Source organism: Pyxicephalus adspersus, chromosome 11, assembly GCF_032062135.1.
Source record: "Pyxicephalus adspersus chromosome 11, UCB_Pads_2.0, whole genome shotgun sequence".
Classification (NCBI taxonomy): Eukaryota; Metazoa; Chordata; class Amphibia; order Anura; family Pyxicephalidae; genus Pyxicephalus; species Pyxicephalus adspersus.
Genome location: NC_092868.1, coordinates 21256595 through 21400773, shown reverse-complemented (window position 1 = coordinate 21400773; position 144179 = coordinate 21256595). Strand labels below are relative to the sequence as shown.

General features: G+C 40.2%; 1 protein-coding gene and 1 long non-coding RNA gene across 6 annotated transcripts; one reads left to right on the top strand and one right to left on the bottom strand.

Annotated features, from left to right (window-relative positions):
* Positions 1-43701: 43701 nt before the first annotated feature.
* On the top strand, positions 43702-131778 carry LOC140340341 (MOB kinase activator 2-like). Of its 5 annotated transcripts, XM_072425454.1 has the most exons (7): positions 44116-44292; positions 77508-77609; positions 85285-85314; positions 90577-90722; positions 92164-92257; positions 115448-115572; positions 117968-118821. In XM_072425454.1, exons 4-7 carry the CDS (start codon positions 90668-90670, stop codon positions 118243-118245), a joined length of 552 nt encoding a protein of 183 aa, XP_072281555.1. In that variant the 5' UTR covers positions 44116-44292; positions 77508-77609; positions 85285-85314; positions 90577-90667; the 3' UTR covers positions 118246-118821. The 5 variants fall into 5 exon arrangements, with proteins under 5 accessions (XP_072281554.1, XP_072281556.1, XP_072281557.1 ...); XM_072425453.1 differs by lacking the exons at positions 44116-44292; positions 85285-85314 and adding an exon at positions 43702-43720; XM_072425455.1 differs by lacking the exons at positions 85285-85314; positions 117968-118821 and adding an exon at positions 127359-131778 and having other exon boundaries at positions 44101-44292; positions 115452-115572.
* Positions 92326-113646, bottom strand: LOC140340342 (uncharacterized). Its single transcript, XR_011922631.1, has 2 exons — positions 111459-113646; positions 92326-96279 (listed from the first exon to the last, which is right to left on the bottom strand). It is a non-coding gene; the product is annotated as an uncharacterized lncRNA (long non-coding RNA).
* Positions 131779-144179: the final 12401 nt, after the last annotated feature.

Sequence of the window (144179 nt, the reverse complement as noted above, 5' to 3'; positions counted from 1 at the left end):
TAATTAACCACTAGTACCGGGGATCACACACTGTTCTGAAAATCAGAGATTTTTTTTTTAGTTTAAAATTTGATCTCGATCAACGAATTTACACCGGCCGCTCTTGTTTAAAATTTCAGTAAGCGAGAATGGCTGAATTCCCCCCGAGATCGAGTTTTAAAAACCATCAGAAGATGGAGGAAATTATAACAGGAGGATGGGAATCCTCCTGTTTGCAATCCCTGGGGCACTAGAGGCTGCATTCTTGGAGACGATCCCCGACACTAGAGGTTAATTTACCTCTAGTACCACGGATCGCACACTGTTCTCAATGAATGCAGTTGGGACTGCATTAATTGAGAATGTACCGCGGATCTCACACTGTTCTCAATGAATGCAGCCGGGACTGTATTTATTGAGAAGATCCCCGACACTAGAGGTTAATTAACCTCTAGTGCCACGGATCGCACACTGTTCTTCAAATCAGAGAGATTTTTTTTTTTTAATTCAACCTCGATCAGCGAATTTACACCGGCCCTTCTCGCTTAAAATTTCGGTAAGCGAGAATGGCCATATTCGCCACGAGATCAAGTTTTAAAAACTCGCTCGCTCATCCCTAGTGGGAGCTGAGGAGATTTCCTCGAACATCCGATGGTTACGCAAAATTTCAGTAAACCGATTTCGCGAAACTGGAAGATTGAGGAAATTATAACAGGAATTATAATGGGAATCCTCCTGTTTGCGATCCCCGGGGCCAGAGGTTAATTAATTAATTAACCTCTAGTGCCGCGAATCACACACTATTCTCAATGAATGCAGCCTCGGCTGCATTCTTTGAGATAATCCCCGGGATCGGTACCGGTTAATCAACCGCTAGTGCCAAGGATCGCACACTGTTCTAAAAATCAGAGAGATTTTTTTTTATCTAAAATTTGATCTTGATCGACGAATTTACACTGACCGTTCTTGTTTAAAATTTCAGTAAGTGAGAATGGCTGAATTCGCCCTGGGATCGAGTTTTTAAAAACCCGCTCGCTCATCCCTAGTTGGAGCTGAGAAAGTAAATTTTCAGCGGGGAGGATGGGGTAGGCGCAGGAGGGTTATGACGTGAAAAGGTGGAAGAGGGCCATTTATAAGCTTTTCTGGTGGTAAAGGCCCATTTATCTTTTTGGAATTTAGTTTCTTTTTTATTGTAAATATCAGTGTTGAATCTTTCTAAATGTAATTTCAAAGAATTATATCTTTTCTGGAAAGGGGGTGAAACGATGAGGTTGATATTCTGAGTATATAAGGAGGACATGTCTTGATTTTGAATAATACATTTTTGTAATGAATAATAAGAATTCACATGAGGTTTATCGAGCAATTATTTAATACCCTTTCCCATTCGTTTCTAATTTGTTCAGGGTTTTGAAATGTAGAGAAGAGTTAGATGCGTAGACCAGAGGGATTGCATTTTTCTGAAACATACTTTTCAAAAAACTTAATATGCTAAAAATATGTGGATTTCTTTTCAAATAATTGCTCAAGCCTTTGAATCAAGGATTTATCGATCTGTTCATCATATTTTAATGGTGAACATTTCTCTTCGATCTTAGACATGAAGTCATCCCAATCAGATCCTAGGATGTCCACGTTAGTAGTAGGCTCTACTCTTATGATAAAAGGAGTGGGGGTTTTGTTATGAAGATAGAGAAAGGACCCCTATGAAATTTGATATTAATTGTATAGAGAGGTATCATAAGAGAGAATGATTCAAGAGAATAGGTAGTCCTAGAGTAGGCCCACCCTTTAGTTATTACAAAAATGGCAGAGAAAGGAGAAGCAAAGACTTTTTGAAGGGCATGTAATAATAGCTGATAAAGCAGTACTTTTTTTAGAAAACTATACAATGTTTACTATACAATGTTTATTTACAGTACAAATAAACACAATACAAAAAATGTATAGTTCGCAATTATCATATTATAATATTGCCATCAGACACGTTTCGCCCTTTTAGGGCTTCCACAGGGGATATGGAGGGTAAAATGGAAGCTATGAAAATATAAATAGTTTCCATAATTGAATATGGTAAGTAAGCAATAAATAACTCTTCACATAAATTATCATGATAACATTAACAGAAGGTAATTTGTCATATTAAAGTCTTAGTAAAACCTAGGAAAATAGTTTTAAAAACATAATAACTATAGTATATATCAAAGGGACACTCACTGTTCAAGCTTGATTTTCCATGAAGGTAATCCTTTTAAAAACAATGATGGTGGAATAGTCTTGATGGATTGACTGCTGGGTAAGGGTAAGTTATCTAGTATACAAGTGAAGATAAAAAAATAAGGCAAACTGAAGGTGTAGAGGTGATACTGAATAAAAATAAGTTTGAATGAACTTACATCAAAGATGATGATATCAGTAAGTAAGGTAATCATATTGAGAGGGGGTGATAATGCATGAGTTTTTCGCTGTGAGATCGAATTTTAAAATTTTGCTTGCTCATCCATATTAGTCAAATCACACATGCAAATTATTTCACACATGCAAATTAACCAACACATGCAAATTCGTTCAGAAATCTCATGAGCATGAAGATGATGATAAGGAAGGGGAGAAGTGACTAAAATCAAGTCACTTGTAGCCGGCATACTCCCACTACTGGATCAGGTGCTTTTTTGCACCTGACCCGCGTATAGGCCGAGGGGGTCTTTTTCAGGTCATTTTGGGGCTAAAAAAGTCGGCTTATACGTGGGTATATACGGTACTCTATAGATTGCCACTAAATAAGCCTTCTTTTTTCTTCCTCTATCTTCTTTTCTTCCTTTTTCAACAAATGATGTAAAAGATTATTTGATTATTAAAGAAAGCGATTAACATCAGTTATGTGCTCAGAATGTGCTACCAAGTATTAAGTTGAGGGTGCCAATAATTTTGTCCAGGCCATTTTTGATGTTTTTGTGTGAAATGCCGGACAATAACAAAGCATTTGTAATTGCAACAATTTTCTGGGAAAAGTTGCATTTTTTGACATGAGTGCAAGGGTGCCAACATTTAGGCCATGATTGCATTTAAAGAAAAATTTGGGGATTTCTTTACTTTCTTTTGCACTGTCTTTCATTTTTAGGTTTTGCACAATTTATTTTCTTTTTACATTTTTTGTTCCTCCACCATTCCCATATATCTTTCCCTAGCAGACCCCCTTCCATTTAGGTGCAAACCATCTCTGGCATATAAGTCACTCCAGTGCCCCAAGAACCCAAACCCTTTTACACCAAGACTTAAGCTATGCGTTTAGCTGTTTAAGCCTCCACTGCCTTTCTTATGTTGTGTATGGCACAGACAATATACTAAAGAATATATCTTTAAAGGTCCTTCCCTTCAACTTGAAGCCTAGTTCTTTAAAATGATTTTTAAGGATCCTCCATCTTCCATATATCCTGTTATTGGTTCTAATTGGGACCAAGACAGTTGGGTCAAGCCCAACCCCAATTTGTCCACTCTGTCCACCACATGCTGAACCCTGGCACCGTGGAGACAGCAAACCTTTCGTTTGAAGAGATTCGGGAGACAAACTATTCTATCAGTCTTCCTGATTATAGTATTCCCTATGACAACAAATTGTCTATGCCTTCCTGCATTGCCATCCCCACCCCCACTAGATGAGCTGCTCTCCCAGCTGTTAGTGGTAGCAGTAACATCTAGGGCTGCCACCTCTGCATTGGCCAATCCTACATAACTTTGCAAATTTGTTAGGGTGCTCAAACACAGGACTGACCCGATTTACCCCTCCACCCTCTACATCTATCCCATTAACAACCTGCTCAGTGTGCAGGAGACCCCTCGCAAGGTGATCCAGTGATTTCAGTGTTGCAATGCATCCCTCCAAATCTCTAATGTGAGATTCCGGAAGGACGAGTTGCTCACATCTGCCACAACAATTTTCACCTTGGAGATGTTGCTGTTAGCACTGCAGGCCGTGCCGGTGCCGCTGCTCCCAATCGCAGGCACGAGCGCCGGGTCCTATCTCTCAGGTAACCCACTTCCTATGTTCCATGTCAGTGTTTCTTTCATGCTGGGACTTGCTCTGGTGTGTGAGCTGGCGTGGGTGTGTCTCTGAGGTAACACACACACGCCCTCTGTTTCCTACAGCCTATGGCTCATGTCCTGCAGGTATTTAAAGGCACCTCCTATTACAGGAAGTTGCCTGAGCAATCTCTGGCTTACCTGTGTTACTCTCAGTGCTAAGGTGTTTTGTCTGTTTGCTCTGCTGTGTACCGAACGTAGTGTACGTTTGTGGACTCTGCCTGTTTGCTGCCTGACCCTGACCTTGGAATACGTTTCTGGACTTTGCCTGTTTGCTGCCTGACCCTGACCTTGGAATACGTTTTTGGACTTTGTCTGTTTGCCGCCTGGTCCTGGCCCTGTATCCTTGTTTCCTGACTTCTGTGGTCAGCTGCCACTGGCCTGGGGATTGCTCTGGAGTGGCACCTGGCAGCTACCCACGCAGCTCAAGCCTATCCTCACCATCAGAGGCTCTAGCGAAGACCTGGTAGCTGCTTAGTCACGCCCCTCTGGAGTATACCCAGTCGGTGGCACAGTGGGTCCACACCAGCTTGCATAACAGTTTGCTCAGGCCATGGACCCCGCTGATCCGAACCTTCCTAGTACCATCGAGTTACGCCAGGAGCTGGCTCAGCAGCGTGAGCGTCAGGATCAAATTTTGGCCTATCTACGCAATGTGAATATGCGCCTGAATGATTTGACATCTGCCAACCCAGCATCATCAAGCCTCCCTGCTCCAACTAATTCAGTGCCTGCCCCGCCATCTTCCTATGTACCAGGTTCAGGTGGACTGCATCTTGCAGCCCCTCCACGTTTCAATGGAGATCCCAAGCTGTGCCGGGGTTTCATAAATCAATGTACTCTTTATTTTGAACTATTACCTCACCAATTTGCCTCTGACTGAGCCAAAGTAGCCTTTTTGATGTCACACCTTACTGGGGAGGCGCTGGCCTGGATCAATCCCCTCTGGGAGAGGAACGACCCAATTATAATGGACCTACAAGCTTTCCTAGAGACCTTTCGCATGGTGTTTGATGAGCCCGGTCGCATTGCTTCTGTCAGATCCTGCTGCGGTTGCGTCAAGGGAATCAATCTGTGGGCCGGTACGCAGTTCAGTTCCGCACGTTAGCCTCGGAACTCGCCTGGAATAATGAGGCACTTGTGGCCACTTTTTGGGAGGGACTCAGTGGGAGAATTAAAGACGAATTGGCTGGTCGGGACATTCCCTCCTCCCTGGATGACCTCATCTCCCTGGCTACTCGAATTGATTTACGGTGCCAGGGAGGTGGCACGTGAAACAGGCCCTGGTTATCGGGCATTTTCACCTCCACAAGCTTCTAACCCACCGCCTCCCATGGTATCGGTAGTCCCTGAACCCATGCAGGTCGATTGGGTTAAACTGTCTGAACAGGAGCGCAATCACCGCCGTGCTAAGGGACTTTGTTTCTATTGTGGTAGTCCTGATCATGTGCTCCGCACTTGTCCCCTGAAGCCGGGAAACTTCCGAGCCTAGGGTCCGTGGGAGAGGCGGCCCTAGGTGTAGGAGACTCCTCTCCTCCTCTGACTCTGCCGGTAACCTTGTCATTAGGTGATGTTCAATTTACTGAGATGGCGCTTCTGGATTCCGGAGCAGCAGGGAACTTCCTGCAACAATGCCTTGTGGATCATTATCGGATACCCGTTCAACGCCTACAGAGGCCTCTGACTATATCGTCTGTCGATGGAAAGGCTCTGTCAGAATCCATACACTTCATCACGGAACCTGTAAAAGTACAGGTAGGAACACTTCATTCTGAAGAAATTGCGTTCCTGGTTTTGTCAAGTCTGTCACATCCTCTCCTCTTGGGACTTCCGTGGCTACGGCTTCATGAACCTGTCCTTGACTGGAGGACGGGAGAGGTACTGCGTTGGGGACCATCCTGTCATGAAAAATGTCTCCTTTCTGTCCCACCTCCTCGGTCAGCGCAGGTACCACCTAATCTCCAGGGTCTGCCAGCGGCCTATAATGCTTACATGGATGTCTTTGATGAAAAGGAAGCTGAAACACTACCCCCTCACAGGCCGTATGACTGTCCTATTGACTTGGTCCTGGGCTCCTCGCCTCCTCGTGGGTGCATCTATCCCCTTTCACCTGCAGAGACTCAAGCCATGTCCAAGTATATCAAAGAGAATCTTGACAAAGGATTTATCCGCAAATCTTCCTCTCCGGCTGGTGCGGGTTTTTTCTTCGTGAAAAAGAAAGATGGCTCCCTATGTCCTTGCATCGACTACAGGGGTCTTAACAAGATTACTATAAAGAATAAGTACCCGCTTCCCCTAGACACTGAGTTGTTTGATCGCCTTAGGGGAGCTAAAGTCTTTTCCAAATTAGACCTACGTGGGGCCTACAATCTGATTAGGATTCACCAAGGGGATGAGTGGAAGACCGCCTTCAATACCCGTGACGGTCACTATGAATACCTGGTGATGCCCTTTGGACTATGCAACGCCCCTGCAGTATTCCAGGAGTTTGTTAATGACATTTTCAGAGACTTTCTATATTCCTGTGTTTTAGTGTATCTTAATGATATTCTTGTTTTTTCTCCAGACCTGGTCACTCACCGAAAGCAGGTTCGTTTGGTCCTTCAAACATTAAGGCAAAATCGACTGTACGCCAAGTTTGAAAAATGTTCCTTTGAAAAATCCTCCATTCCGTTCCTAGGATATATAATATGCGACACTGGTCTGCAGATGGATCCTGAGAAGCTGTCAGCAATCTTAAAGTGGCCTCGTCCATCAGGTTTAAAAGCAATCCAGCGGTTCCTGGGTTTCACCAACTACTATCGCCAGTTTATACTGCACTTCTCGTCCTTGACTGCTCCCATTTCTGCTTTGACCCGTAAGGGAGCAAACCCTAAGAAATGGACAGCTGAGGCTGAATCAGCCTTCCAAACTTTGAAGCAGGCCTTCTCTACGGCTCCAGTTCTCCATCGCCCTGATGCTAACAAGCCCTGATGCTAACAAGCAATTCTTCTTGGAGGTGGATATATCGTCTCTTGGAGCAGGGGCAGTGCTTTCACAAAAATCTTCTTCCGGCAAGATGGTGCCCTGTGGCTTCTTCTCCAGGGCCTTCTCAGCTCCCGAGCGTAACTACTCAATTGGAGACAGGAAGTTATTGGCCATAAAAATGGCACTAGAGGAATGGCGTTACCTTCTCGAGGGGGCATCTCATCCGGTGGTGATCTACACGGACCACAAAAATTTGACCTATTTGCAGTCTGCACAAAGACTGAATCCTCGTCAAGCCAGATGGTCCTTATTCTTTGCATGTTTTGATTTTGTCCTCCATTTCTGTGCCGCAGAGAAGAATATCAAAGCTGATGCTCTCTCAAGGTCCTTTGATGCTTCTGATTTAGAGGAGGAACCTTAACACATCACTGATCCCACAAAAATTGCTGTATGCCCTGTTAAGTTTTCTGAGATTCCACCCGGAAAGACTTTTGTTGCACGGAACTTCAGGAAGCGAATCCTAGTCTGGGGTCATTCCTCAAAAATTGCAGGTCATGCCGGACAACAAAAAACTTTCAAACTCATTTCCCAACGCTACTGGTGGCCAACCATGCGGCAAGACATTCAAGAGTTTGTCACTGCCTGTCCGTCCTGCGCACAGTATAAAACCTCCAAGCAACGTCCTGCAGGCTTTTTGCTTCCTCTGCCCGTTCCTGAGGCTCCTTGGCAACAGATAGCCATGGTTTTTATTACTGATCTACCCTTGTCCTCGGGGTGTTCCGTGATCTGGGTAGTGGTGGATCGTTTCTCCAAAATGGCACACTTTGTTCCTCTGCCAGGTCTTCCTTCTGCTCCTCAGCTGGCAAAAAAATGTATTGAACATATTTTTCGTCTACATGGTTTTCCCCACCGTATTGTCTCAGATAGAGGTGTACAGTTCACGTCTAAGTTTTGGAGAGCTCTTTGTAGTCTCTTGAATGTGTCTCTGGACTTTTCTTCTGCTTATCACCCACAGTCTAATGGTCAAGTGGAACGGGTCAACCAAATCCTGACCAGTTTTCTACAACATTTCATCAACCTCCATCATGATAACTGGGTTGAGTTATTACCTTGGGCTGAGTTTTCATACAATAATCATGTCAGTGAGTCATCCAAGAAATCGCCATTTTTTATTGTTTATGGCCAACAACTAAATATCCCACTCCCGGTGTCCTCTTCTTCTGGTATTCCTGCCGCAGATGTTACCACAAGAGAATTCTCTGAAATCTGGGAGGAGACTAGGGGAGCTCTTAAGGAGGCTTCTGTCCGCATGAAGGAATCTGCAGATAAGAGACGGAGAGTTTCTCCTAACTTTCGTCCTGGTGATAAAGTCTGGTTCTCCTAAAAATACATCCGGCTCAAAATACCCTCTTACAAATTGGGTCCACGCTTCATCAGTCCGTTTGAAATTCTGGAACAAATCAATGACGTTTCCTACAAACTTAAGCTGCCAGCCTCACTTCCGGTACCGAATTCCTTCCATGTCTCCCTGCTAAAGCCCGTCATCCTGAATCGTTTTGTCAAGAGACCTGTCTCAGCTCCCGTAGCGGTCAGTGATGAGAACGTATATGAGGTAAAGGCCATTCTGGGGATGAAGAAGAGTAGAGGAAAAACCCTGTTTCTGGTAGACTGGAAGGGGTTTGGCCCTGAGGAGAGATCTTGGGAACCCGAGGAGAAAATATCAATGCGCCCCGTCTTTTGAAAGAATTCTTGTCCAGGACCAGGCCTGAGGAGAGGGGGCGTAAAGGGGGGGTACTGTTAGCACTGCAGGCTGTGCTGGCGCCGCTGCTCCCAATCGCAGGCACGGGCGCCGGGTCCTATCTCTCATGTAACCCACTACCTATGTTCCATGTCAGTGTTTCTTTCATGCTGGGACTTGCTCTGGTGTGTGAGCTGGCGTGGGTGTGTCTCTGAGGTAACACACACACGCCCTCTGTTTCCTACAGCCTATGGCTCATGTTCTGCAGGTCTTTAAAGGCACCTCCTATTACAGGAAGTTGCCTGAGCAATCTCTGGCTTACCTGCGTTACTCTCAGTGCTAAGGTGTTTTGTCTGTTTGCTCTGCTGTGTACCGAACCTTGCCTACGTTTTTGGACTCTGCCTGTTTGCTGCCTGACCCTGACCTTGGAATACGTTTCTGGACTTTGCCTGTTTGCTGCCTGACCCTGACCTTGGAATACGTTTTTGGACTTTGTCTGTTTGCCGCCTGGTCCTGGCCCTGTATCCTTGTTTCCTGACTTCTGTGGTCAGCTGCCACTGGCCTGGGGATTGCTCTGGAGTGGCACCTGGCAGCTACCCTGCAGCTCAAGCCTATCCTCACCATCAGAGGCTCTAGCGAAGACCTGGTAGCTGCTTAGTCACGCCCCTCTGGAGTATACCCAGTCAGTGGCACAGTGGGTCCACACTATGTACATTCTGTAACATAGGAACAGAGAGGACACCTGTGTTACTGGTAAAAGTCCTTTATGGGTGGTATATGGGATCATGGTTTCTCAGATTTTGTTTATTAAGGTGGAACTAGTAGAGATTTGTTGCAGATAAACTATAGCTTTCCCTGTTGGTTGTTCAAAATTTCTGTTCTGGGGTGGTTCTATTGGGAATCTGCAAGATTAGGGTGGAGCAGATTCCCAACACCAGGTTCCCCATTTTCCTGAGGCTCACAAGTCTATGTAACACACCTGTTGCTAAGCTTCAGAAACTGTGAATGTGTCAGGCAGACTCTCTGTGCCTGTGACTAGGAGAAGTGGAGTGCTGGTTTTAAAGCCATTTTCAATCCTTTGTTGTGCTAGACAGGAGGCTATTCTTTCGTTTAAGTTTTTTTTCTCCAGTGAATACAGGCAGGAGCCCTAAAGAGACACTGATGCCTGGAGTTGCCCTATTACCAGCCTGCCATTTGGTGGCAAACCCCACATTTGGTGTTTCAGATGTGGACACAGCAACTCCTTCTGCGGATCCCAGCTGACTAGTAAATTGACTTTTAATGAACTGCTTGGCAATTGATGCTGGGTATTACCTCAATTTTTTGTCGGCTATTATAGAGGAACTTTTAAGAGCCTTAATTCAAAATACTTCTGCTCTGCAGCATATGCATCAGCAGGCCAAGCCCATGCAGCAAGAGACTAACAGGCTGTTACTGGGCCAGTTAGGCAGTACTGAGGCCCAGGTGGCTGCGCTGGCCCAAGCAGCAACTAGAGACCATGAGCTAATAGCTGAAGTGGTGTAGTAGTCTGCAGTCTGGATCTGGGATGTTTCTACGCCTATGGTGGATCCTCAGACTGTGCCAGAAACCCACCTGCTACAGAAAATTACTGCACAGGATGAGGTGGAAGCATTCCTGTGCCCCTTTAAAAGGACTGCTGAACAGAAAGAGTGGCCAAAGGAACAATGGGCGATTGTAGTAGTGCCACTGTTAGTAGGAGATGCCCATAAAGCTTTTTTTAACTTGCCTGCTGAGGATGCCCAGGACTGTGACAAGCTGAAGTCTGAAATTCTGTGGTGACTGGGAGTCCTTAACCTCCCTGCAGGCATTGCGGGTCCACAGTTGGAGCTTCCAAGCTAGGGGTTACCTGGTCCCGGATGTATGACCTCATTAACCTGGTGAAATTCTGGCTGTAGCCGTAACTGCAGAGGGTCACCATAGAGTGGTACCTTCGGGCCCTCCAACCAGAGCTACTGCGGTCCCCAAGACATCGGATCAGCTGGTTGAGTTGGTGGAACGTTACATTGCTGCTGAGGGTCTCATAGGAGTCTCCACATATACCTGATTGGCACCAACCCAAAGGAGATCTCCCATGACAACCATGGCCAAGAAGATGGGGAAGCCCTGCCCAGAGGACCTAAGTTTGGCTCCAGAATCTATGAACAGTGAGGAGAGTGAGTGAGCACAAGTAAAGGGGATCCTGAACAACATGCTACTCCTGCAGTTTTTCAGGACAGTGGGATATGTGGGGATGTTGTGAATAATGTTAATGACAGGTCAGAAAATGGTGAGCTGTACTTGCTGATGACCCTAAATTACTTCAGAGATTGCTCAAGAGTCTAGCATGCCAGGTCTCCCTAAATAATTTTGGCATCACCCAGCTAAGGGACCCAACACTCATCAGGGCAAGAAATATTCTAAAAAAAGTAATGGAAACCCAGTAAGTCCTAGGGCAGAAAATGTGCTCCTTGCTGTTTGTGATTATATGTTGTATCATGTGAACAAGATATGAGGTAAAGCTTGTGGTGCCCCAGGCATTTAGGATTAATCCAGCCCATTCTCACCCCCTGGGCAGGCACCTGGCTTATGAAAAAAGTAAAGACTGTGTTGTACAGTGGTTCTTTTGACCTGGGATGCATGCTGACATAAAGAACTTCTGTGAGTCCTGCCCCACCTGTCAGATATCAACTACGATGTCCCATTTCAGCAGCCCATTGTTTCGACTGCTGGTAATAAAAGTACCTTTTGAGGGGATTGCAAGGGACCTGGCAGAGCCTCTAGTTAAATCTGCTAGGGGGCATCAGTACATATTAGTTGTAATGGACTATGCCATGAAGTACCCTGAGGCTGTCCCCTTAAGGAACACCTTGTCAAAGACCATTGCTCTTGAGCTGTTTATTATGTTTACCTGCACAGGAATCTGAAAGAAGATATTGACCAATCAGGGGAACCCCTTTATGTCTAGGGTAATGTGGGAGTAGTGCAAATTGTTTTAGACTAAACAGCTTCGCATCTGCGTTTATCACCCCCAAACAGATGGCCTGATAGAGAGAACAAAACTCTTAAAAGGATGCTTAAAAAAGTAGTTGATATAAATGGGAGAAATTATGACTGCCTCTTCCATTTTATAATGTTTGCTATCAAGGAACCAGAGGGTTCTTGCCCTTCAAATTGTTTTATGGGTGCCATCCCCATGAAATCCATGATGTGGCAAAGTAGACATAGGAGAGTGGTTGTCGCTGAGAAGCAAGATTGTCTGGCTACTGTAATGCCTCTAGTGAGAGAACTGCTGAAAGCAGAGTTTATAATAGATCTGCACAGGTCCGAACTTTCCATTTGGGTGAGTCGAGTATTGGTCCTCTTCCATTTTATAATGTTTGCTATCAAGGAACCAGAGGAAAGTAAATTTCTCACTAAGGCACTTAGTGAGAAATTTACTTTCACTGTGGAAAGTAAATTTCTCACTAAGTGCCTTATGAAATCGTAGAGCAGGTTGAGCTATAAAAATTGAAATCATTGAGAAACAGTTGGGCAAAATTAAGGTTGACAAAACGCCAGGATGGATTACATCCACGTGTCCTCAAAGAGCTGAGCTCAGTTATTTCAAAGCCATTATTTCTAATTTTTAGAGACACTTTAGTCACTGGCATGGTACCGATGGATTAGCGTAAGGCCAATGTGGTTCCTATCTTCAAAAAGAGAGCAAAGTTATTACCAGGTAACTACAGACGGGCAAGTTTAACGTCCATAGATGGAAAGGTCCTACGGAGTATGATAAAGATCCACATAGAGGAGTTTCTGCTAGAAAAAAATATTTTAAATTATAGTCAGCTCGGCTTCAAGAAGGACCAAATTTGTCAAACAAATTTACTCTCTTTTTATGAGGAAGTAGACAAACAGGTAGACAGTGGAGTAGCAGTTGATATAGTGTACTTTGCTAAACCATTTCACACAGTACCTCACAGACCGTTAATATGCAAGTTAGGGTCAATAGGTTTAGAAGAGTCAATCTGTAAATAGACAGAGAACTGGCCTAAAGACCGAATTCAGAGAGTAGTGATAAATGATTCATGCTCTGGATGATCCAAGGTTATTAGTGGTGTACCCCAGGGTTCAATGTTTATAAATGATTTAGAGTTTGGGATTAAAAGTACCATTTCTGTGTTTGCAGATGACACCAAAATATGTAATGAAATTAAGACCATACAGGATGTCTATAATTCACAAGGAAACCTGGATGTACTGTTTGATTGGGCAGCCAAGTGGTAAATTACATTTAATATAGATAAATGTAAAATTATGCACTTGGGGGCTAACAACATGCATGCTTCATACTGTCTAGAGGGAATACATTTGGGGGAGTAAGAAATGTAAAAGGATCTGGGGGTTCTAGTAGATCATAGAGTTAATAATGGCATGCAATACCAAGCTGCAATAGCTAAAGCTAGTGAAGTACTTTCTTGTATTAAAAGAGTAATATACTGCAGAGATGGAGACATAATCCTGCCCCTGTACAAAGCATTGATCAGACCACATCTGGAATATGCCGTCCAGTTTTGGGCACTAGTTAACAAAAAGGACATTGTGGAATTGGAGAGAGTGCAGAGAAGGGCAACTAAATTAATACAAGGAAAGGAGGAGCTCGGCTATGAGGAGAGATTAGCTGAACTGAATCTGTTCTCCCTTGAGAAGAGATGTTTAAGAGGGGATATAATCACCCTGTATAAATATATAAATGGTCCATACAGAGAACTCTCTCAATTATTCACTTTGAGATCATTACAAAGAACAAGAAAGCACTCTTTGCATCTGGAAGAAAAGAAGTTTAGGTTCCAGATAAGGAAGTGATTCTTCACTGTAAGGTCTGTGAAAATGTGGAATTGGCTCCCTTAGGAAGTAGTTTCAGCAACTACTTTAGATTACTTTAGGAAAAAGCTGGATGCTTTTCTAGAAGCACATACTTGAACTGGTTGTTAAGGCTTTAAAGTAAGGATAACAGAGACTGTTTGTCACAGTTCCCCGCAGGTCTAGGGCATCTGTGCAATTTTTCTGGCTCACCCACCTTGCAGTCCCCTGCTGCCAGCACCACCTCTGCTGCTGGATCCAACTCTCTGCACACTTCCTGGTCCAGGTCATGTGTTTCTCTATCAGCTGCTCCCTTGCCTCAGAGTACTAGGGTGTTCCACAGACACACTCCATCTGCTGGCAGGCATGTGAACAACACCTGAGGCTATCTCATCACCAGCACTCTCTCTGCTGGTGGGTTTGGTGTCTGCAGCTCACATAATCTACACTTATCACATGACATCCCTATTTTAAGGAAGTGATCTGGCAACAGGAAGTTGCCTGGACAAAGGGGTTCTGTGTACTGTTCCTGTGCTATCCGTGTAGCCCCCCCCCCCCCCTGGCTTGTTTCCTAATGACTCTTGTTTGCCACCTGTCCTAACCTTTGGCTTGTTTTCTGACTACTCTTGTTTGCTGCCTGTCCTACTCTTTTGGATTTCGCTCTAACCATATGTTTTGGTGCCTGTTAGTTAGCAGTCACCTGCCTTGGTGGGCACAGGGGCCGCAACCTGGCAGTAGCTTGACGCACAACAACCTCACCTCTAGAGGCTTTGGATAAGACCAAGCTACTGCTTGGACCCTGTGCCCTCTGCACACCTCCATCAACTGGGTTGGTGACACAGTGGGTCCACCACTTTGCCCTGTGGAAACGTGACACTGTTGATCCAGGGAACATCCGATTGCCTCATGGAATCAGGAAGGATTTTTTTTCCCCTGTTGAAGCAAATTGTACCAGTTTTTTTTTGCCTAAAACCCTACTGGATCCCGGAGGCTCAAAGTCAGGGTGTCTCTCACGAGATTAGAAAAATGCTGGAGCTAGATGTTATTGTGAGTGGTCCAGCCCTATAGTCCTTATCCCTATACCAGATGGGATCATTGAATTTTGTAATGATTTCCAGAAACCAAAATTAAGTTTCTAGATCTAATGTGTATCCTAAGCCCAGGGTAGATGAGCTAATAGAGAGACTTGGACTGGCCCGGTACATTACCACTGTGGATCTCACGAAGCGTTACTGGCAAGTTGCCCTGACTGATGAGGCCAAGGAATCGGTTGCCACAGCCTACCTGAATGACGTAGCCATTTTTAGTCCAGACTAGGAAAGTTATCTGCCCCAGGTGCAGGTGGTACTGGACTCTATCTGGAAGGCAGGCCTAACATCCAACCCAAAGAAGTGCACAATATGGTTAGAGGAGGGCTGCTACTTGGGGTACGTCATTGGTAGGGGAGTCGTCAAGCCCTAGGTTTCAAAGGCTGAGGCCATCCAAGAATTGCCCGGACCCATCTGAGAAACAAGTGAGACCATTCTTTGGTATTTTTGGGTATTATCACAGGTTTGTCTCCAATTTTGCCACCTCATGGGCCCCACTTACAGACCTCACAAATGGGCAGAAACAGTTACTTGGTCCCAAGAGGTGGAAGGAGACATTCAAGATCTAAAGAGTCCCTTGTGTAAATGCCCAGTATTAGTTGCTCCTGACTTCAAGAAAAAAAATCCTGGTACAGACAGATGCCTTAGAGGTAGGCTTGGGGGAAGTCCTGTCCCAGGCAGTCAATAGGGAGGAACATCCAGTGTTATACCTCAGTAGCAAGTTGACCCCCGCAGAAAGTAGGTATGCCATTGTAGATCGTGAATGCCTGGCCATCAAGTGGGTGTTGGAGAGCCTCAGATATTACCTGTTAGGAAGGAAGTTCAGGCTTTTCACTGATCATGAAATGTCTGGCCCATAATAAATAGAAAAATGCAAGGATCACCCGTTCTACTTCCTACAAAACTTTAAATTTGTGGTTGAACATAGGCCAGGGACACAGCAAGCAAATGCAGATGGCCTGTCTAGGGTATATTGAATGTTGACCAGCTGTGCTCAGCCCCACAGCCTTGAGGGGGGATATGTAACACAGGGACAGAGAAGACACCTGTGCTACTGGGAAAAGTCCTTGATGGACAGTATGTGACCATTGTTTTTTAGATTCTTTTACTAAGGTAGAACCAGCAGAGATTTGTTGCATAAATATAGGCAGGAGCCCTAAAGCTCTAAGATGCCTGTAGCCCTAAAGAGACTCTGATGACTGGAGTTGCCTTATTACCAGCCTGCCATTTGGTGCCTAACCCCACAATACATATAGCAGAAACTTCAACCTTGCTAGCACTCATTTTCCAAGTTACAATATATATTATTACTTTCAGGGAGTATTAAAAAGTTGCTAACAGTTTTGTAGTTCCCCTAAAAGGTTCACCTCCTAATTATCCTCCTAATTTACAGCTCCTGTGTTTTTAAATTTCACTTAGTTTGAAGCCACTTTGTTCCATCCAAAAGTGAGTGGGATCATATAAAAAAGACCTTCTTTCTGTGTAAAAGACTTAGTAGAGGTCAAATTCCTTGATAAAAATAATAAGTTCTCAGGTACAAATTGTGCACTGGAAAGACAAAAATTAATTTGTATCTCTAACATAGGTATTTCTCAAGACATCAATAAGTTCTGCTGAAAACAGAATTTATTTTTTGAAGCATCTTAGAAAGAATATGATAATTGGGACATGTTTCCTGAAAGTCTAGCAAATAATTAATATGAATTAATATTAGTATTAATAAACAGAAGTTATATAGCACCAACATATTACACAGCGCTGTACATTAAATAGGGGTTGCAAATGACAGACAAATTGATAGTGACACAGGAGGAGAGGACCCTGCCCCGAAGAGCTTACAATCTAGGAGGTGGGGGAATTAATACACAATAGGAGGGGAGATAAAGAATCTAAAGAATAATTTAGATACCTGCCAGGAAATAGTTATACATATACATTATACATATTTTTACATATTTACTGTAGTACCCAGTTCTATTTCTTTTTTAGAATGATAGCCGACATATGACCAAATGGCATTCCTGGGGATCACTATATTAATTATCCTTTACTTAGAGATGGACAAAGGGCAATTATATACATAGATGTAACTGATCATTATAGGGCTTTGGAATTTTCTCTACAAAAAAAAGTCTCTTCTGAAGAAAAACCACTTGTGCTCTCATTCTCTGCAAGTCCCCAAGAAGCCTAAAGCTGCGTACACACTTCCAATTTTTATTGTTGGAAACGAACGACGAACGAACGACCGATTGACCAAAAATCGTTTGTAAAAAAAAGTAACCAACGACGCCGACGAACGAGGATAGTCGTTGGAAATGAACGACCGGAGTGGCGCAGTTCCCGTAGCAGACTGTCATGTGAAATGTTGTCTCGGTCCAACAACCAATCCTTGCACCACATTCGCCGCTTCTTCTTCTTCTTAACCTCCTCCTCTTCAAGCAGACATATCAAAGCAAGAGCTGCTTTCTTCTTCCTTGAAAAAAATTTGGAGGGAATATTGCACATAGGGAGAAAGGAACAGTGTGGTGAATCTTTATTCGTCTGATCCGAACGTTCGCACACAGTATTCACTTCCTGTGGTGCACGTCACTTCCTGTATCGTTCAAACGATCGCATCTATCGTGTGTACAATATCTGCGAACGATCGTGTCGTTATCTGTATGTTCAGGATCGGTGCCATACGATCGTTCGCAGGATCGTTCGCCGTTCGTTTACCAACGATAAAAATTGGAAGTGTGTACGCAGCTTAAATCTTTTTCCAGGAATGTTCAAACCATAGGTCTCAATGTCTGCAAAGAGCAGGTAGACTCTGCCCTGGCTCAGGAATAGGTTAGGGGTAATGGGAAAAGGTAGATAAAAAGGGGGTATCAGTGGAGGAAGTGGGTAGAAAAGAAGAGAGAAAAGTACTAGAAAAAAAGTACGGTAAATAGAAAAGGAACCTCTTCTACCTGGGATGCTACAACTGAAGTCAAACAATAAAAAAAGATAGTAAAACAATATTAGGCAGAGATGGCAAGACTGAATTAAAAATGAAATTCAAGCATCTAGGCTTGCCCAATGGAAAAAAGGCAAGAAATTGAAGTATAAGGAGATGATTTATGGATGCATTAATAAATGCTCATCCAAGCTGTTCAGGTTCCAGTTTGCATCTGCTGTTATTGACACTTTGGTATACCAAAGCTCTGACCTTGGCTTGACAGACTTAGTTTTGCCTTTCACTCTTGTACTAAACAAACCAGCAGTTACCAGCCCCTGGTGTGTACAGGGAAGTGCAACCTGGGTACTGCCCCCTAAAGTCCAACAATGGACATGGACTTTATAACAGATCTTCCGTACTCTAATGAGTTTTCCACAATTTGGGCTGCGGTTAATCGGTTCTCAAAAAGTTGATCCCTCTATCTGGTCTTCTCTCTGCTCTCACTAGCACAAATCTTCAAGGAAATCATTTGTCTGTATGGTTTGGCACTCCACATTTTTTTTGATTGTGGAGTCCAATTTATGTCTTGCTTCTGCAGAACCCTTTGCTGCCTATTGGAGATAAAGTTGGACTTTTCTTCTGCCTACCACCCTCAGTTCAATGGCCATGCATCTGTATGTCGGCTTCCAGCAAGACAACTGGTTAGACCAGGCATGGGCAAACTACAGCCCGTTAGGCTTTTTTATCCGGCTCGTTGAACTCTCTCTCTACTTTAGCGGCTCAGCTGAAGTAGATTCACTGTCAGCAGCTCTGGCCGATGTCCCCCAGAGCAGGGTCAGGAGAAGGACTCCACTGGGGGGCGCACCAGCCAGAGCCGTGGACGATGTCCCCTGTACAAATTCCCGGCTCAGGGAAGGGGGCGGAACAACCCACCCACTCTCCTATTGTAGGCTCATATCTGGGATGGGAGAGTGGGCAGGGTTATGTTATCATGAGGTCACGTTCAGTGACACCCGTCTCCGTGCTTCATCTATCTGATTCTGGCCCGGCCCCTCTGCCTATTGTGGCCCCTGAATTAAAAAGTTTGTCCACCCCTGGGTTAGACCTTCTGCCTTAGGCTTAACTGGCCCACAATAAAAGCTCCAATTAATCTACAGATCAAAGTTCCTTCTTTATTGTCTCTGGTTGTCCCCAGATTCACTTCTCTTGTCCCTGCCTTGTATGATGTTCCTGCTGCAGCAGCTATCACTGACCACATTCAGCAGGTTTGGAGAAGGACCCAAGTGATGAGAATGTGCTCTTCAGCATGCTAAAAAAATGGGCTGACTAATTAGTAGGAGCCACCCTGACACCACAGCCAACAGTAACAGAAAGGATCCTGCAAAGTCACCCATACTCTACAACTCAACATGAGCTAGGTACCACACAACATTGCAGTTGGGAACAGGGAAGGTCCCCGCACCAGCAGCACACACACCCACCCATTATATTTTTTCCCTCAGTAGCAGGTCAACATTGCCATTTGACCTGCAGTTGACTACCTTTCAAAGCTGTTTCTAGCTGCTTTTCTATTCAAATTGACAGGTATAGGAGAAAGACGGGTCGGATGTTAACAAACACCCATCTACACAATCCCTAACTGTAAATATCCGAGGAAGATAAAGCACTGGGTAATATGTCAACGTTATATACATACTGTACTTAAAAATATTAGTAATAGGCAGAAATAATAAGGCCAGGCCTCCAATTTTAGGTTTTCTAGCAGAGATGTGCAGATTGACTTTCACAGGATTAAGTAAAGATTCACATATTTAGTGTAAATGAAAGGTGACACCTTACTGACTACTGCTGGAACATAGTTATCTTATTTTAAACATGTGATACTAAAAAGAAACTGGAAATTACTCCTCCAGTTTGTGATGTACTTTGTCATGACTAAAGGTTGTGGAATGATGTAGACAGAATATGTTCTGCTCTTGTGATATTTACATGTACATGTTGCCAGGTGCACAAATATGACAATATAGCCATGTGTCAGCCTCTGTGAACATGATTCTAATAGAACTGGTACTCTATGTAACTCTGAACTTGATGTTAGTATTTTGGGTCTATACTAAAAATATATTTTTAATGTAATTATTACCCCCCTAGCGGTAATCCAGAGTGTGACTCGGGGTGGAAAAAACTAGAAAAAAGCTGTAACCCCGAGTCACACTCGGGGTAACTTTGGGGGTCCCCCTTACCTCAGCCCCGCGCTCCAGATTTCTCGCTGGCATCACCCCCGGAATTTACTGCAGCAGCTTGCGTCGCTCAGAGATCAGGTGATGCTAGCAGCTTCAGTGGAGTAAGCAGGGCGGGGACATCCCCACCGCATCACCCGGGAAGATGTGTGACATCTTCCGGGTGATGCGATGGAGTGATGGAATCTGGGGGCGGGAAATTTAAAAGCAGATTAGGTTACAGTAAAAAACATAAAATTATACAATAAAAGTATAAATACCGTATTTTTCGGACCATAAGACGCACTGGACCATAAGACGCACCAGTTTTTTAGAGAAGGGAAATGAAGAAAAAAAAGATTCTGAAACAAATAGTGTCCTAAAATATTTTATGTGCATTAAAAACCAACATCACAGTCAGCCCTGATTTACATTTTGCCCACTATTAGCCCTGACCTTGATCTGACCTTTTGATGAGTTATAAATTACTTCCTGAATGTATCATTTCATCCCTTTGTCTTTGACCTTGATTGTTCCTGACTGATTGTTGGAGACCGCATGGCATCCAAAAGGCATCTCGCCAGTGCAAGCGCTGTTTTGGAGGAATTTGAAAGCAGCAATAGCGATTTGGAGTCCCATGTGGAATCGAGCGATAGTGATTCACCAGGAAATTTGTCATCGGACAGCGAAAGTCAACTGAGCGACGATTCTGAACCTGAGGTCAGTGCTGTGCGCACATGGTGTCCTATTGACCTTGATGCGGACCAGGCAGCACCGCCAAGATTTCCATTCACCGGCTCACCTGGGATGAAAATTGAGGCTGAATGGGACGACCCCCTGGCATACCTGAAGTTGTTTTTGACCAATGAAGTTATCGAAAAAATTGTTGCAGAGACAAACAGGTAAACCGCTCTGTTTGCTAAATGTTTGAAATTTTTTGCTATTTTTTTATGCAAACATGTGCTGCTTTGTGTTTCCTAACTTTTTGAAAAATTTTTGGTCATTATTTTTATGCAAACATGTATACTGCTTTGCGTTTGCTAACTTTTTACATTTTTTTATGCCAACATGTATGCTGCTCTGTGTTTGCTAACTTTTTAAAATTTTTTGTGATTTTTTTTTTTATGTAAGCATGTATGCTGCTGTGTGTTTGCTAACATTTTAATTTTTTTTTTATGCCAACATGTATGCTGCTCTGTGTTTGCAAACTTTTTAAAATGTTTTGCTAATTTTTTTTTATGCAAACATATATGCTGCTCTGTGTTTGCTAACATATTACTTGCAACCTTCACACTATAAAAGAACATATCCTAAAATACATTTTTTATTTTGTTTTATGCAGGTACGCTGGACAACAACAAGGTGACCCACACCTGAGGTTTGTAAGAAGCAGAAAGTGGGAACCTGTGACCAAGGATGACATTTGGCTGTTTTTGGGCTTGGTGATCCTGCAGGGAGTTGTGGGCAAACCCATGCAGAAGTGGTACTGGTCCAAGAATAAAATGATTGCCACTTAATTCTTTGGCACAGTCATGCCAGAATATCGCTTTTCCCTCATCATGAAGTACCTGCATTTCGCAAACAATGAAGAATTTGATGAGACCACCCATCCTGCAATAAAACTCAAGAAAATTTGGGAAGTGTCTCAGATGACTCTACAAAATTTCCAGCAAACCTATGTGCCAGAAAGAGATGTCAGCATTTGACGAAAGTCTAATGGCTTACAAGGGGAGGCTCAGCTGCGTGCAGTACATTGCGTTAAAGAGGGCACGATTTGGCGTGAAGACCTATATGCTGTGCGAATCCTGCCTTTGGAACTGTTAGGGCTAACCGGCGCAACCTGACATCACTGTTTGCAAAAGGGAAGCTGAAGACAGGAGAAATTGTTGCCTGGCAGAAAGGTAAGATGATGGCCCTGAGATGGCGTGACAAGAAAGATGTGTGCCTGATGAGTATTGTCCATGATGCCTCCACCGTTCTGGTACACACAAAACGTGGGAAAGAAGTGATGAAGCCACAGGTGGTGATTGACTACAACAACACCATGGGAGGTGTCGACAGCTGACCAAGCCAAGGAAGTACTACAAGAAGATTTTCAGGTATCTAGTTGAGCAGTGCCTTTGGAATGCCTATGTTCTTTTTATTATTATTATTATTATTATTATTATTATTAATAAACAGGAGTTATATAGCGCCAACATATTACGCTGCGCTGTACATTAAATAGGGATTGCAAATGACAGACTAATACAGACAGTGATATAGGAGGAGGGGACCCTGCCCCAAAGAGCTTACAATCTAGTAGGTGGGGGAATTTCACACACAATAGGAGGGGAGATATGTAGTGGTGGGAAGTAGTGATAGTTTCAAAAGACAGAAGATGGGTAGGCAAGTTTGAAAAAATGGGTTTTGAGCGCTATTTTAAATGAGCAGAAAGTAGAAGCAAGCCGAATAGGATGAGGAAGACCATTCCAGAGCGTTAAGGCAGCTCTAGAGAAGTCTTTTATCCGTGCATGTGATGAGGTTATGAGTGAGGAAGTCATTAGTAGGTCATTGGAGGAGCGGAGAGAGCGGCAGGGGGGAGTATTTTTTTACCAATTCAGAAATGGGACAATAACTGTGTAGGGATTTGAAGGCAAAGCACAGGAGCTTGAATTTGATTCTAAGGTGAAATGAAAGCCAATGAAGAGAACTACAAAGAGATTCAGCGGAAGAGGAGTGGAGGGAAGGATGGATGAGTCTGGCTGCAGCATTCATGATAGATTGTAGAGGAGAGAGTCGGGTTAGTGGAATACCAGAGAGAAGGATGTTACAGTAGTCTAGACGAGAGATGATAAGAGCATGTACAAAGAGAGGAGATGTTGCGTAGGTGACAGGACCTGGAAATGTTCTGAATATGGGGGGTAAATGAGAGGGCCGAGTCAAAAGGAATCGGTCAGACATCCATGATGAGATGGCTGACAGGCAGCTTGAGACCTTATCCAGGACTGAGGGAGACAGGTCAGGGGTGGACAGATAGATTTGAGTGTCATCAGTACACAGATGGTACTGTAAGCCAAAGGAGGATATGAGACTACCGAGAGAGGAGGTGTATAGAGAAAAGAGAACCGGTCCAAGGACTCACCCTTGAGGAACACCAACAGGGAGGAGTTACCATTGAAAGAAACTTAAAAGGAGCGGTCAGACAGATAGGAAGCAAACCAAGAGAGAGCAGTGTCACTGATACTAATGGAGTGCATGATTTGTATTAGAAGGGGGTGAACAACAATGTCAAAAGCAGAGGAAAGATCAAGGAGAAGGAGCAGGGAAAAGTTGCCTTGAGACTTAGCTCTAATGAGGTCATTGGCCACATTAGTAAGGACTGTTTCAGTGGAATGGGCAGCTCTAAAACCAGACTGGAGGGGGTCAAGGAGGGAGTTGGTGCTCAGGTAATGGGTGAGTCTTTTGTAGACAAGGCGTTCAAGAAATTTGGAGACATAGGAGAAGGGAGAAGGGAGATAGGACGGTAGTTAGAGGGTAGGGAGGGGTCCAGTGAGGGTTTCTTTAGGATAGGGAGACTTATGGCATGTTTAAAATCTGAGGGGTATTTACCAGTAGAAAGGGAGAGGTTGAATAGCTCGGTTAGGGCAGGGGCCAGGGTGGAGGAAAGGGCACGGAGTAGATCAGAGGGAATTGGGTCAAGTGGATAGGTAAAAGATGGAGATGATGAGAGAAGAAAAAAAATAGTCAGAGGCCTGTGAACTTAATTTTGCAAGTTTACAAATCCATAGTCAAGAACCACCAAACTCCATCAGTGGCTATGAATAGACCTGGACGTCGTGCTTCCACCATTGTCAACCCAGAAGGCCTGACCAGTCGTCACTTCACTGAATACATCCCACCAACCCAGAAAAAGGCAGCACCTACAAGGATGTGCGTGGTTTGCTGCTTAAAGACTGATGACAGAGGAAGGAAGAAACGCAAAGAAACCAGGTTCTACTGTCCTGACTGTGATGTTGGACTTTGTGCAGCACCTTGCTTCAAAATGTACCGCACCCGGGATGTCTACTAAAAATTAAATTTTTTTTTTTCTAAAACCAGCATTTAACTTATATTATTATTTATGAATATTATTGCACCCTTGTTTGGAAAATTTCAGTGAGAAATTTTTGATAAAAAATTTTGTTTTGATAAATTACACAATTGTTGTGGTCTATTATTTCATTATTTTTTATAAATATGATTTATAATTATGTATTATATTATAATTTATGATTATAATATAATAAATAAATATAATTATTATACCCGGGAGTTAATCCTAAGAAATACAGGCCCACAATATAAACAAACATTTATTTCCAAAAAAAATAGGATCACTTTTTGCATCAAAAAACTGACAGAATTAGAACGCTAGGGGGGGTAAGTACTATCCATTTACATAATGAAAGACGGGTATTACTAATTTCCAAAGTAAACAAGATTTTAAAGTGTACCTAAAGTAAAAATAGAAAAATTAAACTCACCTTTACATCCGCAGATCCCTTTGAAACTGTCTTCGATAAGGTCCTGTGTTGCATGCGTGTGATCGGCACTTTTTTTTCCAATGACTGAAAAGCCCCCAGCAGGAGCAGCTTGAAGTTTCCTGGGATAAGTGACTGTGTTGGTAAAGACAGAAAAGAGGGTCCTTTTTTTTTAAAGGCATTTAAAGAAAAAAACACATTAATTACTTTATATAGAAGGGTTATCTATACTTTATAAAGTGAAAAATGTGGTGATAGGTCTGCTTTAAGATGTCCATAGCCTGACCATATTTAGATCACTGGTAAAATGCTTGGTGAGATCATTGTTGTTCATGAGTACACGCTGGATTGAGCAAGTTCAGGTCTATATGAATACTTTGGCAAAGACTGCATCACATGTTAGAAAATAGTTGAATGGCCTGGCAAATCCTTCACTCTTTGTAGCGCTAAAATCTTTCCGGATAACATCTAGCTTGATAAACCACGAATGTCATTGTCACAGTTCCCTGCAGGTCCAGGTCATCTGTGCCTCCTTCTTACTCACCCTCCTTGCAGTCCCCTGCTGCCAGCACCATCTCTGCCTCTGGATCCAATGCTCTGCGTGCTTCCTGTTCCAAATCAGGTGATTCTGTCAGCTGCTTCCATGCCTCAGAGAACCAAAGTTTTCCGCAGACGCACTCCCTCTGCTGGCAAACATCTGAAGAACACCTGAAGATTATCTCAGCAACAGCTCTCCCCCTGCTGGTGGGATTGATGTCTGTGGTTCACCTGATCCATGCCCATCACCTGACATTCCCTTTTTAAGGAAGTGACCTGGCAACAGGAAGTTGCCTGAACAAGGAGTTCCTTTGGCTCTGCTTCCAGGTTCCTGTTGTTTGTTTTTACCTCTCCAGATTCTCCATGTACTGACCCCGGCTTGTTTCCTGACTACTCCTGTTTGCTGCCTGTCCTGACCTCTTGCCTGTTTACTGACCAACCTCGTTCCCTGCCTTTTGGCTCGTCTGCCTACTCTCCTGGATTGCCTATTTGCACTATGGTTCCTGCTTGTTAGCAGTCACCTGCCCTGGCGGGTAGGGGGGCCACAACCTGGCAGTGGCTTGCCGCACAACATCCTCACCTCTAGAGGTTCTGGAGAAGCCCAAGCTACTGCTTAGACCCTGCACACTTCTCCACCCACAGGATAGGTGACACAGTGGGTCCACCAATTGGCCCTGTGGAGCCGTGACAGTTTGTTCAGGCCATGGGCCCCGCTGACCTTCCACTATCTGACTCCATGCAGGACCTGCGTGAGCACTGCGTGTGGACTTTCTCTAAAGATGCGATGAACGCCTTAATGAGCTCCAGTCAGCCATTATCCAACCTCCTGCCTCTGCAACTTTAACTTTCAATCCAGGAGCGGGCTCGGGAGACCCAGAAAGTCAGGCGCCCCATTAAATTGGCTCCATCTTTCCAAAACCCCCCTGCTTTTTCCTGGGGAACCCCATGCAAGTGGACCATGCCCGACCGCAGGCACCATAATCTCTGCTTCTACTGTGCAGGAGAGGGCCACTACAACAGTTGTCCCTTAAAGAACCCAAATTCCAGTGCTTAGGGAAGTGGAGGAAGGGCTCCCTAGGCAAACCTACTAACTCTCTTCCCTCTAAAACAACCTTTCTGGTCTAGATCTCTTCTGATAATCACAGATTCTGGACTCAAGCCTTTCTGGACTCTGGCGCTGATGTGAACTTCATTAATCAACAATTAGTTTCTGATTACAATGTTCCTGTGGTGCCCCTAACTAAGCCATTGGTGGTTTCCGTGGTAAATGGCACGGCCTTACCGGGCTACATCCAGAAACTTCACACAGAGGCAAATTCCTTTTTGTTGGTGCCCAAGATTATTCATCCTGTCATGCTGGGGTTACCATGGCTACGCAATCATGCCCCCATCATCAAATGGGGTTCTAGAGACATACTCTCGTGGAGCCGCACATGCTTTAAGAAATGCCTTTCTCAATTCCTTCCTGTCTGACAGGTTTGCTCCACCGCCACATGCCCTGTCTCTGGGATACCCAAACAAAACTTGGAATTTCAGGATGTGTTCTGCAAAAAGCAGGCTGAGACTCTACCACCACATTGCCCCGATTGTGCCATTGATCTCCTTCCTGGTGCCTCTCCTCCCCGTGGCAGAGTCTACCCTCTCTCTATTCCTGATACTAAAGCCATGTCTGAATACATCCAGGAGAATTTGGTGAGGGGTTTCATTCGTAAATCTTCCTCCCAAGAAAGGGCCTGGATTCTTCTTTGTCCAGAAAAAGGATGGATCCTTACGCCCTTGCATTAACTATAGGGGTCTCAATAACATCACCGTTAAAAAATAAATATCCCTTGCCTTTGATCTCTGAATGATTTGATTGTCTCCAAGGGGCATCTGTCTTCACCAAGTTTGATTTGCAGGGTGTCTACAATTTAATCTGCATCCGCAAGGGCAACGAATGGAAGACAGCCTTTAATACCCGCAATGGCCACTATGAATATCTAGTTATGCTATTTAGACTCTGCAATGCCCCTGCTGTATTCCAAGATTTCACAAAGGATGTCTTCTGGGACTGGTTATATGACTACGTAATTGTCTTTTTGGATGATATCCTGGTATACTCTATGGACCTTTCCTCTCATCGAGTTCATGTCAAAACATGTTCATGTCTTGGAACGGCTTAGGCAAAACTGTACGTCAAGGCGCAGAAATGCCTTTTTGAGCACCCTGAAGTTCTGTTCCCTGGGCTATATCGTTTCTGCTGAAGGTTTGCAGATGAATCCTGCAAAACTCATGCTGTTCTAGACTGGCCACAACCCTTTAGACTGAAGCCCATCCAGAGGTTCCTGGGCTTTGCCATTTACTATAGACAATTCGTTCGTGGCTACTCCTCACTTGTGGCACCCATTACTGCAATGACTAGGAAAGGAAGCAATTGTAAAGTCTGGTCTTCCGAGGCTCTCCAGGCCTTTGAACTTTTAAAGAAAACTTTTGCCTCTGCTCCTGCGTTGGTGCTCCTGGACACTTTTCAGCCCTTTTTCGTGGAGTTGGATGCTTCCTCTGTTGGCGTTGGTGCTGTCTCAGAGGAATGATTCCGGCAAGTTAAGGACCTGTGGGTTCTTTTCTAGGAAATTCTTTCCAGCTGAGAAAAATTATGCCATAGGAGACAGGGAGCTTCTTGCTGTCAAGCTTGCCCTTGAAGAATGGTGCCATTTGCTGGAGGGAGCTCGCCAACCTGTGACCATTTTTACAGACCATAAGAACCTACAGTATTTGCAGACTGCACAACGTTTGAACCCCTGTCAAGCCCGCTGGGCTCTGTTCTTCTCTAGGTTTAATTTTGTACTCACCTATCGACTGGGTCCCAAAAATGTCAAAGCAGAAGCCCTGTCTCGTTCTTTCGAGAAGCAAAATCCAGAAGTGGAACCAGCCTTCATCATAGACCCGGCCCAAATTTTGCCCACAGCCCCAGTCCACCTGCTTCGAGTTCCACCTGGGAAGACCCTTGTTCAAAAAGCTGGCCTCCGTTGGTGCTTCAATGGGGGCATGCCATTAAGTTTGCTGGGCATGACGGGCAATCGAGGACCTTTGAACTGATTAGTTGTAGGTACTGGTGGCCGGATCTAAAGCAAAATGTGAGGGACTTTGTGGCCACATGTACCGAATGTGCCAGACACAAGGTGCCATGGAAGCTTCCCTCCGACCCGGTAATTCCGCTTCCCACTCCAGAACAACCCTGGTCACACATCTTCATGGATTTTGTCACTGATCTTCCAGTGACTTCACTACTATTTGGGTTGTGGTCGATCGGTTCTCCAAAATGGGCCATTTCGTTCCTCTACCAGGTCTCCCATCCACCTCGACCTTGGCGAAGATCTTTTTAAAAGAAATTGTTTGCTTACACAGCTTGCCTTCCCACAGTGTCAGGTCCAAGGGTACAATTCACTTTTCACTTCTGGAGGGCCCTTTTACACCATCTAAAGATCCAGTTAGACTTCTCTTCAGCCTATCACCCTCCACTGGGCAAACTAAAAGAATTAATCAGGCGCTGGAACAATACTTACTTATTGATACCAACTCCCAGCAAGATGACTGGTCGGAACTCCTGCCATGGGCTGAACCTGCCCAGAACAATCGTGTCAGCGAATCCACAGGTCTGTCCCCCTTTTTTATTGTTTCTGGTCTTCACCCCAGATTCCTGCTCCTGTCCCTTTCTAGTCAGACGTTCCTGCTGCTGACGCTAATCTGTTCCAGCAGGTTTGGAAGAAAGCCCAAGAGGCCTTGCTACATTCCTCTGCATGCTACAAAAGATGGGCTGACAAGAAAAGAGCTCCTGCTCCCCAGTTGTCCCCCAGTGACAAGGTTTGGCTTTCCATCAAGCATATTCATTTGCGACTGCCCTCTCTCAAGTTTGAACCTGGCTTCATCGGTCCGTTTCCTGTCTTGTCCCAGGTCAACTCTGTCACTTCTTTGCCTCCATCCCTTAAGATCCATAATGCTTTTCATGTTTCTCTGCCTAAACCTGTTGTTCTTAACAGATTCTCTGGGAAATACATCCCTCCTGGTCCTGTTGCTGCTGCCTCAGGGGAAGAGTACGAGGTTGAACAAATTTTAGATTCCAGGCTTGTCCGAGGTTGTCGACAGTACCTGGTTCATTGGAAAGGCTATGGTCCAGAGGAACGTTCCAGGGTGGCTCTAAAAGACCCCCATGCCCCCCGCCTACTCAGGAAACTCCAGGCCAGGTTTCCTGACAAACCCAGGTGGGTTTGGGGGAGCGGGGGTCCTAAGAGGGGAGGTACTGTCACAGAATCCCGCACCCTCCATGCAGTCCCCTGCTGCCAGCACCATCTCTGCCTCTGCATCCAATGCTCTGCGTGCTTCCTGTTCCAAATCAGGTTTTTTTCTGTCAGCTGCTCCCTTGCCTCAGAAAACCTGCGGAAAAACATCTGAAGGACACCTGAAGATTATCTCAGCAGCAGCACTCCCTCTGCGTGTGGGATTGATGTCTGCGGCTCACCTGATCCACGCCCATCACCTGACATTCCCTTTTTAAGGAAGTGACCTGGCAACTGGAAGTTGCCTGAACAAGGAGTTCCTTTGGCTCTGCTTCCATGTTCCTGTTGTTTGTTTGTTTCGACTGCTCCAGATTCTCAGTGTACTGACCCCGGCTTGTTTCCTGACTACTCCTGTTCGCTCCCTGCCCTGACTTCTTGCCTGTTTACTGACCAACCTTGTTCGCTGCCTGCCCTGACCTTTTGGCTCGTCTGACCACTCTCCTGGATTCCCCTTTTGCACTATGTTTGGTTCCTGCTTGTTAGCAGTTACCTGCCTTGGCGGGCATTGGGGCCGCAACCTGGCAGTAGCTTGCCGTACAACATCCTCACCTCTAGAGGCTCTGGAGAAGACCAAGCTACTGCTTAGACCCTGCGCTCTGTGCACGTCTCCACCCGCAGGGTAGGTGACACAGTGGGTTCACCATTTGGGCCTGTGGAGCCGTGACAGTCATGTTCTATAGGAAATCTTGTTATTACTTTTTTCCATTTATTTCTTCATCTTCTTTCTGTTAACTTACTTCCTCTTCCTGTATTCATACATAAACCCCCTGCTTCTGCTGCATACATAATGATTAGCTTCTTAATGGTGGCGACAGTGGACTGCAAAAAGTGTTAACAGTGAAACAGTAAGTGTCTAAAAATGGAATTCATAATAGATATACTATATTGAACTACAATAATAATGGTTACTTTATGGTTATCTTTTATTACATTATCATTAAATAATATATGTGATTTTAGAGACTGTACATCTATCCTAAGTTTATAAATACTTTACACCCTTCCCTTTGACCTAGAGAACTGTTCCCAGGCAAAATTATTTCTCCACTGTCATATCCTCTCAGGCTTCCAACCCACGCAGCCTCTTCTCAACAATTGACTCCCTCCAACTCCCCCCACAACTACCTTCTTTGCTAAAGACATTGCCACCTAATTCTGTGATAAAATTGTCAAAATCAGACATGATGTCTCTCAAAATCAGATGTGTGCTCTCCGTGCTACTCCAACCATATCCACTCTTTCCACTTGTAAATCATCATCAACCTTCCTCAGCCCTGTTACTCTGGATGAAGTCTCTTCTTTCATCATCTCCATCTATTACCTGTCCGCTTGACCTACTCCGTGCCCATTCCTCCACCCTAGCCCCCGCACTAACCGAAGTATTCAATCTTTCATTTTCTGGTATCTACCCCTTTTTTTTATTATTATTATTATTACCCCTTTGCATTCAAACATGCCATTATGCTCCCTATCCTGAAGAAATCCCCACTAGACCTCTCCCTACCTTCTAGCTACAATCCTATGTCCCTTCTCCCATATCTTTCCATACTTCTTGAGTGCCTTGTCTAAAAAACACTCACCGATTACCTGAACACCAATTTTCTCCTTCACCCACTCCAGTCTGGCTTTCGAGCTGCCCATTTAACCATAAAAGCCTTACTAAAGTGGCCAATGACCTCATCAGAGCTAAGTCTCAAGGCAAAGTTTCCCTCCTCCTTCCCCTAGATTTTTTTTTTTCTGCTTTTGACACCGTACATCACCCACTTATATAGTATATAATATATTAGTACTATAGACTAGGATACTATAGTATCCTAATCTACCATCGGCTATATGCCCAGTGACTCATTCTGATGAAATCCCAGTGCCGGTTTTCATTACAATACCCTCTCTTGAAGAAAATGATTATGGCGATGAACTAGGTGACAACAAAAATGAAAAGTTTGAAATTGAAGAGGACTCTGTTTGTAAAAGATTTTGTCAGCATGAATTGAGTGATTTGGCACGTAATTTGGAACTAGGGATGAGCAAGAAGGCCTCTGACAGTCTGGCAAAAATTTCCTCAAACTTCTGATGGGTCTGCAAAATTTCAGCAAACCGATTTTGTGAATTCCATTAAAGTCAATGGGCCGACTTTAAACATTAATAGCAAAGTCCCTATACATGTTAGAACCACCAAATTTGCTGACTTTGTGTAGGAGGAACAGTGGCAACAAGGGACACATACAAAAGTTCCAGAAAATGGCAGGCAAAGTGACAGCGGGAAAATAGGATTGTTACTTGATGGACAGCGCCCAGAAGGCAGCATAAACATTGGGACATTGAGAAAGGGTGAATTCAACCCACTAGCAACAGTTTCTGACGTCAAAACAGCGGGAGAACGCATTGCCATTTAATGTATGCATCCCTATTTAATGTAACAAGTGCTGCATAATATGTTTACGCTATATAAATCCTGTTTATTAATAATAATAATTGCTAGCTCAGTCATATATAATCAAAGCATCAGAATAGCAACCAAATAAAATCATATCGGTTTAGATTATTCATCCAAATGGTGATTGTATTAAAGAAAGGGTTTGAAGCTACACACAAACCAGGGTAGTGATTGGCTTTAAGTAAAAAAATCCATTTAGTTTTTGCTTGTAATGGTTCTTCAAAATCACCCCCTTTGGGATTTGGGGGTACTTTTTTTAATGCTGCAAATGTAATGCTGTGCAAATAAAAATTATGCATAGTTCCCACGTGGTAACTGGAGTAATTGGAGTAACCATTTTACTATTTCTGATTGTGTATACGTGCTCATATATACGTTTTTTCAAAGGTCCTTTTGTTTTGCCCACGTAAAATCTTTTACGCGAGCACAAAATAATATATATAATACCTGTTGATTGATAATTAACATGGTAGCAGTACAGTACCGTTTGATAAAGGAAGTGCTTGGGTTTTCATTGATCCACTGGCACTTGCTACAGCGGCCACATTTGAATGTGCCCATAGGTTTAGATTAGTCTATCGCTAGTAGTTGTGGAGTATAGTGGCTTTGAACTAATGAATCTCGTAGGGAATTTGATTTCCTGTATGTAATGCATGGTTTTTGCCCCACTATAGTGGACATGTTAGGGTCTACAGTGAGAATGTTCCAATGTTTTCTAATAATTTGGTGTATATTTTGGTGATGTTCGTTAAAATGAGTGATAATAGGTAGTCTAGATGCTTCTTGAATGTGAGATAGTTTTGTAATTAAATCATTTCTTTTAAAACGTTGGACTATTTGGTGGGTTCTTTTTAAAAGTTTTTGCTGTATCCCCTTGCTTTGAGTCTTTATGTAGGTGTGTTGCCTTCTATCTTAAAATCTGCAGTTGATGTCCACTTTCTTTGAAGTCTTAGCATCTGACTATATGGAATGCTTTTTATTAACGATTTGTACATTTCAGGTATTTTCATTTTTGATTCTCATATATTATAACTTATTGTTATAGGTATAAACACTAAATAAAAAATTTTCACTTATAGTACTATATCTGGGAAGGTTATTTGGCAAGCCCACTTTGCTGACTACCCCTGTCATCTATACCAACATATGGGACCTTATTACTAGTGTTGGTCGAATAGCTCACAATTCGATTCGGCAGCTATTCGCTCGAATATAGCAAAAAAATTCAGGTGGTCGAACATCGAATTGGAACACCATTAAAGTCAATGAGAGAAAAATTCGGGTTTGTTTCAGCACTGTGTAGAGCTTCTACAGCCTCCAAACAGATGTAAAAAGATACATTATAAAAGGATACATAAAAAGATACATTGTAAAAGTGAAAACAATGGGGGCTTTTATAAACATTTTTAGCAGGACTTTGGAATCTGGAAGCCCCCTTTAATAAGGAGACTCCCAGATCTCCACCACCCCACCCTGGGGAATGACTACAGGGGTACATAAATCCCCTTACTCATTCCCTGAAAGGGTTAAAATATAAGTAAAAAATAGGACAAGGCTTTAATTTAAAATTATTTTATTAATGTGTGTATTTGTGTAACTTGACTTAAAAAATTAAAGCGCTGGATAAACGCGGGAAAACGCTTCTATTGAACTCAATAGAGGCTTTTTCAAGCGTTTTAAGCTTTTATGAAAGCTTGCATTGAAAAGAATGGGGGCTTTTATAAACATTTTTTAGCAGGACTTTAATAAGGAGACTCCCAGATAAAGTTCCCATGGTCCAGGAATCCCACAATGACATTATGATTCATAATGTCATTGTCGGATAACCTGTAAAAAATAAAAAAGAACAAGTTGAAAATAAAAAACACATACAAAAAAAAATTTAGAAAAAAAAAAAAAATGTCGAATGCAGCAAAATTCGGGTCGGGTCTACACGAATTCGAACAGCCATATTTGGGTCGAATATAGGGACAACCCGAATTCGAACATCAACATTACTTATTACCCTATCTTCCTACAACTCTTCAATAGCTTGTTTAATGCTTGGGCTTGTATTATCATCACTCCAGGATGAAGCCATACTTGAACTATGTAAGTTTTATATTTACTTCTACTCTGTTTTTTGAAATTCTACTGCTAATTTACTGTATATATGACTTTATGTATATAAAATACACTTATAAAGGTATGTTTATACACGTAATTCTTATACTCATCCTACCTAGTTTGATTTTGTTTTTACCACAATTCAAAAGAGAATACATTATGATAAATGTGATCATTTATTGGTTATAATTAACAATGTACGGCATTGAATCCTTACAATTATGCTTGTAAATTTAGATTACTTGAACCCTTTGCATAGAAAAAAAAGTTATTCATTGACCCACTGCTATTTGCAATTATGTATAGTGCCCTAGCGGGCCGAAACACAATCTTGTATGAACCACAAGAAACTAATGTGACATACAGAATATTTTTTTTTTGTGTATTATTGTGTGAGATTTATATCACTAAATATGATTCTAATATTTTTGCTGAAAACCCCATCTTTTCTGTCTTTTATTATGAATGTTTACATAATCCAGGGTAAGGCATAATCAATATTTAGACATAACTTAACGCATCCACCACACACTACTATTGTATAATTGCACCTATAAGAGGGATAGCTCTACCAAAGCCCTCTTTTTCACTCTTCATGTGGTGGACCCTACTTGGCTAAAACTTATCTACGAACCTCCAAAGATGTATAGTTTTTCTGTTCCATATGGACATACTCAAACCTGACTGGGATGACTTTCTATCCCAAATTGAGAATTTGTTGCTCAGCACAACCCAACAGTACAAAAATAAAACTCCCTCTTGTACAAATTCAATTGTATACTGGAAAAGAAATCACTTCTACATTGGCATATCAGATTTCTAGATAAATACATTAGAGACAACATCAACCCACTTGGGCTTCATATTCAAATTTTCCCCAGTATACATTATACAGAATGGATTCGGAATGAATGGGAAAATACTCTCACCAAATGCTCTAAAAAACCTATGGAATTATTAATTTAATTATTACAAAAAAAAAAAAAAACTAGAAGAGATTGAACAAGAGATACAAGACACACAAAACCAGAACATTCAACTCGCCCCGACCAGATACCTTATCAGTACTACCACAACCCACCCACCTTCCAAATTCCCAACCCAACCTCTCAAAATCACACACCACCATGTGCCACACTCTCAACAGGAAACTCACCAGAATTTACACCAATACCCACAACCCTTCCCACAACCACCATGCCCTCATTGGGTGCCATTCCAAAAATGAAAACCCAGGACCCTTTTTTAGGGACACTGACCCAAGTGATCCCCTTCCCCAAACAACTACAAGGGTCAATCCTGGATTACTTCTCCAAACGCTAACCCCAAAACCAAACTTAGAAATTGTAAATCTATTTACTTACTTAAAAAGCGTTAAAATTTTTCCTTCCATTACATGCAACACGCATGTGCAGACTTTTGTTAACATAGTCACAAAAGATGTTCTAGATTTGGATCAAAGAGCCATACAACCATCTTCCAACTTCTCCACTTTGCAACAGAAAGCCTTAAAAAATTTGCAAAACAATAAATCAATCACGATCAAACCGGCAGACAAAGGTGGAAATATCGGTATTATGGACAATCAGAAATATGTCCAAATGTGCCTTCAAAATGTAGATTGGTATGGAAATATCTATAAAGAACATATTAAGATAAGATTAAAATATAATATCACTATGAAAAATGTTATTCACTCATTAGAGAGGCCCACTTATCTGGAATAATTGACACCAAAACAAAAGATTTCTTATGGATTAAACATCCGGTAATACCTACATTCTATAGCCTCCCCCAAATCCATAATAATTTAACTAATCCACCATGCCGCCCAATTGTTGCCGGCATTGACTCAATTTCATCAAGCGCTAGTGATCTAGTTGACACCTACCTAAGACCTTATGTGACCCAATTAGCTTCATATTTAAGGGACATGATTCAATTACTCAAAATATTACAAAAGAAAACAGTTCCCCCCAACACACTTTTAGTAACCGTGGATGTAGAAGCCCTTTATAGTAGCATTCCCCACTCTATTGGAATAGAAATCATTTAACCTATTCTTCAACCAAGCGACCCATCCTTACATCCATACAACACCTTCATTGTCAAACTTCCCAAATATATTTTAACTCGCAACATCTTCACATCCAATACTACATACAATCACAGGGAGTTGCGATGGGGACGAATGTGCCCCATTATACGCAAACTTGTACCTAGGACAATGGGAAAAACAACTATTTTCCAAACCAGAATTTAATATATATCACCAACAAATCTACCTATGGTGTTGTTTTATTGACGATATCCTTATAATCCGGACATGCCTCTCAAAAAAATGTTAGAATTACTCCATGAAAACAACTTCAATCTTAAATTTACTTATAACATACAGTCTCACCAAATTCCTTTTCTTGACATATATGTCGATATATCCAGTAAACTACACGTCACAACATCCTTATATAGGAAAGAGACAGCAGAGAACACAATTCTCCACTCTCAAAGTGCCTACCCCAAATCACTAATAAAAAGCATTCCATATAGTCAGATGCTAAGACTTCGAAGAAGTTGTACATCAACTGCAGATTTTAAGATAGAAGCCAACGCACTTATAGAAAGACTCATAGCAAGGGGATACAGCAAAAAACTTTTAAAAAGAACCCACTAAATAGTCCAACGTTTTAATAGAAATGATTTAATTACAAAACTATCTCACATTCAAGAAGCATCTAGACTACCTATTATCATTTGTTTTAATGAACATATCCAAAATATACACCAAGTTATTAAAAAACATTGGAACATTCTCACTGTAGACCCTAACATTTCCACTATAGTGGGGCAAAAACCATGCATTACATATAGGATATAAAATTCCATTTGTTAGTTAAAAGCCACTATATCCCACAAAATTAACTACCATGTTAATTATCAATCAACAGGTATTATATATATTATTTTGTGTTCATGTAAAAGATTTTACATGGGCAAAACAAAAAGAGCCTTGAAAAAATGTATATATGAGCATGTATACATGATCAAAAATGGTGAAATGGTTACTCAGGCTAATCAGTTACCACGTGGGAACTATGCATAATTTTTATTTGCACAGCATTAAATTTGCAGGATTAGAAAAAGTACCCCCAAAATCCTAAAGAGAGAGGGTGTTTTTAGTAAAAAGCTATTACAAGCAGAAACCAAATGGATATTTTTTTACTTAAAGCCAATCACTACCCTGGTTTAAATGATGTGTTTAGCTTTAAACCCTTTCTTTAATACAAACACCATTTGGATTATTAATCTAAACTGATATGATTTTTTTGGTTGCAGTCATATATATGACTGATATATAGCATTTCAGTAAATGTAGATGTTATTGTTAGCAAGCTGTAATAAGTATATTCATAACCATAGACAAGGTTGTATTGTATAACATAACATAACATATGCTACAATTGTAATTCATGTGATCACTGTTTATTATCATACCCACTATATTTCTTTAACTTGATTACTCCTTCCCCCTTTTCATTCAACCACTTCGGATCAAGTTTTGTATAGTAGGCACAATATTCATAGAGGGTGCCCCTCCCCCCGACTTACGGGGACGGGGGCACCTCAGGGCTCTGGGGTGCATGCCTGTACAGACCCTATGGGGTAAGTCTGCCTTTCCCTGTATATCCCCGTCTTTTAAGACGGGGGATGCTGGGCTTTTCATTCTCATAGATTACAACTTATTATAGTTGTAAACACTAAATAATAATTTTTCACTTATAGTACTATATCCGGGAAGCTTATTCGGCAAGCCCACTTTGCTGACTACCCCTGTCAGTGGGCATATATCTTCCCTCTTTCTGCAATTGGTTACCTGTTTAAATTGAACCACCACCTAGAAATCTACCAGAAATAGATCACAACTCATCCACAGGTAGGATAACAACCCCTATTTTAATCTACACATCTACTGCTCTTCTATATGTAACTACTCAAACTGAACATACACTTAAATTTTTAGAATCGATACCAACATATGGGACCTTAATACCTTATCTTCCTACAGCTCTTCAATAGCTCGTTTAATGCTTGGGCTTGTATTATCCTCACTCCAGGATTAAACCATACTTGAACTATACAAGTTTTATAGTCACTTCTACTCTATGTTTTTTGAAATTCTATTGCTAATTTACTGTATAAATTACCTTATTTATATAAGATACACTTATAAAGATATGTGTAATGCGCCTGGGCACACAAACCACAACCATCTCCAGATATCCTTCTATCACGTTTTATTAATGTCATAAAACATGACAAGGGTTAAGTCCAAATAAGCAAGGTACAGGAAGGTAAGGCAAAGGCAGGTCAGGAACAATCCAAGGTCAGGGCAGGCAGCAGACAAGAATGGTCATTATTAATTCGAGGTCAGGGTAGGCAGAGTTCAGGCAAGGGTCAGGTTCAGACCAGGTCGCTATGGAAATGACAAATGGGATTAGCATAAACCAATACAAGGATGCACCCAAGCACAGAAGTTCACAGAAGCAGGCAATGGTGTACAGGACAGGCTCTCCTTAAATGGCCAGAGTGACCAATGACCTTGCGCCACCTGCCGCCATTTGATTGGACATTACCTGAATCCCCTGCGGCCGATTGGCCGCAGGGAATTCAAACTAACTATGTTCCGCCCCGCGGCGAGGCAGCCGAGTGCCACGCCCTCGGGGGGTACAAGAGGCACGCATGGTAGCGTGCGCATCTCTTCCCACAGCCCCCCTAGGATGTGCACTACTTTGCACATCCAAAGGAGTGCTGAGAACAGGAGTTTCTGTAACCACGTCCATAGAGATGCAAGGGATGCCGCCTGGCCGAACAGTAGTTTGGCCAGGACGGATCCCTCCGCCTGCAAAGAGAGACACGCTGCGAGCAGGGCAGCAGCCTCGGCCATGCTGCCTGCTACAGCGGCGTCTCCCTCTGCGGCTGGGATCCCCAGGGACGCAGCGGGCTCGCAGGATGGGTAAGTTGCTTACAATATGTTTATACACCTAATTCCTATACTTATCCCACCTAGTTTGATATATTATATATTTCATATTTTCTTTTACGACAATTTTAAAAGAATTTAGAGAATATATTATGATTAATGTGATCATATATTGGTTATGATTAACAATGTACTGCATTGAATCCTTACATTTATGTTTGTAAATTTAGATTACTTGAACCCGCTAGAAGTCTGTCTGGCACCAACCTCTTTAGACATAGTAGCAATGACAGTTTGAGGTGGAGAAGGAGTCAATTTAGCTAAAAGAAGAGAAGATGACGTGGTTGCACCTCCTTCAAAAGAACGCAAGTACTGCTCCCACTTTGGTTTGTGGTTCTTGCGCATGTGGGAAAGCAGGGAGGTTGTACCAAAATGTAATCCAGCCTGTCCTTTGCAGATGTGCCTGTGGCACAGGATGCAGATTGCTAAGCACCCGTCATCGTTCTTTCAGCGTGAAAAAGGACCACACTGGAGAGGTGCGTGCAACCACTCTGCTGTTCTTTCTCTTTGCCTGCCTCTGCGTCTGCTGGGTGCCCAGCGTCTGCTCCAGCTCCACCTCCCCCACGGTCACATTGTCTCTGACTGTTCCCCTGCTTGTGCCCAATCCTCTATCTCTTCTTAGGGACTTACATGAAACAGATTTGCGGCCCCTTCCGACCCCAGTCTTTTGCTGCTGCCGACTTTCCTCTACATCTGTTTTGGAACTGCTGCTAGCCCTTACACGCACCAGTGGTTCCTGCCAGATGCGGCAGGTCGCCCAACGCCATGCCTTCCTCTGCGTCTACCGCTCATCTTTTACTTATTCAGGCAAAAATGCACCTGTACCAAACTGTCTTCTTTGGTAAACAGCGGGAGGTTAAAAAAAACACTTAAAAATATGTTATTTTTTTTATAGTAGAACAGGAATTTTTTTTAACAAACGGTCCTTTTTGGTAAAAAGCAAGAGGTATCAAAGACTGAAAGATCTGGATTTTTTTTTTAGAGTAGGACAGAAATTTTTCTGTAGCAAACTGGCTTTTTTGGTAAATAGCAAGAGGTATCAAAGACTGGAATATCTGTATTTTTTTGAGAGTAGTACAAAAATTTTTCTGTAGCATACTGGCTTCTTTGGTACATAGGAACAGGTAGCATCAAAAACTGCTATATCTATATAAATACAGATATACAGAATGCTCCTAACCTGTCCATGTCACAATCAACGTCTCTCCCTGCTTCTATCCTTCACACAGAACACAAGATTGAGTGACTAACCCCTCCATCCTTCCCTGTATATATGCAAGTGCTCGTGTCTCTCCTGATTGGGCTGCTGGGCCTTGCTGTGCATCCTGGGAGCAAATGATTTGCTCCCAGCCGCGATTCTCGCCGGAACTAGTGGGTGTTACCGCCCCCTGTTTTTTCCCTTGTTTGTTCTGCGAGAACACGACCTCATGGCGAATCACAAAGCCATTCTCACTTAAATGTTCGGTAAGCGAGAAAGGCCCAATTCGCCGCGAGATCGAACTTACAAATCTCGCTCGCTCATCCCTATTTGGGACTATCGAAGAAGGCTTCAGAACGTACTTTTTGAACCAGAGAAATTGCATTTCTGCAGTACTTTAAAACAGACCGTTTGAGAATTCAAATCTATAACTCAACTGAATGGCGACTTTTCATCGAAAGCTCAAACCGGAGCTTAAAGTGTGTCCTTCACAATGGCAATATATTTGGGTCAGCCCCAATTGGCCATTCAGTTTTCCTTTGTGAAGAATATGCAGACATAGAGAGTCATTGAGTTGTTGCAATATCACCAACACAATTGGGTCATCTGTGTTGACCTTAAAATGGTATGTTTCCTTCTTGGTCAGCAACGCGGATACACCAAGTATCCCTGTTACCTGTGCACGTGGGACAGCAGAACTCGTGAGAAGCATTGGGTGGAAAGAAATTGGCCTCCATGATCTGCCCTAAAACCAGGTGATCCAAACATTTTACATGAGCCACTTGTTGATAGAAAAGAATATTATATTCCCGTCTCTGCACATGAAACTGGGTCTGATGAAGCAGTTTGTTAAAGCTTTGTCTACTGAAGGAGACTGTTTCAAGTACCTCATTTGGCATTTCCTAGCCTGTCATTTGAAAAAATAAAGGCCAGTGTGTTTGATGGTCCACAGATTCGGCAGCTCATCAAAGATGAAAATTTCATCAGGACAATGTCAGAAGTCGAAAAGAATGTTTGGTTATCATTCTCATCACTCTCGGAGAGCTACAAAATGCTTGGCTGCAAAATAAGCATCAAGGTGCATTTTCTGCATAGACATCTTTCTAACTTTCCAGAAAACCTTGGTGCAGTCAATGAGTAAGGTGAACGATTCCACTAAGATTTGAAGGTCATGGAAGGTTGGTATCAGGCTAGATGGGATGCACCTATGATAGATGACTATTGTTGGAGCATCCGGCGGGATTGTCCTAACTCTGAACACTCCAGGAAAAGCTATAGGCGTAAATTTTTACCTTAACTGCTTACCCGATTCATTTTAAAATGTTTTACTGTAAAAAAAAAAAAAAAGTCATAGAGTAACAATAAATCCTTTGTATGAACAAAATAAATTGAAAAAAAAACAGTACATTCATGCTATTATTTCATTATTTTGATTGCATGTAAACTTTGTATGTCTTTTGACAAAAATGGAGGGTACCCTGTACCCCCAAAAAATGTGTTCCCTAGTGTTATCATCTCCCCCCCTCACATTTCAAATCTCCTCCTGACATTTTTCTAACTGTTAACAACACTGTTATTTGTTCCTTTCCTCAGGCACATTGTCTTGGCGTCACGTTCAATTCTGCCCTCTCATTTACCCTCCATATTCAGAACATTTCCAAGTCCTGTCACTTTCACCTGGGTAACATCTCCAAAATCCGCCCCTACCTGGCCCCATAGACCACCAAACTCCTTGTACACGCTCTTATCTCTTGTCTGGACTACTGCAACTTCCTCTTCTCTGGTATTCCACTAAACCGACTCTCTCCTCCACAATCTAATATGAATGCTGCAGCCAGAGTTATACAGTTCTTTTCATTGGCTTCCATTTCACCTTAGAATCAAATTCAAGCTCCCTGTGCTTTGCCTTCAAATCCCTCTACAGTTCTTGTCCCACTTAGATTTCCTAGCTGGTAGAGAAATACACCCCTAGCTGTTCTCTTCGCTCCTCCAATGACCTATAAATGACTTCCTCACTCATAACCTCTTCACATGCATGGCTCCAAGACTTTTATAGATCTGGCTCAACGTTTTGGAATAGTCTTCAGCGCCCTAGTCGGCTTGCTTCTATTTTCTGCTCTATTAAAAGAGCACACAAAACCCATCTTTTCAAACTTGCCTACCTGTCTTCCTATGTCTCCTAAAACCTTCACCACCTGTGTCACTGGCTGTATTGGTCTGTCATTTGCAACCCCTATGTATTGTACAGTGCTGTGTAATATGTTGGCGCTATATAAATCATATTTATTAATAATAGAGAAGAAACTAAAACTATTTTGCATATTTACATTATATTTTTTTTCTGCTGTGTGGCTTGGGGTAAAAAAAACAAGCTGGTATCCCCGAGCCACACTCGGGGTAGCTAAATCAATGAAAAACAATGGTAAATACTACATTACCTGGTCAGCCGGCGTCCTTCTTCGCGATTCCCCGTCCTCTCGCATCCTCCGGCCGCCGTCCTCTCGCATCCTCCGGCCGCCGTCCTCTGCATCTGATGACTCACGCGGGAGTTCTAGGTGACGTTGGTGCATTGGGGGAGTGGCGGGAATTTCAAATTATTTTGTATTGCATTCAATACAAAATAACTGTATTGAATGCAGTACAGGGGATTTATTTAATGTGTTTAATATATTAGTATGAGTATAATATATATATTTTTAAATTTAATGCATTTTTTTATTTTAACATGATTTTGTTTTTCAAACTTTTATCATACTCATACTATATTATAATATACTGTAAAATAAATTTTCATGAAAAACAATGTACCGCTTTTAGACATAGAAATCCAGACAGAAATGATCCGCCCAGGAGGTTAAAGCAGAATTAATTAAAAAAATTACCAGACCTTTACTTCCCTTGATTTCTCCACAATCGGCTTCTTTGATTCTTTCTTTCTTCTGGCTTCGAGAACCCTGTGGGTGCCACCAAATCCTGTCTTCCACCTTCTGCTCACGCTGCCCAGTCTCGCACTGCACAGGCACAAGATTGGGTGATGTTTCCTCCTGTAAATGAAAAAATGCAAACTGTCAACTGTGCATAAGTGAGATCAGTACTTTTTTTGAGACTGAAGGGGAGGGGTCTACCCTTCTAGGTAAAAAAGAAAAAAAAATGTTTAGGAAAAATTCTGACATTTCACTAGCAGGTTATCTAGTTGCTGACAGGACCATATTTACCAATAGGGTTCATTGCAATTGGCTGCTAATAAAAGGGACAGGACCAAAAATCAGACTTGAAGCATTTTTTTTTCAACTCCACCACAACACAGGGTATTATCGTGTTGCAGGTTCTGGGTGAAGGTAACTACATTGGCGTTCCGTGATACTACAGTGCACTTGAGAGGTCTAAATCATCTATTAAGGACATACACTAGATTTCTGTCACCTGAAAAATCATTCCTGATTGATTGGTATTAAAATACCTCGGGCATGCGCAGAAGGGGCATTTTACCACCAAGGGGAAAGAGATGCCGATTGTACGCATCCCCATCACGCATACGCATCCCCTTCACAGTGGGTACACCACCCGATCTCATACCTGCGCAGTGCGAGATCAGGTGACGTAGAAAGAAGACTGAAGATAAAGACCGAAGAGAAGACAGAAGTTGTTGTCGCCTGGCCCTTCCTCTGCGCCGGGACGAAGAGGAATTCCAGGACAATGCAGGACCGGATCGTGGGAAGGACCAGCACCATTGAGAGATCTGTGGGATTAAACGTAAGTGTAATTTTTTTATTTTTAGTTTTGTTCCGCTTTAACTTAAGCTGGATTAGTCTTGTTTGCAGCAGAGACAAAAAGTATATTTTATTAGTTATTGATATATATACTTTACAGAATAAGTACAGAGAAGATGATACACATTGATACTAACAGTGCTGCTCTGACTTTTATGACTCAATATTTAAATAGAACTGTAAAGAGAAACTATCAAGGTTTACAATCCAGGAGTAGGAAGAAAAGGTTTCTTTCAGTGTTATATAGGTAAGGTAATGATGCTTCTTGGTTGTCATAGAACTGCTCCACCCTAGTTGCTGTTTATTGGCTAGTAGCAAGCATTGTGCTCTGTCTGTGCGGACAGTTTAAGGCTGGGTTACGTGTTTAGGGAGGGGGAGGAAGTGCATATGTAGACTGAGCTGTAACAGCGACTGGTTAGGCAGGTTTTTCTTCTTTTGTTTGCTAGTGTGGTTTTCTAAAGCTGTGTAAACTGCGGACTGGGCCATTTTACTGCCAGCTGGACGAGACAGCAAGTTCCAAAGAGTGTGCTACGGACAGCTCTCTGACCTCAAGAGGTGGGTACATTTTGGGTTTTTGCTAACAGCTACTTTGTGCAGACTCGTGGGCCCTGTAGTGACATAGAAGGGGAAATAAACGTACGGTAATTCTAGTGTATTAAATGTTGCTGATAATGTTACTCCCTTGCCTGTATTGTGTTAAAATATTTATATAATTAATGTGTTATATAATTAATTACATGACTATAGGCTTTGAGTGTGTTAATAAATGGCGGTGGTAAAATTGTATTATGCACGTCTAGCACAAGTGTACACCTTGTGCAAATTCAGTTGCTATAATCATTTTTTAAAAAGTCAAATGACGTGTACACCGATTATAGAAAAATTGATAGCAATGAGGAAACAGGTGTAATTTTAAGGAGCATTTGCTGCATAGTATAGAAGCTTTATTGTTTTGTTTTTTTTAATCAATTTTATTCCTGATATAGGGGGCTGGGCTAAAGTTTTTTTTTTTTTTTTTGCAATATAGTACTGTTTATAGTAGATCAATATATGCTTTCCATGTCTTTATATTTCTTTGTGTCCATATGTTCGACTCCTTTAGTGAAGCAGCCTCAATATGTGTGCAGATGGTACAAGTCTGCTTCCTAGCCCCACATTTCAAACACTGTGGGGGGAATCCCATCTGGAAGAACTGCATTGGCGATATATGGGTATAGTGGAATATCTTAAGGGTCATTTCCTTATACATAAAGGTGGAAAGGGCCATCCAAGCTTTGTGAAAATCTGATAGCGTATTGCTTGGTTTGCAGTCTCGAAATGTGTATTCCATCTACTCAATCCCAATCTCCTGGTCTCATACACTGTCACTTTTGTACGTAAGATATACATCAAATATCGTTCTTCTGTCAGGGTTAGGCAGGGATAGAGTTCTAAAGGAAGAACTATACTCAAAACTAAAAACAAAAAAAAACAAAAACGCACCTACCTTCAATCCCGCAGGGCAGGCCGATCACATCGGGGGTGTCTGGCATCAGGTCCCGCATTGTGTCAGCATCCGTGCCGGAGCTTGACCCCTGGGCGCTGCCATCTTCGTCTTCTCTTCCGGGTTCTTCATCCTATGTCACCCGACCCAGGTGTGAGATCAGGTGATGTAGGATGAAAAAAATCTGCAAATTTTTCTTTTTAAGCAAAAAGGCTCCCTCTGTGCAAGGAGCACCCAAAAGTTCACCGCCTAGGCAGCCGAAAATGGGGTGGTGCTGCAAAAAAAAAAAAAGTTTCTTCTTTTAGACTAAAGGGGAACCCGCGGCCTTCTGGGATACTTATGTCACATACCAGGAGGCTGCAAGCTGCATTGGGGGCTTTCCTCAAATGTAGAACGCTCAATCTCATCTATGCGCAGTGAGATTTGGCGCTCTTTTTTTTTTTTTGTTACATTTGCAGAAAAATGTCACATGATCTTGCACCTGCACAGTGTGAGATTGGGAAACGTCATGAAGAACCTGAAAGAAAGAATATGGTGGCGATGGATGGAACAGCAAACCTCGGGAAAAAAATTCAAGACAATGCTGAATTTTGCTGGGAGCAATTTGTACATGTTTTAACTGGTTTTAGAAAGTAAAGGTAGTTACATAGTTAGATTTAAAAAAGATGTATGTCCATCAAGTTTATCCACAAGGGAAATAAACATATCCCAGATAAAAACCCTATGAAGTGATTTTTTTTTTAATTATTTATTATGAAAGTTGAAACCTGATAGCTGCTGTATTGCTGAGAAACTTGAAAAAAATCTTCTGAATCCCAGAAATCAAGGAATGCTAGATGCCTGTTTTTCACTACTTACTGAGACTCCTTCCACTAGCATCAATGGGAAGAACCTGGGATCTGGCATCTTTAGATTTGTTGGATGCAGAAGATTCTTCACAATTCGGGTGCTTTGCCAGTGTATTTTGAAAAGGGGAATGGTAAACATCTTTCGCAGAGGCTGTATTTGTTTTTTCAAATGTTTTATTTCGACAATCAAATCATCATCAAAGCAAACTTGCATTTAAAATGTGTTTTTGCATACTTGTCATTTGTCCCAGATAAAGCTTTCAAACTCTAAATAAAATTTAATGCACATGAAATCACTTCCAAACATTGAAACAAAAAATGCCTCAAAATGATTGAGAAAACTCTTGAAAAAAACATGTCATGTTTTTCTGTAAGGTTTACTTTTTGTAGTGTGAACACAGCATTAGTCACTAGTGATTTCCATATCCTGAAGCATCTTCAATCTTTTTTTTCCCCACAAATATGGGATTTTTTTGGAATGTTTTTAACACAATATTTTAGGTAATTTGACAGTGCAGATCTATTACTTAAACTTTCTAATGGTTAGAAATATCAGCCAATCATTGTTTTTATATGCCAGCCCCTCCCATGGTATATAGTATTGTGATTTTTGCAAACAATTGAAGAACGCTTTGGATCGCCAGCTATTTACATTGAACAATTAGGTCTACTTGTATGGAGATTATCCAAGAAGTTGTAGAATATCGTCCCCTAACACATTAGCACATAATTTCACACAATCTTTCAAAGTATTTTGTCTGTTCGTGTTGTTCAGTATATATTTGTGGCTTTGCATACATTCCAAGCATTGTTTGTACCTCTCAGCATTGTCCCTTACCTGGAGCCTCTGAAACAGGTTGGAACAGGAAGCCAAGGACGTAGCCAGTCAGTTCCTTGTCAATATTCCACACACCCCACAACAGGTCTGTACAAGTATAAGGCCAACATCTACTCTGCTCACATACTGGGAGTTTTCTGCAACAAGTTTTTAAATAGCTCCTAAGTCCCTTCAGTTAAAAACCTATTCTCATTATATTTAGAGGATAAAGTAGCTTCCGTATACTTCTGTTTTTCATAACTTGGGTTAAACAGTGGGTCATGTGGATGAAATCTGTTGTGTGGAAACAAGTATTATGAAACATGTATTAAAGCAATAATGCCATACAATATGCCCTATAGATATTTGTGCTGAATTTTATAGTATAAGGTGTGGCGTGTTTTTCTTGCTTTATGCACCCACAGTATTCTGCACTTAGAATCAGTAACTTTTATTTGTGCTGTTAAAACAAAAAAACAAAACAAAAAAACTTCCTTTTCACTAATCCATATGCTGCAGAAGCTCATCTTTCTGCAAAATGTTGAAATCCAGGCAAGTGTACATTAAGCTGAATTTTTATTTCTTTACCTATTGATTTAAAAAGTATACTTTGCAGGAGTCTTAACATTTCTGACCTTGTCCGTGGTGACTTGGAAAAATACCTCTTGTCCCAGTGTTGGTAGGAAGTAAGTAATGATATGTCCCATGCAGGGAATACATTAGTAAATGTCCTCTTCTTTGAGCACCAACAACTGACACTGGGTGGCAGGCAGCATCTGCAGGCCCTGGGCACCAAAACCTGAATTGAAGCCAGCCTTTATACCCCGTTTAAGCATTGCACAAGTCTTGAACTATTTGCAAAAACTGACAAGCGTACAGTGTGTAGAAGAATTAATATGTTAACATATGCTGACTAAGACTACAAAAGAACAGCCAAATGTAGAAAGAGTACGGTTGCACAATGATAATTGGTGCCTGGGACCAAAATAAAATCCTATTATTATTGATGTGGTATACACCCCTCAAAAGTCAAATACAAAGAAAATGGCACCAACATTTTTTTTGTATATACCACAATTAAATACAGATAAAATTCAACAGTTTGTCAAACTACACATGAAAAAACATCAAACAATTTAAATATGTGAAAAATGTGATATGTTAAAATCTCAGTACAATTTAGGCAGGTAAGTACATAGTATTTTTCTACATAGTTATCACAAATTGAGTGGTTTCCCTCTCTTTTTCCTGGTCTTCTCTGCTTCATCAGACCAATATTATATAAGACAAATAATATATAATTAATTACTTCACAATGTATACTTGTAAAACAAATACTACATCTTTGTGACTATCATTTTCTAGTAAATAAAATAAGGAATATGTATTGTATTAGCCATAATACAATATGATGTATACATTGTGAACTAATTCATATACATCATTTATCCTATATAATATTGGCAATATTGGTAGGAGATTAGACGACAGTTAAAATATCTTTAGAATGTAGTACAGCAAGTAGACCATGTTACCTAGGTTGTGTAATGTTTACCAAGGGAAAAGGGAAAAGTGACTTGGCAACTAAGGGTACTAGAGAAAAGGCTTGTCCTATTTGCAGCACAGTGGCACAGAGGTTAGCATTTTGGCCGTTGCAGTGCTAGGTCCCAGATTTGCAAATTGGTCAGGACACTATCTGCATGGAGTTTGCGGGTTCTCCCTGTGTTTTTCCCCCTGGTACTCGATTCCCTCCTGAATTTAAAAAAAATGCAGTTGGGTTATTTGGCTTCCCCTCAAATTGACATTAGAATGTGTTAATGACATATGACTATGGTAGGGACATTAGTTTTTGAGCCTCATGGAGGGACATCTAGTAACATGACTGGATTTTGTATAACATTGCATAATATGTTGGAGCGATATAAATGATGGATAATAAATTGCAAGCACTGCTTAGTAGAATTATGCTTTTACAAGTTTGTACCAGATAGCTAGATAGCTTCAAGTAGTGTTAGGCCTGGGAGGGCCTCATTGCTATCCATTTAGTTTTTGTTTGTTTTACTGACCTAATACATTTTTTTTTACTTTTTCTTTTTTTTAAATCAAGGCTTGGACTTGTTTCCCTTCAAAAAAAAGTTTCTGGTAATAGGAAGGCCTGATGTGTGTATGGTAATTTAACTGGTGAAATGTGGTAATTTAACTGGTGAAATGTGTTCTGTATAAAGTAGAACTAAACCTAAAGAATTGCAACAAGTTAGGTTCTACATTTGAACAGGCGATGTCCCATCTGCAATAAAAAACCTTTACGTGCATTATTGCAAATTTTCTATTGCACTCACCTGTCCTTATTCCGGCACAGGTAACTCCATCATTAACCAGTGTTTCTCCTGGACTTGGGTCTTCTTCCAACTTGATAAAGCGGGATGACCTGCATGTGTGGCAGTGCATTTATTAACCCCCCCAGGTGTGACTCGGGGTGGATTTAGTGTACCAAAAGTGGTAATCCCAAGTCACACTTGGGGTCTCTTTAAACTAAAAACAAATCGACCTACCTTGTTCTGTTGGTGTCCCCCTGTGTCCTTCTGGTATCCGAAGGTCCCGGGGACACAACTGTCCTCCTCGATCTCCAGCCGCATAATGCAGCAACGATCTCGGGTTTCCCGGTGACGTCGATGCATGCATCGGTGCGGGTCGATCAGCGGAAAATTCAAATCTTTTTGTATTGCATTGGATACAAAATAGCTGTATGAGTCCACTACAAAGAAATATTCATATATTGTATATAAAATTTTATATATATATTATATATGCTACTGTAAAGGTACATTACATGTTAAAATTACAGATTATTAATCCTTACATATTTTTGTGTTTTTTTATTTAAAGTTTATTATTAAATGTATTAAATATCGGTGAGTTATGCCTAAGACTTATAGCCTACAATGTAAAATAAATTTCCATGCAAAAAATGGAGCACAGAATTAGAACGCTGGGGAGGCAAATGGCAGCCCCAGGGGATGCCATGATACCTGGCACATCCAGACATCCTACACAGAGCTGTGCTTGCGCAGTGGTACTGTCCTGGGCTTCACTAGATGGCAGAAATTGGAACTGGTACAAATGAATAATGCTTTGAAAAACTAAAAATAATGTGAAGCATTATTCATCTGGACTACTTTGAATTTTTGCCCTTTAGAGAGGCCCAGGACAGCGTATCTGTTTTTAAATCATTGTCTTATCAAGGGGTTTGAGATGTAGATTAAGTAGCAATATGGCATGATAAACAGATTTGTTTGTGGTGTCTCGGGCTGCCTAAAGCTGCATACACATGTGCAATTATAGTTGTCGGAAAGGATCTTTCACGATCCTTTCCAATGACTAAGAACTGCACGATGCATGAACGAGTGCTGTACATACAGCATCGTTGTGCTTTATGCAGAGGGGAGGGGGAGAGCGAAGGAGCGGCACCCTTCCCTTGCATTAAGATCCTTCGTCGTCCATCGTCCGTGGATCCGCCAGGATGGTAGTTTGGAAGATGGACGACGGGCGCTGTACACATGCTGGATTCTCGTCCAGTATCCGCCCTGCAAGTGTGTACGTAGCATTAGTCATTAAAGGGCCACCAATGAATTAGAAGGTAGGTCTCTATCATGGATGAAAGAGTTAAATGCATTATTCAAGTCGAACATTAGATGAGCTTAATAAAAGGTTGTGTTTAACAGATAGTTCCTGCAGTAAAGATTCATTCCATTGCCAATGGAGAGAAACCATGGGAGAGTCACTAAGAGATAAGGATAGTGATATGGGGGCATGATCCAAAAGGAATAATACCAGTTTGAAAGATGGTAATCAGGGTAAGATTAGCATGTTTGATAGGAAAAAAAGTTGATAAGACTAATAGTCATGCAATTGAATGTACAGTCTTTTATTTCTAAATTATGTACATGTCATAGGTCAAGAAATGTAATGGTGGTGAAGACAGTTCTGAATTCATTTATGGGCAGCAAAGGACATGAAGTAGGACTGGAATCTACTAGTAAGTGTAGCGTGAAGACCCTTTCTAGAAGAACCATCCTTTTGGCAAAATGCATAAACGATCCAAAGTGGCTTCAAAAAATTTTATTTGGCTGGTATTGGGCACGTGGACATTAGCAAGAGTAACTGAGAACTTCCCAAACCGGTAACAAATCGCCTACCCTCATCATCTGAATACATTTCTTTCAAATTTAAAAAAATGAAAATGAATGAATCTCTGTAAAAGACATTATGTAGTTTTTGTTTATGAAAATAGGTGAGGAACATTGTGACCTGGGCAATGTGGGTAAGATGCTGAGGCCAAGGCCAATTACATAATGACTTCACAGTAGGGGCAACTGCAGAACATCTAGAGGACCTATGGAATTACATAATGCCTTCAATCTACGTTCAGTATAAAACAATAAGCAAACACATACAATTTTGGCACTTTGGAGGCATCAGATCCTCCGAAAAATTCAGTGAGTAACAATGCAGTGACTGAACAATGATTTGAAGCCAATGACCTTCCAGTCATTGAAATCCATGGTAACAAACCACACATAAAGGAAAACATTAGTAGCTAGCCATACATGTAAAGTGAAAACTGAATCTCCTATATGCTATGGGCACCAATGCAAAAATAGTGGGCTACCATCCTGGACACCTCACTAACTAAAACAATCTAGAGGATATATACCCCCCCCCCCATATGTGTGTCCAGGTTTTCACCTCAATAATTGGCTCATTGATCAAGCAGGGCTGCTTGTGATAGCTCCCACAGTTTGCCAAAACAGTTGTCCTGGGAAATGGGGAAAAAAAGGGAGCAGACAGGCTCTAATGCAGGCACCATATTAATTATAATTAACACAAGGGGCATGGGAGGCAAAATACTGGTGTAGATCAAGTTGCACCATCCATTCCTGTTGGTTTTATTTAAATTATTATTAAAGAGTATTTATATAGCGCCAACATGTTACGCAGTACTGTATAATCAATTAAGGTTGAAATGACAGATACAGACTGTGATACAGGAGGAGGAGAGGATCCTGCCCAAAAGATCTTACAATCTAAGTGATGGGGGAAGCAGCACTTAATATGATGGGGGATATGACATGGTGGGTTAGAGTGCTGTTTTGAATGAACAAAAGGTAGGTGCAAGCCGAATAGGACGTGGAAGACCATTCCAGAGAGTAGGGGCAGCTCTAGAAAAGTCTTGAAGCATTCATATTAGATTGTAGAGGAGGATGTTACAGTAGTCCGGATGAGAGATAAGATTGTAGACAAGGAGTTTGGTGGTGTCTGTAGACGGGTAGGAGTGGATTTTGTGAATATAGGGGGAAAAGGAGAGGGCAGAATCGAAGGTGACTCCAAGAACATTCCTGAGAGGAGGGACGACAAACAGTGTTGTCAACAGTTAGGAATATGTCAGGGGTGATTTGCAATGTAAGGGGGGGGGGGGGGATAAATTCGAATTTATCTAGGTTTAGTTTCAGAAATCTGTTCACCATCCATGATGAGATGGCTGACAGGCGGCATGAAACAGTGTTGTCTCTAGAAATTTTTTTCAGCTGGGTGGTAAAAAAAAGTGGGTGGGGAAAGACAGCAAATTTAGTGCTTTAACCCCCATAGCGGTAATCCTGAGTGTGACTCAGGGTGGGAAAACTATGCAAAAAGTAACCCCGAGTCACACTCGGGGTAACTTTTGGGGTCACCCTTACCTTAGCCCCGCGCTTCAGCGGCGATCGGATGATCCGGCTGTGATGCCGGGGCGCCTCTCCGTCGGGGGACGTGGCCGGGCGGGAAAATTAAAAGCAGATTACCGAGTAATCTGCTTTTAAACACCGCCCGGGTCCCCGCAACCCCACTGCACGCATCTGCAGTTAGATGCGATGCACCATGCAGGATTTCTGCATGGTGCATAACATCTAACTGCAGATGCGATCACCAATAGTAAATTCCAGGGGTGACACCAGCGGCGATTTCCCGCTGACATCACCCCCGGAATCTACTGCAGCTGCTCGCATCACCCGGAGATCAGCCAGGAGATTGAGCAAGGTGGGGACATCCCCACCGCATCACCCAGCAAGATATGTGACATCTTCCAGGTGATGCGATGGATTGTGGGGTCGGGAAATTTAAAAGCAGATTACTATGTAATCTGCTTTAAAAATTTTTTTACAGTAAAATACAGTACATTTTAGTGCACCAAGCATCATTGCCCAGTGCCCTGATTTATATTTTGCCCACTATTAGCCCTGACCTTGATCTGACGTTTTGATGGCTTATAAATCACTTCCTGAATGTATCATTTCATAACTTTGTCTTTGACAATGATTGTTCCTGACTGTTTGCTGGAGACCGCATGGCATCAAAACGGCATCCCGCCGGCGCAAGCGCTGTTTTGGAGGAATTTGAAAGCAGTGATAGCGTTTTGGAGTCCCTTGTGGAATCAAGTGATAGTGATTTACCAGGAAATTTGTCATCGGACAGCGAAAGTGAACTGAGGGACGATTCTAAACCTGTGCGCACATGGTGTCCTATTGACCTTGATGGGGCCCAGGCAGCACCGCCAAGATTTCCATTTCCCGGGGCACCTGGGATGAAAATTGAGGCTGAATGCGATGACCCCTAGGCATACCTGAAGTTATCGAAAAAATTGTTGCGGAGACAAACAGGTAAGCCGCTCTTGTGTTTCCTAACTTTTTAAATTTTTTTGCTAAATTTTTTATGCAAATGTGTGCTGCTTTGTGTTTGCTAATTTTTTGAAACTTTTTTGCTAATTTTTTTCTATGCAAACATGTGTGCTGCTCTGTGCTAACTTAAAAAAAAATTTTATGCCAACATGTATGCTGCTCTGTGTTTTGCTAACTTTTTGAAATTTTTTGCTAAATTTTTTTTTTTATGCAAACATATGCTGTGTTTGCTAACATATTACTTGCCACCTTCACACTATAAAAGCACATATCCTAAAATTATTTTTTTATTTTGTTTTATGCAGGTACGCTGGACAACAACAAGGTGCTCCACACCTGAGGTTTGCAAAAAGCAGAAAGTGGGAACCTGTGACCAAAGGGTGACATTTGGCTGTTTTTGGGCTTGGTGATCCTGCAGAGAGTTGTGGGCAAACCCGTGCAGAAGTGGTACTGGTCCAAGAATAAAATGATTGCCACTCCATTCTTTGGCAGACATGCCAGAATACCACTTTTCCCTCATCATGAAGTACCTGCACTTCGCAAACAATGAAGAATTTGATGAGACTACCCATCCTGCACCAAAACTCAAGAAAATTTGGAAAGTGTTCCAGATGATTCTACAAAAATTTCCAGCAAACATACCGGTCAGAAAGAGATGTCAGCATTGATGAAAGTCTAATGGCTTACAAGGGGAGGCTCAGCTGGGTGCAGTACATTGCGTCAAATTGGGCACGATTTGGTGTGAAGACCTATATGCTGTGCGAATCATCATCTGGCTACATCTGGAATACGGTACTGTACACTGGAAAAGGGACACAGTTAAACCCCAGATACAGCCATTATGGATTGGCAACATCTTCAGTGCTATCCCTCATTGAACCATTGCTAGGTCAGGGCTATTGTGTCATAACTGACCATTTCTATACCTCTCCTGAGCTTTATGAATTCCTTCTGCAACACAGAACAGATGCCTATGGAACTGTTAGGGCTAACCGGCGCAACCTGCCAGCACTGTTTGCAAAAGGGAAGCTGAAGACAGGAGAAATTGTTGCCTGGCAAAAAGGAAAGATGATGGCCCTGAGATGGCGTGACAAGATAGATGTGTGCCTGATGAGTACTGTCCATGATGCCTCCACCGTTCTGGTACACACAAAACGTGGGAAAGAAGTGATGAAGCCACAGGTGGAGATTGACTACAACAACACCATGGGAGGTGTCGACAGAGCTGACCAAGCCATTACATTCTACCCAGCGATGAGGAAACAGCAAAGGAAGTACTACAAGAAGATTTTCAGGCATCTTGTTGAGCAGTGCCTATAAAATGCCTACGTTCTGTACAAAAATAAATGGTCAGAGGCCTGTGCAAGTTTCCGAATCTATAGTCAAGAACCACCAAACATCATCAGTGGCTATGAATAGACTTGGACGTCGGGCTTCCACTGTTGTCAACCCAGAACTCCTGACTGGTCATCACTTCGTTGAATACATCCCACCAACCCAGAAAAAGGCGGCACCTACAAGGATGTGCGTGGTTTTCTGCTCAAAGACCGATGACAGAGGAAGGAAGAAACGCAAGGAAACCAGTTTTACTGTCCTGACTGTGATGTTGGACTTTGTGCAGCACCCTGCTTCAAAATCTACCACACCCGGGATGTCTACTAAAAATGTAAATTTTTTTTTTTCTAAAATCTGCATTTAATTTATCTTATTATTTATCAATAATATTGCACCCTTGTTTGGAAAATTTAAGTAAGAAATTTTTGATAAAAATTTTTTTTTTGATAAATTACACAGTTGTGGTCTTAATATTTCATTATTTTTTATAATAATGATTTATAATTATGTATTACATTATAATTTATGATTATAATAAATATAATTATTATACCCCGGAGTTAATCCTAAGAATTACATGCTCACAAGATAAACAAAATTTTCTATGCAAAAAAAATAGGATCGCTTTTTGCATCAAAAAACTGACAGAATTAGAACGCTAGGGGGTTATGCCACAGGTATCCAGTAACCCCTATTATTGTGTTAGTGTTCTACCTTCCCCCATATTTTGTTCCAACTTTATAATGCCTGGCTTGTTAGTATGTCCAATTTTTCCATTTTTTTTGTTTTGTAATATGCCCTATTATTCTATTGGTATGTATTTTATTCCAACTTCCTAATGTTCCATTTTTAATAGTGTAATCCCTTTTAGTAATGTAATGGTGTGATCAGTGTGGTGTAACAAATTAGGCTTTGTTTACAAAAAAAATGCCATTTACCTCTCCTGAGTGACTACTTGATAACCACTAGGGATTGGTAAGGGCGGTAAGTGCTGGGCTTTTTCAGGCCTTGTAGTTTTTCAAGCAGCAGTGCTTCTTGGTGAGAGGAAAGTGAGGGGTACACGCAGCAAATGTATTCTTACTGCCAGTGTTATTTCAGCCTAATTTCAGATATGGACTCCTAGCGCTATATCTAGATAAAACAACTTTTGTAAAAAAAGAAATTTCACTTGATCAGTCCGCAAACTGAGTCCAGTGAGTCCCATGCTTGCTCAGTTTCCCTTTTCTTTAGGATGCTCACCTTTCCATCAAGTGCTGATCTCACTGCGCATGTGTGAAATTGAGCCCTTTTTTAACATTATAGGAAAGCCCCTGATGACACATTCCTGATGTTGGGCATGCGCAAAAAGAGCAGTTCACAGCCACCTAGGATATGTTGCACAAATACCCCAGGAGGCCGCAGATTTACCCTGCAGTCTTTACCACCATGGAAGTAAGGACAGAAGGGGAGGGGTCCACCTCCAAAATATTAAAAAAAACAAAATTTTTCTATTATATATAAAAGGTGAACGTCACAATTCTATGGGCAAAAAAAAAAAACTTCCTGTGAAATTTATCCCCCTGCAGTGTGATAGCTGTGTGTGTGTAGTCTGCTTGTCATATTGTGTAGCCTATCCAGAAATATTTGGGTTGCTGTTTTATAGCACCTAGAAGCCCAAAATTAAAAATGCAAATTAGAAACCCCCAGGGGTCACTTACATAGCAAGAAGCATTGGGGTGGAACTGCCACATTTTTTACCCACTTTTCACAAAATTATATTTGTAAAACTATGCTACCCTTTCTGCTACTGTTCTTTGAACCCTAATTTATTTGGAATGGGGAGGTGTTGAAAACTGAAAATGTACGTTTTCAGGGCAACTAAACTAATAAAAAGGAATGGCGGAGCTAAGCTATGAGGAGAGATTAGCTGAATCTATTCCCTTCAGAAGATACGTTTAAGGGGGGATAAGAAGAAGAACTCACTTCCCCATTATTCACTTTGAGATCATTACAAAGAACAAAAGGTTCTGAAGGGTTTTATATCTGGGATATGTTTATTTTGCTAGTGGTTGAATTAGATGGACTTAACATGTTTAGAAAGCTGGATAGTCGGTCTGCTAAGTAATGCGGTCGTCAGAAAATTTGGTACATTATTTTTCAATACCCGTGATCTCATGAAGACTTCTCTTGAATAGTTTTGGGCCACAGAGGATTCCCACCATACATGAGACATGGTACCTTTTTGATCACATTCTCTAAAGCAGGGGTGTCAAACTCTGGCCCAGGGGCCAAATCTGGCCATCATCCTTTTTTTTGGCCCCCAAAGGAATCCTAAATATGAACTGCAGCTGACCCACCGCTGCATTGAAATAGCGCCGCTACTACAATTCCCGGCATCATTTGGGTCTTTAGACCAGCGGGCTCTCTGCCTATGCGTGGCTCCGCATTGGACTGTTTTATAGATGCAAATAATGCCAGGAATTTTAGTAGCGTCGCTATTTCAATGAAGAGGGAGTTTCAGCGGCGTGCCACTTATAAGATTTAGCTCTGCATTCGTCGCGTCTGGCATTTCCAGCACTCCCCCTCAGCTGTACTTTTCCTTGCTACTCCAAGGCATGGAATTGTTTGATTTTCATAGAAGAATATTATTATTATTGTTACCCTGTACAAAAAGGTTACCATTGAAAATTAACTTTAAGAAGTCTACAAATAGAGGCATAAGATTTTTTTTCTTAAAATAAAAAAAAATGTATGCCTCTTTCTCTATGATAAGCTTGTTCCAGATTGAAAGTTCTAAAAGTAGATTATGAAAAATCTAGTAAATATATTAATCAAAATGTATTATATTTCGTCATGTATTCAGTTGAGAGACCTAGTTTTATTTAAAGAACTGTGAACCAGAACTGATCACGCATTCAACACATTTGTGGATGAGTATCCCTATTGTACATCACAGAATATGTTGTCGCTAAATAAATACAGTTTGTTAAAAATATTATTCATGGCTCGAACAAAGGATATGTCTGAGAATTTCTGAAAAAGTTGATGCTTATAAAACTGGGAAAAACATTTGTGACAGCTGTATTTCAGATTGTTACTTGATGTTGTCGGGGTTCAGATATATACAGTTAGGTCCATAAATATTTGGACAGAGACAACTTTTTTCTAAATTTGGTTTTGTACATTACCACAATAAATTTTAAATGAAACAACTCAGATGCAGTTGAACTGCAGACTTTCAGCTTTAATTCAGTGGGTTGAACAAAAAGATTGCATAAAAATTTGAGGAGCCTTTTTTTTTTTACACAATCACTTAATTTCAGGGGCTCAAAAGTAATTGGACACTTGACTCAAAGGCTATTTCATGGGCTGGTGTGGGCAATTCCTTTGTTATGTCATTATCAATTAAGCACATAAAAGGCCTGGAGTTGAATTGAGGGGGGTTGCTTGTATGTGGAAGATTTTGCTGTGAGCAGACAACATGCGGTCAAAGGAGCTCTTCATGCAGGTGCAATAAGCTATCCTTAAGCTGCAAAAACAGAAAAAACCCATTCAAGAAAATTGCTTCAATATTAGGAGTGGCAAAATCTACAGTTTGGTACATCATGGTTTGGAGAAGGCATGAAACAACTCATCATCCAAAGCATACCACATCAGCTGTAAAACATAGCGGAGGTAGTGTGATGGCTTGGGCGTGCATGGCTGCCAGTGGCACTGTTATCCATGATGTGACACAGGACAGAAGCAGCCGAATGAATTCTGAGGTGTTCAGAGACATACTGTCTGCTCAAATCCAGCTACATGCAGTCAAATTGATTGGGAGGCGTTTTCATAATACAGATGGACAAAGACCCAAAACATACAGCGAAAGCAACCCAGGAGTTTATTAAAGCAAAGAAGTGGAATATTCTTGAATGGCCAAGTCAGTCACCTGATCTGAAACCAATTGAGCATGCATTTCACTTGTTGAAGACTAAACTTCGAACAGAAAGGCTCAAAAACAAACAGCAACTGAAAGCAGCTGCAGTAAAGGCCTGGCAGAACATTAAAAAGGAGGAAGCCCAGCATCTGGTGATGTCCATGAGTTTAAGACTACAGGCTGTCATTGCCAGCAAAGGGTTTTCAACCAAGTATTAAAAATGAACATTTGATTTTCATTTTTTTTATTTGTCCAATTACTTTTGAGCCCCTGAAATGAAGTGATTGTGTTAAAAAAAGGCTTTAGTTCCCCACATTCATATGCAATCTTTTTGTTGAAAATTTTGTTGAGTTAAAGCTGCATCTAAGTTGTTTCATTGAAAATTATTTGTGGTAATGAACAGAACTAAAATTAGAAAAAAGTTGTCTCTGTCCAAACATTTATGGACCTAACTGTATTAACCAAACATTTCTAAACCTGAGGAGGCATGGCCTGGACTTGGCAGAGTAAGCACACATTCCATCTGGGCTCCTGCTGCTTCCTTGGAATACCTTCACAATGTTCTCCCCAGAGATTTTTTTCAGCCGGGTGGGGCAAAGCTGTAGCCAGATGGTAAAAAACTGGGCAGGGCAAGACACGGCAAATTTAGGGTTTACAGATATTTATGCCTGGGATTGGTAACTGATTGTGAATGCTGGGGTTTTTCAGGCCTAGCATTTTTTAAGCAGTAGTGGTTCCTAGAGGTAAGTGAGGGGTAAAATCCAACCTTACTGCCAATGTGATTTCAGCCTAACTTCAAACGTGGCCTCTTATCGCTAAATCTAGACGCAAAACTTTTGTGAAAAAAAATTTTCACTTGGTCTGTCCACGAACTGAGCCCAGCGAGTCCTACGCTTGCTCCGCTTCCCTCTTTTTTCTGATGCTCACAATTCCATCAATTGCTGATCTCATTGAGCATGCATGAGATTGAGTACTTTTTTTTCATTATAGGAAAGCCCTTGATGATACATTACTAATGTTGGGTAGGCAGCCCACAGCCTTCTGGGATATGTGACACAAATACCCCAGGAGGCTGCAGATTTGCCTTGCAGTCTTTACCACCATGGCAGTAAAAACAGAAGGGGAGGGGTCCACCTTCAAAAAATTAAAAAAAAAAACCAAAACATTTTCTTTTATAAAAAAAAAGAGGAATGTCACCCTTTATATAATGTTAAAATGTGTTGTTGCTATAAGAGCATCATGCATGTAACAGGGGAAGTGCCCCCTCCCATATTTTGAGTAAAGAAAAAACTGCCTGTAAAATGTATCCACGCGCAGTCTGATAGCTGTGTGTTCAATCCTTCAGATCTCCTAAATTGTTGATTGTAATGACTTGTAGGGACTCTCATAGCTACTAATAACCAAAATTTCTTTTTTTTAATTTCAAAGTATGGGGATCACGAGTTTAAAAACTTTTGGAAGTCGAACATTTGGGTTGCTGTTTAATAGGAGAGTGCACCTCCCTAGCGGTAAACCCGAGTGTGATTCAGGGTAGAAAAAAGATTATGGAAGCCGTAACCCCGAGTCACACTCGGGGTAGGTAAACCTATGGAAAACGATAGTAAATAAAGCACTTACCTGATCCGTCGGCGTCCTCTATTGTCCTTTGCGTCTTTTCTTCCTCTGGCTGGTATTCCCTGCACCCGATGAGGCATCGGGAGTTTCCGGTGACGACGGTGTGCACAGACGTTTCGTTGGCGGGAAATTCAAATCTATTTGTATTGCATTCAATACAAAAATCTTGTATTGAATGCAATACAGGGGATTTATATGTGTAAAAGCAGTACATTGTTTTTCATGAACATTTTACAGTATAATATAACAGTATGTGTATAATATTTAATTTAAAAAAAATACATTTTTTTTTTCTTTACATTGATTTAATTTATTATTTTGACATGATTTTTTGTTTCAAACTTTTATACTCATACTACTATAATATACATTTTCATGAAAAACAATGTACCACTTTTAGACCTATAAACCGGACAGAAATTAACCGCTCAGGAGGTTAAAGACCCCTAGGGGCCACTTACATAGCAAGGAGCATTGGAGTGGGTCCCTAAATTTTTTACAATACAATTTTTTGTAATACTATGCTACACTTTCTGATTCCGTTTTTTGAACCCCAATTTATCTGGAATTGGGAGGTGCAGTAAAACTGAAAATGTAGGTGCAAGTGGGAAACAGATGTATAACCCCCCTAAAATTTAATTAGCATGGCATCATTAGAACATAAAAAAAACTCTGACCATCAAACAATCTGCTTTTCTACCTTGAACCCCAATTTCTCTAGAACAGAGAGGTGCAGGTAAACAAAGTTATACGTGCCAGTGGGGAACACTTGTGACTAACACCCCTCAAACTTTCATCACCATGGCATCAATACAACATAAACTCTGCCAATCAAAACACGCTGCCCTGTTACACATGATTGTACCCTACCAGTACCTGAACCCCAATTTTGTTTTAATGGGCAGAGTTTTTTTATGTTCTAATGATGCCATAGTGATGAAACTTTAGAGGGTGGTATTCAGACAATTCCTACACCTCATTTCAGAAAAATTGGGGTTAAAGTGTTAGAAGTGGACAGTATTGTGTAAAAGGGGAGTGCGTTTGCCATAGTAATTAAATTTTAGTGGGGAAGGGAAGGGTTTAGTCAAAGTTGTCCCCCCCTAGGGGCACCCAGTGTTTTGGTTTTGGATACCCCACCATTCCAGGGAAATTGGGATTCAAAGAAGAGAAGCAGACAGGGTAACATAGTATGACAGTTATAGATTTGTGACAGGTAGGTAATAATTTAGGGGCCATCCCAATGCTCCTTTCTATGTAAGTGGCCCCGGGGGTCCCCTAATTTACTCAATTAACCTCTCTGGCCGTCTGATTATATAAGTATTTTTAAATGTCAAAGTGGTACATTTAAAAATACTTATTTTAAATTTCCCGCCTGGTCCTACCCCCCCAGCCGCACGCTTCTGCCCCCCAGCCGCACAAGCTCACACGTTCCATGCCTGCCCAGCATCTGCGTCCCCAACGTTCACAGGACGGGGATGTAAATGCCAGGCAGGCATCACCAGGCGGCACAGATACCAGGCGGGCATCGCCAGGTGACGCAGATGTCGGGCACTGTTGGAGGACGTCGTGGGGACCAGGTAAGCTTTCCAATTCTATTTACAATTTACCGCTTTTGGTACTGAAAATTAACCGTGAGCCACACTCAGGAATACCACCAGGGAAGTTAAGGACTCCTAGGCACACTTGCTTTTGAAACAGCAATACCAATTTGTATTTTCACAAGTTTTTACAATTCTGATCTCTTAAAATTTTTAAAAGCTGGAGTGCTGAAATTGTGGTTCCTATTAGCTATGATTGTTCCCTGTACACCCTGAAATCAAGTCATTATGACATTTTAGACAGTTTAGGAGATATGAATGACATGCAGTTACACACAGACTGCTCAGATGATGTCATTACACACGCCCACTGGCAGATACATTGTTACACGTTTTTTGTTTTTTTGCAATAGAAGACTCAGCACAGTTAAAGAATTGGGGAGGGACCGCCTGTGTCAAGATTTTTTCCTCCCCTAGACCCATCCTTCTCCTCACACATTCATAGGCCCACTTATAAGGGATAAATTCCCACTTTTTAATTAATAACTACCAAAGAATTTTCTATTCCTCCTTTTAGCCACAATTGATATCCTAACAATTCACCCGTATTTTTCTGCTATATTTCTTAAACAATGTAAGTAACTTGGATATACACCTCCAATTGTTATATACTTGATTTTTATTATCATTCAATTACTAGCTAATCCTTTTACTTCTATTTTAGTCTATACTATGCAATACATAAAACACTTCCCCTCTACTTTGAAAGATTTTATCTAATTAACCCCTTCCCCTATTGGGGCAGCTATTGGCGTAAATACCTGCAGATGTTTTTATATCCACCACAATAGAGTGGTCATTAAACTGCAAGTGTTCAGAGACTTCCGGGGGCGCAGTTGAATGAGGCAGACGCGTTTTAACTCGGCTGCTCAGGGACTCCCCAAACTGCTACATTTGTTTCTCTGCCGGCTCTTTGTGAGACTTGGAGGCTTCATAGAGTATCTGTGACTTCCTGGGAACGATCAACTGCAGGGGCGATCGTGTGAGAAGGGATTTCTGCCTGCTATACAACATCCATCAATCTGCCTGCTGAGACCTGTTAGAATATTTTGAATCCCTTGGGGACTGTACAGCTGAAGGAGTGACCTTGTGAGAGGAGAACACTGCCTGTTGATAATTGTAATGGATAAAGAAGCATTGATGATGGCGTATTGTAAACAACTGGAGTTTAAAGTGGGAGATGATAAAATTTTATTGTTCCAGGACTTTTCGCCCTCTGTGCCACAGAGACGTAAACATTTTTTACCTGCTTGTCCTATCCTAGCAGAAAAAGGCATACGTTTTGCCCTTCTTTATCCGGCTAAGTTAAGGATAACATGGAAAGGAGAAAATAAGTTATTTGATGACCCACATAGAGCTAAGATGTATTATGAACATAAATGGTCTATATAATGTAGTCTAGCTTTTCTTTATTTTTTTCTGTTTTGTATCCCTATAAATATGCAATGCATAGTTATTACTGATTACACAAGAATTTTGGAGTTTTTACAAAGGATTCAATTAGATGTGTATTTGTTTCACCTACTTATATATTAAAATTTAATTACATGAATGACTCAAAATGTTTGGTAAAGGGAATTATAAAATCGGCGTGTTTTATTTAGCTCAATTAGGTTTATATATGATGTATTTACTTTATTGTTTTCAAGTATATATTAACACTGAGTTTTATGATTTTTTTTAAAATACTTGTTCCCGGGAATTACTTAAAGATCATGATTCAACCTGATATATGTTACTACAAAACATTTTTAAATAGTCAAAAAGCTCAATATTAATATACATTTTAAAGGATAAAAATAAATATATCATATATATATATATATATATATATATATATATATATATATATATGACATATTTATATTTATCCTTTAAAATGTATATTAATATTGAGCTTTTTGACTATTTAAAAATGTTTTGTAGTAACGGAACGTATGTTATATTGGACCCATGAAGTGTCCATTGCTAGCAGATAACAAGCAATTTGTTTCAAGCTGGTTTCATGGAGGTACCCCACTCCAGAGAAGTTACACCACATCTTCCCAGATGTATCAGACCCCTGCTGGAGGTCCCAGACAGAGAAAGGCTCGCTCCTACATATATTTTGGAATTGCCCCTTTCTGAGGAATTTTTGGGTTACTGTTCGGTCCTCAGTTCAGCAAATGTTGGACCAAGATATCCCAGATGACCTGGCTTTTTTCCTTTACAACACAACTCATTTTCACAGAAGGCATAAAAAAGCTCAGTTATCAGACACCTTATCATGACTGCTATTTCCTGTTTAGCCACCTGCTGGCGGAACCCTAATCCACCTACATTGTGTTCATGGCTTTGTAGAGTCAATGAGATCCACCGCATGGAAGACCTTACATCCTCCATTCGAGGCACTGGCAGGAAGGTGGCCAATACATTGTATTATTGGTCACAAATTTCACCAGAATTTTTTTTTCTCTCACTTAAAAATTTAGTGTCCTATCTGGCCCACTTCTTAGGTACCCCTCTTGCTTACTAGGCTTTGGTTGGTTTAGCTGATACTGATACCCTACAGGAGCAACCCTCCCATTTTACGAACCTTCCCCCCCCACCATCTTCCTACTGCCCTAGCTCCCCCCCCCCACCTACCCTCTTGTTTTTCTTTTTATCTACTTGTTCCCTAGCACTTTTATATACTGATTTGTTTCGGATTGCTGTACCTTGACTGTAATACCTTGTTTGGAATATTATATTTACAGATGTTATGTTTGCATTTTTATCTTGCTTTATTTAATCTTTAAATTATTCATGTTTCCCCCTCCCTGTTTTTTTTCTGTACCCTAATAAAAGTTTTAAATAATGTTTAAAAAAAAAAAAAGTTTTGTAGTAGGGATCACTTGAGGGTTTTGATAGCCCTATTGGGTTTTGATACACTTAATCTGTTTCACTTTTTTTCAAGTATATAATAAGAATGAATTTTATGAATATTTTAATATGTTCTGAAAACCACTGGTGGATTAAAATCTGTAGGATTCAACTAGGTTTGTATACGTTTTATTTCACTTTTTTCAAATCTTAACGCTGAGTTACATAAATATTTTGGAATGTCTTGCAATGAGAGCTACCCTACTGCCTGGAATAGAAGGCAGAGGCAGGTACTTCAATGTTTAAAACAGAGGAATTGGTTACTATGCGAACGGTTTTTATATGTCATTAGAATTTTTCAGAAGTATGTTTTGTATAATGGTACAGTTTTAATACTTTTGATATGTCAGTATGGAAGGCTCAGGGGTTGGCTATTGTATTGGAGTGAATATGACTGGTTGAGTCTAGGCCCACTTTTTATTGGAAAGAATTGGCTAATAAGTTGCTGTCCGTGGAAGTTGATATGATGACTTTGTCCAACACTTCTTCTCATATATTAGTTAGTACACAGAAGAATCTATGCTTAGTATCTTGGAATGTGGCAGGTTAAAATAGTCCCCAAAAACGTAAAAAAGTTCTGTTGCATTTGAAGTGTAAAAAACCTGATGTAGTATTCTTACAGGAAACTCACTGGAAGGTTGGCGATAGTGCAACTTTACCTGATTTATGGATAGGTGATATTATAGCTACTACCTTCTTAACCAAGAAAAGAGGAGTGGCTATCCTTTTGAATAAGAATGTTTCCTACAAGATTATTACTACAGTTGTAGATGAGGAGAGTAGATATGTGATAGTAGAGGTGGATTTGACGGGTCAGAGATTTCCATTTTGTTCATTCAAGTTCATTCTATATGTATATTACTCAAAAATTCTTGGAGGAGTTTGATAGTATCCGAGTTTGATAGTGGCAGGTGACTTTAATGCGGTAGTAGATTATAGATTGGATCGTTCTAGTCCAGCCCAAAACACGCCAGGGACGGTTTTATCAGGAATTAAATGCTTGCTTACCCAGACTCCCTTGGTGAACGCCTGGAGACTCCTTAATCCTATCGAAAAAGACTATACATGTTATTCTAAGTTGTTGGTGAGTGTTGGCTCTTATCTTTGCTTAGAGTAAAGCTGCGTACACACTTCCAATTTTTATCGTTGGAAATGAACGACGAACGAACGACGAACGATCGATTGGGCAAAAATCGTTCGTAAAAAAAGTAACCAACGACGCCGACGAACGAGAATAGTTGCTGGAAATGAACGACCGGACCGGCGGATCGGATTGGACGACGATCGTTTACCATCTATCGTGTGTACGGTCGTTCATTGATCGTCCATGGTCTAACCATGGGTGATGAACGAACGTTCGTTCACTTCCTGTCGTGCACGTCACTTCCTGTATCGCTCAAACAATCGCATCTATTGTGTGTACAATATCTGCGAACGATCGTGTCGTTATCTGCATGTACAGGATCGGTGCTATACGATCGTTCGCTGATATCATGCAGGATCGTTCGTCGTTCGTTTACCAACGATAATTATTGGAAGTGTGTACGTAGCTTAAGTTTTGTTGAGCCACTTCTCTATTATTTGTTTTAGAACGTATTGTGTAGATAAAGAGGAAAGAAAGAGGTTTAAGGCTCAGAGTTTTTGTGCAAAAAGTCAAGTGTGTATTTTGTAGTTAATAAATACAACAGTGATACAAAGTAATTTTTTCGCCATATATGCAATTACCTGTTACCGTCACAGGGTTTGGATATTTTTCCTAGACATCATCTCTGCTCCTAGACTTTTTCAGTCACATCCAGGCAAATCAGTTCAATTTAGAATTCACCATGGAATACAACAAAACACAAGTTGCATTCCTTGATCTCTCCATAAGAATTGATGCAGACTCACAAATAACATCCCTTTATCGCAAAAAAACAGCAGCTAACACTATTTTGAAAGCTAGAAGCGCCCACCCTAAGGCCCTGATAAGAAGCAAATCCCTCGGCCTATACATGAGACTCAAAAGGAATTGCATATCGAAAATGGATTTCAAAAAGGATTACAATTGAAAGAATATACTTACCCGGTCCCCGCAGCTCCTCCGGACACGTCTGTTCTCTTCTGTCTTCTCCCGGCGAGTGCAGTGACGATCTCTGGGGTTTTCCCGGTGACGTCGCTGCATGCGTCGGCGGGGCGGGAAATTCAAATAACTTTGTATTGAGCTCAATACAAAAAAGCTGTATTGAGTCCAAAACAAATAAATCTTTATATAATATATATATAATTTTATTATATATACATTATATAAGCTACTGTACAATTAAATTCCATTATACACTGTTTTTTTTTTAAAGATTTTTTTATTTTTTATTTTATAAAACATTTTTTTATAAAATTTATAAAATTTTGGACATATTTCGGTGAGTTATACGGTAATTAGGAGAATTATAAGTAATTATTGAGTAATTCGGTGAATTATAGCCTACAATCTAAAATAAATTTCCATGCCAAAAATTTAACACTTTTTGCATGGAAGTACAGAAGTTCGGAAAGAATTAGAATACCCGGCGTTCGCGTACGCGTCCCTCGGCGATTCCTGATGATGTCCGTGCATGCGCCTGTCGATGGGGGTCGTAGCGGGAAATTCAAATATTTTGTATTGGATTCAATACAAAGTCCTGTATCCAATCCAATACAAAATAATACAAAATATATTTATGTGGTTTTGTCTATAGGTATGTGACGTTGTTTTAAAATTTACCACACTAAGGAGGTGTTTTAGAAAAATATATTACTATACAGTATACCGAAATGATTGCATTTTCAGTATTTTTGATTTATTTATGTATTCTTGTTTAAGCTGATTTTTGTGTTTTTTATTTAATTTTATTAAAAGTAAATTTTTTTTTTTTTACATGATTGTGTGTTTCAAACGTTTTTTATATTCATGATATCTACTGGACCCTTGTTCGGACATATTTCTGTAAGTTACAGGTTCACAATTTAAAAAAAAAAATTTCATGAAAAACAGTGTACCGCTTTTGGTACAGAAATCTAGACATCAGTGAAACGCCCAGGTGGTTAAGCAAAAAACCAAAAGGCCCAACAACAGCTGTACCTATACTCGATTGATAACAACATATAATGAGAACCATGACTTCATGTATAAAATACTAACAAATAGTTGGCACATAATAACATCAGATCCTAAAACCAAGAAACACTATCCCTAAAGGATCAGTTATTATTGAAGCACTTTAAACCTGAAAGCATATGTAGACCCACTGGCAAACAAACATCTGGCACATTTAAATGTGGACAATGCACACAACGCCAGTGGATCAAGGAAGGTCTAACAATAACGCTACTGAATAGTACCATCCACAGACCATACCAAAACATCAATTGCAACATATTTGGAGTAATCCACATAATGCTATGTAAATGTGTGCGTTTTATGTTGGTAAAACTAAACGTGCCTTCAAAAAACGAATATATGAACACATTCACTCGGTCTCGGTTGGAAAAATTACTACCCCGGAATGTTATCACGAGGGTACCCAACATCAATATGACAGTAAAGTTCTATCGTTTTTGGTCTAGAACATGTTTCTGGAAACGAAAGAGGAGGGGATATAGACAAAATACTTCTCCAAAGAGAAACTAGATGGATTATTAACCTTCAAGCCACTACAAAACCCGGCCTTAATGACTTCGTAAGTTACAAACCCTTCCTTTGATTATCAATCGCTAATAAGATTCCAAAGCAGAACACAACTTTTTCTTCTTCCTACTATTGATATCTATACCCTATTTGCATTTATACTATTCCATGTATATGGGTATATGGTATTTTGATTGTACATATACCTTCAAAATATATTTTCATCACTTTAGTGCCAACTTTATATAGTTTATACATAAGAATGCATTGATATTTTTGAAATGATTTCTTGCTTACTAGCATACGTTTGTCCCAAAGTCAATATTAATATCTCTAATATACATCATGTATGAACTAGTTATACTGTTTAAAATCCAAAATGTTTTTGCTGTCACAGCTAAGCAGCAAGGCTGTACATATTAAAAAAAATAGTTTTTATTGTTGATTTTTATAATGAACATAAAGTATATTATGATACATTATGATTGTATGAACTAGCACTGTAATAGTCTAAAATATATTGTTTTGTAACAACTAAGTAATGTGTTACATGTATACAAGAAAAGCACCGGTCTCAGTACCTACATTGTTTTTATAAAATATTCTGCCTATTGCACTTTCAAATCTGATAAACCCCCTTTTTCTAATCATCTTCGAGTCCACTGTGCCCTTGCAGGCACTTGGGGGGACCCGGCGCCTCAGACGCCAAGGCCAATGCATGAAGTGTGTGTTCTCTTCAATACACTCCGTGCACGGCTATCTCTTCTCCATGCGTACAGGGCAGAGATGGAGTCCCTGCAACATCATAGGGAACTCCCATCTTTGGTTGGCTGGGCGGGAGGGACGCCTCCACCTCTGGGGGCATGGGCGCCATCCCAGCTGTCTCTCAAACAAGGAAGGTACATCTATATTAAGAGGGCTTCAAACACCAACAGCCCTCTGGCTGCATGGATTCACCATTTGACCTCAAACATTATCAGCCCTCCTGGCTTTATCAACTGGCTGCTATAGACATCTATATATTTTCTGCTTCCTCCGGAAAAATACAACTTTTGGGAGAGCAGCCAAATACCTACCTGTAAAGCTTGAAATATTGAAGTGGATTGTCTAACATAAATCCTATCTAAACAGGTCGTCGATTTTTTTTGGTAACTATTTCACAATTAGTCCTAATATGGTACCTATCATTAGAAAAAACAAACATACTTTTGTACTAAAATGTCAATATTATTTTTCTTTCCAATCCTCAATGTTTGTTACTGATGTATAATATATTCAATCTAGTAACATGTAAACTATGATCAGGTGTCAAATATCTTTACAAATAATGCAATAGAATTTAAACATTACTGTATGATATTGCAAATTTTGATGCTATATATTTTGTATCTGTACAACATAGAAATCATACAATCTCAGCAACCACATGCCCCTGAGGAATCCTATAATTGGCGAAAGGCGTCGGGAATTGTGTGACCACTACAGGTCCTCTTTTTGTTTTCAACAATATATTGTATGATGTTTAGAAAAATTATGTCTGGGAAAAATCCAAACCCTGTGATGGTAACAGGTAATTGAATATATGGTGAAAAAATTACTTTGTATTAACTACAAAATACACACTTGACTTTTTGCACAAAAACTCTGAGCCTTAAACCTCTTTCTTTCCTCTAAATCTACACAATACGTTCTAAAACATATTATTCTACGGCCCATAAGTCTTTCTCTAATTAGTTACTAATTGATGAATCGTTGTTTTCAGGAGTTATAGATACATCTATAGCAAAATTTACTATCTCATGTTCCTGTAACAATGGTTCTAGAGCTTCCACAAAAATTAAGAGTTTTTCAATGGAAATTTCTGTCATCATTGATAAGGTCCCCAGAATTTTTTTAACCTTTCCAAATAGCTTTAATGATAACTTGGAACATTGGTACACACCCATATTGCTTTGGCATACTTTGAAAGCGGTCATAGGAGGATTTCTTATGGATTACTACACTGGATGGCAATATAAGGAACATCCTAGAAAATATACAGATTTGCAAGGCATGGCAATTAGGGCATTAAGAGATTTCTTGGAGACTGGATCACAGGAAGGTAAAGTTGAATGGCAGGTGTTTGTGACTTGTAATAATACATATGTTGCCTCTAGAGTAGATACTCATCTTATAAATGAGAAATATAAATGTTATCGATGGGGCAACAAAACAGGCTCTTTATTGGCAAAAATAACTAAACCACATGGGCCTAAGAGATATATTTTTAACATTACTCATCCAATCTCTAAGAGGACTCAATACCAATTCAAAGATAGTATTAAATATTTTTGAGGATTATTATAGACAACTGTATACAGCACAACCGATTCAATCTGGGGCATTAGTTGAGTTGATACCTAAAGCTAAATTACCTAAACTTGAATCTGAAGATAGATAATTCCTTAATAAACCAGTTTAATTAGAAGAAGTTCAACGGACGATCAGATCAATGGCCAATCATAAGACTCCGGGCCCGGATGGTTATTCTGCTGAGTTTTATAAAATACTTCAGAGTGAAGTGTCACCCCTTTTAACCGAGGTATATAATGCTATACTTTTACAACAGACTCCCTTTCCATAATTTAATGAAGCACATACAATATTAATACCTAAAGAGGGAAAGGATTTTACTTTAGTCTTGTTCTATAGACCAATCCCGCTTTTAAACTGTGATTATAAAATTTTGGCAAAGTTAATGGCCAATAGACTGCAACAATTTTTAGTGTTCCAGTTGACAAATCATCAACTGGGATTTGTACGAGGTAAACATTCCACTATATTGGTCCGCACTGCTATTGCCGCAACTTAAGTAGCACGAATGCTTAATTCTCCAAAACCAATGTTATTGAGCCTAGACGCAGAGAAGGCGTTCGATAAAGTAGAATGGCCATTTCTGCGCTCTGTATTGGCTTAAAGGGCTTTTAAACATAACCTTTCAGTATTTATTCAGTATATATTTATAAAAGACATCTTATACAAGATTATTGATTAATGGAACCCTGTCTTCTCCTCTAGAGACGAATAGGGTCACCCTTCATCACCATTGTTGTTTACCTTGGCCTTAGATCCATTATTAAGAGTTCTTGAATATTTGCCAGAGTTTGAAGGCATACTTATAGGTACTAAGAGAGTTAAAGTAAGACATTCGCAGATGATTGTTGCTGTATATTGCTAAACCTAAGACTAGTCTTCCAGCTATTTTGAATTTATTATCTCAATATGGATTGGTCTCAGGGTATTCTATAAATTTGGATAAATCCAAAGCGTATTTGACTAAAGGTGTTCGACCTAATTGGGGTTTCCTAAATCTGGTTGTTTGGTGTAAGGAAAAGTTACAAAACCTAGGCGTTTATATTACAAAGAAACCAACAAATTTATATAGGGGCTAATATCAAACCAATATGGAATATGCTTAAAACTCAGTTATATAAATGGCCCTCATTTACCTTTTTTTATTTGGGAAGATCGAGTTTGATTAAGATATTATTCCCAAAGTTTTATATACCATCCTATTATTGCCTATCTTGACCTGCTAGCAGTATTTGAAAACTCTCTAAAAGATGTTTTGTACATTTATCTGGGGGGCAAGAGAGCCCAAGGAAGTAAGCATATTATGCATCAGTCGTATAGAAATAGGGGGCTAAATTTTCCAGATGTGGAATTATATAATTGGGCAGCTTTAATTAGAAATCCCAGGGATTGGCTTCATACAACTAATGTTTATACAAATACATCTTTGGAGCAACACATGGTCCCAACCTATGATCTTACATGTATGTTACATATGCATAGGGAATTGCTCCCAAAGGAGGTAGAACTAAATCCAGTGTTATATTCAAACTGGCAGCTTTGGCATAAAGTTAGACAATGTTTACAACTAAATAGACATTCTTCTTTACATCTCCCATTAATGAATAATCCTGACTTTCTGTTGGAATTTTAAGAAAGGACTGATAGGGAGAAGCAAGAGGCTCGGCATTGGAAGGTAAAAACCTTTATTAGTGGTCAAACTAAGAAACCTATTCCGTATGCTGCCACATAATCATTTTATCCATTTTTGGGAAAAAAAAATTTGTAAATCACCAGATTCGGTCATATGTTGCAGCAGTATTGAGAAGGCTTTCAGATAGTGCTTGGTCAAATACAGTGGATAAAATGCTGCTTAGACCAAATCCAGAAAAAAAGGCGATAGCTGAGGTATATGGTATCTATAAACCAACTTTGAATTATGAGGAAAGGAATACTGGTTTAATTAGATGGAGTATATATGGTATATATGGTCTATCTAGAACCCCAACAGAGATGGATTACTTCTTTAATGTATAGAGAGATGGTATTTGAATTCTTCCATAATGCATATGTTTCACCTTATTGTTTATTTCAAATGGGTTTAAACAAACTCCCTAAATGTTTAAAATGTAATGCGATTGAAGCTGATTCCTACCATATGTTTTGGGGTTGTCCCCTTGTTAAAAGATTTTGGAGGTTAGTGGTTCAGTTTGCCCAGAGGAATTTGGTATCATTCCATTCCTTGTCTTCAACTGCAGTTTATAAATGATATATACATGTTTTTAACCATAGGAAAAAAAAATCCAGATCCACGAAAGAGGATAATTCATGCACATATAGTTTGCATGTTTTGCTGCGTTATTGCTTGTTTTTAATATTTTATATTAAAAAATTTTAATGTCATTGGTATTGTTGAATTTTACTGTTAGTTACTCACAACATAATCATGTGTGTGTGTGTGTGTGTATGTATATGTATATGTGTATATATATATATATATATATATATATATATATATATATATATATATATATATATATATATGCTGCCTTTAAAGTCCTTCATCTTTCTTTTTCCTACTATTTGTTAATTTTGGGATGTGGCAGGTGTAATTTTGCTGAAATAAATGATGTGGGAGCTTCCAGGTTTGCTAACTCCTCCAATCTTTTTATCGCCCTGCATCTTTCATCTGCCATTTTAGCGTGCTTTTGATGCAATAATTAGTGGATTTGTTTTATTGGTACACTATTTAAAAGTGATATGTTATTTATTAATAAAAGGGTTTTTTTCACAAGGATATGTCATGTCTTTATTGAAATTTATACATTGATGCCTTAAATCACTTAATTTTTTAATATTTTGTACAACTGCAAAGAAATGTTCACTGGGTTCACAAAAGGAACATCTACCAAAGATTTTCTGGAAGTGTGGCTGTGCTTTTATTAACCCCCCAGCGGTAATCCCGAGTGTGATTCGGGGTGGAAAAAACATGCAAAAAGCGGTAACACTGAGTCACACTCAGGGTAACTTTGGGGGTCCCCCTTACCTCAGCCCCACGCTCCAGCGGCGATCAGACAATCCCGCTGTGATGCCAGGGCGCCTCGCCGTCAGGGGGTGTGGCTGGGTGGGAATTTTAAAAGCAGATTACCGGGTAATCTGCTTTTAAATGCCGCCCGGGTCCCCGCCACCCCGCTGCTCGCATCTGCAGTTAGATGCGATGCACCATGCAGGATTTCTGCATGGTGCATCACATCTAACTGCTGATGTGATCACAAATAGTAAATTCTGGGGGTGATGCCAGCGGCGATTTCCTGCTGGCATCACTCCTGGAATTTACTGCAGCTGCTCGCATCACCCGGAGATCACCCTCCGGGTGATGCGAGCAGCTTCAGTGGGGTGAGTGGGGTGGGACATCCCCATCGCATCAACCGGCAAGATGTGACATCTTTTGTGAGATGTGATGGATTCTGAGGGTGGGAAATTTAGTAATCTGCTTTTAATTTTTTTTTTTTACAGTAAAATACACAGCAAAACATAAAAATATAAAAATACATTTTAGTGCGCCAAGGATCATTGCCCAATGCGCTGATTTACATTTTGCCCACCATTAGCCCTGATCTTGATCTGACCTTTTGATGGCTTATAAATCACTTCCTGAATGTATCATTTCATCACTTTGTCTTTGACCTTGATTGTTCCTGACTGATTGCTGGAGACCGCATGGCATCCAAACGGCATCTCACCGGCGCAAGCGCTGTTTTGGAGGAATTTGAAAGCACTGATAGCGATTTGGAGTTCCTTGTGGAATCGAGCGATAGTGATTCACCAGGAAATTTGTCATCGGACAGCGAAAGTCAGCTGAGCGACGATTCTGGACCTGAGGTCAGTGCTGTGCGCACATGGTGTCCTATCAACCTTGATGTGGACCAGGCAGCACCGCCAAGATTTTCATTTACTGGCGCACCTGGGATGAAAATTGAGGCTGAATGCGATGACCCCCTGGCTTACCTGAAGTTGTTTTTGACCAATGAAGTTATCGAAAAAATTGTTGAAGAGACAAACAGGTAAGCCGCTCTTGTGTTTGCTAACTTGCTGACTTCCGAATCCATAGTCAAGAACCACCAAACACCATCAGTGGCTATGAATAGACCTGGACGTCGTGCTTCCACCGTCGTCAACCCAGAACGCCTGACTGGTCGTCAGTTTGTTGAATACATCCCACCAACCCAGAAAAAGGCAGCACCTACAAGGATGTGCGTGGTTTGCTGCTCAAAGACTGATAACAGAGGAAGGAAGAAACGCAAAGAAACCAGGTTCTACTGTCCTGACTGTGATGTTGGACTTTGTGCAGCACCCTGCTTCAAAATCTACCACACCTGGGATGTCTACTAAAAATGTAAATATTCTTTTTTTCTAAAATCTGCATTTAACTTTTATTATTTATCAATAATATTGCACCCTTGTTTGGAAAATTTCAGTGATAAATTACACTGTTGTGGTCTATTATTTACTTATTTTTTATAATAACGATTTCTAATTATGTATTATATTAAAATTTATGATTATAATATAATAAATATAATTATTATACCCGGGAGTTAATTCTAAGAATTACAGGCCCACAATATAAACAAGAATTTCTATGCAAAAAAATAGGATCTCTTTTTGCATCAAAAAACTGACAGAATTAGAATGTTAGGGGGGTTAATGAGCCTTGCCTATCAGTTATTGAAAGGGCCCACAGGAGTCCCACTAAAGTGCCACCCTGGCATCCATTAATTGCTAAACTATTGCATTTAATGATGAGACACTACTTCTTAGATTAGCATATAACATACCAGATATGAAAAATAATGGTAACAGTATTCCTCTTTTGGTAACAGCTTCCCATCTGGGCTTTTTTTTTTTTTTTTTTTACTGCTAAGCAGAAGCCAGCTTTTACCTTTGTTAGAAAGAGGTCACATGCCTTAAATCTAGCAAGCTTTATCTAGGAAAACCTGTGGATTCAGGTATTAAATATTCCTGCGCTAAACTGTGATAGATCACTGGGGGTTGCTCATGGTCCAAAATAACAGCCATTTTTATTTGTTTAGGCAAGTGTTACAGCACACTCTCCAGCACTTCACAACAAAACAATAAACAGTAGCCCGGCTGGGCCTCTGGCTACCTCACCTAGGTGCCCTCTCTTTCTAACACATTCACTATATCAGTACTGTTCCACTTTTGTAGCACTGTTTGGCCATTGGCTTTCCTGGAACCCCCCGGCTCTCTCTCAACCTGAAACACTCTGGCTCTCTCTCAGCCTGGAACACTCTGGCTCTCTCTCAGCCTGGAACACTCTGGCTCTCTCTCAGCCTTAAACACTCTGGCTCTCTCTCAGCCTGGAACACTCTGGCTCTCTCTCAGCCTGGAACACTCTGGCTCTCTCTCAGCCTGGAACACTCTGGCTCTCCCTCAGCCTCTTGTTGATCACTCCCCTCAGCCTCTTGCTGAGTGCAGGTGCATATATCTCAGGCAGGATTGGGTTGGGCCAAGGAGCCCACGCTTTCACTCCCTTGGTCTGCTCCAAGGCAGACCTGTTTTTTTTCCCTAAAAACCCTATACACCAAGTATCACTCTCTTTCCCTGGAGCCACTAACACTTTTCCAACACTTTTAGGACACTCTGTCACAAAACATATAGGGCTCAATTTATTAAACAGGGAATCAAACATTCCCTGGTGGGAATCAATGTCTGACTCCCGGTCTTATAAAGTGAGCCAATAGTATAAAATGAAAACTTTAAAAAGGTTGTTGAGAATTACAATTATATAAATAAGTTTGTTATATACTCATAGGTTACTCTTTGGGTATAGATGTAGTGGAATGTCTTACAAAGGTCTGGGCTAAAAATCCCTCTAAAAATATATTCCCATGCTGAAGCTTGCCATATGCGCTGCAATTTTGATTTCTATGTAATTTTTTTAAAATAACATAAAAAGAAAATGTACAAAACACTACACGGTTTTAATTAAGGTCTAAACAATGTAGGCAAAAAAATCATGCCAGAAAATCTTTTGTGAATTGCATATTATTTTGCAGATCCTGGATTCTTTAAGTAATATTGTAAATGATGAGATTATATTATTTGCTGTACATTCTCCTTGTGTCTGAGTATGCTTATCCAACTACAAGCTTTAAGATATACATTGGCTTATATGCTGTGGGCTTGTTCCTATTTAAGGCTACATACAGTGCTCAACCCAGAAATTTTTTTTAAGCCGAGTAGGAAGAAATTGTAGACAAGTGGAAGTTCCTGTAATGTGACACAACTCATCAGTTGGTCAGTAAAAAAAATGTGCCAGGTGGTGCACCCTGATAAAAGGGGTTGGGGAGAGCACTGACATATGTTATTGGAATAATTGTATTCTAGAATTGACATTAGTTTTACGTTTTCAAAAAGTGTTTTAGAAAAGTTTCAATTACAATTGGTGATTTGACAATTGGGTAAACCTTATATAGTTATGTGATCTTGTACTGTATAAAAGGTATTTAATAGTGCATTCTAATATTTTTCTATACCTGACTGATTTGTTCAAATTAACCATCAGATCTCAGTACAAACCATTGAAGCAGCTGCATTCTGGTTGAACGTCTTCAGTAAAACCAGGGAAAATGGTGTTCCAAGCAGTTGGAAAATTACTTGGAAAACAGTAAGTGTATTCATTATGTATTTACCCTTGTATGTACCGGTACATAAAAACTTTTCTACTCAATACCTGAATGTTGAAGAACAGTTTGTTAAATCTTTAAGGGTGGGGATTTGTGTATTTTTATTATGGTTTACTAACATATTTTATTCGGGGATCATAGTTCTCCCCAGCCCATTTTTGGGGGGCGGGCCGTCCACCTGCAGTGATTTTTCTGCCCGGCACATTTTCAGCAGCTCTGAACGGACACTTGGGAGGCTGCTCTGCTCTCTCCGTTCTCCGCTGATGAGAGCTGATAGCTGATTAGAGTTGGGCGGAGTGAGGAGAGCACAGCTATGAAGAGATCAGGACAAACATTGTGCAAACAATGTCTCTGTCCAGTGGGCGTGTGTAATGACATCATTATAGCAGTGTGTGTTGCATGTCACATTCCTCAGCCTTACAGCTCTCTGTGTATAAACCTTAATATCCCCTAAACTGTATGTCATAATGATTTGTCATTTTCAGGGTGCACAGAGAACACTTAGAAGAGTTAGCCCAATTCACAATTTCAGCACTACAGCTTTCACAAATTTCATGATATATGGGGATCAGAATTGTAAAATCTTGTGAAAATACAACATTGGGGTTGCAGTAATAAAAGCAAGTGCGCCTGGGAGTCCTAAATCAAAAATGCAAATTGGGGACCCCCGGGGCCACTTACATAGAAAGGAAGGGCCCCTAAATTTATACTTATCTCTCACAAATCTAAAACTGTCATACTATGTTACCCCGTTTGCGTCTCTTCTTCGAACCCCCAATTTCCCCCCTAGAATGGTGGGGTGTACAAAGCCAAAAATGTAGGTGCAATGGCAAACGCACTGCCCTGTTACACATTACTGCCCATTTCTAACACTGGAAACTCAATTTGTCTGGAACAGGGAGGCGTAGGGAACATCTGTTGATAACACCCCCTAAAGTTCTATCACAAAGGCATCATTAGAACATAAAAAACTCTGCCCATCAAAACGAAATTGGAGTTTAGGTACTGGTAGGGTAAGTCATGGGTAACAAGGCATGTTTTGATGGGCAGACTTTATGTATTGATCCCATGGAGATGAAAATTTGGGGGGGGGGTGTTAGCCACAAGTGTCCCCCACTTGCACCTATGATTCTGTTTATCTGCACCTCTCTGTTCTAGAGAAATTGGGGTTCAGAGTAGGGAAGGGGACAATTTGATGGGCAGAGGTTTTTATGTTCTAATGATGCCATGGTTATGAAATTTTAGGGATTTATACATATGTTCCCCACTTGCACCTACATATTCAGTTTCCTGCACCTCCCCATTCTAGATAAATTGGGATTCAAAGAGCAGAAGCAGAAAGGGCAGCATAGTATTACAGGTATAGTTTGGTGAAAGGTAGGTCAAATATTTAGGGGGCCACCCCAATGCTTCTTACTATGTAAGTGGCCCCTGGAGTCCTTAATTTGCAGTTTCAATTTTGGACTCCTAGGTGTACTTTCTTTCAAAACTGCAACCCAGATCTTCCAATTTCCACAAGTTTTTAAACTCATGAGCCCCATATTTTGAAATTCTTGAAATTAAAAAAAAATGTTTATTAGTAGCTATGAGAGTCCCCTGTGTACCCTAAACATTTTAGGTAATTACAACCAACAATTAAGGAGATCTAAAGGGTTGAACACAATAAGTTGTTAGGCTGCAGAACATGACAAGCAGATTTTAAACACACAGCGATCATACTGCGGGTGGATAAATTTCACAGGAAGGTTTTGTTTTTGGAAGTGATGAGAGGAGGGCACTGGCTGTCCTGCCCCCATCTGCAATCACATGCATGATGCTCTTTGTGTTACCTAGGTATAGCGCTAGGAGGTGACAATGTAGGCTGAATTAACATTGGCAGTAAGGTTGCATTTGCTGCGTTTACCCCTCACATTCCTCTCGTCAGGAACCACTGCTGCTTGAAAAACTGAAAAGCCCAGCACTTACTGCCTGGTACCAATCCCAGGTCCCCAGCAGTTATCACAGGTTACCAATCCCAGGTGCCTAGCAGTTATCACTGGTTACCAATCCCAGGTGCCTAGCAGTTATCACAGGTTACGAATCCCAGGTGGCTAGCAGTTATCACAGGTTACGAATCCCAGGTGACTAGCAGTTATCACAGGTTGCCAATCCCAGGTGCCTAGCAGTTGCCAAGAAGTCACTCAGGAGGGGCATTTTTCACTGCCAATGTGAACTAAGCCTAATTTGTTAAGCCACATTGATCACAATATTACACTACTACAAGGTATTACACTATTTCAACATGGAACTCAAGGGAGTTGGATTAAAATACACAGCACTGGACTGTTTGGGTATAATACAAAAAAATTGAAAAAAATGTACATTCTAACAGGCCAGGCATTAGAAAGTTGGAACAAAGTATAGGAGCCAGGCAGAACACTGATACAATAGCAGGGGTTACTGGATACCTATGGCATGAATAACTAGGAGCTCCAAATTTGCTGTGTCTAGCCCCGCCCACTTTTTTACCACCCGGCTACAGTTTCCCCCCCACCCGGCTGAAAAACATTTCTGGGGAGAATACTAGGGGATGTTTGTGTGTGTTAAAACTTCCTTTCCTGTTTTAAGTTGTATAAATAAAAATATTGCATAGTAAGTTTTTAATATATACAGTGGAGCAGCCACTGGAAATACTGCTGATTTACATAGTTACATAGTAGGTTAGGTTGATAAAAGACATATGTCCATCAAGTTCAACCACCTGGGAAATAGAGATATCCCAGATATAAAACCCTATAAAACATAGTTGGTCCAGAGGAAGGCTAAAAAAACAGGGGAAAAAAATTCCATTCTGATTTCATGAGGTAATCGGATGTTCCCTGGATCAACAGTCACTGTTATTTTTACTTTAAAGCCTTAATACCTAGTTATATTCTGTGCTTCTAGAAAAACATCCAGCTTTTTCCTAAAGCAATCTATAGAATGTGCTGAAACTGCTTCCTGAGGGAGCTGATTCCACATTTTCACTGACCTTACAGTGAGGAATCCCTTCCTTCTCTGGAGCTTTAACTTTTTTTTTCTCCAGATGCAAAGAGTGCCCTCTTGTACTTTGTAATGATCTCAAAGTGAATAATTGGGTTGAGAGTTCTGTATTTGGACCATTTATTTTTATACAGGGTGATCATATGCAATCTTAAACGTCTCTTCTCAAGGGAGAGTAGATTCAGTTCAGCTAATCTCTCCTCATAGCTGAGCTCCTCCATTCCTTTTATTGGTTTAGTTACCCTTCTCTGCACTCTGCAATTCCACAATGTCCTTTTTGTGAACTGGTGCCCAAAACTGGACTTCATATTCCAGATGGGGTCTGACCAATGCTTTATACAGGGGCAGGAATATGTCTCCATCTCTACAGTCTTTTCCTCTTTTAATACAAGAAAGTACTTTGCTAGCTTTAGATATTGCAGCTTGGCATTGCATGCTGGTATTAAGTCTATGATCTACCACAACCCCCAGATCCTTTTTCCGCTTGTAGATTATAGACATCCTGTTTGGCGTGAGGAAGGGGAAATGCAGCAAATGCACTGCACATGCATAAGATTGAGCAAGCCTCTGAAGATACTTGCGCAGAAGGAGCAGCCCAAAGCCTCTTGGTATATGTTACACAAAGATCCCAGAAGGCTACGGATTTCCCCCTCTAACATGGCAGTAAAGAAGGAAGGAGAGAGGTTCTCTAAAAAAAAAAAATGGAAAAACAAAAAAAGCAAACCAAATTTTTCATTTATATAAAAGGGAAATCACTTTTTTATATAATGTTAAAAATGTGGTGATGCTTCAATAGCATCATGCATGTGATAGCAAATGAGAGCAGGACAGTCAGTGTCCCCTTTCATCACTCCCCATATTCTATAAAAAACAAAGAACAAAAAAAAACTGTCTATGAAGATTATCCACAGTGTGTAAAAATGATGTTATCGGCAGTGCAGTGTGATAGCTGTGTGTGTGTGTGTGTGTGTGTAAAAGCTGCTTGTCTTATTCTGCAGCCTAACAACTCGCTGTGATCAAACCTTCAGATATCCTAAATCGTTAGTCGTAATGACACAGTACCCTCATAGCTACTAGTAACCAAGTTCTTTAAAAAATTTTAGGAAATAGGGGTTTAAACTTGTGAATATTGAACATTGGGGTTGTTGTATCAAAAGAGCACAAAATTGAAATTGCAAAGTAAGTAAGTATTGCATAGTACGAAGCATTGGGGTGGGCCCCTAAATGTATACCTACCTTTCACAGAACTATAATTGTCATACTATGCTATCCTGTCTGCTACTCTATCTTGAACCCCAATTTCTCTAGAGGTGGAGGTAAACAAAAAGGTGCAAGTGATCCCTCCAAACCTTCATCACCATGGTATCATTACAACGTAAAAAAATTCTGTCCATCAAACGCACCTCCCTGGTAAACATGACTGTACCCTTCCAGTACCCGAACCCCATTTTGTTTTAGTGGGCAGAGTTTATGTTCTAATGATGCCATAGTGATGTAATTGTGGGGGATGGTAGCCACAAATGGTCCCAACACATTTTTGGTTTCTTACACCCCCCATTCCAGGGAAATTGGGGTTCAAGTGTTAGAAGTGGGAGCGGGAAGAAGGGAGTTAGCCAAAGGTGTCCCCCACTTGCACCTATATTTTTTTTAATAATTTTGTTAATACACCCCTGCCGCTCTAAAGAAATTGGGGTTCAAAGAAGAGAAGCAGACAGGGTAGCGTAGATTGACAGTAAAAGATTTGTGACAGGTAGGTATACATTTAGAGGCCCCACCATAACTTGAAATTTCTTAAAGCTAGGGGGCTGATATTTTGGTTACTAGTGGCTATGAGAGTCCCCTGTGTACTGCAACTTTCAAGTCATTACAACATAAGGTTTAGGAGATATAATGGTTTGCACACAGTGATTTTTTTTTAAAGTTGCTGCTGATGACGTCATTGTACGTGCCCACTGGGGCGGATACATTTTGGAAGCAGCTTTTTTAATAGAAATCCCAGCTCATACTATCAGATATGGGGGTGGGGCGGCCTGTGTGCCATTCCCATCAAGGCTGAGCTGTGTGCTAAGCTCCCCCGAACATCTCTCACAGGCAGCAGCAATCCTCTGGATGACAGCTGAGCACAGAGCAGCCTCACTGAGATTCGTGCAGAGCAGTAGAGCTGCGGATAGGAGGTAGGCGGAGGAAGCACGGCAGCCGGGCGAAGCGACTAGCTAAAACCTTCTGGGGAGAACTATGTAACTAATAATCCATAACTTTTATCTATAAGTGCACCTTTTTTTAACCCTTGGAACTGTTTTCCTGTTGTATGAGCCCATTTTGGCCTTTCCTCACCTTTGACTATATAGGCCATATAGGTTGTATCCCAATGAAAAGTCAGCCCAGTGCTCCAAGAATCCAAATCTTTTCATTTTACACCAGGACTCATGCCATGCATTTCACTGTTTAACTCCCGCTGCCTTTCTTGTGTTGCGCATGTCACAGGCAGTATTCTAGAGAATATACCCTTGGAGGTCCTTCCTTCAACTTAAAGCCTAGTCCTTTAAACTGTTTTTTGAGAATTCGCCATCTTCTGTATATTCTGTCATTGGTTCCAAGATGGGCCAAGACAGTTGGGTTATGCCCAGTCCCTCCAAGTATTTTGTCCACTTGGTCCACCACATGGTGAACCCTGGCACCAGGGAGAAAAGAAACCTTTCGGTTGAAGCGATCTAGGTGACAAACTATTTGTCAGAAGTCTGGAGACAGGTACTGACCGTTTTCTATCTGTCCTCCTGATCAAAGAATCCCCTATGACAACAAATTTTCTACACCTTCCTACATTGCCTTCCCTACCCCTACTAGATGGGCTGCTCTCCTGGCAGTTAGGGGTAGTAGTAACATCTGGGGGTGCCACCTGCACATCGCCAAATAACTTTGCAAATTTCTTAGAGTGCTCAAACAGGGCTGGCCTTCCTTTTCTGGGACCTGGCTCCCTACGTGTTCTGATCTCTCCACACTCCACATCTATCCCAATAACTACCTGCTCAGTAAGCAGGAGGTCTCAAGGTGATTAAGAGATTTCAGTGTTGCAATGTGCTCTTCCAGATCTCTAATGCGAGATTCCAGAAAGGGGATTTTCTCACAGCGGTATTCACCTTGGAGCTGTTGCTCCATTTGTGCTTTCATATGACAGACTTTACCCTTGCTGCTACACATTTTCCAAGCTACAACATATATTTCAGGGAGTTTTAAAAGGTGTTTTACAGTTTGTAGATTTTTTTAAAAATTTACCTCCTTTAGTTTTCAATTCCTTTGTTTTCAACTCTACTTTCCCAGACCACAAGTGAACAAGCTCAAAGGTGAGTTTACCTAGAACTTCTATAACCTGTGAACCCTTGACCACTCCCCTTATTTAGTGGTCTGATAGGAAAGAATAAAAAGTATTGTAAAAAACTGTCCGAAAAAGAGAAAAAGTATTAAATGGCTAATAGAGACAGAGATGACAAAAACACAAGAATTGTCACAGTCAAATGTCTCAAACGCAAAAACACAACTCCTGTGTTTTGTAACTCCACTTATCCAAAGTCACTTGTTTCTCAAGCCATGAGTCAGCCAATGATTTACCAATTCAATTGTGTACAGTTAGGGAAAGGGCAGTAAATAAAGTGAACCTGTTTATTTACTTGTTACATGGGCAAAGTACAGGCTGACTGCAATAGCACCATAATATTGTATGTTCTCCAAATGTATATATTTTGTAATGTGACAACTGTGACTTTAGGTCTTCTTTAATGACACTTAGAATTCAAAACAATAATCCTGTTTGAGGTAATTACAGATAGATACAATAAGGTGCATATTTAAGATCTTTTTTTAAAAGGTAGGGTGGACAGCAATGCTTTATTTTCTCCTATGTAAAAGTATTAGATCTAATAATGAAATTAAAAAGTATTACTGGGCATGCAATAATTCCTAGGCATAAAGCTGTGGTAATCCTTGTGCTGCAGATCCTGTATGCCAATGGCAGCCTTGGCATGTTAACAAACTCCCAGCCACTATTTTAGCTGGGAATATGTTGAAATGTTGTTTTCTGTACTGATGACTTTCTCGCAGTGATTTAACCCCTGTAGTCACTTACATGCAGAGAAAGCCACTGCCTTGCAAGCTGTCCCTGGCACACCTCCTGGGTTTCTAGGTTTCAGAATAGAGACTAGTAAAAACAGATGTTTTCTAATTTCCTTCGAGAAGAATGAACCTGGAATGCCTGAGCTGGGAAACCAAAGTTAGGCTGGTTGGAAAAGAAAACCCAGCCACCCCATTTATTCAGATGTGTTGTACCCATGATTACATTGCTTTCCTTAAACATATTTGGTTATTGCCACACATGCTGAAGTGAGAGCAAGTCTAGAGACAATTTAACTATTAACTTTTTCAACAGCAATGCTTTAAAATTCTTTATAGAGCATTAGTTTAGAGTTAAGTCTGGATATAATTTGTATACGTTTACCCAGCTCTGTCTCATCTTTTCCAACACACATAAAACGTTAATACTAGTTGAAAATGTGGAACTAGTTTGTATTAAAAATAATTTATTCTTATAATATAAATCTTAATAATTTGATCTACTATTCTTTTTTTACACTTGTTTTTCAGATAATTTGCTCTGGCAGCAAAAGGGCTAAAGTAAGCAATTTCCTTCTTGCAGGAAACTTGTACTTGCCTGATAGCAACTTTTTTATTTACACTCACCTGTCCTTTCTCTGTCATAGGCACTAATATTTTCATCTGCTCCCCTTCCTGGATCTCCTGCCATCTTGATTGTTCAGGCTGGGATAAACATAACTCCATACATGCGTGCAGGAGTTAATGGTCACACAAAGCCATGTGATATAGTAAAGATTTTCATATTCTCAGCTTGCTCACTGTTTGGCTTGTGAAACAAGTAGACTTTTAATCAAGTGGAGTTAGAAAAAACAGGAGTCTGATATTGTGCATTTGATATTGTGCATTTGGGAGTTGTGTCTGTTTGACTGTTGGGTTGTGTTTGCTTGACTGTCAGTTTTGTTTTAAACAGCTTTTTTTGCTTGCTGACCTCCAAGGGGGAGTGGTCAAGGCTTCACAGGTGATTTAAGTTTCTGGGGCACGTTTGGTTCAGTGCACAATCTGTTACATGTATGCACAAATGGAGCAACAGCTCCTAGGTGAATAGCGCTGTGACAAATGTGAGCAAGTTGCCGTTCTGGTATCTCTCATTAGAGAGCTGGAGAAATTCATTGCAACACAGAAATCACTGAATCACCTTGAGAGGGGTCTCCTGCTCACTGAGCAGGCAGGTAATGGCTTAGATGTGGAGGGTGGAGAGGTTAATCAGCCCTGTGTTTGAGCACCCCAACATGTTTGCAAAGTTATGTGAAGATGTGCAGGTGGCAGACCCAGTTGTGGCAACTCTAGATGTTACTGCTATCCCTAAATGCCAGGAGAGCAGCCCATCTAGTAGTAGTGGGGAGGGAAACGCAGGTAGGAAAAGACAATTGGTAGTCATCTGGGATTCCATCATCAGGAGGACAGATAGAATAGTTTGTCGCCCGGATCCCTTCAACCGAATGGAGTACTGGTACCATATGTTTACTTGGAACACTGTGCTGACTTTTCATTGGGATACAACCTATATAGCAGAGAGGGTTTTCACTTTAAATGGAAGGGGGTCTACTGTGTTAGGGAAAATATTTATAGGAATGGTGAAGGGATATTTAAACTAGGACAGAGGGGGTTGGGACAGTCAAATAAGGTGGCAGAAAGGTTAGTCAGGGGTCAGACACTAGTGGAGGGTGGATTGGGGATAGTTGGGGGGAGGATTATGGATAATTGTAAGGAGCTTCCCATGTTACAAACAAACATTGCATTGTGCAGTACTATTTGTACTGAAAAACAAAATGATTTGTTAAACAATGATGGTAAAAGCAGCAATGGTTTAAAGAGCCTGTTCTCAAGTGCTAGAAGTCTAGCAAACAAGATAGAGTTGGAAGCCTTAATGAGTGAGGAGAATTATTACTTAGTTGGTATTGCTGAATTGTGGCTTTGTTTTCACATGACTGGGCTGTTAGTATTCCTGGGTATACTCTTTCGTAATGACCAAAGGATGGTGGTGTCCGTATGTGAGAAGTGATCAAAAAATGAATGTGGAAGAAGAAATTGCAGATGAAACAAGAGATGAGGTTAAGGCATTATGGGTGGAGTTGAATGTGGGGTTGAATAACACACAATTAATGATTGGAGTCTGCTATAGGCCCCCCAGTGGTGAGGAAGAAATATAAAATCAACTACTAGTACAGATAGAAAAAGCAGCAAAAAGTGGAAGTGTTTTAATCATGGGAGATCTCAACTACCCTGACTTTAACTGGAGTAATAGCACTACAGGAGCAGCAAAAGGGAGGAAACTAGTGAATTTAATACAAGATCATTTTATAGTACAGTTTATAAAAACTAGAAATCATACTCTGCTGGACCTAGTTCTTTCTAACAATGCAGAGCTTACAACAAATGTGCAAATAAAAGGGAATCTGGGTAGCAGTGATCATATTATGACTTAATTTAATGGTAGCTATAAACAGGAAGCAAAAACAGGAAAGATAAAAACAATTAATTTTAAGAGAGCAAATTTTGCATTTTTAAGGGCGGCTCTCTGTGACTTGGACTGGGAGACAATATTGTCCTCAAAGAACACAGAACATAAATGGGAATGTTTCAAGTCTGTTCTACAAAAGCAAACTGAAAAATATATCCCAATGGGTAATACGTTCAAGAGGCTAAAATTAAAACCTATGTGGCTCACAGCTGATGTTAAAAAAAGCCATAAGGAACAAGAAAAGGGCATTCCAAAAATAAAATAAAGAAGGATTACCTTCATCATTTGAAACCTTTAAAGAATATAACAAAAGATGTAAAAAGGAGATAAAATGTGCAAAACTTCAAAATAAATGACATTGAAAAGGGATGTAAGGCAAACCCCAAAAAACTTTTCAAATATATTAATAGCAAAAAGATCAGATCTGAGCATATAGGCCCCTCAAAGGATGTCGCTGGGTTGGTAACTGAGTATAAAGACAAGGCAGGTTTACTAAACACTTTTTTTTAGCTCTGTGTACACAAAGGAAAATGGCAGAGCTCAAGTCCAAATTCATAATAGCAATGTCACTGCCTTAAATGAGTCACAATGGCTCAGAATTGATATGACTGAGAAACAGCTGGAAAAACATAAGGTTGACAAAGCACCAGGACCTGATGAATTACATCCACATTTTAGAGACTCTTTAGTCACTGGCAAGGTAATTACAAGGTACCTACAGACCCGTTAGTTTAACATCCACAGTTGGAAAGGTCTTAGAGAGTTTGATAAAGAACCACATAGAGGAGTTTCTGATAGAAAATAATATTGATAGTGATAGTCCGCATGGCTTAAAGAAAGACAGAAGTTGTCAAACAAATTTACTCTCTTTTTATGAGGAAGTAAGTAAACAGGTAGACAGTGGAATAGCAGTTGATATAGTGTACTTGGACTTTGCTAAAGCATTTGACACTGTACCCCACAGACGATTAATATGCAAGTTAGGGTCGATAGGTTTAGAAAAGTCAGTCTGTGAATGGATAGAGAATTGGCTTAAAGATCGCATCCAGAGAGTTGTAATTAATGATTCATACTCTGATTGGTTCAAGGTTATTAGTGGTGTACCCCAGGGTTCAGTGTTGGGACCTTTACTGATTAATATCTTTATAAATGAGTTTGGGATTAAAAGTACTATTTCTGTGTACTATGACACCAAATTATGTAATGGAATTAGGTCCATACAGGATGTCTATAATCTACAAGCAGACCTGAATGTACTGTTTGATTAGGGAGCCAAGTGGCAAATTACATTTAATATAGATGAATGTAAAGTTATGCACTTGGGAGCTAACAACATGCATGCTTCATACTGTCTAGGGGGAATACATTTGGGGGAGTCAGAAATGGAAAAGGATCTGGGTGTTCAGGTAGATCATAGGTTTAATAACAGCATGCAATGTCAAGCTTCAGTATCTAAAGCTAGTAAATTAATTTCTTGTATTAAAAGAGGAATAGACTGCAGAGATGGAGACATTATCCTGCTCCTGTACAAAGCATTGGTCAGACCACATCTGGAATATGCAGTCCAGTTTTGGGCACCAGTTCACAAAAAGGACATTGTCGAATTGGAAAGATTGCAGAGGGGCAACTAAATTAATAAAAGGAATGGAGGAGCTCAGCTATGAGGAGAGATTAGCTGAACTGAATCTATTTTCACTTTATCACCCTGTATAAATATATAAATGGTCCATATAGAGAACTCTCTTCCCCATTATTCACTTTTGAGATCATTACAAAGAACAAGAGGGCACTCTTTGCGTCTTCAGGAAATGAAGTTTTGCTCCAGATAAGAAAGGGATTCTTCACTGTAAGGTCTGTAAAAATGTGGAATCAGCTCCCTCAGGAAGTAGTTTCAGCAACTACTATAGATTGCTGGATGTTTTTCTAGAAGCACAGAATATAACTGGGTATTAAGGCTTTAAAGTAAATATAACAGTGACTGTTGATCCAAGGAGCATTCGATTGCCTCATGGAATCAGGAACAAATTTTTTTCCCCTGTTGAAGCAAATTGTACCAAGGGTTTTTTTAGCCTTCCCCTGGACCAACTGTGTCCTATAGGGTTTTATATCTGGGATACGTTCATTTCCCTAGTGGTTGATCTTGATGGACCTATGTCTTTTTTTCAACCTTTATCAAATGTGGTTCTTTATCAAACTCTCTAGGATCTTTCCAACTATGGACTTTAAACTAAGCGGTCTGTAGTTGGTAATGACTTTGCTCCCTTTTTGAAGATAGCAACCACATTGGTCTTACACCAATCCATCGGTACCTTGCCAGTGACTAAAGAGTCTAAAAATTAGAAATAATGGCTTTGAAATAACCAAGCTCAGCTCTTTGAGGGCACGTGGATGTACTCCATCAGGTCTGGGTGCTTTGTCAATTGCTTAATTTTTCCCAGCTGTTTCTCAAATCATATTCATTCTGAGCTATTTTGACTCAGTTAAGACAATGACATTGCTATTATGAATTTAGACTTGAGCTCTGCCATTTTCCTTTTGTGTACACAGAGCTAAAGAAAAGTGTTTAGTAAATCTGCCTTTTCATTATCCCCAGTTACCAACCCAGCGACATCCTTTAAGGGGCCTACATGCACAGATCTGATCTTTTTGCTATTAATATATTTTAAAAAAAGTTGGGTGTTTGCCTCACTTTCCTTTGCAATCTGTCTATCATTTTGAAGTTTTGCACATTTTATCACCTTTTTACTACTCAATTAATTGAATAGTGCAGGGGGCATTTGGGATTGTTAACTCTGTGTCTTGTAGTGATACCAAGTGACATCAAGGGTTCTTGGCTTTTTGACATGTGGTGGGGCTATGAATATTAGTCTTGGTTTTTCTATAAATTATGTCTTTTCTTTTCTCCGCATTGTGTCATTAAGCTAACACACAGTTCTACTTTGATCTCCCTAGTGCCCATTTGCCCATGTGACCCTTTGGTACTTATTTTGCATGCCTTTGCAGTTCCTAGCAATTAGTAGTTTTATCATTGATTTGTGAGAAGGTTGTGTTTACAACAATAACTAGAAGTCGTATTTGACATGTCTGTTTTTGACCTTTTGCCTTACCTTTCCAAATTCTCTAAATGTCTCCTTAGCACGTCTCCTTAGCATGTTTGAAGTCTTTTACTGTCTTTTACCATATGTTTAATATGTGCAGTTGTTAGCAACTGTTAAGAGGCCACAGTTGAGGTTCCTAAAACACGTGTTGCTTTTGTCAAATAACAAACCAGTCATTTATCTGAATCCAGACTCATTTATTCTACTTTTCCATCTTCATAGTAAAATAAAGAAGAAAGCTCCAGCAGAAACAGAGAAACTCTACTTGGACCCTCGATGCACATCTTCCCGAATACTAGATGCTGATATATTAATGCTGGTGGCGTTGCCTAAAGGGGTTAATGTAGATGAGTGGCTGGCCAGTAACGGTAAGTTATCAGCAGCCTGGACTGCTGTCATATGTGTTCTTTTGAATTTAACTTTACAGAATGAAAGCCATATCTATGAATAAATCATAGACAATAATACAAAAATGTTATTGGAAATATGAAATTCATATATAAGAGTAGAAATTGTCCCTGTCAAATAATTTGTTGTTCTGTGCAGCTAGCCTAGTGATCAAGGTACTGCTTGCAGACGGAATAGCCTGTTCCCTGATATATATTGCAGTACCACCATGACTTGGTAATGAACACACTTACACCTTGCAGTTTAGTAATGTTTTATGCTGCTTCTGTTTCTATGTTTACTCTTCTTGTAAGCATGGTTCCTATCGGCACATGTCCAGTACTACTGCCCAATGACGCTGTTTTATGAATTCTCGCTTGCTGACAGCAGCAGATGATGCAAAGAGGCATTAGATAATAAGTGATTATTATATTTTTACTTTTAAATAATACTTTTAAAAGTAAATGTTTTCATGTTTTTAAATGGTGTGTAGGTTTACTATAATGGTACAACTTGTTCAAAAACACTTGTTTAAAAGATGTAATACAGCAGCTATGTTTTTGGTTATATTAAATCTTTTGAACTATTTTGGAGTTATTTTACAACTTACATCAGATTAGTCGGTCATCTTAATAAAACTCCCCAGAGCTATATCTTGGAGACTATAAGCCTCAGTTAGCATGGTATATGTGAAAGTTCATGAAATTTCCTTAAAATTGCCCAAAAGTAGGCATACTCACTACAGTCTAATTCTACAAGCTAGGTTCATTCCCCCTTGTGTTAACTAACAAATATGTAATGCAAGGACCTACCATAGTTATTTACTAGGTTTATATATAAGAAAACAGGTCCTGGCACTACATAGCTGGAGGAGAAGATTGCAAATATATATGTAACTGGGACCAGATTTATATTTTTACTCTCCTAGGGTAGCTACCCTATATCCAATGACTTACAACAGCATTCGACTCCAACTGTGCACAACTTTTGTCATTGTGTTCACTGTTCAGCTAATCCAGCAAGGGGGCAGCTGAGGACACCTATCCTGGATGCTACCTTGCTGCATAGTCTGACCAATGACGGCAACTCAATCTACAAGGGCAGAGCACCTATCACTGTGTTCAGTGACAGGAGAAGGGATTGTTGTGGAGTTGCTTAAAAAAAATGCTGACATCTGGAAGTTATAAGGGATCAGTAACATAACCATAGACTGCTTTTAGTTTTAGCAGGAAAAAAAGGTTGTTAACAGTGTGACAAACTGCTTTTGTGTGCAGAACAGACCAAAATATTTTGGTAATTAATGAACTATTTGGCCTTTGGCAGTATGTTGCACAGTATAGTGTGTGTGTGTGTGTGTGTGTGTGTGTATGTATGTATGTATGTATTTCTAGTATATTAATGGTTTGCCTTTTTTTCCTGCAGCATCTGCATTCTACAACCACATCAGTCTTATGTATGGTTCCATTTCAGAATTCTGCACTATATCATCTTGTCCCACCATGAAGGCTTGGGCGATGTAAGTAACTGACTTTTAAAAATGACATGCTGTTCAATGACATAAAAAAGTGACGAAAATTCAATGAGTAAAAAGCTAGCTATCTTTATTGAATTTTCATTAAAAATATTTTTTGTGATAAAAATAATACCTAAAAAAACATTTCATATTATAGAACAATAAGGTCTAATATTGTTTCTTTCAACATTTTATTTGTGAGATTCTTGGCACATTTTGCAGAAAAAATGCTCGCTTCCTTGGAGATGAAATCCATAGTAATGTTCAAATATATCATTTCTCATGGTATGTACAATAGTGTGTGTGTGTGTGTGTGTGTGTGTGTGTGTGTGTGTGTATGATTGTATGTATATATTTTATTCTAAAATACAAATTTGTTGTCAAACTTACTGAACCTAAACAAAAGAAAATGAACCAGTGAGAACTGCAGAACTTCCTCAGTATAAGGCGCCAACAACCACAACCAACCAACAACCAGAGGAAACACAAAGACCACTGATTATTTGTGCATTTGGAGCAAAATATGTTTTTAACCTTATATGTTTCTTCTGTAAGTTCAAATAAAACCCCTTATGTAGTTTTAAACTATATATGTTTTATAAATCCAATCACAAAACTATTATTATACAAACATAATAAATATAATAATTATTAACTGATATCAAATATTAGAATCTCTGTGAAAAAAGACATGTAATAGATTCAAGGGGGCTAAATTAAAGCCCACAACAAACCCATATAATGTCAATTGTGAAATCACAGCACATCTCAAGATATGCGGTCTGCACACAAACTCCTAATTTCATCTTGGGTTCAACTAAATTTGTTCAGGTTGACAATCGAAAATCCAGCCATCAATAACCCGGTTCCTTCAGTTTTCCGGCATGAATTCCAGATCGCATTTTCAATACAAGGACTGCACTATACTGTTTTTGCCACTGATGTTTTGATCGCACTGTTCTGTGCAAACAGCTATTAGGTCTGCTTGCTACACTAAATACACGTTGAGACGTCCCTGCTGCTTGCTCCCTGGAACTGTGCCAGATGTCCACGGGTGCTGCGAGAGTAAGGCTGGCCTGTGTGTAGATGAATTTTCGAAAATCTGGCACTTCTTAGGTCCGGAGGTTGTCGGATTTTTTATTTGTAAAACTGTACAAGAAACATCTTCTATGAGTTCTATGAATAAAAAAGAAAAAGAAAGCTTACCAAGATCTATTATATAAATAAATTCCTCTCTGATGAATGGAGACAGCATATGCTGAGACAACAATGATGAAACATTATATAACATGCAATGTTTTTATTGTGGTGTTATCTACAAAAATTCTTTTTAATGATGATTTAATCTTTAATTCATTAAAGGATTGCTAGCTTTTTATTCATAAAATTTTTGATCATTTTTAATGCCTTTTTTTGAGTAAATAAACTCCCGCGTGCATGTTGAATGTGAGCAAGGTTTAAATTGTAATTCCAGCCATTCAGAGTGCAATGTTATAGCTGCTATTTAAGCATTTTTTGCATTATTAAGGTAACCTCAGCTATAATGGTCACATGATCCTGAAGAGCAATATTGCAGGTCTAAGCATCAAATGTAAGAAAAACAGAAATGCATTTTTGATTCTTGGATTATTTGTGTAGTTGGTTTGAAAACAAGACATGTCCATCATGTCCAACCACAGAGGAAGAAAATATTCATATACTACTAGTGTAAACGTTCTGGTTTCAGAGGAAGTCCCAGAGGCAAAGGAATGTGTGTAAAGGTTTGAAAAGCTTGCAACTGACCATGACTACTTTCTTACCACCATAGCAAAAATTACCCAGATATTTGCACATGCAGACATCCAGCATACAAGATTTAATATGTTTTTTATAATAGGGCAATTGCTAAGATTGTGTAAGATTTTGTGCACCCCTGAGCACATTTAAAGTGGTGATCTTCTATGCAAAAAAACGTAAAGGCAGGTAAATAAATGTAATCCTACCTCTTAAGAATCACACCTAGTCCCCCTCTGGTTCAGTGTAAGTGTTGGGGATGCCTAAGAAAGCTAGAGTTCTGGATGGCAGGATAGTATAGTGAACAAGCATCTGAAGTTCCACGATTCACCAAAACCTTTTACATAATTAAAAACTCCACTCCTTACAACTATCATGGAGTTGGTATGCTCCCCACTGTGTACATTAAAATTGCTTAATGTACACAGCAGAAAGTGTTGCAGAACAGGATGTCCCTCTTCTCTCTGTGGGAGTGAAAAGGGTAAGACTTCTGAATAACTTGCTCTGGTGTTTTGTTTTTTATTTGCTGTATACTACACACACAAAAACATTATACAATCTACAGCACATCTTTCATGGTGCAGTATATCTCTGGTGTGTACCGTACAAAGCGATTTTTAGTCAAATCAGCCCTTTCATAGACCTATTATTTTGTCTGTGGTAAAGTTCTAGTACTTTGACTGTGACTGATGGCAGGCCTGCTCTGTGATGTTTAGTGGTTGCTTGCCTACGAGTAGAAAAGAATCACTGCCCAGAAAGCATCAGTATATTATTAATGCCCCCCTGTGCTTTTCATCCACTCTACTCCAAGTGTGCCTTGTGGCCCCAAAAACGTCCAAAAAAAATGACCCTAGATTATTCTTGGAAAATTTCCTCTCGCTGATCCCCCAGCTCTCAGTGTGTCCTTATTCCTACTGGCTTTGATCCTTTGTATGGAGATATAGTAGGTCGGTAGGCATGTTTACAAACACAGTCTGGTAGATTAAAAATTGGCCCTTCATCTTCCTGGATGCATGCTGGGGAGTGCAGACATAAATCCCAGCAGAACAGCCCCCCTTTACCTGTCCCTTGTGGCTGGCAGATCACAAAGGTCTTGCTATCAGCAGGGCCTTGGACTCTCAGGACATGATTAAATTCTGAGGACAAAAATAGTTGTTCTCTCTGACTGGCAGATCAGAGCCTGTGCTGAGGCTGGGCTCTGTGCATGCTTCAAGGATCTACTACGCAAAGGATGGATGTCAGGTGACTGCCTGAGGGTACAGCTGAACAGGTACTGTGACTACTACTAGGATCTACAATGTATTCCATATCTAAGCCTGCTAAGGACTTTTGGGATTTGTGATGTTTCCATGACTGAGAGCTGCTGAGAATTGCTGGAATTTGTAGTTCTTTCACCTTACTGGATGTTTCTAAAGAGCAAAGGGAGTTGTCAGTGAACTCAACTGTGGTCCAGGATTGACAAGCTTGCTGGTATTGCTGAAGCTGTTATCTTGGCGTCAGATTACCGGGAGCAATCACTGGAGCCTGCTTCCAAGAGATTCTGACATTGGTACATGACGGTCCTTGGCCTACCCAAAAATATTTGGTTTTACTTATACTTTATCACTTTTCACATGGCATTTAGATGCAGTAGTTATTTGGGCTAAATCTACTGCACATTTTAAAATGTCAGTGCATTGGAAAGGGAATTTAGCGCACCAATCACATACATTGCCGAAGGTTCACCTTCCATTGTTAGTGATCTAAAGCACACAATGAAGACAAGACAGGAGTTGCTTAGGAACAACTCTGTGAATATCCTAGAGTGGCCAAGCCAGAGCCCTGACTTAAACCCTATCAAACATCACTGGAGAGACTTGGAAATGGCTGTACACTGACAGTTCCTATCCAACATGACGAAGCTTGAGAGGATTTGCAAAAAACAATGGCGGAAAATCCCTCCAGGTGTACAAAGCTGGAGTCTGTAATTGCTGCCAAAGGTGACTTGACAAAGCAAATGTCCTGAATACTTTAGGTAAATGTACTTTGCTTTTCTTTTTAATGTTCTAAATTGTCTAAAATTTGTCATTATGAGTGTACGTTAATGAGAAAAAAAAACAATTTTAGCATCAGACTCCAACATAACAAAATTGAAAAAGTGGGTCTGAAGCCGCTGTATATTGGTCTCTAAGACCCCTCTTTGCTTCCCACACTGTTTCTGCTCCATTTGTAAGGATTGTTTCAGCAATGGTATGACTGCAGTTTCCAATAACCTAAAAAAAAAATAAAGACTTGTGTAAATTTATTTACCTCTATTTCCATAAATTCGAGACACACTTCTTAAAAAAGAAAAATTACCTATCTGCTGTAAATTTTTTGAAGGGGTCTAAATTTTTCATTGCCTCTTAGTAAATTTGAAGTAAGTGTGTGTTTGACCTTTAAGGATTTTCCCTGGTTCCTGCTCTAGCACACCCCTTACTCCATGGTTTCTAAACCAGCAGTAAAATGCGCTCTAGTACATAGAGCTCTTACAGCATAGTGTTTGCATCAGATTAGTTGTATTTGCATCATTCTGCAGTATCTGTTTTTTTTTTTTTAAACCCTATTATGTCATTTGGAGGGTATGCATATTATCCTCTGTGGTCAGCCTCTACAAAAATGACAAATTACTTCTTAGTCATCTACACATCCACACTCTAACACCTCGGTGCTGATATCAGATGAGAATCTGGCATCTGGCGGATCCAAGAACGACAAACGATCGTAATGAAAGTAAAGGGGAGAGGGCGCAGTGGGGTGCTTCTACGGAGAGGCCATAGAGCAGAATGGCGCTGTATGTACATACAGCACTTGTTCATGCATTGTGCAGTCTTTTTTCATTGGAAAGTATCATGAAAGATCTAAAAACTATCATAAAATCTTTTAGGGGGAAGCATGACCATCTCTAGTAGCCATATTCACAAAAGCTTAAGTGCATTGCATTTAAATGTCCTTTGTCTTATCTATTGCTCTCCCATGACTCCTGCTGGTTTGAAAATAAAAATATTCAGTCATTTTGGTGAGAAAAGCTTTAAATACTATGTGAGTATAGTACCAGACCATCAGAGAATAATAACAAATGGCAAAGTTTGTGCATTATCTATTTAGTGCTCAGTTCCCAGGCTAGGTGGTTTAGCACATATTAGCACCTGTAGCTTCCAGTACCCAGTTTATGCACACCAAACCCTCAGCAGCCACTCAGCAGTATGTGTTTTAATACTCGACAACCAATCCTAGATCAAGTTTCAATGTCCTTTTGTGCCCAGTGCATGTGTCCCCCTCATCGCCCAGTCTCAATTTCAAATGGAATATTTACTCACACTTTCTTAGTTTACCATTCTAAATATCAGTCTTATCACTAGTGATTGGTCCAGTGGTAATCAGAGCTCTACTCTCCTAACTTAAACATGCCATAGTAACAGATCTCTTCCCCCATCTCTCACATTCTCAGCAACACCTTTACTGTTCCTGAACACCATGACACAGTTCTTGCAAATCATTTAACCTGCTTAAATTCTCTTTTGTTTGTCACTAATTGTCACTATAGAGAAAAAGTGATAAGGACAAGTAGAGAATCTAATTTGAAGAAATATTTGAGTATAATCTGTGACTATAATAGTGACTGGTAGACTCCTATTTCAGTCTTGATCTTTATCCCTACCACCATCACAGATTGCAGAACACCTTTGTGGAAGTGGTGAAAGTGTTTCAGCAGTACTATGCTGTCACTCACTCCACCAGCTCAACTATCCTATAACATATTTTTTTTTCCGTTTTATTTATATAGTCCGCTATGATACTTTTGGTATTTATGACCATTTACCCTAATTGTTTGCCATTTTAGGAAAGACCAATAATCACCATTGTTGTTATATCCTCACATTTTGCACATATTTCCCCATCCTACTCTCCACTTCTTTAGATCACCTACTGCCCACTTTCATATCCTTCACATTACATTCCTTTCCTTTGTACGCTGTCCTCTGTTACATCACACATCTTTTCGCCTCATGTCATACCCTTAGTTCTTCCCTCTTCATCATACTGCCTATTGTCATATTCTGTATACCTCTTTTCTGCACTTACAGACCACCGCTATCATTCCGTTTTTTTTTCCCGGATTTTCTAGCATATATTGTTTTCTTCAACACATGTTTAGCAATGTTATTTCCCCATTCTGGAATGCGCACATAATGGTGACCACCCATAAATAAATTCAAATGTAAAAATGTAATTACACAAAAATAGTGAGTGTAATTTTTAGTGATTTTGAACTCCATATTGAGATATGTGGTGGAAGACTCAGTACAATGTCTTGATAAGCACTATGTATTCCAGCCCTTAAGCTCAGGTACATGTGTCTGAAGGGGGTATGTCCTGGATAACACCCCAATGAGGTACATGACAGGGCTGTCCCCTGCCCTCCCTACTTACCTTGGCTGTAGAGCCTTTCGCCAGATCCCTTCTACATTCAGGTCTTTTTGTGGGGATTTTCATTAATCGAAAGGAAAGTAGATGATATCCTATTCTTTTTAAACAATCCGTGGAGAGATTTGCCACAATAATTTAACATATTCAGCCCTTCTCAGGGTTCCAACTTAATTATCCCAAAAGCAAGGTGATGTTCTTTAAAACCACACACCCTACAATGATGGTGCCCTTGGTAAAACAACTGGGTCTTGGGGTGGCACACCATTATGTCATAAATCTGGGTGTCAGGGTAACCTGAAATGTCTCTGAGATGTATAAGTTAAATTATAACCCACTTATAGTGAAAATACTCTCAGAACTCGTGATGGGAGCCTGCGATGGGAGAGTGGGCGGGGTTGTGTGCAGTGACACAGCCCGCCCACTCTCCCACTGCAAGCTCAGAGCCTGCGTTGGGAGAGTGGGCAAGGTTGTGTGCAGTGACACAGCCCGCCCACTCTCCCATCACAGGCTCTGAGCTTGGGATGGGAGAGTGGGGGACCCCGGCGGGGTCCTTCTACTGACCCTGCTCGGAGTGGCACCGGTCAGAGCCACGGAACACCCAAAGGGCCGGAGAAACATCCCCATTGGGCCATATTCAGCCTGCAGGCCGCAGTTTGCCCATGCCTGCCCTAGACCTATTGGAAACTAGTTGGTCCATTGTCCGCAGAAACATAATTAGTGCGTTGTGGAGGGAACTGTAGTACAAAATTGTGCATAGAGCATATTATGCCTCAACTGTCCTCAATCTGTAGAATACATACCTCTTGTTTCAAATGTAATTTACCTTTCAGTCCAGTGGAACATGGCTTGTGGACATGTCCAAATATTCAGGCTTTCAGGCATTCAGTATTTTATGGCCAAAGTAACAGGCAGGACCCATTTTATGTCCCCACTTACAGCCATTTTCCATGCTCTGTCCCCTTCTCCTAACGTCCACACCATGTCATTGCTAATATGAGAAATTGGTTGGAACTGCATTTCCTGGCAGTCTCACAGCTTATGCAGCTTCTACAGAGCCTTATGCTCATAGATAAAATGAAGCCACCCAACCCCCTGATACACACCCTCAGCTCCTTTTTGGTACATGGATGTCCTTTCTAGAATGCATCCTCACCCCAGGTAAACTGACAGATGTTATAGAAACTTTTCACCACACAACTTGGTATGACATCAAGCCTTGGGTGGCACTTAGTTCTAGCTCCCCTGTCGATCTCTCCCTCAACACTCTGCACATCCCCCACAAAACCTTTCCCCAAAAAAGTCTATCCAAAGTCACCACACTTAAAGCTGTTGCCCCCCCTCCCTTTTTATTCCTCTAGACACAATATACCTCTTCCCTTCCTCCTTACCCCTTTGTGTGGTGATGTTTAGTTACAATACACCCTATTGTGTCTGGTACAAAGTATATTTGCCCTCAGCCTGCCCCTAACTTGCTCAGGGAAAGATTCCCGTTTTAGTAGCTATCTTGTCTATATGAACGTTTTGTACAAATAATGTTTCAGAATCGGTTTCTTAATGTATAGACTTGCAACATTGTATTTTTTTTCTTTGCCTTTTGACCTTGTTTTTAAAATAAAGGTATTTTTAAAAAGTAGCTACCTGGCAACACTGAATATATAATACTGCATGTCTAGCTTCTCTGCTTCCCCGCTTTCTGACAATGCTGAAGAGACCTAAAGTAAAGCTCCAACTGAAGTGGCTCAAGACTTTCTCCTGCTATCACAGTTCCTCATACCCAAGATGGTGCCTGTGGTCCTCAAACTGACAGGGCTCCTGCCAGATAAGTTTCCCCCTCCAGCTGTCACAGTGGTGGCTCACCTATATCTTCACATGTCTCTCACAACAGCTCTAGTGAGTATTCCACTCCTACTCTCTCTACTCGCTGCCCAGCCAAGCAAAAGCAGACAGCAGCCTGTCATTGACATGACAACGCCCACACTTCATTGGAAAAGTTTCCTACCTCTAACCAAAATATATCTGTTATATATAAGGGAAATGCTAGTTACTCTTAAACATTCCATACTTTTCTTAGGCATAAACTAGACGCAGCAATTCAAGACCTAGGTACAAGTGTATACTATGTAGAATCTAAAATCACTGAATTTTCCACAGGGCATAATCAACTGGTGGATTCCAACAGCTACAATACTCAAACTTAGTGGCTTACTATGAAAATAGCAGATCTGGAAGATCCAGGGAAATATTAAATTGAGGGGAATTCCTGAGATTTTTTTTTATCATGTTAAAGAACAGGCAATGAGAGTGGCAAGCCTCTCCATTTGTAAACAATTTTCTCCATTCACTGCAGTCTTCCGTGCTTATAATATCTCATACAGATGGGGATACCCTACTACATTTTATACCAAGAAAAGATTTCCAGTACTCTCCTAAAAAGCTCCACCCAATCACCTTTCTTCAGACTGGACATGAATTATATATACACTTTTCTTATTTTTCCTCCTAGTAAGTTCTGTCAGACAGATCTACAGTTTCTCAGTTCCCTCATTATTCGTAGTATTAGTACTGCATTTCTGTTGAACACTGATGGATAATGTATACACATTCTCTTTCTTGCATAGATATTTTGATCTGGGCTTTCTCCAACCATTTAAATTGCTCCTCTACTAAGTGTGCTGCTACCAATGTTTTCTACCTTAGGATTCACAGTTTTTAATGTTTTTTCCTAGCTTCCCCTACATACCTTCTGTTTATATGTTTGGAATATCCACCCGATTCTTTAAAACTAAATTACTGGTCCAAAAATGTCTTTCTATTATCCTTCAGTAGTCGAACGACAAACCTGGGATTAGAATTGTACAGATTTTATCCACAAGCAACAACTGGTCTTCTAGACTAGACTTTTTTTTCCAATATGCCCATCAAATTTTTTTACTTTAATGTCAAAAGTCTAAATACTCCATAAAGACTTAAACCATTCTTCAGCAGATATTCTATATGTTCAAGAATTGCATTGTTATTGAAACCATCCTCAACTTTTTTTCTTTTACATTTTCCTCATATATACTTTTCATCAATAAACGAGAAAGCTGGGGGTATCACTGCTATTAAGGACTTATACATTTATCACATCTCATGTCCACATGGGAGATTTATTACTCTTGTATGCAGAATTTATGGAAACATGTTCACCTTGGTTTATGCATACCTACCCAACTCAGACCAACTCTGATATTTCTATTGACTATTGAAAAAAAGTAAATCAACTAATACAAGACAAACTTGTTCCAGTTGGTTAATATGTATCACAAATTGATGAAGCACATGACCTATTCTTTACCCAGAATGACTTTGGCAACATTGATCAATTTATCCCAGGGGTGTCAAACTCAAATACACAGTGGGCCAAAATGAAAACTTTGGACAAAGTCAGGGGCCAACCTTGATATTCATTGAAAAAATATCTACAATTGAGGAAGGTTGCTAATGAATGTCAACAGAGGAGGGGGGCACTTGTGGGTCCTGATTGAAAGCATTCTGGGATTTGTGGTATTAACGGTGCATGCATTGTCTACCAGCGGGCCAGCTCTAGAAGACATTTGCTATTTTCTCGTGAGCAAAATAAAATTACAGTGCGGGCTGCAGTTTGACACCCCTGATTTATCCTTTGAGACACTCACAAAGCTTTTATGTAAGGGATCCTAAATTAGGTTTTCATGCTAGGAGACAGAAGATGCTGCAATTAGATGAGCTGACTCAAACTTTAAAAAAAAATCTTTGAGTCCTTTCATAAATCTGCCCCTTCACCCCAATTAAATTATGTTTTGTAGAATGTCAGATCTTAATTGGGCCCTTTTTATTATACCAAAAAAAATCTGCCCTGCAACACTTAAAAGCTTCTCACTATTTTAGCAACAACAAAGCTGGATTGTATTTACCAAGAAAATTAAGGCTCATAGGACTCTTAAAATTCTAAAATAGCTGTTGTCAAAGACCTCTCTAGAAATAGTTACTAATTCTGTACATATTGCAAATGCTTTTAGTAAATATTATGAAGCATTATACGATCTCCAACTTGATTCTGATACTCCTCAACCAACCACAGATCTTAATCATACTTTCCTAAATAAAATCTATTTACTAAAATTAACAGACAGATGCTCTATTTTTTCCCACTCCTTTTACTCTGAGTGAATTATGTAAAATGATAGATGTATTACCCATTCACTAGGAGTTAACTGTTTTTCTAAAGGTAGGGGGCTTTGTATGCATCAATATTCTTACACGAAAGAAAAAAAAATATCCACTTAACTGCAATAAAAACCATCATTCTTTTTTACAATACTGTCCAAAGAGCTTTATCGATTATAAACTACAACTTACATACGTGATATTTATTAACTTGCTATACATCTAGCATGATACATTCCTATGAAACCTTAAAAGCTCAACACGTTTGGCAGAATATGATCGCTTCTTCAGAAGCATCATTTATAAGGGGGATCATGCATTTCTGAAAAATATTAATCACATGTTTAGTGACAAATATCCTAGATACAAAATATTGGGGTATGTCACTTTGGGGTGACTTACAATAAACAAATGAAGCGAAGTACAAAACGTTATCTATCCCAACAAATTGTCAACAGAAGTAAGCAATCCAGGGCCACAGATAGGGATGGAAGGGGAGACAGGAAACCGAAAAAAAAGCCAACTTGGCTCTATAATTATCTGTATATATTACTATATTGGCATAAATATGAAAAAAAATAATGAATTAATACTTCCAAAAAGACCTGTATATATGAATATGAATTTTATTTTAAGTCATGCAAGCGATATCAGGTGAAACTACATTATAGTATGGTATACAGTTAAGGTGCGTACACACTTCCAATTTTTATCGTTCCAATCGAACGATGAACGATCGATTGGGCAAAAAATCGTTCGTAAAAAAGTAACCAACGACGCCGACGAACGAGGAAAATTGTTGGAAACGAACGACCGGACTGGCGGATCGGATTGGGCGACGATCGTTGAACATCGATCGTGTGTACGGTCGTTCGTTGATCGTCCATGTTCAGAGCATGCGTGATGAACGAACGTCCGTTCACTTTCCTGTCGTGCACATAGTTCCTCTATCGCTTAAACGATCGTATCTATTGTGTGTACAATATCTACGAACGATCGTGTCGTTACCTCTATGTGCAGGATCGGTGCTATACGATTGTTCATATATATCGTGCAGGAACGTTCGTCGTTCGTTTTCCGACGATAATAATTGGAAGTGTGTACGTAGCTTTAGGTCCATAAATTAATTAGTTAAAAGTAATTGGACAATTGTCTCAAAGGTTATATCATGGGCTAGTGTGGGCAACTCTTTTGTTATGTCATTATCAATTACGCAGATAAAAGGCCTGGAGTTGATTTGGGGAGGGGGTGTGCTTATATGTGGAAGATTTTGACTCACTATACAACATTCAGACAACATGCGGTCAAAGGAGCTCTCCATGCAGGTAAAACAAGCCATCCTTAAGCTGCAAAAACAGAAAAAAAACACACGAGAAATTGCTACAATATTAGGAATATTAGTGGTGAAATCTACAGTTTAGTACATCATGACAAAGAAATAATGCACTGGTGAACTCCGCAATGCCAAAAGACAGAACAGAACCAAATATCACCCATATCTATATGGAGGTGGGCTTTTAAAGGTATAGGAGAAATACACTATGTCCTCCACAATGATAAACAGTGTGATAGACATTGCCTTGCGCCCCCTGCAGGCAGCAATGGGACCAAAACACATTACATACATACATGTCCATATATCCATCTCTAAAACATAAGAAACATTTTTCCAACATGATATAGAGCTGAAGGTAAATATATGGCAGTCAACAAAATGGTGGGGTGTAAATTTTACTGGTATGTCAAAATTATCCATATATGTAGTCATTGGCATTGATAACCATGGCCACATCTGCTGTTTGGTGATATACCCAGAATTACAACATTTACTACCTTTGTCAGATGGCATTAACACAATGTTTTTAAGGTTTGTAATGCCTTTTTTATGTATTGGAGACATATTTTCTCCAAAACTAGATTTCAGATCTAGTGTGTGGATCTCCTGGGTAACTTGCTGTAAAAATGCAAAAATATGGAGATTTAGTCTGTCACAAAAAAACATACTTCTTAGTGATAATAGGGCGGACTTTTGTTGATTGTAAATCAGGATGTGTTTCTTGAGATTCTGTTTGTTGTTCATCGAATATAGACACTCCCAGTGGTCACCTCATCACTAGCATAACTGCTACGATCACACATTATTACACCCCTTCTGTCCTACAAGATTTCCATCCCAGCTTGTTCCCTTCCCCCTTCAATTCCCTCCCCCTACATTCCTGTCTTCCCCCTCTGGCTTTTTCATACACATTAGCGGGAGACCCATCGCCCACTACATGTGAGACGCCTCCTGCTGATACCTAACCTCTACCCTAGCCGGATGGCTATGTTTCTCCTTTCTGCATAGCTCAAGGTATTTAAATACTAAGAGTTTCTGGTCTTTTTCTTTGGGTTTACTGGTTTATATCTGTTACCCTAAACCTTTCCTACTATCTTTATACTATTTTGACCACCCTTGATTTTTGTATTGACATAGCTTACAGATAATATGGTCTAGTCCCTGTATTGATTGAAGACGACTATTATGAATCGATTTAATATAAATCCTGTTACATGTATAACAGTAGGATCACTAATAATCTTTCTACAATTACTCATTACATAATTCTATCCTTTAGGTATTGTGATAACTTATTAACCTTCCCCATGATGAATTATCCCAGTGAAAAATCATTTCTAACCTCCTGTGTTTTTTTTTTCTATGATGCATGAACACTAAAATATGGTTGATTTATTTAATTTATTTTTACTTCCTAAAATTCTTTACAGCTTATACTGAATATTTAACTTCTTACTACTATTTCATGCACACCACTACCACCAATCATTTTGGTACATGAGACATGTTCTTTTGATCAAATTTCATCTTCCTTTCCTATAATTATCGAATTTTTAAAAAATTTGCACCCTTGATCTAATGCAAACTAAGCTATATGTTATTTTTATATATTATTATCTGAAACCATGTTATATATGTTTATACATGGTACTTTACCATTCTCTGCAAAGCCCCTGGGGAAGCCAATAGGTGAAACGTGTCGGGAAAACAAGACGTTATACTTTTCTTTTTTCTATACAGCTAGGGATTCCTCTGTATAACTATATAGTCCCTATATCTCCCATTAAGTTAATGGTAAAGGCCTACTAATATGAATTGTACTTGAGCATTGCTGATTTAAGTGTACAAACTATTTGACTTTACATCTCAAATAAACCTTAATGCCGTTTTAACAAACCCCAGTGTTTTTCTGTCTTTACTTGTTTATAATTTATTTTACATACTGGGGCCAGCGAAGACTCATTTAAAAAGGAAGGATCATTTTATTTGGTGTTGTAGAATTGTAGAATGAGTTGTTTTAGTGTTTGATAATTCTCAATGGTATATTCCTCAAATTAATTTATCAATGCATTCTTCCTATTGATAACCCTAAAGTGTAATTTATATGTGAAAAGGTGCAAATTAAAATTTTTCAAGGTCCTCCAAGGAGCTAAAACTTGAGCTCAATTGTGGAACCTCGATTTCCTCTTGACTTAACAAAGTGCTTGACAAACTCATCACATTTAGTTGGGTATGTTGGGGTTCATTTTGAAAGTGAACTGGTTCAGTTTCTTACTTGGGTGGTCCCAACTTACTGCCATATTGCTTCCTAAAAAAGAAGGTTGGTAGGATTGTGGGAGGTTTCACATCCAAAGTGTTTCCTAGTGATGTAGCACCACTATCCAAAGTTTTATGTGATATTGTCACTGACTTTTCTTGCTGGTGCTGGTGTGTAGTAGTAATGGTTTCCATTAGGTGGCTGAGGAGATCTTTCACTTTACCAAAATTCTGATGTGATGCTGCATTTTTAAAAAGTTTAGTTCCTTGTTAAGATACATGGTGTGGAATGTGATACTGGAGAGATATGTGATGAACAGTCCGATTCGCTTTCATCTATCACATCTAATTCCTCTGAGGGGTTTGTGCAGACATCTTCCATTTCACCTTAGAATCAAATTTAAGCTCCTGTGCTTTGCCTTCAAATCCCTCCACAGTTATTGTCCCACTTACATTTCTGACATGGTTAAAAAATACTCCCCCTGCCGCTCTCTCTGCTCCTCCAATGACCTACTAATGACTTCCTCACTCATAACCTCATCACACGCACGGTTACAAGACTTCTCTAGAGCTGCTCCAACTCTCTGGAATGGTCTTCCTCGTCCTATTCGGCTTGCTCCTACTTTCTGCTCATTTAAAAGAGCGCTCAAAACCCATTTTTTCAAACTTGCCTACCCGTCTTCTTCTGTCAATTGAAACCATCACTACTTCCCACCACTACATATCTCCCATCCTATTGTGTGTGAAATTCCCCCACCTACTAGATTGTAAGCTCTTAGGGGCAGGGTCCTCTCCTCCTGTATCACTGTCTGTATTAGTCTGTCATTTGCAATCCCTATTTAATGTACAGCGCTGCGTAATATGTTGGCGCTATATAAATCCTTTTTATTAATAATAATAATAATAATAATAATGATAATAATAATCTTGATGTAAAGCCAACCCATTGTGAGAACCATCTATATGCCCTCCCATTTGTGAAGGATTGTAAATCCCTTACACATTTGTTCTCCTTAGTAAACACTAATTGGGAGTTACAATTTTGTAAATAGGCATAAATCTCAAGGTTTTTTAATTCTGAAATTCTCAGAGGTTAGTATCTCCTTGTATTCATTTTGAAAGGTTTGTAACTCCATTTGTTTTCTCGCATTTCCAGGCAGCATTATTTAATTAGAATCCCCATCAAATGCTGCAACACATTGTTTGTTTGTTTTTTTAATACTTTTTTTGTGATTTTTAAAAATTTTTAAGAAACAAGAATAAAAAAAAATTTTAAAAACAAAATAAAATAAACTAAGTATAAACACGAAAGACATAGCACTTAAGACTGTGTACTGAAATATTTATCTTGATATACAATCGCTGCAAATTCTCTATATTATAGTGCATAAACCTATGCCAAATACCTAAAGAATGTTATATTGATACCATAATATGAAAAACACCAAAAATGTTTAGAAAGAAGAAAAGAGATGGAGGAAAAAACGAGAAAAAAAAAGGGTGGGGGAAGCGAGAAGTAAGTATGGGGAATAAAAAGGTTGGGGGGGGGGAGTCATCAGTTAGAGAGTCACCCGGCATAAGTGACGACGGAGGAGATACAGCGGCCATCTTGGATAACGGCTTTAGTGATTTAGACTTGCGGTGATTGTTTGCCGGGATTATGAGCTGCCCGTCCAAAGATATCGATCCATCCATGATCCGTGTTGTGTAGGTAAGTGGATTCTGGCAACAAGATGATTCTGCGATATAGAATGGGGCATCCCCTCGGCACTGCGGCAGCTCAGCTTTTCGCAACCCTCAGATCTAGGCGCCGGAACCGGAAGTCCACGTCCATTGTTTAAATGCCCCTTTTCATTCTTCCTTGGTCCATTGTACATATTTGTTCATAACTGTAGAGAATACCTGTATCCACATGCATTTTTCATGGATGTATTTCTTAAGATAATGTTTGTGCCAATATGCAATAGATCCTTTATGCCAATAAAGTGATACTATTTATATTTATAGATACCCACAGAACCAAATTGGCTTTCTATTCGGCTTCCTGACTCTCTCCAAACCTTTTTTATCACCTTATTATCTGTGGCCTTGGATTGCTTATCTCTGTTGACCAGTTGGTAAAACAGATACGTTTTCGTACTTCGCTTACTGTGACTATTGTAAGTAATGTTATGACATACCCTGATATTTTGTACCTGGAATATTTGTCACTTAATGTGATTAAAATTTTTCAGAAATGCATGATCTTCTATGCATACACAATACAATGCTCCTTAATAAGCAGGCATATTCCGTGAAAAGGCGTTGAAATTTTATTTCAATCAGTTTTATTGAGTTTTTCAAAAAAACAAAACAAACACAATACCAAAATACATACAACATAGTCATAACATAGCAGTGTTGACCTCCATTGGTCAATATATAAAAAAAAACATACCTATATTCAACATAGACCCTGACAATCATATGAACTAGAAAATAGAAACGCTTATGGGCTTAAAAATTGCACATATTAGTCAAACTAAATATGAAACAACAATTGGTTCTTAACAGAAGCATATGACATGTAATATAAACCAATGGTGAGTTCAAGGAGAAATAGGGAATAAAGACCAATCTTACATCAAAGACAACGAAAACAACAAAGTAGCCCATGGGGAGTGAGATGGGGGGGGGGGGGGTTATAGACAAAGCAGAAATGATAAATTCAAAAAGGCAGAAGGTAACTGTTAAGGCGATTTTCTTGCTGATCCCAGATCAGGTTCCCTCTCTATCGTGACCTCTGTTTTCAACGCGTTGGGAGCAGTGTATAACACACAAGCAGCTCAAGCATGTAGTTATATCACGTCTCAAAACTTTAATATCACATTGCAGTTTATATAGTTAGACAACAAGGTGGAAGACACTTAGTAGTTAGCAAATAACAAGAAACTTAACGCTGAGCAAGATGTTTCAAGGTAAGAAGCCTCAAGGTAAGGATGGAGCAAATATTGACCTACTGATAAGGAGGATATAACTAGTTTCGACACAACTCAATTATCTGCAAAATATAGCAAAAAACACAAAAACAATTTAAATTCAAGACTCAGTAAAATTATACTCCTTACAGTAACCCTCAGTGCCAGGACATAAAAGTTTGGAGTCGGGGGAGATTCTTTAAACCAATTGGTGGACCAAGTTATTTTGAACTGTTCCATTCTATCATCATCCTCCGCAACCAACATTTCCATATGGCAAATTTTTTTCAAGTTCAGAAACCCAGTCTGCTATAAAAGGAGCAACAAATTGCTTCCATAATCTCGGGATTAGGGCCCTAGCGGCTGTGAGACAGTGACGCAATGCACCTTTATTTATATTTTTTCAGCAAACCTGGGACCATAGATAAAAGAGCTACTTTATAATATTAGGTACGGTAGACTTAGTACAATCATTGAATACCTGAAAATTCGTATCCCAAAAACGGAATATGAATGGACATTCCCACCATAAATGAAGCATTGTCCCTCTTTGCGAGTGGCAATGCCAACATCTGTCGGACTGCGTGAGTGAGATTCTATGCAAGTGTACGGGGCAATATTACCATCTAGATAAAATCTTGTAATTGACCTCCTGTCCTTTGCATGTCAATACGAGTTTATGTGTAAGAATAAAGTTTTTTTCCCAGTCCTCTGCAGTTTAATAGTCTATCCATTTCCCTCTCCCATCCATTTCCTTCTCCCAATAATAATAATCAGCCCATGTAACCTGGAAATAATATGGGTGGGGCGATCACTATGCAAGTGTACGGGGCAATATTACCATCTAGATAAAATCTTGTAATTGACCTCCTGTCCTTTGCATGTCAATACGAGTTCATGTGCAAGAATAAAGTTTTTTTCCCAGTCCTCTGCAGTTTAATAGTCCATCCATTTCCCTCTCCCATCCATTTCCTTCTCCCAATAATAATAATCAGCCCATGTTACCTGGAAATAATATGGGTGGGGCGATCACTTGAGCTGATTAACTTCTCAAATTCCATCAAGCCTCTATGTAGTAGTGATGAATCAGTGAATGAGGCTACAAAGGAGGACAATTGCCTACATGAAAGCCATGATAGCAACTTGCTTCTGTTTGGTAAGTCAAGAAAGGACATAGGGGGAACCCGTCCGTTGATTAATATACTCTTAAGGTGGCGATCATCAGAGGCAGACCAAGATAAAAAGTTTGTGGCGCTCATTGCTGGAGGAAAGGCTGGGTTATCAAATAGTGGTTTCATGGGGCCTGATCTTGTTGATAATTTACCTGATCTTTTGATGACATCCCAGTTATGTAATAAATCAGTGGTGAGTTTAGGTATAGGAAAGATTGGTTTTAACAGAGACTGATCCACCCACGATAAGGATCGGAGACTAATTAGCGAGAGGGACTCTTCCAAAAGTACCCGCTCCTTTAACTCTATTGTGAAACCTATCAGGTGCACTAGCACCGATGCCTGATAGTAGGAGATGATATCTGGGACACCTACTCCTGCCTTGATTTTGGGCTTGACCAGGGTACGGAATCTAATCTGGGGCACTTCGCATTCCACAGAAATTTTCGAAATAACCTATGTATTTTACGTAAATAGTTAACCGGTAGAGATATAGGAACCGTTCGGAACACATATAATATTCTAGGCAGGATGTCCATTTTAAGGGTATTAATGCGTGCGAACCAGGAAAGAGGCAAAGAATCGTATTTCTGAAGATCAGATTGAAGTTTCCTATGTAGTGGAGAATAGATAAATGTGAATATTTTAGTGGGATCCGATGTAATCATTATATCATATATATATATATATATATATATATATATATATATATATATATATATATATATATATATATATATGCAATTTCTCGGATGTGTTTTTTCTGTTTTTGCAGCTTAAGGATGGCTTGTTTCACCTGCATGAAGAGCCCAAGGACCCCCCTCATTCATTAGCACTATTACTGACTATACCTCCACTGTTCTAATAATTGAATGTTTTCATTTAAACAGTTTGTTATACATTGTTATTTGCAAGACTGGAAAGTATGGCTAGATAACCCTAAACTGCAAAGTGCCTAATACATAAGCCCCTATGAATTATGGACTGGTGATTACTCTTATAGTTTTTCTAACTACATGTTTTAATATAAGTTATATTTTCTCACTTTTAATATCATTATGTGGTTTGTATACCTGTTAGAAGATGCTCATCTGTCTGTGCTGTGAGTCATCGCAGTATAAAACACTGTTTATTCTGTCCAGCGATGTCATTAGCAGCAGCCAGGAGAACTAAGGTAGCAGCAGCCCCTGCTTGCCTTTCTGTGCAGCCTGATGTATTTTGTGCCATTCCCAGCATCCATTATTAGGCTGTACACAGGTGCAGGGGATTCTAGAGGTTGATCAGCTCCTGCACTGCTTTTGGCTGGGACTTTATAGCCTCACTGCTCCTAGTCACCAGTGCCTGTTGTAAAGTACAGCTGGGTTAATCTGTGCTGATGAGTGTGTTTCATCTGATTTACTGTTGCTGACCCTGCCTGTTTCTGACCTTGCGAGTTTATGCTGCCTGGACCAACCTTTGCCTGTGGCCCAGACTCTGCTTGTGTTTTGCCCTTGTGTACTTCATTTGGTTGACAGATATTCTGTGTATGACATCTGCTCTGTATTCTGGACTTGGCTCTGTTGGAATCTTGGTACTGCTTTATCTGTGGGCTCCTGGCTTGCTGCCCGCCCATTCCCAGACATTATTCTTTGCGCAGTAAGTCCTGGGACAACTGAGTGCTGGGAGACGCAACCAGTTCCCCAAGGCTAGGCAGGCACTTGCTATAGGTGTAGACTGCAGTGTTAGATTGGGGGACTGGTGTCTAGTGAGGACTGGTGCTGACCAGGGCCCTACAGTATCTTTATTCTCTTCTTTAAGGGGTGTCTTTTTCAAAGAGATACAATATACATTGGATGCTCTTTACTCATTTTGTTATGTCTCCTTGACCTTTCCTGTGAGTCTACCCTATTCTTTCTATTAAAAGTATCATTTTAGTCTTTTAAGATCCTAGTTATTATGTATAATTTTCAATATAACTCTTGTTATATATACAATTTGTTATTTAATCCTTATTTGACATATAATTGTATCCCTCTCCCCCTTTTCCTGTTATACTATTAAAACAGAAAAAAAATATGCACGATCATTTAACCCTTGCACAGGCCACAGTTTTTAACCTAGTCCACAGTTGGACTTTAACATTTTAATGTAATTTTCAAATTGGCAGCTTTTTATTTTAGTATTACTTGGTTATTCTGCAATGAAGGTCCTTCAGATACTTTTCCAAAACGTTTTCATTTCGCCCAGCTGTTTTCTTGTGGTGTCGCCTTGTCTCAGTTGGTGGACTACAAACACGATTCCATTTGCATTAGGCAGGCATGGCCAATTGGTATCACAGTTAGGAAACCTATTTTAAAAACACTATGCAGACACTGATGAAATGCGTGGATGTAGAAAAAATGGCAGTGATAAGGCTATGTGAAATCTTAAGCACTGACATGCAAGGATAAACATTTTACATATTTTGCCTGGACTAAACATGTTATGACAGTTTGACAGGAGTGTAATTTGTGTTTTCTTATCAACAGAGATGCAGTGCAAAAATCCAGCACACAGGAACAATGTTTACCTCTCTGAATCCAGATAGAAGTCCTGTTTTAGGCAAAAATAAAAAGTTTCTCCTGGCCATTGTGACTCCTTTCAATGCCATTTGCAAGTTTTTTTTTTTTTTTGATGATATAAACAGCAGGGATGCAGCTTTATTCATATCCATACAAACAGAAGGATATCGGGTGAGAAGAAATCAGTGTTTCATGTAAAGATGATGTTCCCATCTTGCTTTATAAGAACAGTTTTAGGAGCTCAGGTTTGTTGAGCCTTGATAAAAAGCAATTGAGAAAAATTAGCCACCTTTAAAAACTGTAGCTTTCCATAATATAATAAAAAAATAATGTAAAGTTTTTGATGCAGAGTATGATTGCTGGGTGCAGTGGAGTCATCCTAGACCAGCCATTGTGGATTAACAGAACTTGTCTTTACTAGAACATGCATGCAAAAACGGAAGGTCTTGCATGGTGAATGACACAGGATTTATGTAACACATCATAGAAAACAGAGAGAAAAAAACACAAGTAAGAATTAGTAACAGCGACATCTAGTGTTATAATTATGAACTGCAGTCAATCCAGCAATAGACTAAGCAGTAAGATGTACCTCCCAACAGTTTTGTGATCAAACTTTACATTTCCTCAGATAAAAATGCTGTTTAAAACAAAGGACCACTTAAATCTAAAAAAGAACCTATTTATTTAGCAATGTTTCTTGGATTTAGGGTGTGACCTATGTTCTTATTGAGGCAAGAGTATGTAAAATATAAAGTAACACTCTTCTAAGAGGTGTGCAAATTAGCTTTGTCATAAGGTAACCTACAAACACAAAACAGCTAATGTAACAAATGATTAGCTCCCTTGGCAGCTGCTGCTTTGCTTGGACATCAAGTGATCATTGACATGCAACTTTTTCTCAGTTTAGCCTTTTCATCTGTCACTAAAAAGTTAAAGACTATCAATCAAATCAAAACTACACAAATTGTATTGTGTGGGAAACTTTGCTTGCTATCTGCATGGGATAAAGGACAGAATCTTGTAAACATGGATACATAGTTTGGAACTTTGGATTACCACTTGAAATATTGATCACGTTCACTGGTTGAGTATAAGATTATCAGATCTGTATGTGTACTAGCATTAAGGAAAAGCATAATGTAGATCACTGTAGGTGGGGAGAGAGGTAGAGAGATTTGTCAACACGAATAGTGTAGGCTGCGTGAGATCTGATAATGAACTAATGGTAATAAGAAAAAGAGGCAAATCATTGTTGTGGGACAGAAGGGAAGAATAATGTAGCTTGTGAGAAAAAAAAAGAATTATGGACAGAGTATAGTTAAAGCGAGATGTACCTGCAAGGTATGCATAGTGGGAATTGGTCTTGTGGGTGCTGTACCTCTCTGACTGGTGCTGTAGCCACACATTCTCCACCAACTCCTACTGCAAGGACTTCACTGCTTTTACCTATGTAAAAATGACTTTAAGGTTACACTTGCAATAGTTTTAATGAATTAGGCATCTTTGCGACAAAGTCTGAATTTGTAGTTTTGATTGTTTTTTAGGCAGACTGCCAATCAAAAAACGATCAGGGAAGGTGGTTTTTGTATTCATTAATGAAATCAAATATATTGAAACCATTTTTTGTGTCTTGATTGATGTTTTAAATAAATATAATAGTGAAAGTTATAATTACTGGGCAAATATGGATCAAGTGGTTGGTACATCGAATCCTTGTAGTTGGTTGCAAGGATCTGTTTTTATTACAGAACATAATAGCAAATGAAAATCCACAGCATTAGTTACTTCCCTTTCATTATTGTGTAAAGTATCAAATTTGCTGAAAATAAGGCGAGAGTTCTGCCACTGTCACTGTCAATAAATTGAAAGTACTTGGTACTTCAAATAACTGCCTTAACTAATATTTGCATGTAATGCATTTCCTTTCCCTGTGGAAAAAAAGTACAATTGTTCATCTTTTGCAAGATATCCTACACACTTCGAAAATCCAAACAAGTAATAAATATTTTGAATAACTTGCTCACATTACACAGTAATTTACACTACATTACAGCAACTGGCTGTCTAGGTGATTTTCAGTTAGTGGACCAATGTTCCTTTCAACTCAATCAGCTTCAGATTTGACAAAGCTGTAAGGTGGCAGGCCACCTAAACTGCTTATTTAATGTGAATCTAAACAGGATGGTACTTCCACTTTGTATTTGTTGACAAAACTGAATTGCTTTCTGTTTGCAAAAAAAAAAAAATGAGCGGATGAATACCCAAACTTTATTAAATTTCTTTAACAAAGTTTCAACAAAATATTGTAAAAAATCCCCTAACCTCTTCACAACTCACAAGCCTAAACTGCAGGATTTCCCTTTACTTTCTGTCTTTGTTACAGAGATCAAAATGACAAAAGGGCTACCTTCTTCCACAAGAAGACAAACTGTGAGAAATACGTGGCAGAGGGCTAACCCTTCCAAATTTGAATCAAAAATAAGTTTTGCCTTGTCAAGTATTTTTTTTTTTTGTCCCAGTCAGATTCAGTGGACTGATGAAAAGGGCCGCAAGAGAAAATGCTCTGGACCACAGTATGCAGATTATGCTGCCAGCATCATCCAAAAAATCCTTACAGATGAAGATTTGGTTCCTACTAAGCACTGTAAGTTAGGTATTTGTCCCTCAGGGAGTCTGAGCTAAATTCCCAGGAAGAATTATTTAATCATTTAAACTGCAGGACTTATTAACTTACATTAATAATGGAAATATTTGCTAAAACTGTATTTTTTTTCTGTAATGTTCTTTAATTTTCAACAATTTTTGTAGGTATTTTCTGTAATTTCTTATTAAGACTCTTTAAAACTATAACTCCCCTTTCCCTGGTCCCATGTTCTCAGTGGCAGTACCAGGGAGTTCTTTGAGTGTGTTATACCACACCCCCACAAAAATTCTTATACATACAACACAACCATCATTAGCTGTATCCTTCCACTATTTATTTTTTCGTTTCAGTCCTTTAACAGCTGCCAGCTTATGTTCCTGCTTGCAGGTCCACCATCTTGTAGCTGAGGGAAGTGCTTGAAATGCTTCCTCAATTGTGTGCTACAGGTCTGACTGTCAGTAGACTGTTCTCTTCACTTGATGGTTGACGCCTCCTTTGCTTCTTCTGCAACTAAGGCTGGGCTATTGCCACTCCAGCTTTCCACACCCAGGTATTGGTTAGACAGCTGTACAGACACTTTACTTTAATTCTACTTCTGTACAACTCTTTCTTCCAGTAGGATTTGGGCTGCCAAAAGATTGTTTCCCACAGCTTTCACAAATTACACCTCCTGCAGCCAGGCAGATGATTTTGGAATGTGAACAGTGTAAAGTTTATTGAGAAAGGTGACCATCCAAAGACACAAAGTAAAGAATGTGTGCAGGTTGCTGGAACTCAGTATTTGTGCCAGGAGACTTGCATACCAAGATTTGTACAATTCGGAGAGGGTAAATTGTCTCAGGAATGTCTTTGTTCTAGCAGAAAATACATTTGGAGAAAGGGCCCTTTATTTCTTGAATTTGTAGGACTCCCAAGATCTTGCCCATTGTGCTCTGTGTACTGTTTTTTTACATACTCCTGTCCCCTTGAGTTTTGGCTTTGCCTAACTTGAGTTGGTATTTGCTGGGTAAGAGCAATTCGTTGCTGCACAGAATCATTTGAAAAAGCTTTAAGAAAACTAGGACTGCTGGTTCCATGCGTGCACAGTTTTGAAAGAGAACCTGAACAGTGGAGGTCTTGTCAAAAACAATAAAAAAGGCAAGCAGAGGGGCAAACGAATACTCATCAGTATTGTAGCTTGTCTTGTTCTGTATTGTATTTTTGTATAAATACAGCCATTCTCAGGAAAATAATAGGAAAGATACAGGGAGAAATATTACTCAAGCTTTCTCTCTAGCAAATAAAAATAGTAAGCTTCAGAGTAGTGACCTCACCAAAATTTTGTGACACTATTGTATGGGAGGGTGCCTAGGCACTCCTGTGCCTACAGCCAAAGAAATGTTTATGTGCAATGTGAAAGGCATTTTTGCTTGTGACTCCTAAAGTATATCACACACATTCTATGTATTTCAATGTCAATTATCCATAAGTCTAATATGTTAATATGATCAAATTCCCAATATCGTATATATTCAATTATTTGTGCTACACCCCAGCTGATATAGCAGCTAAATAAACAAAAAGATCAAAAAGGGACTTTTCAGGCACTAAATTTATAGAAAAGAAAAAAACTTATTTTATACATTAAAAACGTAAAAGCATCCTCTCATCTAACATATGTCACATGGATTTTTCAGTGTCAATTTGGAGAGAGCTGTTTACTGCTTATGTAAAAGCTTTTTTAAAAAAATTCCAAAAGTCTAAGGTTAAGGTTATTAAAGCAAGAAGAGAGTACCGATAAACTGATAAAAAGGTAATTTTTGCGTTTGACTCCTGATCTCACAACGTTTTGGTGAGGTCACTACTGTGCAGCTTACCATTTTCATTTGCTAGAGAGAAAGCTTGGGTAATAATCTCCTTTTACCTCTCCTATTATTTAACTTAGAATGGCTGTATATACACAGAAACACAATACAATACAGTACAATACAAGACACTGTGCGCCAATATAGGGTAAAAGAAAAAAGCTACAATACTAATGATTAGTTATTTGCCCCTCTGCTTGCCTTTTTTTTGTTTTTGGACAAGACCTTCACAGTTTAGGTTTTCTTCAAAAACTACGTGCATGTAAGCCAGCAGTACTAGGTTTCTAGCAAATGATTCCCTACAACACATTATGGCACTAATTAGACCAATGTCTGCCCTAAGGATTTCTAGTACTCTTTTAAATTAGGAACACATAGAACCAAAACACTGTTGATTTATAGCTTCAAAATGGTTTACCTGTATTGTTTATCTGTTGAAACAAGACCCGTATCCAATAAGTCAGATTTGATTAAAGTTATACATTAAATTAAAAAAAATGTGCACTTTTTTTGTTAGTAATTTCATCCATTAACCTTATTTTTTTTTTAAGGTAACGACTTTCCAAAGGCCTTTAAACCAGCCATTCAAAAGACTTTCCGATTTCTGTTCCACCTTCTGGGCCACATCTACACTTGTCACTTTAAAACTGTGGTGAACCTTGAACTACATCCTCATCTGAACACCCTCTACCTTCACCTACTTCTTTTTTGTGCAGAGTTCCACCTTCTAGACTCCAGAGAAATGGCCTTAAGTGAGGACCTAACTACAGCATTAATAAATTCCAGCCCTTGTCCGAAGGCTTCAGGAAGCAATTCTCGAAACACATGAACCAATTTCCTGCTTTCCATGTGAACTGCCACTTCAGCTTCAATTATAAAGCAAAATTATATCCCTAAATATTATTTTGAAATCTCATGTTTGGTGTTGTGAATCTGGCACAAATTCTATTTGCTAAATTAAAGAAACGTAAAGTTCAAAGTATAATGCAAATGCATATGAGCGCAGCTCAGAGTTTATTCAGGAAAAAAGAAAAACAAAAGCTGCCAAAAGTGCTTTAAGTGAGAAAGACAAGAATACCTGTAAAGGGTGACCAACATGAACTATTCCTAGGTAGAAAATGGCTAGGTAAAACTGGTTGGCTACTATTAAACAGTAACCATAGGATAACAAATATAGACTGCACATTTCTGCATTTTATGGGTCAAAAGTCTTCAGAAAGGGCATTTTGTGTTTTTTACTGGGAATATTTTAATTATTAAACTTCAGATCAATATTCCATACCTATGGGTATAGTCTACAGTTATGTATATATTTATTTTGGTGAAATGTTACTTAAAAAAAAAATAACGCACCTATTGTTTTGTAATTTATTCATTTCAGTTATAAAAAATGTATTCAAAAACATTTTCCCTAAAATGTATTTTTTTTTTTTGTTAATAAAACAATAGCTATGGCAAAATGAAAATCAAATTAAAATTTGATCAGTGCAAGGTGTCATATAGCCAACATCATGTAGTATTAGAACTGCTTTTCATTTTTCAAATAAAAAAAAAAAATGATGAGCTTATACAATTAAAGTATCACTTTAGGAATGGATGGGCATGTGTGGTGGTGTTTACAACAATTCCTCCTTATGCTTTGAAGTGGGAACTAGGGGTACATCCCTTTTTTCTTTCTTTTTCTAGGAGTGCATGCGCAAGACCGCTCATGGTAGACTTGCTATGAGCTGCTCCACTCCCTATCTGTTTTGACAGCCAGTATCATGGATCACTGTTTGGCTGGTGAAACAAGTGGACTTTTAATCAAGTGAAGTTAGAAAAAACAGGAGGCTGATATTGTGAATTTGGGAGTTGTGTCTGTTTGACTGTTGGGTTGTGTTTGCTTGACTGTCAATTTTGTTTTAAACAGCTTTTTTTTTCTTTGCTGACCTCCAAGGGGGACTAGTCAAGGCTTTACAGGTGATTTAAATTCCTGGGGCATCTTGAGCTTGCTCACTGTTTGGCTTGTGAAACAAGCCCAATTTTAATCAAGTGGAGTTAGAAAAAACAGGATTTAAATCCTTATAGTAACCACAAACTGTAAGTAAACATTTATAACTCCTTGTAAACAAAAATTGTAACTGGGAAAATGAGTGGTAGCAAGGTGGAAAGTTTGGTTCAGTGCACAGTCTGTCACATGTATGCACAAATGGAGCAACAGCTCCTAGGTGAATACCGCTGTGACAGATTTGAGCAAGTCGCCTTCTGGTGCCTCGCATTGGAGAGCTGGAGAAGCGCATTGCAACTCACTAAATCACCTTGAAAGGGGTCTCCTACTCACTGAGCAGGCAGTTAATGGCTTAGATGTGGAGGGTGGAGAGGTTAGGATGAGCATGTAGGGAGTTGGGTTAATGTGACTAGAGGAAGTGGTAGGGGCACCCAGAAAAGGAAGGCCAGCCCTGGGTTTGAGCACCCCAACATGTTTGCAAAGTTATGTGAAGATGTGCAGGTGGCAGACCCAGTGGTGGCAACTCTAGATGTTACTGCTACCCCTAACAGCCAGGAGAGCAGCACATTTAGTGGTGGGGAGGGAAATGCAGGAAGGAAATGACAATTGGTAGTCATAGAGGAGTCTATCATCAGGAGGACTGATAGAATAGTTTGTTGCCCAGATCCCTTCAACAGAATAGTTTGCTGTCTCCCTGGTGCCAGGGTTCGGCATTTGGTGGACCGAGTGAACAAATCACTGGGAGGGGCTGGACAGGACCCAGCTGTCCTGGTCCATGTTGGAAACAATGACAATATAAATGGAAGATGGAGGATCCTTAAAAATCAGTTTAGAGATCTAAGTTTCAAGCTAAGAAAAGGACATCCAAGGGATTGGGTTCATAGAGCACTGGGCTGACTTTTCATTGGGGTACAACCTGTATGCCAGAGATGGTTTGCACCTAATTGAAAGGGGGTCTGCTGTGCTAGGGGGAAGATATATGGGAATGGTGGAGGGATATTTAAATTAGGACAGAGAGGGCTGGGACAGTCAAATAAGGTGGCAGAAAGGTTAGTCAGGGGTCAGACACTACTGGAGGGTGGATTGGGGATAGTTGGGGGAGGAATATGGATAGTTGTAAGGAGCTTCCAATCTTACAAACAAACATTGGATTGTGCAGTACTACTTGTACTGAAAAACAAAATGATTTGTTAAACAATGATGGTAAAAGCAGCAATGGTTTAAAGAGCCTGTTCTCAAGTGCTAGAAGTCTAGCAAACAAGATAGAGTTGGAAGCCTTAATGAGTGAGGAGAATTATGACTTAGTTGGTATTGCTGAATCGTGGCTTTGTTCTTCACATGACTGGGCTGTTAGTATTCCTGGGTATACTCTTTCGTAATGACCAAAGGATGGTGGTGTCCGTATGTGAGAAGTGATCAAAAAATGAATGTGGAAGAAATTGCAGATGAAACAAGCGATGAGGTTAAGGCATTATGGGTGGAGTTGAATGTGGGGTTGAATAACACACAATTAATGATTGGAATCTGCTATAGGCCCCCCAGTGCTAAGGAAGAAATAGAAAATCAACTAATAGCACAGAGAGAAAACGCAGAAAAAAGTTGAAGTGTTTTAATCATGGGAGATTTCAACTACCCAGACATTGACTGGAGTAATGGTCCTACAGGAAGAGCAAAAGGGAGGAAATTTGTGAATTTAATACAAAATAATTTTATGGTACAGTTTATAGAAGCCCCAACTAGAAATGATACTCTGCTAGACCTAGTTCTTTCTAACAAAGCAGAGCTTTTAACAAATGTGCAAATAAAAGAGAATCTGGGTAGCAGTGACCATAATATGATTTCATTTAATGTAAGCTGCAAACAGGAAGCAAAACCAGGAAAGATAAAAACATTTTAAGAGAGCAAATTTTCCATTATTAAGGGCAGCTCTCTGTGGCTTATAGCTGATGTTAAAAAAGCCATAGGGAACAAGAAAAGGGCATTCTAAAAATATATAAATGAAGGATCAACTTCATCATTTGAAACCTATAAAGAATATAACAAAAGATGTAAATGGGAGATAAAATGTGCAAAATTTCAAAATGAAAGATTGCAAAGGAAAGTAAGGCAAACCCAAAAGAATGTTTTCAAATATAATAATAGCAAAAAGATCAGATCTGAGCATGTAGGTCCCTTTAAGGATGTCGCTGGGCTGGTAACTGGGGATAAAGACAAGGCAGATTTACTAAACATTTTTTTTTTTAGCTCTGTGTACATGAAGGAAAATGGCAGTCCAAATTCATAACAGCAATGTCACTGCCTTAAATGAGTCACAATGGCTCAGAATTGATATGATTACAGCTGGGAATAATTAAGGTTGACAAAGCACCAGGACCTGATGGATTACATCCACGTGTCCTCAAAGAGCTGAGCTCAATTATGTCAAAGCCATTATTTCTAATTTTTAGAGACTCTTTAGTCACTGGCAAGGTACCGATGGATTGGCGTAAAGCCAATGTGGTTCCTATCTTTTAAAAAGGGAGCAAAGTCATTATCAGGTAACTACGGACCCATTAGTTAAAGGTCCATAGTTGGAAAGGTCTTGGAGAGTTTGATAAAGAACCACATAGCAGGAGGAGTTTTGACATTGTACCCCACAGACAGGTAATATGCAAGTTAGGGGCGATAGGTTTAGAAAAGTCAACCTGTAAATGGATAGAGAACTGGCTTAAAGATCGCATCCAGAGAGTTTATGTGCACTGTTATTTAATTCAAAATCCCTACATGCTTTTTGTAGCATATCCTTAAAAGATTTGACCTTAGACAAATCTGTTTTGACACTGTACCCCACTGACGGTTAATATGCAAGTTAGGGATGACAGGTTTAGAAAAGTCAATCTGTAAATGAATAGAGAACTGGCTTAAAGATCGCACCCAGAGAGTTGTAATTATTGATTCATACTCTGAATTTGACCAATTTTAACCTTGGTTTAGATAATACCAAGTTCAATTTCCCAAATAATGCAGCTTCTATAGAGTCTTGGACCTCCAAATCCACTACTCCAGATATTAATTTAAACACTTCTATCCAGAAACATTTAGCTTTGGGGCACGACCAACAAGTGTGTACCATAGAGCCTCTAATTTTGCATCCCTGAAAACATAGTAGAGAAGTTGTCCCGGAGTATTTTGCCAATCTTTCAGGTACTATATACCACCTCAATAGCACTTTATAATTAGCCTCTTTTAGGGCAGAGTTCAGAGAGACCCTTGACAGTGAGAGGGCCAAAAAAGAATAACTGCTGGAGTGCCGTGTTCTCCCCAGAAGATTTTTTCAGCTGGGTGGTGGGAAGCTGTAGCCGGGATGCAAATTTAGTGCTCCTAGTTATTTATGCCACAGGTATCCAGGACCAAGTGTAGTAAAGAGGGGCAACAAATACTTCCCCTTGATTTTTTATGTATCCACATTAGTGATTCAATTGAAACCATCCAATCCCTCTAGGTCTATCAATTGGGGTCGGAAACCCTGTAAAGTACTCATTGAGAATTGAGCCACTTGTGCAGCTACAAAATAGTATCTGAGATTAGGGACCCCTAGACCTCCAAATTGTTTGAGGGAAAAAAGGTACCGTGTTTCCCCGAAAATAAGACACTGTCTTATATTTTTTTGGGCTTCCAAAAACACACTAGGTCTTATTTTCAGGGTAGGTCTTATATACTTTTTTTAATGAAAAAAAACACCATATTCCCAAATTCCCCTTACAAATTCCCCTTCTGATCACTCTGTGCTTTTTTTCCACTGTTCGGCAGTTAGGACATGGAACAGCAGGTGGCGCTGTGCCGGTTTCTTTCGCTCTGCTTTACAAACAGGAAAAGACACGATGCTGGCAGAGGAGAGAAGAGAGACGCTGCTGCAGCCAGAAACACACGCAGGATCGCGTATCAGGTGAGTATATTATTTTAATTTTTTTTTTTAACACACTAGAGCTCACTAGAACAAGCCTGGTTACATGCACTTCAGCTTCTGACAGGCGAAGTGCATGTAATATCACTCCGCCTGTGACAGGAGCCGGAACTACAAGGAAAGCATCGGCTTGTGCGGCTGTGTGTTAGCCCGCTGTGTGTACGCCCGCTGTCTCCCGCTCGGTGAGTACTGTTTTAATTTATGTTTGCTTTTATTTTTTTCTTTTTTTTTTCTTTTTCTACTAGGTCTTATTTTCGGGGTAGGTCTTATATTAGGGCAGGTTGGGGGAAAAGTGCTAGGTCTTATTTTCGGGGTAGGTCTTACTTTCGGGGAAACACGGTACTTCTCCGAATTCTACTTCTTTTGCCTCCCCAAATAAAATCCAGTATTCTAGTTTGTAAGAGCGAAATCTCTGTGGCAACTGGACCAGAAGGGTACGAAACAATTATAGTAACCTGGTCAACAGGTTCATTTTGAAGTTGGCTATCCGCCCTAACCAGGACAGTGGTGCTTTAGACCAGCGCTGAAGATCCGCGTGAATTTTCTTAAATAATTGGTTTATAGTTGGCCTGGAAAAGACGATTATAAGATGGAGTCAGGTTAACTCCTAGATATTGCAGGGAATTAACATCCCAAATTAAATTAAATTTACTTTTGATAGATTCCACTGTCCTTATGGGAAGATTAATATTTAAAGCTTGCGGTTAATTTTTATTAATTTGTAGACCTGAAATTAGGGCAAAGTCAACTAAAAATTTATAAAGGTTGGGGAGTGTAGTAATTGGTGATGTTTTGAACATCAATATATAATCCGCAAATAGAGCACATTTGTGTTCTGTTTGCCTACACTTTATTCCCTGGATCAATCTTTCATTTATTTATCAAGCTTTCATTTATTTTCCATTTAAATTCCCCTTTAGAGTTATGAAGACCTGACAGTTGGATTACTAAAGGATCATGATCTGACCAGGGTGTGGACAGTATTTTAGCCTTTAACAGGTGGGGTAGATGTTGAGATTGCACAAAAATGGTCTATACGCGAGTATTGATTGTGAGCGACTGAATATTATGTGTAATCTTTAACCGATGGGTTAATTTCCCTCCATGAATCCACAAGATCATCTCAGTAACCTTGAGAGGTTAAGACTTTTTCGTGGGGGGTTCCTATATCTGCCCAAGCTTGTTTTGTCCCGGACATGATCCAGGGCCAAGTTGGAGTCCCCCAATAAAATAAGAGGTCCCTTGACCCTGGGCCATATCTTTTCCAACATAGAGCCAAAAAGTCAACTTGACCCTCATTCGGGGCATAATATGACACAACTGACAACAGTTGTGTTTCAACAACTACAAATATAACTCCCCTTGGATCTTTAAGGACTTCTTGTGAACTAAAATTCAAACTTTTCCTAAAAAAACGTAAAACCCCATTTTACTTTTATTTGGGGCGTTAAATCTCTGCACGGTATGTGAGAAAACTGTTATCTTAGAAAAGGGTTCCTGGTTGGCCTCAAGTAACATCAAACTTTTTATAGTATAGGCTTAAATCAGGTGTATAGAAGCCCTGGAAGTCTTCAAAAAAATAAAAATAAAAACCCAAACAAAAAACAATGAACAAAAACATAACTAGAGAGCACAACATGTACCAACAAAACAAAAGAAAAACAAATAAAGAATTACAGCGCAAGATTTTCCCCAGCCTCTAGGCACCCCATCGGCCTGGCCCCTGGGGACAAACCACTCCACCCATTCTACTAGGAGCTTTAATGTGCTCCATTTTTTTGGGAAGTTTTGTCTGGGTCTGCCCTATTAATATAACCCGCACAATGTTCCCCAAAGAAAGAGGGCATGTATAACCCCTCATGCAGCTCAAAAATTATTATAATACATTTAAACCCCAGAGTAAAAGATGTACCAGTGTATCAAGAATTAAAAAAGGGTTTAGTAATCAGGTAAAATGAGGAGCTCACTAGTGCCCCAACACAGCATGAATAATGGGCCAGCAAGGAACAAAGGCCACTCATGATTTCTTCTGTTGAAATTTACTCTTCCCTTTCTCCTTGTGCCATAATGGGTACAAGGTTATAGGAGCTTTCATATCTGATGTAAGCAGAGCGTCCTCATTTTTGAATAAGCTCAAAATCTTTCAGTAGGTTTTCTCCTTCCTTTAAGGAGAAAAAGGAATAATTATTCCCTTGCAGATAAAAGAATAATCCAAAGGGGAATCCGCATCTGTAATTGATTTTGTGATTGATGAGAACCTGTAAGAGTGGTTTAAGAGTCCTCCTGCGTTGAATTGTCAAGTTCGAGAAAATTTGAATCTGATGTCCTTTCATCTCAATGTTGTCTAGTCCTCTAGTCCTCGCTTTCATAAGAGCTTCTTTAGTCACATAAATGATATAGCTTAACGATAACATCTCTTGGTGGCCCGTCAGGTTTAGGTTTTGAGAGAATTCTATGTGCTCTGTCTTATTGCAGGTGAGACTGGTAGATCTGGCAATATTATTTGTAAAAAAAACCTTTGTTGCTACTGTTACATTTTTCACTGATTCAGGGAGACCCCTGATTCTGACATTTTTCCTGCAAGATCTATTTTGCACATTGTCAATTTTAAGTAGCACTAATATTTCTTTGCAATTCTTAACGACTTTTGATGCTATTTCCTCTACTTGTTTTTCAAAGATTTCAATTCTAGAGCTCAAAATATATAAATTTTGCCTAATTCAGAGGGTTTAGTTTCTGTGGCTTTAGTGAGCTCTATTTGCAGAAGTTCTGCCATCTTATCAAGCAATCTATTTTCTTCTGAGGAAAACACAGCTGGCTGCTTTAACACAGGGGGTCTTGAGTTAGCACACTATATCTATTCCCAATAACTTTAGTTGAATTTTGAATGTTGATTTTATCAATAATTGAGTCCTCTTTATATTGGTGTGAAGGGCTAATGTCTTGATGTAACATTGTATCATGTAAAGTTGTGAACGCTGAGTCAGGGAAGAATGTTCTGTTTGCAAGCTGCTGGGGGATATGCAGGAAGAAACCTCCCTCCCCCCTCTTAGCCCAGAGCTTTGTCTCCTACCTTGTAGATACAGTCTCTTCTCCTGTGTAGCAGAGTGAGCCCGGAGAACTGCCCATCCTTAGATGTTTACTAATGTTAGCCAGTTCTTCCAACACAAAGGGCTTCTCCAACATCTCCACGTGTTTAGGTTTTTAATTTAGGGAGATTAACTTGTGGAGAAAACTTTGAGTAAACAGTTTGATATGCTGTAAAATTTCTTATAAAATTCCTCAAAGGCCTGTAGTATTTTTTCAGGATTTTGTGTTACTTTACCATCCTTAAGTTTGATTTTAGGGAAGTTATATAGCTTTGGCCTCGGTTTTAACTTATTGGCTGAGAGTTTTCCTGGTTTATCTGAGCAGCCTCTCAGTTGTCTGTTCAAAAGGATTAGAGCTGCGATGAGAGCTGTGCAGGGTACGAACGGAACCTGGGCACCCCGCCCACCAGAAGGGGCCTAGGGGAGAACTATGGAGTGCTAATAAGCACTCAATGATGGCTGACGCTCACCCCCTCGGTGTCCCATGTCACTCTGCCGACTCAGACTGACAGAAGAATAACGTCCTCCCTCAGTTTAAATCGGCGCCTGCTGAGTATACCTACTGTAGATATAAGTGACAGATGCAATCATGATTTGGTTGCATGGTTTATATTACAAATGAATGTTTCATCCCATGTAGATGGGATGAGTTTATCATGACTTTTGTTTTTTCCTCTTCTTAAGTTTATAAATGATTATTTTAAAATAGGTATGCTATGTATGATTCTGAAAGTGCAGTTAGTTTTTTTCTATCACGTCAGGTTTTTTCTTTACTGCTTATAATAATACGATTACTGTAGCGTAGATTTGAATAGGCTATTCATTTACACGCAAGACAGTGTGGTCAGAAGTTGTGTGCTGTTCTACATGGTGAATAAGCAAAACTTATTTTTCTACTTACACACGTATTTCCTTTCTTTCAGATCATGTCTGGCTCTGCTGTTTCTAGTCGTAAGTGCCTAAACAACCCTGAATGTATTTTTTATATCTGGCAGTTTCACCATTTCCAGTCAAAGGGCGAACATCAGCACATTTGTAGAGCAAGCATATTTCAAACTTAAACTTCTTGATCAAGATAAGTTTTGGGCCCCTCATAAGGTGTTTAAACAGTGTGTCGAGAGTTTTATGGATGTGGACCAAGGAAACACGTGATAAGACGCCATTTGGTATACCTATAGTTTAGCGAGAGCCAAGAGATTATTTCGATGACTGTTACTTTGAATAGTAAAAACTTCAGGATATAACAAGAAAATAAATGTAACAGAGTATCCTAGTCTACCATCGGCTATACACCCAGTGACTCATTCAGATGAAATCCCAGTGCCCGTTTTTGTTACACTACCCTCTCTTAAAGAACATGATTATGGTGATGAACTAGGTGACAACAACCCCACGAGCCACTTGTTGATAGAAGAATATTATATTCCTGCCTCTGCACATGAAACTGGGTCTGATGAAGCAGTTTGTTAAACCTTTGCTAACTGAAGGAGACTGTTTCAAGTACCTCATTTTGGCGTTTCCTAGCCTGTCATTTGAAAAAAAAGGCAGGTGTGTTTAATGGTCCTCTGTTTCAGGAACTCTTCAAAGAAGAACCTTTCATCAGGACAATGTCAGAAGTCAAAAAGAATGCTTGGTTATCACTCAAAGCCATTGTCAAGGACTTTCTTGGAAACACACGAGCAAATAATTACACAGAAACTTTTGGAGAGCTACAAAATGATTGCAATATAAGCATCAAGGTGCATTTTCTGCATAGCCATCTTTCTAACTTCCCGGAAAACCTTGGTGCAGTCAGTGATGAGCAAGGTGAACGGATTCACCAAGATTTTAAGGTCATGGAAGGATGGTATCAGGGTAAATGGGCTGTACATATGATGGCTCACTATTGTTGGAGCTTCCGGCGGCGCTGTCCTAACACTGACCATTCCAGGAAAAGCTATAAGTAAATTTAAACCTGAACCTATAATGTAAATTTTTACGTGAACTGCTTATCTGATTATTTTCAAATGTTTTACTGTAAATGTAAAAAGTTGTGGAGAAGTAAAGGTGTTTGAGGCTCGTAATTGTAATGCAAAAAGTAAAAAGTGTATTGATTCAATGATTTCTCAATACAATGTATGATTACAGAAAATACAAACACAAAGTATTTACCTCTGTCCTGTTAATATGTCACAGGACAGGGGTTGATCATACTAATTGGAGTCCATACTATCATACAATAGTTAGTGATATGAGAAGTTAATTATTTGACTGTAAGTATTCCGCAAATAATCTGACGCATTTCATCGCAATGGGCTTCCTCAGGGATAGGTGTTAGATGCATGCTTTAAAGGTCTGTGTGTACATACAGAGGGAATAGATAATATAAATCATATGTAGACATAGCATGGAAAATTAACATTAAAGACATTTCTGGTAAAGAAATGCAAGTACCACTGAACATAATGATTTTACACAATCATGCTTAATAGAATGGTATGCAAAGTATTATACACATATGTAGTTATTATACCTAGAACATAACATATGAAAGAATAGATGAATTTGGTTACTCACGTACCCATCATTGGGATATTGACCCCATGTTAATCAAGTTTAAGGAAAGATGTGTGGATGATGGATGTCACAGCTGAAGGGGTTGCTGTATACAGACTGTGGTTAGTTCACAGCTGTAGGGGTTGCTGTATTTGGATAATTAGTAATCCTAGATTACAAAATGTCATTAATACTAAAAAAGTGTATACACATAGATATATATGAGTCATGGCATGTAATGATAATGTAAATACATACCTAATCGGTACTCATGCTCTATTTACAAAAAGTGTTAATCAAGTCCAACTTAGTATAAGTCCTGTTTGGACACCAATTATACCAATTTTCTTGGTATACAACCTTTACTTGGTATACAACCTTTGTGCTAGAACTTGTGTGGGTAAAAATGAGTCACAACACCACGCGCTACCCTTATTTACCTTTCTCGAGACAAAGCCATGACTGCCCACAAGCGTCAGTACGCTAGTTGATACTATTCAGTGAACAACCCACGCAATAACTCTCTGTGAATTAAATAACATCTATACCTCCATTATACAAGGAATTCAACACCCAGGATTTCAAAAGATCAAAATCCTCAAAGATCTCCATCTTCTACTAATGGAGAATGAACCATATGAGACACCTAATCCTGAGAATACGTCTATCTTAACAAAGGACCCCTTAGAGCTCCTAGCTACCAAAAAACCCAAATCCTCCTTCCTCCCACCCCTTTCCACAAATGCCTATGTACAAAAATTTGTGATTACAAGAACTGAACAAATTCTTCAAAGCGACCTCAGCACAACACCAATTGGCCGCAATTTTACCCCAGTCAACAAAAAGCACTCTCTTACCTGAAATCACAAAAAAACATTATCATTAAACCCTCTAACAATAGGGGGAACATAGTCATTCTCAATAGAGACCACTACCATCAAATCTGCCTGGACATACTCAACAACACTGAGTGGTATTGCATTATTCCCCAAAACCAACTATTAACATACAAACAAGAATATCAAGACATTGTTTGGCAGGGATACTCCAATATTGTCATTGACCTAAAAACCAAAGAATTCCTCACCATCAAATTTCCCACTCTCCCCACATTTTATGCACTGCCCAAAGTGCACAAGAACCTACTACGTCCAACTGGAGGTCCAATAATATCAGGTATTGACTCCCTAACTGCCAATTTGAGGGAAGAAAAGGTTAAAGAAAAGAGGTTTGCGGCTCACGAAAATGCTTAATGAACTTGTTTGTATATTTGTAGCTTTACTTATTCATAAACAATACAAGTACAGATTCAACGTATTTGCTAAAACACCTGTTACAATACTCACAGGGTTTAGGTGTTCATTGAAATATGCAAATGTTATATAAATAGTCGTAGAAAACAAAGTGAGGGAAACAGCGTTTTGCCGTACGAGATCCGACGCGTTTCACCGCGAAGGGCTTCCTCAGGGATTAGTTATTGTTTGGGTGTAGTGGTATTTTAGTGTTGGATAACTCAAGTGAATAAACAAACAGTTAAAATTTGAGGGTTCAAATTACTGATGTATCTGCATGGTGTTATCATGAGATATAATTAAGAGGGCCATACAGGGTAATTAGATGTTAAATATTAGGAAGAACGTATCCTTTGGAGTAATGGTAAGGGTAAAGTATATCCATTCATGTCCCTTTTGTAATCATCAGGCAGGAAAATGTTCCAGGCAGGAAAATGTCAAAAAAAAACACCCGTTCGGCTGGATTCATTTGACACAGGGGATAGCTGTACTATTTTTTGAATTGCAGAAAGCCCATAACACTCCATTGTCACAGGACTAACTTATTCCCATTATCAAACCGGAATAGGTGAGCCAGCATGTACTGACATTGCTCATCAGAGTTGCAGGAACTTTTTCCTGCCTGATGATTACTATAGGAACATAAATACACAACCTTTTCTTCCCTCTAATTTATAACTTACTAGAGGTGGCTCCAACTATATTATATGAATTAAGCAATAGGAGAGAATATACAACAAAAAACACCCCTTCCCTAACTGCCATGCAAGCAAACCGATTGACTCTTATATTCGCCCTTTAGTTACCAATTTACCATCCTACTTTTTAGGACACAATAGGTGTTTTGAAACTTACACACAACATGAAAGTCCCTCAGTAAACCATTATTGTAACAATGGATGTGGAGTGTCTCTACAATAGCATCCCACACACCCTAGGTATGCACACTATCTCAGAATGCCTAAGGATAGCATACCCCTCAGCTAAACCTCAGAACGATTTTATATTTTCTTTACTGACTTTCATTCTTAATAAAAACACCTGCACTTTTGATGACAATATCTACCTCCAAAATCAGGGGGTAGCTATGGTAACAAAATGTGCACCCTCGTATGAAAACTTATATCTATGCGAATAGGAAAGAACCCTCTTTACTGACCCCTGACAAAAACATATATCAAGTTTATTCTTTAATGTAAACATTATATAGATGACATGATCATTTTCTGGACAGGATTGGAACAATTACTCTATAGCTTCTTTAATCTCATCCAAAAGAATGAATTTAACCTCAAAATTACCTTGGAACATAGCAAAACCCAATTACCGTTCCTGGACCTCTTTATTAGGATTGACACCAATAACACAGTAACCACAGTACTTTTTAGGAAACAAACAGCAGGCAATACTATATTGCACGCTAAGAGTGCACACCCAAAATCTCTAGTGAAAAGTATACCCTTCAGCCAGTACTTAAGGCTTAAAAGGTACCTGCATCTCAGATTTCAAAAAAGAAGCTAACTTCTTACAGGAAAGACTTTTATTAAGAGGATACTCGAAAAGTCAACTCAAAAAATCATTTAACTAAGCATTAAAATATCAAAGGAAAGATCTACTATTCAAACCTGCAAAACAAAACACCCCCACAAAGGGTCAAGTAAGATTGGTCACAACTTTTAATGAACACCACAAGTTCATCACTAACACTCTCATGCAATACAGGCATATTCTCCTGGCAGATCCTAAATTTAGCAAATTCATAGGAAGAAGACCCATGATTAGCCAAACATACATCTACTCATAAGGGTACATTTAAATGTGGGCATTGTAAACAATGAATCTGGATTAATGAATCTCTGATGATTACTTTACCAGTTGGTCAGAATCATAGAACTAATTTCTACATATACTGTAACACTGAAGGAGTAATCTATGTCCTTACCTGCAACTGCAATTAATTCTATATAGGAAAAACCAAGAGAGTGATCAAAAAGAGGATTTATGAACACAAACATTCTATCAAAATAGGAAAAGTGGTCACACCAGTATGTCACCATGTAGGCTCGAAACATCAATATAACCCCAACGTTTTACAATTCTTTGGCCTTGAACACATACACCAAATACCAGAGGAGGAGATCTTAAATACTCCTACAAGTAGAAATGAGTTGGATAGTAAATTTTAAGGCTACATTCTCACCCAGTTTAACCACCTGAGCGATAAACCCGACCTTGGTTCGGGTTAAAAAAAATTACAATTATCGATAAACCCAAACTTTTCTCACTATATGAAAATACAGTGAGAAAAGTTCGGGTTTATCGATCACTTACCTGGTCCCGCTGCGATCATCTAGCGTCATGTTCCAGCGTCGTCCTCCAGCGTCGATCTCCAGCGTCGTCCTCCAGCGTCGGGTGCCTTCTCCGAGAAGAAGAAGCCGGCCGGCTTCTTCTTCTCAGTCCGTAGCGTGTGCGTGTCCCTCAGCGATGATGTCGGCGCGTGTGTATGTAATTGGTAAATTCAAACTCTCATTTTGTATTGGATTGGATACAGGAGTTTGTATTCAATCCAATACAAAATGAGAGTTTGAATTTTGTTCTCATTTTGTATTGGATTGAATACAAAGTCCTGCATCCAATCCAATACAAAATAATAGAAATTATATTTATGTGGTTTTGTCTATAGGTATGTGACGGACACTAGGGAGGTGTTTTAGAAAAATATATTACTATACAGTATACCGAATTATCGCATTTTCAGTATTTTTCATTTATTTATGTATTCTTGTTTAAGCTGATTTTTGTGTCTTTTATTTAATTTTATTAAAAGTAATTTTTTTTTTTACGTGATTGTGTGTTTCAAACATTTTTTATATTCATGATATCTACTAGAACCCTGTTTGGACATATTTCTGTAAGTTACAGGTCTACAATTTTAAAAAAAAAATTCATGAAAAACAGTGTAACACTTTTGGAACAGAAATCTCGACATCAGTGTAACGCCCAGGTGGTTAAATGAAGGAGTGAGTTATAAATTCTTTCTCTAATAAATCATCATCTATTCAGTATCCTGACATATCATTATCCTGTTTTTCTCCATAAAGCTACGTACACACTTCCAATTATTATCGTTGGAAAACGAACAACGAATGATCCTGCACGATATATACGAACGATCGTATAGATCCTGCACATAGAGATAACAACACGATCGTTCGTAGATATTGTACACACAATAGATACGATCGTTTAAGCGATAGAGGAACTATGTGCACGACAGGAAAGTGAACGAACGTTCGTTCATTACGCATGCTCAGCCCATGGACGATCAACGAACGACCGTACACACGAACGATGTTCAACGATCGTCGTCCAATCCGATCCGCCGGTCCGGTCGTTCGTTTCCAACGAGTTTCCTCGTTCGTCGGCGTCGTTGGTTACTTTTTTACGAACGATTTTTTGCCCAATCGATCGTTCGTCGTTCGATTGGAACGATAAAAATTGGAAGTGTGTACGCACCTTAACACTCTCTTGTGTATTTATTCAACCTGATGTTCTGTTAACAATTTACTTTGAGTTGTGAAGTAGAAAGCATCATGTTATTCCCTTTTTGTATTATTGCATTGCATGTTTTCATTTAACATGACGTTACTGTTGAAGTTACAAATAATACTCTCCCCATGTAATAATATATTCATTTTATGTTATACCGTATGATTCAATAATGGATTACCTGTTTGTGTAAATAAAAGAAGAGGGGGGGGGGGCGGCATGATGGGGGAAAATGATATGATGGGAAGATAAAGAAAACAAAGGGTGGGCAAAGACGAGAGTATAAGGATGGGAGAGTGAGGGGGAAGGTCAGTATTTTTGAAGAAGTGGAGGAATCAAGATCTGTTACTTTTATCACGGATGCGGATGAGGCCCTCTTGGAGCAGCTTAGAGCTACGGCGGCTGAAAAAGGTCCAGGCGGTTTGCAGGAGCAGGTTGCGGTGGCGATGCAGGGGACCTCGTCGACCTCGGGGGTTGCTGGATCAGAGGTTGTGCGGCCTCGGAGGTCTCAGCCTTCAGAGCGCCTGAGCCCAGAGCTCCCCAGGGCTCAGCGCCGCAATGGGAGCCCCATCAGGGACCCTCCAGGTCGCCCCGCCAAACAAGCATCCACTGTGGCGGTGAGGGGCTCTGGGGGGAATCCCCCTCACACGGGGAGCCCACTGAGACGCAGCCCTGATTCTGCAAGTCCCAGGTTTCTTTCCCGTTCTTCTGGGATGCGGGGAGATGCAGCCCCACCATGTGGCAGGATCCAGGGATCGTTGGAAGTGGGGGCCCAGCGACAAGTGATGTCTGTTGCGAGCGCCGGCCTGTCTCCTGGTGCAGCCGGTGGCCCTCCGGGACTGAGGCGCAGCGAGAGGAGACGTGGCGTAGCAGTGCCCCATTCGGGGGCTGAAGACCAGAAGCAAAGGGGAGAAGAAGCCTGTCAGGTCCTTCCCAAGATGGTCGCGAGATCTCGCAAGAAGACGACCGGGGGCATTGGCTACTCCAATATGGCGCGGGTGACGTCCTGGGGTTGAGGCTTAGGGTTGGGCTTTTTTGCAGGAACTGTTGCAGCTGAGTGGGAGGGGGGGTAGGGGGCCTGGGCCTGAAAATGGGGTATGGGGGAGCAGGGGGATTGGAAAAAAGGGATGGGGTGTTGGTGCGAGGTGTAATGGACAGGGGGGAGGAGGGCACAGGCACCAGGAGTGACAACGGCGGATCAGGTGAGTGTAGGGGATAGTGCCCGCAGTGAATTTTATGTATGTTTTGAGGGCCCTTTGGGATCTCACCTCAAACAGGAGGTGCGGGAGAAAATTTGGCAAGGAGAGTATGTTGAAATATTTTTCGCTTTTCCCGCTTGAGCGTTTTAATTTGGATAGGGCGGGGGGCAATGAGGGTAGAAAGGGTGAAGATGAGTTACGCATACCTTTGGGAATTGGCTGCAGGCCTTTTCCATTTTAGCAAGTGTGGTGGAAGAAAAAGTGCCCAAGAATTGCTCGGCTCTTTTTGGATGTCTGGAGGGTATCAGTGAGGCTTATAGGGTGTATGGGGGACAAGCCTGACTGAAGTATGATGAACAAATCAGGCAACGGATGGCGGTCCACCCTACATTGAGGTGGGATCATAAGAACATAGGGCTCTGGATGCGTTTGATGACCTCGGCAAACGTGAGTAATCAGCCCTTTCTTGGGGGGGCTGGAAGCCAGAACTCCTCCGATTTCTCGGCCCTGCAACGAAAGGGGACCTGTTGGCAATTTAACGAGGGGGGGTGTAAGTTTGGCAACTCCTGTCGTTTCTGGCACGAATGTACCGGTTGCGGAGGAGCACATAGTTATGCCCGCTGTGGGAAGCAGTTCTGTCCACGGGGGGATGGTCCTGGAAAAAAGGAGGACCCCAGACAGGGCAACAGCCCGGGTATTGAAGGAGGGGTTTACGTCAGGTTTCAGGATTCCATGCGGTATGGTACAGGACCCACCGGCACCACAGAATTTACAGTACGTGCTGCGCTTCCCGAAGGTAGTAAGGGAAGTTTGGGGCGTATGACGGGTCCTTTTATTGAACTCCCTGTGGATTCACCACTTGTCATACCCTACAGGGGGTTCGGTTAATGCGTCGATTGATCCCAAACTGTGCTTAGTTTCCTATGCTTCTTTTGATAGCGTCGTTGGTTGAGTGAGGAAATATGGAAAGGGGGCGCTGTTAGCGAAGGTGGATATAGAAACGTTTTTTTTGGTTGCTCCCGGTCCAACCCAAGAGTCAGAGGTGGTTGGGTTGCACATCCAAAGGGGGTTTTTTTGTGGACAGATGTCTTCCCTTGTACTGCTCGGTTTCCTGCATGCTTTTTGAAATGTTCAGGACGTTTTTGGAGTGGGTAGTGCACGACTTGGCAGGAGTGCGATCTGTATTACATTATTTAGATGATTTCTTGTGTGTGGGTCTACCACAGTCTAGGTTGTGCAGGGTGTTGCTGGGCATCATACAGTTTGTGGCTGACAGGTTTTGGGTCCCCCTTGCACCCGAAAAGATGGTGGGTCCGGTGACCGAGCTGTCTTTTTTGAGCATAGTAATCGATACTATGGCCATGGAATGCAGGCTTCCTGAAACTAAGCTGGCTGATCTGAAGAAGGAAGTGCGGGAGGTTGCTGGAAGGCGCAAGTTACGTTTACGCCAGCTGCAATCACTGCTGGGTAAGCTTAATTTTTGTGTGTAGAATAATGCCTAGGCGAAAGATTTTTCGTGTGGCGGCGGCGCCAACTGCGGGGGTTCTATGCCTGAGTCATTATGTCTAGTTGAATGATGAATTGAGGGCAAATTTGGTGGTTTGGCGGAAATTCTTGGGGGAGTGTATTGGGAGAGCATTATAGATGGCGGGGCCAGTGACGTCGGCAGACATGGATCTCTACACGGATGGGGCAGGTTCAGGTGGGTATGGTGCTTATTTTCAGGGTGCATGGAGTCCAGGCCCTTGGCCGCAGGGCTGGGTGGAATCTGGTTTGGTGGGGAATTTGGTTCTGTTGGAATTGTTCACAATTGTGCTGGCGGTTGAATTGTGGGGTTGTCATTTTGCCAATAAGCGTATTCATTTTCACTCTGAAAATCTGGGGGTGGTATAGGCAGTATATAAATGGTCTGCTTCATCCCTGCCGGTGAAAACGTTTGCCTAGACATTTGGTTTTGTTGTGCCTGCTCTTCAATGTGTTTTTGTGGTTGGTACATATTCTGGCAAATCTAACTTGGTTGCAGATGCTTTGTCTCGATTACAGTGGCGGAGGTTTCAAGACTTGGCACCAGGGGCAGAGCGATTGGGGACTCCTTGCCCCCTGAAATTCTTGGGAGTTGTGACAGGCTTGTGATGTCTCTGCTTCAACGGTCAGTAGCTAGGTCTACATGGTTGGGGTACAACAAGGTATTGCCAAAATGGTGCAGTTTCTGCGGTGAGTTTGGTGGTGCTCATTCTACTGATAATTATGTATGTTTGGTTCTGTGTTTTATTTGCAGGCCCATTGAACTTGGTATGTCGGTTTCTGGGTTAAATAAAAAGATGGCCGGTCTGGCCTTTTGGTTTAAATGTTAGGGTCTACAGGACGCTACCAAATAATTTATCTTGCGGCAGGCACTGAAGGGTTATCATAAAGGATGAGTGGCAATTGACACCCGGCGTGCGGTATCTTTTCAGTTGTTAAATTCCTTATGGCGCCGTCTGGGGAGTTTGTGTGTCGGTATATGAGGCAGTGTTGTTTAGTATTGGCCTTCTTCGGGCATTTCGGATCAGTGAATTGGTGAGTATGTCCAGAACATCCGCAGGGGGTTTGCAAGTGGAAGATGTTCAGTGTGGGTGTGGATTCCTAGGTCCAAGATGGATAAAGACGGGAGGGAGTTTAGGGTGTAGCTGGACAGGATTGGAGTAGCTGAGGCCTGTCCGGTAAAGGCTGTCGAGGGATTGTTGCAGGTCCTTCCCCAAAAGGGGAGGACAATTATTGATGCATGTGGATGGGTCAGCACTGTCAAGGTACCAGTTCTTGGCGGTGTTCAGGTGGTGCTTGCAGGAGGAGGGGTTGGAGGAGAGGGAGTATGCAACTCACTTCTTTCGCATTGGGGCAGCAACGAAAGCAGCTAGATGGGGTTTGGGCGAGGCTGTGATAAAAAATATCGGAAGGTGGGAGTCAATACAATATCAATTATATGTAAGGCCGCGTTTATTGGAAATGTGTTGAGGTTTTTGGGGATAGGGGGTTGGTGTTATAAGTGGATTACGTTATTGGTTGGTGTTCTTGTGTTTGTTTTTCTTTAGGAGCGGCTCCGGGGTTAATCTGGATTGTAGGTCATTCCTACATGTGCTGGTGAGCCAGGAGGGCGGCGCCCTGAGGGTTGCCAGCTTGGCATATTACGTGAAGAGGGAATACTTTGCTGGATTGTGGTTCTGGGCATGTTTTGGGGAAGGGTGCTACCCGAAATCCATAGTTTTTCCAGGATGTATAGGCCACCAGATATAGTGGTAATTCACACCGGTGGCAATGATTTGGGGGTTAGGTCCATGAGAGAGCTTATCAGGGACATTAAATGGATCTTCTTGAGGTTGCACACTGCCTTCCTTAAGATGATACTAGTGTGCTCAGAGATGGTGGCCAGGACCAGGTGGCAGTGGGCGTGATCTGTGACCAGGTTGAACAAGGCAAGAGTCAAGGTTAATAGGGAGGTTGGGAGGTTCATTGTTAGGAAAAGGGGGTATTGTTGTTCGCCATTGTGACTTAAAGGCGGATTACCTATTGCATCTGCAAGGTGATGGGGTTCATTTAAATGCAGTGAGGATCGATTTGTGGTGTATGGGACTGCAGAAAGGGATACTTAGGGCTCTTTGGGTGTGGAGGGGTGCACAAGTATAAGGTTTTATACTTATGGTGGTGTTGGATTGGTAAAATGTTGGTGTGTGGAGAGCCATCTATGGTATGGGGGTTTCCAAAAGTTTTAAAAGGGTTAAGATTTTTAAGGTTGGTTATGATATGCGTGATTGATATTGTTCCCGAGACGGTGGAGTGGCATCTGGGAGCCGGTCAGATATATCAATCAAAGCAGATACAGGTAAACGGTGGTGATAGAGTTAAAGCCTGCAAGGACCTGCCACTTGAGGGGAGGAATTGGGGTCACCTGATTGTTAAAAATTATAGAGATGGTTGTATTGTAAATAAAGTTAGTCTTTATATGGTTACAAAGTTGTAAAATAATAAGGCCATTTTCACTATACCTGCAGGTGTCTGGTATTTTAAAGAAAGTGTTTTGCTGTAAGGGGAAGAAGTGTGCTGGTTAAAGGAGGGCTCTTGCATACCGCAGTCATGTATAAACATGGGAGAGTAAGGGGGAAGGTCAGAATTTTTGAAGAAGTAGAGTAATCAAGATCTCCGCTCACCCGCCCTTCCTAAGGATACAGGTGAGTTCTTTCAAAGTGTTTGGTGGTGTGAGGTCCTCGTGGGACAGGATGTGGTGGTGTTGGATTGGTAAAATCTAGATGTGTGGAGAACCATCTATGTTATGGGGTGTCCAAAAGATTTAAAGGGGTTAAAATTTGTAAGGTTGGTTATGATATGTGTGATTGATATTGTTCCCGAGAGGGTGGAGTGGCGTCTGGAAGCCGGTCAGATATATCAATCAAAGCAGATACTGGTAAACGGTGGTGATAGAGTTAAAGCCTGCAAGGACCTGCCACCTGAGGGAAGGAATTGGGGTAACCTGATTGTTAATCTTATAGAGATGGTTGTATTGTATATAAAGTTACTGTCTGTTGTTATTTTAAAGAAAGTGTTTTGCTGTAAGGGGAAGAAGTGTGTTGGTTAAAGGAGGGCTCTTGCATACCACAGTCATGTGAATTATCTGCATGTGGGAAAAACCTATCCCCCCTATTTTTCCATGTTTCCCTATTTCTTTTTCTGCATGTACCCACATACATTAACCATGCATAGACCTGGGGGTTCCTCCCCCCCCCTTCCTCTTTTTGTTTTGACACTGCAGTACTCCTATTTCAACCTAGACCAAGTGGACATACACCCAACCCTTTTAGAATCCCCTTGTCAGCTTCCGAAGGCTGCAGGGCTGGGGGCACCACTGCCACTTCCCGGGCTGTTTTGCAGCCCCAGATGCACTGTTTCTGCCATCCAATTGACTTCTTCCAAGGTAAATTAAACATTTAAGAACTGTCTCCCTCTACTTGAAATGTATGCTATGTTTGATTACTAATGATTAGGAGCAAAATGCTATTAATCTCCTTACACCTTTTATCTATAGGCAAAGAGGAGTTGAGGGCTCATCCTCCCAATTACTCCTAAGACTTGAATGAAGATATACATTTCAACATCTTTTGATTGAACAACGAGCACTTTTGGAACAAGCTAATAAGCCCTGTTATTAATTACATTTTTGCAAAAAGAGCATGAGTACCGATTAGGTATCTATCTACATTATCATTACATGCCATGACTCATATATATCTATGTGTATACACTTCTTTAGTATGACATTTTCTAATCTAAGATTACTAATTATCCAAATACATTATTAAATCCAATACAAATATGTTCCAGTTATAATAACTACATATGTGTATAATATTATAATACTTATACCATTCTGTTAAGCATGATTGTGTAAAATCGTTATGTTCAGTGGTACTTGCATTTCTCTATAAGAAATTTCTTTAATGTTTATTTTCATTGCTATGTCTACATATGATTTATATTATGTATTCTCTCTGTATGTACAGTACAGTATGGACTGTTATAGCACGCACACCTGATACCTATGCCTGGGAAAGCCCAGCGCAGTGAAACGTGACGGATTATTTGCGCAATACTTACAGTCAAATAATTAACTTCTCATATCACTAACTATTGTATGATAGTACGAACTCTAATTATTATGATCAACCCGTCCGGTGACATATTTCCAGGACAGAGGTAAATACTGTGTGTTTGTATTTTCTGTAATCATACATTGTATTGAGAAATCATTGAATCAATACACTTTTTACTTTTTGCATTACAATTATGAGCCTCAAACCTCTTTTCTTCTCTACAACTTTTTACATGTATGCTTACTTGAGAGGTGGCTCAAAAGTACTATCCTCAATTGAAAGTGAGTGGAGGAACCAATCATTTTACTATTGTTTTACTGTAAAAAATATCATAGAGCGACAATAAATCTTTTGTATGAGCAAAAGACATTTTAATAAACAGTACATTCAAGTTATTATTTCACTATTTCTTCATTGTATGAAAAGTTTGTAAGTTTTTTGATAAAAATGGAGGGTACTCTGTAATGTAACAACTGAATGTGATGCAAAAAACTAGGGTAATTCTGGATTCACCACCCAAAAATTAGTAAAAAAACAAGTGTAAGATCTGCGTTCCCCGGTGTTATAATTTTGTTCATTTTACAAATACAAAGTAAGTGCAGGCAATTTGATGGATTAACATTAAAATGGATTTAGATGCATCACAGAGAAATATTCTCAATATATATATATATATATATATATATATATTTTTTTTTTTTTTTTTTTTTTTTTTGTTTTGTTTATAATTATAATTGTTTATAATTGATTATAGTTTCAAAGTCCTTCTGAGTAAGCCGAATGGCGAAATGCATCAAGGATTCACGAAAAGCTTGTAAACTGAAAACAAAATTGTATTAATTTTTATTGAATAGGATTTATTAATTGTTATATTCGTGAAAAGTGATATTTTTATGAATTACATGAGTTTTTTTATTAAGCGAACTTTAAATTTAACATTTATGGATTTAATAATATTATTTTTAGGTACTTAAAAAGTCCCCAAAGAATATGTATGGTATATGAATCTGACAAAATTGGGACGTGGTTTTTTTAAATATATCCCCAATTCAATTATTGTAATTATAAGATTTTTTTTTTTACCAAAAAGTACTAAATACAAAAAACTGTCATTATTATCCTTGTAGCTAATACTATTAAGTGCTATTGTTTAGGCTGTATTAATGGTTTCCTTCATAGTTATGTATTGGGAACATACACGTTTAGGTTTAAATGCTTGCTTGACTCCTCATTGGTATATTGTAATGATTGCAGAGGAGTGTTTTGTTTCTGACAGCTGCTCTCTGTTCCACCCCGTACGAGACTACAACCCTCTATTTTGCTTTATGAGATGGTGCTTGATGCACTTGCTGTATATTGAAGCTAGGATGTACTTAGTACTTTAAACACCATTGCCAACATAATAACTAATAATAATTACTCCAATAACAGCAGGGATGCTCCCCTCCATGTTTGTTGTGGCAGGCAGCCGATTGGCTGTCTGTCACTGCATGCCACACAGGCAGCCATTGGCCACTTACTGTACATATTTACATATACATATAGCAAATTAGCTACAAAGTATTTTGCAGAGTGTCAAGCCACAAAAAAAAAATTCTACAATGTCTGGCCAAAGAAGAAAGGGCAGCTTTGGCAGGGGTGGCAAGCAAAGCAGTATGAGTTTGTTTTTAGCTGCAGACCCAAGAACAAGAAGCGCTGCTGTTGGTGGTGGGTGTCCATTATTGCCACACCATGAACAAGACGTAGTGGAGTACATAACCCAGCCTGGGTCAAGTGATTGTACCCCCTCGTCATCCCAGTCCAAGACACAGGCCTTACAGGTTTCCCGAACAGTCCACCTACACCTGTTCCTCCTAGTTCTTCATCAGCGGCTGCAAAGTCACGTGTACAGCAGTATGTAGAGGAGTCACACCGAGGGATTGGAGAGGCGGCGCTACAAGCATTCTTTGAAGATGCTCAGTTGTTTCAGTCATCTGACGAAGAGAGTCAATTCACAGGCTTTCCCCCCAGTTACGTTTCACCAGAACACTGTGTGCCAGACGAGCCAATTCAAACTGGCTCCTAAAGGCTGCTGTTTCCTTTCGTCAGATATAGGGAAACTGTCTCTTCTGATGATGATGATGTCCTTGATCTGACATGGGGCGAACAAGGAGATCATCATAGGCAGAAAGAAGAGGAGGAAGAGGAGGAGGTTGCAGAGTGCCCTCAAAGAGGGAGAGGGAGGAAGAGGGTAAAAGCTGCCCACACTCTGCATTCTTCAAGTACCAGTGAGGCAAGTCATGGACGTAAATCGTCGGAAGCTGTCACCACATGCCTCAAGAACCGCCACCACGAGCACCAGCTCCAGAGCACCTTTCGGCCCAGTTAGATGTTCGCCAGTGTGGGCATTTTTTTAATGTCCATAGTGATGACAACACTATGGTCATCTGTAAACTGTGTGCTCAACACTTGAAACAAGGCAAAATCCCAAACAAACTTGGAACAAGTTGCATGAGCACTCATTTAAACAGCCACCACCCAGTAACCGGGTGGGAACACCTGGTCAAATCACAGAGCTCTGTGCAACCACCTCCGCAAAAGAAGCAAGCTCAAACTGCTCCATCTTCCTCCGCTGCCTTTCCTCCTTCTGCCAGCAAAGTTACCCGTGCTGCCAGCAATTTGGGTGAGGCATGTAGCTGAGCATTACCTTTTTCAGGCTCCACCAGCGGTGAGCAGGAGCTCCAACACAGATCGGCTGCTGTTTGTCGCATTGCTAGCAGTCAGGACCAGGCATCATTGCCATCCCCCACAACTTCTACCCCATCGTCCAATCTTTCTGTGGTTAGCATTAGCAGCATCCAACCTTCCATCCTCCAGATGCTGGAGTGCAAGAGGAAATATGGCCCAAAAGACCCCAAAACAAAGCTAATCATTGCGGCAATTGCACAGCTGATTGCGTTAGAGCTCCTCCCTTACCGGCTGGTGGACTCCAATGCGTTCCATTACGCATTCCTCTGCGCGAACCCACAGTACGTTATGCCTCAGCGACAATATTTTGCAGAAAAATGTGTTCCTGCTTTGCTGGAACACGTGCAGAGCAATGTGTCCATGGCCCTGCAGCACTAAGTTTCTGGCAAAGTGGACCTGAAAACCGACAGTTGGTCGAGCAAGCATGGAGTGGGAAGATATATTTCCTATACAGCTCACTGGGTAACTTTAGTGGCAGCAGGGGAAGACGCACAGAGCCGTGGAGACCCAGCACCTCCCATTCGGCAGCATCTGTTCACCGCCAGCAACAACCTGCAGTTTGCTATTTCGGTGCACAATTCAGACGTTGCCACGCAGTCCTGAGATTGCGAAGCCTGGGTTTCCTCAGCCACATGGGCCCAGTTATTCTAAGTGCCTTGCGGAAGCAGGAGGACATATGGCTAACTCCTAACAGACTTTAGCCAGGCAAAGTCATGTGTGACAACAAGGCCAATCTGCTGGCAGCCCTGCGTTGTGGTAAACTCACACACGTACCTTGCCTGGCTCACGTCATGAACCTGATAGCACAGCGCTTCCTTACG

Excerpts from the sequence above, each read along its gene's own strand:
- LOC140340341 (XM_072425453.1), top strand. The coding sequence starts at position 77,572 with ATGGTGTTCCAAGCAGTTGGAAAATTACTTGGAAAACA. Across the intron at positions 92,258-115,447 it reads ACCATGAAGGCTTGGGCGAT|TCAGATTCAGTGGACTGATG; the intron begins GTAAGTAACTGA and ends TTTTTGTCCCAG. Across the intron at positions 115,573-117,967 it reads TTTGGTTCCTACTAAGCACT|GTAACGACTTTCCAAAGGCC; the intron begins GTAAGTTAGGTA and ends TTTTTTTTTAAG.